The sequence below is a fragment of the Gallinula chloropus genome (assembly GCF_964237585.1).
Source record: "Gallinula chloropus genome assembly, chromosome: 5".
NCBI classification, from domain to species: Eukaryota; Metazoa; Chordata; class Aves; order Gruiformes; family Rallidae; genus Gallinula; species Gallinula chloropus.
Genome location: NC_140090.1, coordinates 59595058 through 59722992, shown reverse-complemented (window position 1 = coordinate 59722992; position 127935 = coordinate 59595058). Strand labels below are relative to the sequence as shown.

General features: G+C 43.7%; 2 protein-coding genes across 4 annotated transcripts; one reads left to right on the top strand and one right to left on the bottom strand.

Annotated features, from left to right (window-relative positions):
* Positions 1–15601: 15601 nt before the first annotated feature.
* Positions 15602–75988, top strand: ZSWIM8 (zinc finger SWIM-type containing 8; the record flags this gene model as incomplete). 3 transcript variants are annotated; one of them, XM_084265748.1, is made up of 26 exons in its annotated part: positions 15602–15779; positions 39838–39991; positions 41534–41628; positions 46702–46874; positions 48636–48743; positions 50818–50899; positions 52204–52324; positions 52683–52884; positions 53723–53898; positions 56857–57865; positions 58669–58800; positions 59753–59932; positions 61218–61401; positions 61994–62077; positions 63503–63627; positions 64895–65126; positions 65892–66044; positions 66811–67033; positions 67231–67520; positions 68284–68507; positions 68794–69276; positions 69836–70008; positions 71524–71738; positions 73131–73250; positions 74231–74409; positions 74952–75988. In XM_084265748.1, 26 exons carry the CDS (start codon positions 15602–15604, stop codon positions 75153–75155), a joined length of 5499 nt encoding a protein of 1832 aa, XP_084121874.1. In that variant the 3' UTR covers positions 75156–75988. The 3 variants fall into 3 exon arrangements, with proteins under 3 accessions (XP_084121874.1, XP_084121875.1, XP_084121873.1); XM_084265749.1 differs by having other exon boundaries at positions 61979–62077; positions 69836–70004; positions 71565–71738; XM_084265747.1 differs by having other exon boundaries at positions 61979–62077.
* Positions 75989–82230: 6242 nt separating this feature from the next.
* NDST2 (N-deacetylase and N-sulfotransferase 2) lies at positions 82231–106891 on the bottom strand (the record flags this gene model as incomplete). The annotated part of the gene is made up of 13 exons (XM_084265398.1): positions 82231–84155; positions 84308–84410; positions 85825–85934; positions 87240–87410; positions 87617–87791; positions 88990–89113; positions 90095–90191; positions 90958–91140; positions 96236–96364; positions 96761–96946; positions 98415–98569; positions 98765–98852; positions 105899–106891. The coding sequence occupies 13 exons, from the start codon at positions 106889–106891 to the stop codon at positions 84030–84032; spliced, it is 2640 nt and encodes an 879-aa protein (XP_084121524.1). The 3' UTR covers positions 82231–84029.
* Between the last annotated feature and the right edge of the window lie 21044 nt (positions 106892–127935).

Here is a 127935-nt window from a genome sequence, read left to right as displayed (position 1 = left end):
TGCCTCTGTAAATCTGTTCCTGGTTTTGTATGTTTGCACACTTGAAACACACTGCACAGAGAGGGGGGATGCTTGGAAGATGGCACCATGCTGTGCCATAGTGGAAGTCTTTGGATTATTTTACTTGTAACACCTCTCTTCGATTCTAAGAAAAAGAAGATTTGATCTGAACTGAGAAACAGGTCAACAGTTGGGGTTTTTTCCTTCCCTCTTACGTCTCTAGGGGGAACCTTTTCTCTTCTGAATATAGGTTTGCTCCCATATGATCCCTTTAAAGTGTCTGTCCCTGCTAAGAGATGCTTGTCCTTACTGCTGTAATCCTGTATCACACGTTTCCAGCTGCTAGATGGTATGCTTTGATCGCTACTGTCTCAGTATAGTAGCTCTTTTGTGTTTGTTTGTTGTTTGGGGGTTTTTCTCGTTAAAGCAGCATCTCCTAGAATCAGTTGTTGGTGTGAGAGTAAATCTTTATTTTTAAGAGATGATAGCTTTCTTGCCCTTGTGATTACGACGAAGAACTTAAAAATGTGACCTCAAAAGGCTGAATAGAAACGTTATTTTTCTTTAAATCCCAATATAATCTCAAACATTCAGATGTTGAGTCATGATTTACAGCACTGTGGGGACTTTCTCTTGGTGCCTTATCCACCATAGTTATGGGCTGCCCTTTATTTGTGATGTTAGTCTTTAACCTCTCTCTGTGTTTGCAGTTCTCCCATGAGACACGGAAATACTCCTGGGGTACAGACACAGAACAAACACAGGGAGTGTGTAATTTGCTTGAGATGTAAAACTGTCAGTGTGCTGTAAAGAAGCTTCCTGCTTTCCCAAAGTGTGTCCTTGCAACCTCTGGGCTATGCTTCCTCTCTTCTTTGTGCTATTTCTCTTTTCATTCCTCTCAGTGACATTAACCTGGCTTAACTCAAGGGTATGCAAGCAGTGCCATCAAGCTGTAGTTCTCAGCCTGAACAGAAATGATGCTGAAAGAGAGCAGTGGTTACTGAATACTTCAATTCCTTCCCTCTCATCCAACAAATGGAGTTTCCTCTTAGGCCTTAATCACTTTGTAAGTTAATTTACTATTTTCAAGTAGGTAGAAATCCATAAAAACAGACAGAAGGGCTAAGTGCATTAACAATTGTGCAGTGCACAGCAGTGTGTTCTGTCTCTGTCTAGACAGGCCAGAGGTAAGACAGGTCTTCTCAGGAGTAGTAAGCTTTGGTGTATAACCAAGGACCCAAACTTGGAGTAGTAATACAGGATGGGGCACATGGAGCTTGAGGCAGATGTTTGGGGCTCACTCACACACTTGTAGGGTAGGCAGTAACTGGGTCAGGCACTGGCCTGCTGCCCAGAAGGTCTGCACTCCTAAACACTGAGATGCTCAGTGCCTAGGTATTGCCAAGGCAGGAACAGAAGGCAGAGGATAGCCTGTGGATTAACAATGACATCGTATGGGGGGTGTGGTGACAGGGTACTAGAAATTGCCTTGGATTCAATAGGCAGTGATTGCATAAAGCTTTAATTGTGTTCTGTAAAACAGTTTAATCTAAAGGTGCTGACCCAGCTAGGTGGCTGATCTTTGTGTGAATGCTAAGTGAAACAGTTCCTTTTACCCTCTCCAGGGGTTATAGAACAGTGGGGTTACCATTTGCTGAAATGGAAACTTTATTTTAAAAAAAGAATTTTAGGCATCCTGAAAACATGCTGTGTGAGAACCCCTGCAAACTAGCCTTCAACACAGGTCTGATCTGTTTGTGCCTCTTCTCAAGGGGATGAACAACTGCAGTGCTTGTGCTGATAACCCGGTCTGAAATGCCAGGCTTGATCCTTCGGCAGTGCTGTGCCTGGATCCATGCTGGCTGTGTTTCTTACAGCTGCTGGCAGAGAGCCCCCAAGATAGAAGCTGCAGACAGCTCTTATCTCCCAGGAATTAAAATGGCAGGAGGACCAAGGGCAATCATGTTACAGACCTCTGATCTGGTGGGGGATTAAATGCCAAATTCCAGACTGGCAGCACTGCTACCTATCTGAGAAACATGGAGGGGTTTGGCTTTTACTTCAGCTTCCTCCAAGCCAGCATGCTACAGCAGCTCACATGTAGTTTCTGTGCTTCGGGTGCTGTCACATCTCTAGTTTAACCTGGTTTGATCTCTCAGCTTATACCCATAACCCCAACAGGCACAGAAACACTCAAAGGATTGAGACTGTGAGGTTATTTCCCTAAGCCTACTTAGCCGGTTGCCATTCAGGAGTTAGACTAAATTACCATGTAAATCAAGTGAGACACAGGCCCAGCATTGCCTTCTGAAATTCCCTTGTTCTAGGTCAAATACTCTTCTCCTATATCTTGTCACCATGAAAGCTGTGAGAATCCTTGTGAGTAGCATCCCATAAATTCTGTGTGAGCCAGGAAGAGGGAAGGAAGTATCTGATCTCCTTCACCCAATTTTACACCTTACTGGCACTGTAGGTGAGCCTGCTGTACTCTCCCCAATTGTCCTGACCTCCTTCAGAATACTACTATTGCTCTGTACTGATTAAACTGAGTCTGTGGTGCAAACCAAACTCACATGCTTTACTGGAACTGCCTGGTTGGATGAGTGGTACTCAGCCACAATCAGACTGTATTTTGTACCTAATGTTGGCCAGTGACAGATGCTTCAAAGGATAGTACGTGTGAGTTTCTTCTGAACAAGTTTTAGCAACCTTTCCCTTGGTGGAATTTTCTTCTCAGCCCATTTAAAATAATTACTTGTATTATTATAATTAAAAATAGAAGTACAAGTGCTTGGTCCTCAAGGTGTTGTACGAACACTATGCACTATCCTTTTGTGATTCTTTTTTTTCTAGAGCGTGAGAATTTATATTCCTAACTTTTAAAAAACTACTTAATGTAACCAGCCTTTATCTTCCACATAAATGTTTAATCCCTTATTTAATCCAACTAAGCTCTCAGCCTCAATATTTTCTGGCAATGAGAACCAATATAATTTTATTCTCCATATCATATAATTTCTTTTTATGGTTCCTGAATTAATTGCCTTTTGTTTTCACTGAATCCCATCTGTCCTTGTATTCTCAGCTAAGATAGGAAATAAGGGGCCTGGCTTTATATTCTCTGTTGTCTATTACTCTAGAGACAGTCCCTTTTCTAAAACTGTGGCTTCTGTCTCTCTTCAACCCAAATCATCTAGGTATCTGATAACATGCTGTCTCTCCATGTCTCTTTCTGCTGGACCTGTAAGCTCTGGTAACCATAAGAGAATGCAGTTTGCCAGGAGAGGCTGTGCCATCTGCTGATTATTTTCAGTATTATTTCCTATAGCAGACCACTCTGTAAGTGATTTCAGTGCTGTCTGTGTATCATGTTGTGTATGCTGCAGCTAGCTTTAAACTTGCTAGTGTGGTCTTGGCAGCTGCCTAGCTACAATAGGATGAAAACCCACCAAGGTTTATTCCTCCTGTGTCTCAGGCAGCAGCCCCCCTGAGCTCAGAGCAAATTGCTGTACTTTGTCTGGGGAGTGTAACATAGCTCTGGGCAGGGAGCCCCTCAACAGCCATGTAGCGCTTTGCCTTGGCTGATGTAGGGCTGACACAGTCTGTCTTTGCAGCATTAGACCATGGGATAAGGTGATTGCACATACATTATTTCCAAGAGCTGAGAGCTCAGTAACTGCTGGTGTGCCCATGGATGCCGTGAGGCAAGTTCCCATTGCAGTGTGGCACATGCTGGTTATGTGAGAAAGAGAATGTCACTGTGACTGTCCAGAGCCATCAGCAGGAGTAGAAACATGGCTACTGTAAGGTGCAGCTATTAGTGCTCCAGGTATCCCTCTCTGGGGGAATACTCCATAGAGGCTGACCCTGTGCCAATGTCTTCCTGACCCACAGTGCCTGTGCTGGTACCCTTATCAGCCCTGTCTTGACACCAGTCCAGGCTTCGGCCGTCTGAGGCTGGATTAAAGAGCTATCCCTTTCCTGTAGCTGAACACTGTTCTGATGATTTCTATGAATTATGTTCTGTGCTGTAATTAATCAGGCAGCTGTTTATTAACATGGACAGGATGTCAATTACCCTTGTAATCCTTGTACACGTGTAGAGAATAACAGATCAGTTATTCAAAGGTATTACTGGAAGCATTGGTGAGGAACCAGGAACATGGATAGTTGCTACCTCAAGGATAAGAGGTGGGCCTGCTTTTTGTCTGCTTGCCTTCCTTTCTGAAGCCAATATCCTGAAGCCTCTCAACCCAAAAAAAGCTGCAGTGATCCATCAACAACATTTTAATGTGTATATTCAGCAATCAGATGAAAGCTTTGGAGAGATGAGCTGCACTGTAGTATTTAACGTCATCTTTGTAGACTGGCTGGGAGGCCCCTGGTAGTAACCAGCATGGGACCGCTCCTTGTGGAACGAGTCACTATGACCCTGACCAATGCACATCTTGTGGGATGCATTTTTTACTTGTTAAGAAAAATACTTAGTTCCTCGTATCAAGGAGAAACACTCACTTGTGTAGTAGCCCACTCAGTCCTATTAAAATCCCTTCCTACAAACCAGAGGCTGAGTACCTCTGAAATCAGGCAAGTGCCAAAACTGTCATGCCCCCTGGATCAACACCAATGGCTCACAAGGTATGCTAATAAATGGATTATACTATGACTGTGTGGGGCTCTGTCTTATTTTTAATGAAGGAACCTGTTCCAAGAGCTGGTTTTAGGACTTTTTTTCAGCACTGAATTAAGCTAATTAAATTTATGCATTAATGTTAATTTTTAGAGTGGCTTTAACTGCTAAAGCATGCTCCAAAGTCTGCATCTTGTTAGCCACCTTTACAATGAAATGCAACAGTTCAAGTGCCACATTTTGTGGACATTTGGAAGAGGTTGGGGTTATCTGCTGTCAACTCATGGTCAACTCATCAACAGGATTTGATATAAAAGCTTTGTAATTTGTTGTTCCAGTTGATCTTTCTGTACTACCCTTGGGAAAAAAAATGTTCATCTTAACTTAGTTTCAGTCTAGGATTGATGTGTCACCACTCTACGAATCAAAGCCAAGCTCTGGAAAAGTAGAAGCAGGATGAGGGAAATACAGTTTGAACGAGACACTGATGCAGGAATACTCTTCTCCCTCCACTGCCCCTCACTGCTGAAATCTGCATTGCTGTATAAAAAGTCTGTTTTGAAAAACAGTTCAGGTCCTTGCAGGGTCACTGATACTGAGCTGACTTCTCCAAATCTTTATGGTTAGACTGGGGCTTGGTGTAGCTGATCCCCCCCAGACTCCAAGTATTATCCTGCGTAAGTTTTTATGTACACTGACTCCAGCCTGCTGTTGAGAACTGACATGCACTCACTGAAAAAAGAGCTGCTTGTGGTTAACACCTTCCTCCTTCACGGCTGCCTCTGGGATTTTCTACATCTACCTGTATTTCCTCTCTTGCCTGTGCAAACCTCATGCCTGAGGTTTTGTGAGAATGAACGGCATGTGTCTCGATGGGGGGAGCAGAGTGTGGGCATTTTAAATGTCCTTCCGTGAGTCAGTGGGCAGTGTTTCACCGCGTTCTGCAATGCTCTTCCACAGTCCTGCCTGGGAAAGGAACAAAGTCGAAACTGTGGGTAAGGTTACAAGTCTGTCAAGTCTTGTGCTTTGTATTAAAGCACTTGACTGCTGCCTTCATGTGGTGAAAAGGCTTGGGAGGAGTGATGGCATGAGCTTACTCTTTCAGACTGCCAGCTGCAGGATAGCTGGCTTTGGATTTTGAAACTGCAATATGAATCAGGAGGAAATTGGGCTTTACTTCATGTGGTTTTCTAACTAGGATAGCTGCCATACTCATTAGGAGAGAGGAAGGCAGCCATTCAGATATCTCCACCAACATTAAAAAAATTCTTTCCTGGGTAGGATTTTTTCTTCCTAATGAGTATACTGCTCAGACAACCTTGGTTTGCTAGGCTGGGTGCTATGCCACTCTTAAACTGGCATGTCTAGAGAGGGTATACAGCACTGGTAGGAGGTTTCTGTGGGATCGTGTTTGTGTGCTAAAGTGAAAAGAGGAAGTAGAGACAGCAACATGGATCTTTAAAGATGAAGTAGATGATCCAGCTAGAGTCTTTGTGTTTAGAAAACCCTGAGATTTAAGGGGTTCTGATGGAGGACAGGAGTAGGACTGACAAATCCAAATAAATTGGTGCAACCCTGGTACACCACTTGATCTTTCCCTCCCTGCTTTTCAAATCCCATACATTCTGCCAGAAATAAAAGGCACCTCTCTTTTCACAGATTTTAAAAAATAGACTCTCATGAGAGGAAGAAACAACTCCTTTGGATCAGCTTTTCCAAAAAGAAGCTGTGAAGCTGTGTTGCGCTGATGCTAGCTAGGCAAAAGGCCTTGTTTCTTCTATCTGTTTATGTCTGCACGGGCCTTCATGGAGACATCAGGGCAGCTGTGGCTGAAAGGGCTGAGCTGGAAACAGGTGTGACTCAGTGCTGAGCTCATGTTCACTTGCTGCCCAGCAGAAGAAATGTGCAGCAACCTGCGGTCGTGACTACCTGACACGCTGGCCTGGACAGCAGGCCCTCCTCGCTGCGAAGACAGGGAGCGTGGAAGTGATTTACTGTGGCAATGGAACTGGACAACTCAGCTGAAGCCACTTAAAGGTTTGTATTTCTCAATTATTGTTTTCTCAAACGTAGAACAAAACCTCTTCAATCAACAACAACAACAAACATCTCTTTGCAGTTTAACTAATCTGATCTGCTTAATACTGAGCTGTATGCAAAGAAGAAAATGTGCTTTTAAAGGTTAGTTCATTCCTACCTATTTCCCCCCTCCCTGCTTTATGTACAGGTCTGCTGAAGATAAAGTAGGATTACAAACTCTGACTGTGGGATGGAGACCTGTTGAAGAGGGGCCAAGTGTACTATTCAGGCTACTGAACACTGTTTTTTCAGAACCAGTAGCCAAACACACTGGAGGAAAGCTCTTTTGCCTCAGGTTTCCCATTTTAGCAAGACTAAGGAGGAGATTCTGTGATTCAGCACAAGTATACTGAAGTCTCAACAAAAAACCCTGTTAACATTCCAAACATTAAAACTACAGCTAGGTTGATTGAGACACAAGAAATCTTTATTGTCCTACAAGATTTGTCTTTGCAGTTACAAGGGTTTAAAAATTTGCTTAACCTCATGCAACTCTGTTGTTGACACTTGGGAGTGATGCACTGTCTGAATCAGATGCCTCTCTTACAGCTGAGACAGAAGTGTCAACACAAAAGATGCCTGAAGAAGTAAGCAAAGTCTCTGCCATTACTCACTTAATCCCTACTACTATTATATTTAACCATCCTGAAGAAATATAGATTGCTCTATTCCACTCAAAATGTGGTGGTAGAATGACACATATCTACTTTTCTTCCCCCAAGAAGACATGTGAAATTTACCTTGGAAGATACATTGAAGTTTTGGATGATAAGTTTTACAGGACTTTGTCACAGGGTTTTGCAGGCACATTGCTGAAAGTTAAGATCTGCCTTAAAAAGCTACTGCCCTTTGAGTCAACTCACAAAACAGCTAGCTGCCAGTACCTGCTGAGGACTGATCACCACCTGAGAGAGGAGAGCTGAAAATAGCAGCAGCTGAGTTAATCTGGGATTCCCTAAGTCTCCTAAAGGAGGACGATCCTGTTCAAAGTGCTCACCTCCTGAATGCATCAGGGATATGAGATCTGCAGGTAAAACAGAATGAAACAAACACTTTTTACCTCTAAGCATCTAGACAATGTTAAGGATGGACTGATTGGTTTCACAGAGCACCCTGCCATAGGTCCTCCTTGCTCAAGCAAGTAGGTCTAGAAAAAAGAAGAGAAGAAAGCTTCTCACCCTTGCTTCTTACAGGAACAGGAAAGTGAATGAACCTTATGTTGAATTTACAATTCAATTCACGAATGTTCTTCCCATTGAATTCTGACAGGAGATAGCATTAATTAAATTAAAAAAAATTAAAAACCTCACATCCCTACCTCCAAGGTTGGATTTTTTTTTTTTTTCCTGAGGAAAAGCTGTACAGACTATTTCACTGTCTATATAATTCTGTACAGTGTTGTTCGTGCATTTCAGAATCATCTTTTCTTAGCGATCTGGTATTCCTGTACTTAAGTGGTGAGGTATCTAGTCTTTGTACTTTTAAAGACTTAAGTGCTAAGAGGCAGCTGTAGTGCAAATTTTGCTGTTTTCATTGTATGTAAAAAGCTTCTGCTCCTGAACGTGTGAGAAGCACGTACAGACAGCAGAGCAAGGTACCTCTGCGTTTGCTGAATTACTTCAGTTAGCCAAGACCTGCTTATATATATTGTGGAATAGTGTATGTTGGTCTTGACATGAATGCCTCCCTAATAGTGATCCTTTACTTCTCAACTGAGTATACCCACAACAGCAAATACAGAAGTCTGACTTCTCCAGCAAAGGCATGTTGAGAGTCAGCCACTGCAGCTCTTGCATCTTTTTTTCAATGATTAACATTTTTGATTTCTAAAACTATAGATTGATAGAAAAGGAATGTCACACTTAGATGTTTTCCTTGATTATTTTTGGCAGATTGAAAACCTATGCTTTGCTTAATGCTTACATCAAAAGAGCTTCTCAAGAGTATTTAGGAAGCTTTCAAGTATCTAATGTTGCTAGTTAGGGCAATAGGCTCTCTGAACAAACTTACTAGTTTCTGAGTTTCTGTGAATGGTATCTGACCTGCTCTCTAGACAAGAGAGAGATTAGTGCTTTCAGAGCACCTTAGCTAAGGAAATGTCCAAATGTGGTATCAACTGAAAAAAAAAAAAAGATGATGATTTGCAGTATTACAGTTGGGTGGTTTTTTCCCCTCTGAGAAATGGCAAACATCTCTTTCCAGTTCCTTTTAGCTTGATGGCACACCTGTAATTTATCTGTGAACTTCTAGTGCATATTAGAGCCTGTCAGACTGTCAGCTTTGGTAATGGCTGAAGGAAGAACAAAGTGTGAAAAAGAAAACAAATGTTCCTGCAGGTTAATGTGAAAGGAAGAGGAAAATATACTTGTAACCTGTGAAGTACAAGATGCCAGACAACATAAACACAGTAATCCTTGCAGGCATTATTATCTGTAAGTGCCACCTTATGCTTTCTGAAGAGTAGTAGTTATGTTCATATGTGAGGCCTTATCCATAGTTGTCTCCTGCTTTGTAACAATAGTTTTCACAGCTGTTGCCAAGTGTTCCCCTCCTGACTCCATTTTCCATGTATGTATGAACAAACTGATCACTTATCTCTCAAATAGATTTTACTAAGGCTTTAATGTCAGGCATATGTTCATATTCTATAGGATTCCAAAGAGAGAAACCTCTGACAGCATCAGTTCAGAGTCTCCTCTGGAAAGGATTAGTCAAAGATTGGAAACTGCTCAGTCCAAACAAAGAAAATTTGTTTTCCAGAGCTTGTGATTCCTCAGGGCAGCTTTGCTTTCAGCTTCCCAGTATGCAGTGTCTGGGAAAGCTCCATGCATCCTGCACGGCCACTCGTCTATTTAGAGGCAGAGCAAGAGGACATAAGCTGTGTGCTGTCCCTTCTTTTGTGCTAAAGCAGCATTTGTTCCATCTGTTCTGCAGGCCCAGTGTTCTGAAATAACAATGGTGGCTGGTTGCAATGTCTCTGGAGATGTTTAATATCTGTTATTAATAGTGATCAGTCTATTGTGAAAGTTACCTTCTAGGAGGAACAGGGACTTCAGATGCAAGAGTTATCTACAGTTTGCCATAGTGTCATAGTGCCAGAGCCTAACAAACTATTCTTCTGCCTATTCCAATGCATTACTTAGACACAAAGCCATATGTGTGCTTTAAAAATTTGCCTTTGCTTGTAATTTCTGAGTGCATTGTTGCATGTGAAAAGACAATGAAACCTCTGCCGAGTCAGAATGAAGCTGAACAGCTGGGTCCCACTGCATCAGCAGTGATAAAATCTCTGGAGTGCTTTATTTTGTTATTGAGTCTGGGTTAGATTCAAGCCATGGCAAGAACATGGTTTACTTTCCATGCAATCAGAAATAAAACCACGCTGGATATGACTTGTAGAGTACCCCATGACTCACCATTGAAAAGCAAATACTTCTGGGGTGCATCACAGACTCTCTTTGATTTTTCAGTCTCCAGTGAGAGCTTAAGACAGGAAACAAATGTAAATGTTGCAATTCTGCTTCAGGGTATGTGAGAGCTCATCTCTCTTATATGAAACACTGCATTCTGAAAATTGCATATAACAGAGGCAGAGGGATTTTGAAGAGTAATTTCCTTCCTCTGAAATAAGAGGTGGGTGGGTAGGGGGGTGGGCAGGGAGGAAGGTACATCCCTGTAAGGGAGAAAACTTCTTAGTGGCATCCTTGTCATCCCTGCAGGAATTCTTATTGAATTTCTTTCTTCTTAGCAGAGGACTGATGAAATTACCAGATACTATTTTTCATGGCATCCTCAGCAGTGACTACAGCTTTGGTTTATTGGGAGATCCACAAGGGAAAATACATGCCTGTCTTATGCAATAAGTTGGCTGGAGAAAAAAAAAAGAAAAATTGGCTGAGTGTTAATGAACTCCTGTGCCTTTCCAAGCCATAGCCCTGAGGACAAGGAGAAGTGAGTAATGACACCTGCACTCCCTCATGTTGGCCAGCAGAATGGCACACCCAAGTTTGGTCTGCATAAGCCAGAGGACGCATTTTTCCAGTCTCTCAAAATGTATGTTAAGATAGAAGTGCACATGCTCACCCTGCTTTGCTTGCCTCATTACTTTCATCACCGCTTTCATACTTACAGCATCTGGTGTTTGAGGAAGTGAAAGCAAGACTTCTCTGGAAATTTCTGCAACTTATGGTATCCAAAAGCTGGAGGAAGAAGGAATGGGAATGAGTATTTCTCCTCTTTAATGTAGTTAAACATAATGTGCTGAAGTCCCCTTATACTTTGAAGGATGTCACATTAGTAAATTGCTCTACTATTTCTCATCTCCTCTGCTCTTTCATGATGTAATGTGTATTCTCTACTGGATTCTGGTCAAAGCTAACAGTGTTGTGTTGCCACATGAAGTTGACAAAAGACACTGCCGAGCAGCACCAGGCTTATGCCATCACCATATTGCCCTGCTGTTTATGCCATTTCAAGTATCACAACATCTAGGTCAGGGTGCATCATACTTCTTCACTTCTCGGATGGGAAGTGTTTAGTTTCCTATTTTGCTTTTATTTCCCCACCTTTATCCTCATGACTTCAAAATTTCAGCTGTATTTTTTTATTCTTCGAGACTCCCACAATTTTCCTAGTAATTGTTTCCTCACCAGGGAAACACTTTTCCTGCAGGTGAAACCCTTCTTTCATGCAACAAGTCACAAAGTATTTTCCTGCTTCCCCTCACCCATCTAGCATACCTGTGGAGCGGTGGCCTTGCTGCATGATGGGGATGGGTGTGGTAGGTTGCTTGGAAGTACAATCTGTTGCCAACCTTAGAAGTTTTGAGAGAAGCACCATGCCAGTGTCAGCATGTCATCTGCAGCTTGGCAGTAACCAAACATTAACATGGTGAAAAACATGAAAAGCAGTTTTAATCTCTTTGTATCTTTCTGTATTCAGCACTGAGGAACAGGCAGCAACCCTGTAGCAAACAGGCCTCACTCAGAATCACCGAATATCCTGAGTCTGCAGGGACCCATAAGGATCATCAAGTCCAACTCCTGGCTCCACACAGGGCCAGACAAGTCAGAGCACTTTGTTAGGCAAAGTTTTGTGTACGCTGGAGAAATTTGTCTTCATTGTTCAAGAGAAGGTGTAGGAAGGGACAAAATACCTGGCGCACAGCATTACTGCACCTGAGGTGCGTGGCAGGCAGACCCTGCAAAGACGGAGAGGCTGGGAGCTGTGGCTGTGACACCAGCCTGGGAGCGTGGCATGCAGCAGAAGTACACACTCAAACAGCAATGATGGGAGCAGAGAGCCTGAGACCTGCTGCTTAGCAAAGAGCCTGGCACTTGGCAGAGCATCTAGAAACAAATCAAGACAAATCAGAACCATCCCAAATTAATGAAGGGATGTGCTAAGCAAGGCTTTCTTATCTGGACCATCCCCTCATCCCACCCGCCCCAGTTTCTACAGACTGTGCATCTTCTTGAAGCATCTGATTCAGATGCTTGACACTGGGAGCATCCTCTTGCTCCTCCATAGTCTCTTCTCTCATAGTGTTCTTGTTCTTGTCTTCCTTCTTTCCACTGGAAAATGCAAATTGTTCGTGAACTTGGGGAGTACCAAATGCTGCCCTACTGAGTTTAGGAATTTCTGCATCTTGGTCTAAGAAGTGATAATCCCTCTCATACCACAGAACAGATGCTCTGCTGACAAGAAGGTTTCATTACTGACAGTTGTCTTGTGAGCCCAAGTCAGAGCCTGTACTCTGCACTGGCTCAGGTCCCTGACATGTCCACATGAGCACCAAAGCACAGATTTGGTAATAAATGCATCACTCCTCAAATTCTCACACTGGCTTAGACATGGAAATTTTCTCCTCCCGAAACTACATGGCTCTTATACTGTCTGCTTGGTAAGCCTGGGGTGGGCTATGCCTGAGGAAAACTGGTCTTCATCAAAAGGATGAAGATGATCAAATTCGCATGCTGCACTGTGACTGTTGTTGCAACCTCAACTGTGACTTTGGGTTGATGAGGAGGTCAAAGTTGTTGTTTGTAATGGTCAGGTGTTCCACTGCATTTTGAGACAGTCTTACTTCAAGTAATTTGGTAGAAGATTAACAAAACCCCATGTGCGCTAAATTTGTAAGTGAGAGGGTATCAGAACTGAATCTACCTTAAAAACCAGACATTATTTTCAGGTTCCTGCACCTTGGGTCTCTGACAATGGTAAAAAGGAAATTCTTTTCTTCTGAATCCATTGGCTGGACAGTCAAGTCAAATGTGGAGAACAGTGTGGTAACAGCTAGAGTTACACTAATAAAGATCCTCTTCAGACATCTGTGGAGAACTTTGTATCAGTACAGCTGTGGTGGTTTTGAGGATATCCAGTATCCTGTCACTGTTACCTTTGTGGAACCCAGGTCTAAACATTTTGACTTTGTAAAACTAAGGGCAAAGCATTTCACTGTACTTGATGTTCTAAATCTCCAGGCTCTGCCAAGTATCTCTGCCTGCCCCTGCACTCTGCGGAAAGGGACTGAGCACAGTAATTACCTAATCGCTTGAGTGTGTGTCATTAGCTCACAGGGTACTTACAACAATAATTGTTAATTAATAGTACTTCTTGCTAGCTGAAAACCAGGTACTAGGCAAGCTTTTCATTTTCACCAAGGATAAATCTCTGAATTTTGGAAACACTGAATTGATTCAATAGGTTTTAATACATATTTTCTTGTGTAACAGACTATTCAGAATAGTATCACTCTTCAGATTTAACCCGTGCCATATGTGTACACATAAATATAAATGAGCTCTTCCTGTGAAATGAAAACATATACATATGGCCTGAGGGAAAAATTTTCTGAGAAAAAAAGCACAGAAAGCCAGAGATTATTCAGGTAAGAATGATCTATGTTAAAAGACACGGGAAGTGATCCCTTTCCTCATATACCTGACTAATACCTCAGATACCTCCTCAAGATCACTGGAAGTAATTGTGTAAGTACTTTGGCAACAGCAGCTCTGGCAAGACAGCACATCAAGTTCGATGAAGTCTGGGAGGAGCCTTTGAGGGCTCGGAGGCTGCGGGCTGTCCCCGTTTCTTTACCGGCAGGGAAACCACCGCCTGCCTTCGCCTGGGGTCCCGGCCCTTCCCGGAACCTGGCAGTACACTAGGAGGCACTGAAGGATCTGACCTCTACTGCTCGCAGTTGACGGGCGTTTCACCGACACACCGTTTTGTGTTGGAGCTGTTAAGCCGGCAAGCGCTACAGGCGCGAGGCCAAGCCACGCACGGAGCGGCCCTTGAGAGCCGGGGCTCCTTCCCCCGGCCCTGCCGGGAGCGCCGGTGCCTCGGGCCGGAGGGAAGGGGCCGCTGCGGTTTGACAGCTCTTCCTGAGCAGGGCTTGTCCTGCCCAGAGCCGCGGGCCTCTCGCGTTTCGTTTCTCTTTGCGTTCCTCCCTCGCCGCCTCCCCCCAGACGCGCGCAAGACGCGACTGGGAGCTTCAAGAGCGCGCTGCTGCCCCGCGGGAGCGGAGCGCGGGCTGCCCGGGGCCGCGCGCCCGCGCTTCCGCCTGCGCCGCGCTCTCCCGCCGACTCCGCCGGCTACGCGCAGGTACGAGAGGCGTCTGCTTCAGGGCGGCCCCGGGCGAGCTGAGACCGCCCCGCAGCGCCGGCCCAGCCCCGGGCGCACCCGCTTGTCAGGGAGCTGCAGCCGGCCCCAGGCGCCCGTCACGGCGCTCGCCCCGCAGCGAGCCCGGCCCGGCCACCGGGCATCCCCCTCCCGCCCTTCCCGTCCTCGCCGACCCGCGGGAACCCTCCGCGGCGCTCCGCTGCCCCGGCATGCCCCGCGCGCCCGCCGGCGTAAGCCGGAAGCGCCGCGGCGGAAGTAGGGCTCAGCTGACGGGCGGGGGGGAGGAGGTGTCGCAGGTGAAGCTGGGAAGCGCGGAGCCATCTTGGTGCCCGCGCCGGGCAGGGACCCGCCGCCGCTGCCGCCGCGCCAGGACAGCGAACCGCGATCGGGCCGGGCACGGGGGGGCGTCCGCGCGCGGGGCCCCGCTGGCCATGGGCACCTAGAGCCGCGGGGTCCGGCCGCGACGGGAGCGGCGCGGCGGCGACCGGCTGCCCCACGCCCCTGTCCGCCGGCGACCAGAGCCGGGCTCTCCCCGCCTGCCGCCGCCCGCGCCCCCATGAGGCCAGAGCCGCTGCCCGTCGCCCGCTGGCGCCGGTGACGAGCCGCCGGGAGGTCGCGCCGCCCCCCGCCGCGGGTGCCCCGGCCCCGCCGGGCCGTTTTTAAGCCTCCGCGAGCGGGAGGGAAGTTGTCCCTTGTCCGCCCTCCCCCTTCCCCCCGCTGCCCCTTCCCGCCCTCCCTCGGGTTCCTGCACCGAGAGTGAGAAAAGCACAACCTCAGGGAGACCCGGCCCTGCGCACAGATACCAGCTCTCCCTCAGCGGGAGCCCCGGAGAAGGAAACCGGCCCCTTCCCTCGTCCTCCAGCGCCGGGGCCGTTGGCGTCGGAAGCCGTCAGACCCTCCGTGTGGCCGGCAGGCACCTGTCCCGCCTGGAGGCAGCTCTCGTTGACCAACCAAACCCCCTCCGCCTCAAGTACATTTTGTGGACATAAGCATTTTTCTAACTTTTTAAAGAACTTTTACCTCTTTTTTTTTTCCTTCCCCCCCCCTCTTTTCCTGGGATTTTTACGAGCTTCCCCTCAGTTGGCGTTGATTTCCTGCTTCTCTCGCCTCAGACAGCACTGGCTGTTTTTCCTGGTGCCATAGCATGGGGATCGAATCAAAATTGAGATTTTAAGTGTCGGAGGAGCCCTCAAGCCCGTCCACCTGTTAAAAGTGAGCAGAGCTGTTTCTGTCTTTCTTCTTTCCCCCCCGCGTCGCCTGTCGGATGTGATGGAACTCATGTTCGCAGAGTGGGAGGACGGGGAGAGGTTTTCATTTGAAGACTCTGATCGCTTTGAAGAAGACTCTCTTTGTTCCTTCATCTCTGAGGCTGAGAGCCTTTGCCAGAACTGGAGAGGATGGAGGAAGCAATCGGCTGGACCCAATTCTCCCACTGTCAAAATGAAAGGTGAGGTCACCCGGTTTCACTGAGGTGCTCCTGGGACTGGGGGAAGGCGTGGGGCAGGGGGGTTTGGTGGGTGAGGAGATCTGCAGGAGGAATGTCAAAGGTACAAAAAGAAATCAGGTGTATGGTCGCTGTCAGGATCGTTTTGGACCAGAGGTTGAAACTGAAAATTTACTCGAGGTTTTGAGGCAAAGCTGCCTTTTGGGTGCGTCTTCACCTGCGTGCGTTCTGTAGTGTTGTAGTGCTGCCTTTCTGAGTAGGTTTTGTGGGTTTGTGCTGGGAAATCTGAAAACTGCTTCCTATAAACAAACTACAGCCTGGGCTGGGAATAACTATACATAGGTTCCTGCTTGCATTGATGGAAACACACTAGGGGTTTGTAGAGGTTTTTGCAACTGCTGTGAAGCCACTCATGTAGAGGTTCATAAGCCATCATTGTATATTTTCCTAGTCTGTTTCTTTGCATTTCTCGTTCATCTAATAAGTTGGCAAACTTTCTTTTGTAGTAGTAGAGCAAGAGGGCCTTAAGACTGTCACAAAGAAGTTGGCAAACTTCAGCGTGTCTGCTTCAAGAGCTGTTACATTTCTTTTCTTCTGGTAGTAATTTCTTTTTAACATCAGACAGGAAAATAGATAAATATTTTTTAATTTATAATGTTAAAATGATCATATTGTTACTAACTCTTTGCATGATTTTTTTTTTTTAAGTGAAACAATTTTTCTGTTAGCCCGACTCATCTTGATGCATCACCATAGAATTCAGGTGGCATTTACACCAGGCAGAGCCAGCCATAGAGTTAACTGAAATTACACAAGCCCTTTCTATTCTTCCTTTTATCTCCTTTCTTTTCTTTCAATCTAGTGTCAGTACTGTCTCTGTTATTGTTGTCTTTCGTGACCATCAGCTGTCTCACTAATATCTCCCAATCTACAACTGCAAAACTTCATTCTGCTCTGAACATTGGCCTTGCATGAACAGAGAATGCAATTTATATTGAATTGTGCTGAAATCTGGCCATGTTAGGCTATGGACAGATGCTCACTTGTCACTGGATCAACACCAGAAAGTACACTTTGCATTAACTGTAGGCTTTCCAGAGCAGCTTAAGTTCTAAATTTTTAATAAATTTGAGAACTGTTTTTAGTTGCAGAAATGCAGCAGCCTGTGTCTTTTGACTAATCAGGATCAAACTTGAGGGTCTGACAGAAACTCTAAAAACCAACCCAGAAGAGTAGAGGAATGCTGAACACATATCCCCTTGGGATAGGTCTCTTGGATCCTAGTGCTAAGACACAGTGGTTTTAGTATGGGACATTCTCCTGGTGTAAAGAAGGGAAACAATGTTGGTGGGTTTTCTTTAAAGCTGTTGGTCCTCATCTGTAAAAGTGTTGGGCACAGGACTAAACACATGAACTTCATGTTTTGCTCTAAGTCTTTTGTGTATGTTAATTTGCTGGAAAGAAGCTGAACTTTTGAAAACACACTGCTGTGTAAATAAAGCCATCTCTAGTTTGGCAGAGGTGTATGACACTGGTTTGTACAGATCTACAGGTCAGACTGCTCTTTGAAAAGGTGATCATTTTCAACTTTGAGATGGTTTTAGCTGACTTTCCACTGGTTCAGTGTATGATTCTGTGTTTTTCTGGGTCTTGGCCTACTTCCTTTAGATCTCTTGACTGAATTAAAAGCAAGCAGCAATTGCTTTCTCTGCTGTCATCCTCTTGTTGCATTAAAATGAAAAATCACTTCAGTAGATTGTTTGCATTTGCAATCCTCAGTCTCTTCCCTGACATGAGAAACACAAAAGCAAACAGTCCAGTTGTGATAATTGTAATTATTTACACCACATTGAGATGCTGGGGTTCCAGGGTCTGCAAATCTGCACAGGCAAGGGTTGCTTTGTTTGTACTCACTTCATGCTTTTAGGCTTTATCTGTAGAGAGGCCTCATCTCTTTGTACAGAAGTTTTACTTGAAGAGAGACATTCTGTAAAGATAATGCTGCCTGATTTAAAGGCATTTTCTGGCTATTCCCAGGCAGAGTTATTTCAAGAAGTATGTGACCATGGGTTTGCTGCCCAAATAATTATTTATCCACTTCATGAAGTCATACATGATACTACTGACATGGAACATTTGCAAGTACTTTACACAGTGTGTTGCCAGTGAGTCTGGTCTGATGAGGGATCTGTCATCATCTGAGATCTCCTTGGATTTCAGAAATCCTGTACCTATTTAATTATTTTTAACACCTCTTTTTGACAGTGTTTTTGCAGTCAGAAAATACCCAGTTTGTATTGGTAACTCACTGGATCCTGAAGTTGGCGGTTGTAGTAAGTCCTCTAAAATGTGCTCATTCTGAATTGAGCTGTGTGGTGTAATTTCCACAGTTCACCATTTTGCAGTGGCCTGTGATGTAGTTGCCTGTGCAAACGAAGAATAAGGTTAGGCACTGTGTTCTCTGGTGTTAGATGCGAAGGGCGAATGAGAGGAGCTGCGTTCTGTTAGTCTTTTCCCGCAGGTTGGATCTCAGCCTGTGTTTTGATTTAGAATCAGCCAGACAAGTTATGTAACAGAGAGGATTTCTAGCTTTTTCAATTGTTTTGAGTCTGTCCATGTGAGCATCCAATTCTTCGTTAATTAGCTCAAAGAGAATCCCCCTGAGACTGAGGGAAGTGCTGTTGGCTGGGGAGTCCTCTTCTCAAACAAACAAACTGCCCGCACACGCTCCAGTTATGGCTTTCTTACTTTTTGCAACTTTTAATTTTGTTCTTGGGTATTTTTAGGATTGTGATTATGTTTACTGCAAATTTAACAATAGGAGTAGCTCATTGCAAATATACACAGCATTCATTACAGAGGCTCACAAAAAATTATTAATTTGCTTGTCGGTCACTCCATCATCTTGCTAGAAAGATGGTGAAAGGTGGAGAAAAATGTTTCTCTATTATGATCCTTGGAGCAGAATTCTTTATAGAAATGAGGTATCTCGAGTAGTTCCATCACAAAAACGTGATTGTAATGGGTTGGTTTTCCCACATTTAAATTTCACTGTGATAAAGTCCTCATACAGTCCTCAGTATTATTTTCTAGAAAGGAGCTTTCTCTTGAAGTGCTCGATTGGTGATGTGAAGGAGGAATGCAGCGTGCCCTTAGACGTTGAAACTGCTCCCAGTCTCCACTGCTGGACCTGTACTGAAGTTCTGGAGGAAACGTCAGTGAAATGTGCCAATTTTGGGAATGCCAAGAGTCCTTTCATAATTTTGAACGTGTATTTTAGAAATGACTTGTTCTCACATTAGACTGCCTTGATTGCTTGTTTCACCCCTCACTTTTCCATTTTGCATGAGGTGATGCTTGTAACTGATACTTGACCATTGCCTGTGTACATCATTGATGGGAACCTTTCAGCTGTACTGGGCTGGCGGGGGATTCAGCGCTGGAAGTGGGGTGAATCGCTGTTTTGAGGAACAACGTCCTTGTAGTGTATTCAAAACCATCTGGTTCCCTGAGTTGGTTTGTGGCTCTAACTCACTTTCTTCCATATTAAACTACATGCCACGAAGTTGTTAGGTTTGTACTGATGAATGCACCCACTTGCCTTTTCTCTGGTTTTCTGGACAGGCTTTTTTATCTTGGAAACCGTTGAGAGCCATGGCAGCCCTCTCCTTTCCCTTCTCACTTTTAAAAAGAGTTGTGTTTTTCACTGGTAATTGAAATAAGTCTAGAGTTTCTGCAGATGCTTTGTTATCAACTGCCTTCACCTAAGGATTTTTGTGACAGAGGTCTTAGAGTGACTGTTGAAGTACACTTGTTATCTCTCCAAACCCACTGTGGCTTTGTTTCTTCTTGAAAGCTTCTAAGCTCTTTCCTGCCCTTAGTCCTTTCTGTTTCACAGTTTCCACAGCATAGATGTTTACCAGACACTTCAGAAGTTGCCATAAATACTGTAGGATTGCTAAATAGTGTGTTCACAATATTTTGCTCAGTTTGTATTTATTCCTTCACACCGGCTTCTGCTGGAAGCTGCTGCTGAGTTGTGTTGGAACTGTGTTCAATAGGCAGCTAGCGAGACAGTTTCAGTTTTTAAAATTGCTTTTTTTTCTTTACAGTAAGCTTGAAGCATGGCATGCTATACTGCAAAACCCTCTCCAACTTAACTAAGAATTAGTGCAAGCAGCAATCTCTTAGGAAATGTTCTTGTTATCCTGCCCCAGACAGTTTATGTTCTTCCAAACTGTTAGGAGTGCCCACGACGTTAAGTTCTGGGCAGAGTGCCTCAAAAATGCAAGGCATAGGAAGGGAATCACTGTCAGAGAATAGGCAGAGTCTGAGGTGGGGACATGAACAATTTAGAGTGAAAACCTGATCAAAATGTGAGCAGTGGCTACACTGGGAAAAAGTGACAGTGGTTGATTTTTATTAATTTAAATGGGTAAACAATAAATGGGTTAGAGATCAACACATCTTCGTCAGGATTGCTAGTTAAAGTTAATTCTTGCTCGAGAGGTAACTGCAGAAAACAGCAAATGAAACACATGGTATCTTTCAAATTCATGCTGTGCTCTTCAGACTCTTGTCCTTTTCAGAGAAGAATGTTGGTGTTGTACAAAGCTTGTCCATTCCTTGAGCCTGGTGAAGCTGGAAGTGAAGACGCTGTGGTTCATTGCTGTTCTGTTCCTGACTATTACTGTGTATTATGAAGTTACAATTGATTTTTTTCCTACTTTATTTGTGCCTCTGGTATTAAGAGGGAGATTATATAATCAACTCACACTTCTGGGAGGTACAAGTGTAATATGTCTTGTTTGGTTTCTTTTGTGGTTTTTTTTTTTTTTTAAATGTACAACACATGACAAATCTGGTTTAACCCAAATACCTGTGTAGTAGCATATGCAAGTTCACTAATAACATTAAAACCCCAGACCAATAACTGGCAAAAGTGTTGTATAGCTCCCTAATGAATTTCTTTATAAAAGAAACACAATTTTTATCTGAAGAGAAGATTTTATGCTCAGAAGATACCAGAAATTATTATGAAATAAGCAGAGATCAGCTGTCCAAAGAGTAAATATAACATGTAAGTGAAGGCTCACCTACTTTTGTACGCTATCCTATAGTGTCTGAGGGTGTTGACTTGCTCTATAGCAGAAGAAAAACTTCAAACTGAGGAAGGGACTTAACTGTGATGTAATACAAGGTGCAAAGGGGACGTTGATTCGTTAGAGTGGCACCACAAAGAAGTTCTAGAGACACTCAGTTATCAAGACTGGCATAATTAAATGCACTGCTTCCCAGCTTGGATGTAGATTTCAGAAGCTGACTAGAAGTTTCCACTAAACAAAAAGGCTTTTCACAATGCAGCGATGCCTCTGTCTTTTGGAAGGATGACAGGTTGAATGACTCTTACAGGTTTGTTTCTTCATTTGCATTTTCCTGTGCTTTCTGTGATCACTGAATGTGTGTGCTCCCCTCTTCAGAACTGCCTACCAGAGAAACCACATAAAGAAACTATCAGGAAAAGATCCTTTTTACTACTGAGATTTCTGAATGACCAATCCAGTTTTAACTCTATTGTGGTCTTCTGGCCTCTTCCTTTAGATAAGCTGCTCTTCGTCTCACAAGAAGCCTTGCACGTTCTTTCCCTGTTTTAATGTCTCATCTTTTTATTGGGAAATGTCTCATTTTCTCCTGTCTCACCTTTCTGCTAATCTTCCTAGCTTCCATGAATTTTTCATTTTGAGTTTGTTTTCTCCTTCCTTTCACCTTGAGGAGATCCCTGTGTTGCTGAATGACCAAAGATCACAGACACACTATTTGCATTTCAGGCTAACTGAAGCTACAGGGGTTATTCTTGTTTGTGGTGGGCTTACAAGGGTAAGGTTTGAACCTAGGCTCTGGACTGTGCTGCCCCTTTGTCTCCTACCCCTTTCTTTATATTTCTTTTTTTTTTTTTTTTCTTGCTGTCTTTTTCTTTGACCTGTTCATTGCTAAACGGTAGGTTTTAGTTCTAGCTATTTTTTGTACCTGTAGTAACACAGTGAAGACAAAATATCTCAGGATTTCTCTCAAGCTACACTTTAGGTTTGAAGTGTGTAGTTATCTCAGCAAATGTAATTCTACAATGAAATGCAAATGTCTTTTGTTCTATTAGGATTTTGCCCAGAATAGGACATGTTAAAACAGCTTTTTCTTTTCATGCTTAAAAGGAGTTTTTTCGTGCTTAGAAGTACTGCTTATGTCACTTGCTTGGGTGCTAACACCAAAAGTTGTTTTCTTTGTTAAATTAATGTATTTGAATATCTAAATGATCTGGTGCTGTAAGGAGGAAGAGCAGGCAGGAGACTGATTTTGTGTCTTAGAGCCACCACAGAAAGCCTTGTGTTTTGAGCCATGTCCCCTCTGCATAGCTGTGGTCACTCATCAGTGAAGCAGTATCTGGAGTGTTGCTGATAAAAGCCAGGAGGAAAAGAGGCCTGATTTTTTTTTCTTTTTCTGATCTATCATAAAATGTGTAGGAGAAGATGTAATTCCTGCCCTGATGAAAGCCCTGATTTAAAATTAGAACTTAGTTACTCTCAAGATGCATCTTAATTTCTGGGCAGATTATGCCATTTCAGTACCTGCATTTTCTAGGTCTGCTTTTTGCTGATGCCCTACGACATAGGTAAATCTTTGTCATCATTGTGACTCTCCATTAGTGATCTTTTTGCAAGTTGCTGAGCTCAGAAAGTGATGGGAAGTTTCAAGAAACCAGGCAGTCTTCTTCGATAGATGGAGGTATCCTCATGGCTTCATGAATTGCATTGGGCTGTTGTCTGTTCTGAGCTCCTCTTGCTCTGGTTTGGTGTTGCTTCTAGTCCTAATTTGGTGATCAATATGTTAGAAGAGCCATCAGTTAAATGTGATTTAATATGCAAGTTTACAACTTCAGAGTTCCAGTTCAGTTGGAGGAACAGCAACAAAGCCATATGCAGAGAACCAGCACCTTTTGTACTGTCTGTGTTTCTTGTGGCTTTAGTGAGAAGTGGACTGATCAGACCTAGGAATGGCTGTTTACAAATACAGTATTCCCAAAGTAAAAATTGCTCTCTGTATGAGTTGAGAAGTAAAACTCACATGTTGACATATGACCAGGCCCTTTTTTTCCTCTCTGAAGGAGTACATAGTCCAATTGATGTCTGTTTTGTAGCATTTGTGTAGTAACTATTGTGAAGTTCATTTTAAAACAAATGTAAATTCAGTGATTTCAGTTACTGGGAGGAGTTGGTAGAGATTATAGATGGGGTAAGATGTGAATGCAATTTTCTTTTTTCTTTTTTTTTGGTAGGGTGACTGAGAAAGTTGTATTTTGTATAGCCTACTTTATGAAGATTTGCTTGATTATGATGTCCAGGTTTTTTAAATATTTAAGCTACTCTATTAGCTACCAAGTATAACGAAGGTGCCCTTAACATGCTTTTAAACTCATGTAGAATTGAAAGGAAATGTGTACATATTAATGTTAGTCCAGTCAACGAGAGAGAGCCCTTCTTGTCCTAACAAAGTTCTTGGTACTCTGTGGTTGCAGAGTAATACGGTTTTTACTACCATGCTGAGGAAAGGATAACACAGTGAGATCAATGTTAAGAATAAGGAATATGAAACCAGAAATAAGGAATTTAAAAAAAAAAAAAAAAAAAAAAAGAAAAGAATGGCAATGATAATAGGCTGCTCTTTCAAACAGACAAGCAAAAACCCCCTTTTCCTCCCTCACTGTATCTTTGAGGGAATAGAAATAGGCATCAGTGATTTGAGCAGTGTCTCATGCTGGTTATAAAACCGGGAGCAGAGACCATCTCCTCTTAATTGTCCAGTGCCCTAGTTATTATACAGTACTTTGTTCCACAGGAACAAAGGAATGTACAGCTTCAAAAGACGTTTTACATACTTTAATGAACTTTTGCAGTAAATGTTTGTCCATTTAGAATATCTATAATTAATTTGGTGGTTGGTTTGTTTTTATAATTGATTTGGGGTTTTGTTTGGTTTTGTATTTTTAAGTAACATTTCTGAAGAGTAAAACCCAATTTATTCTTTAGCTCTTAAAAGTGCAAAAATGTTTTAAAGATTTAATTGGTCTTTTTAGACCACCATTTTTTTTAGTTACCTATCTAATTAAGACTGTAAAGCAGTTGTAAGAGTAATTTACAATAGTGTCATGGCTAGAAGTTATTTTTTCAACTTGATTTTAATGCACTTTATCTATATTAATCTTCCTCCCTCATCTTGTTTTGTGACAGCCTTTCAAACCCTCCAAATGTAAAATTAAAAGCACATATGTATCAACCAGCTAAAATACTAGGCCTAGATATTTTTTTAAAGATTAAAGAGCAGTCATGCATAATATACAAAATATATAAAATACTGGTGCTAATTTCAAAATGCTGCATCACAGAATTCTAAGTTACCTCCTCTGAAGCTGGGCAGTCTCAAGCAATGAGTGTAGAGTTACCAACCAGAAGATTCCCATGCTTCTTATAACTTGTGTGGGTTTCGATGCATCCTTTCTTCTTTGTTTCTGTAGAGTGGCAGTAATGTTCATGCAAGGCTTTAGATAGTTGTGTAGCATTTTAACAGAAAATACAAGAGGAAAACCTGAAAAGATTGCAGGAGCAGTGTCTTTAAACAAATTTTTAATGGCATCATTTGGCTGCTGCAAGCAGGGGTCTCTGAGAGTTATCTTTTGATGTCTCAATGACTTTCATGCCTTTCTTTTGCCCACTGGATTTAGTTTGTGGCTGTGAGATGTACAGTAGAGCTTTCAAGCTGGCTAGATGGACTAGGTGACAGTATTTGTAACCTACACATGTATTTAACTTTCATGTGTGGGTAAAAGCCACAGAGAAGTTGTATTTGGCCTAAAATGCCTTTGGAAGTTTTCGTTGACGAATAGGTTGCATTTAAAGCAGTAGTGTGTAGGGTCAGCTACGCTGATTACCCTTCTCAATGACCAAGAGTTTGTTTTTCTTGGCTAGCAAGTGTTTCGAGACTTCTCTGGACATTTTCAGAAGATGGATTGACTTGGCTTTGGTCTTGTGATGTCATGTTGGAGAGATCTTCAGAGATGGTTACGCATTTACCTAAGCAAATTCATGCAGTGAACTGTAGTTAATCTGTGCCTCACAGTTTTCCAGTACTGCTTTTGTTACTATTTTTGTGCACTGAAAATGATAGATGTGCTCGGTATTAGTTCCACCTCTGTAAATGTTCTGTAGTTGCCTGGTTGTTTCATACGTTCTTGGTACCCAGTTTTGTTTCCCTCCTCTTATTGTCTCCATAGGTGATGAGAGGGAAATGGAAGAGAATTTATTTCTTGTTAGGAAGGAGCTTCCTCCAACTGTATGATAATAACAAATGACCATACAGGTGCCTTATTTTGAGCGAGAGGAATTGTGATTGCTGTGGGGTGAGAGCTTGAGGAGGGCTCTGGACTGCTGGCTTTGGAAGCCTGTGTCCAGTGGCAGCAGTTCAGGCTTGTCAAGGGGCTTCTGTGTTGCACCTCTGAACTGCAGTGGGAGAACCTGGATTTGAGTGACATCACTGAGTGGGCTCTATAACCTCTTGTAAAAACATAGAGCTGGTGTTAGATTTGGGGAGATTTTTACAAAACCAAAAGGAGATAAAAATAGGAGTCAGGAAAGATTTTTTTCAAAAGCATTTAAGTATCTAAGTTCTTTTGACTCCTGTCTGTGAAATGGATTTTTAAACCTCTAATGGTTTCCTGTTGGTGATACTAAGAGGCGGCATCTTCTTTTAGTCCCTGACAGATGTTTAATTATTGCTTTTTTTTTACCCTAGAGGTGACAATGCCTCATCCTTGGTCTGTTCTTTTCAGACAATAATTTTCCCATCAGCCCCAACAAAATTGGCCTGATCTCATTCTGATATGTTTAGTAATGCGGCTCTTCAGTGTTTGCCAGTGCATTTGTTTAGAGGCCAAGCTCTGGGATTCAGACACAGGAAAAAAGCTGGTTAGAGGTTAATTTTGCATGTAATGCTTAAGGATCTATACTAATTGTAGAGAGTAGCACATTAAATAATAGAGGTTACATGGTGTTTTGTATGACTTCCTTTCAGTGTTTGAAAACTTCTTGATAGAGATTGATGCTCAGCTGTGAACCAGTCTGACAATTTGATTTGTGTTTATGTTCCATCATCTGCATTCAGAAAAATATTTGGTCTCAGTTGGTCTTTGTGGCTTGTTCGGGGTTGGTGTTTGGGGTTTTTTTTGTCATTGGCCACTGGAGATAATTTTGAATTCTGAGCTTTTAAAATACCTTGTATGAGGCAGGAGTGGGAACAACTGGTAGCACTGAGCCTTGCTTTTAGGAAATGGGAGCTGTTTGATGTCTGTGCTCTGAATGCACAATCCTGGTTATGCAGTATGCTTTCTGCATGGGGTGAGAGAGCGAGGAGTAACAGTGCAGGGAAATGACTTGCCTGAAGCTGATCTGCTTCATCAGCTGCAGAGTTATTCTGAATGCAAGCTGCCCAATTTGTCATGAAACCTTGGCCAGCGCTGGCATGAATACAGTGTTTTGTAGCACTGTCTGTCTTGCTTTACAAAAATCTGCTGTTCATTTTAGGATTTCTAACAGCTGTTGGTTGCTTGCCCAGGCTGCTCTTTTTTTGAAATGAGTTCTTTTTATAGGGAGGGAAATGGAAGGGTGTTTGGATGAAGAATTTTCTTGTTTGAATTTCCAGAGAAGGTTCTCAACTTGTGAATGCTGCATTGCTTGCCTAATGCTGGTATTACAGTTTTGGGGTCTCAGTCATGGTAAAGTGGGTGAGAGTTGAGAAAAGAGCTTGCTGACATTTTGCTGTTGAGATTGAGAGCTTATGAAGAGACAAATAGATACCACCTGGCATAAGGTGTCAACATAACACCCAGTACTTTGGTTTCATCAGCCCCATGCAGAAGATTTTCACAGTTACTGCATAGGAGAAGCAGTAGGGTGAAATGGAAGATGAACCTTCTCTTTCTGATCTGGATTTGTGTCTGGAGAGGTTCTGTGTTACATGTTTGCAACAAAATCCTATGTGAACCACGATGCAGAACTGAGGTGAGTAGCATCTTAGGAATTAAGAGTTTAGGGACAGAGGAATAAACCAGTGTTTCTGTCCCAGAGTCATGAAAACAAATAATGGATTTTGATTTCATCTTCATTTTCCTCTCATTCACTTTAAAACATCTTTCTGGTTACCAAATACAACTGGTACCTTTCCACCTTTGCGTTGTCCTGAAGTTCTGAAGACTTGATTCAAGTTGGTTTTCTTCTAGCGATCATGTTTCTAATATAAGAGTGTTATAGAATCACAGACTGGTTTGGCTTGGAAGGGACCTTGAAGACCTTCTAGTCTCAACCCCTCTGCCATGGGCAGGGACACCCTCCAGTAGCCCAGGTTGCCCAAAGCCCCATCCAACCTGGCCTTGAACACTGCCAGGGAGGGGGCAGCCACAGCTGCTCTGGCCAGCCTGTGCCAGGGCCTCACGGCCCTCACAGTAAAGAATTTCTTCCTAGCGTCTAATCTAAACCTACCCTCTTGCAGCTGAAGGCCATTACTCCTTGTCCTATTACTTCATGCCCTTGTAAAATGTCCCTCTCCTGTTTTCCTGCAGGCCCTCTTGAGGTTCTGGAAGGCTGCTATAAGGTCTCCACAGCCTTCTCCTCTTCAGGCTGAACGAGTCCAACTATCTAAGCCTGTCTTCCTGTGAGAGGTGCTCCAGCTCTTTGATTGTTTTTGTGACCCTCCTCTGGACTCGCTCCAGCAGTTCCATGCCCTTCTTATATTGGGGGTCCCAGAGCTGGACGCAGTATTCCAGGTGGGGTCTCATGAGAGCAGAGCAGAGGGGCAAAATCACCTCCCTCGACCTGCTGGTCACGCTGGTTTTGATGCAGCCCGGGATATGGTTGGCTTTCTGGGCTACAAGTGCACATTGCTGGGCCATGTTGAGCTTCTCATCCATACCCCCAAGTCCTTCTCCTCAAGGCTGCCCTCAATCCATTCTCTGCCCAGCCCATAATTGTGCTTGCAATTGTGCTGACCCATGTGTAGGACCTTGTACTTGGCATTGTTGAACTTCATGAGGTTTGCATGGGCCCACCTCTCAAGCCTGTCATGGCCCCTCTGGATGGCACCCCTCCTGCCCAGTGTGTTGACCACACCACACAGCTTGGTGGTGTTGGCAGACTTGCCAAGGGTGCGCTCAATCCTGCTCTCCATGTCTCCAACAATGAAACAGTGTCCAGTACTGACCCCTGAGGAACGCCACTCTGTCTCTACTTGGACATTGAGCTGTAACCATCCATGCAGTTCCTTATCTACTGAGTGATCCATCTGTCAAATCCACGTGTCTCCAGATTGGAGACGAGGACCTTGTGCAGGACAGTGCCAAATGCTTTGCACAAGTCTGGGTAGCTATGATGCTTTAAGGATATAAGGAAGACAAGTTTGTAAGGAAAGAAGGGAAATCGTTCTTCAGCCAGCTGACCTTTGGAGTGCAGAAAAAGGAACTCTTCATTGTGTCGCCTTCTAAAGACTCTTGTAGCAGAGAGCACTGGCCTTTTTCTTCTGGCAGAGGTCTGCTCAGCAGTACTAAGCACCCTGGATTTCCCCTGGTAATGCCAGTACTACACTGCTTGGTTAAACTGTAATTTCTCCCTATTGATTAAGTTGTGCTGAGTTTAACAGTAGCCCATGTGGCCATTGTTGCAGTAGGTTAATTGTAGACCCTGATATTTTGTAGGGTGAAAAAAAGTTTCTGAATCATTTTGTAGCCCTTTTCAAACAAAGTTGTGTTTGGATTGTCTGTTGAGTAGCTGATCTGGCATTGAGAGGACATTGAACTCACTTCCCATGTGTCTCAGTTTCTCATCCAGTGTGGCACAGGGCTGAGAGGTGTGATTCTCAGGGAAGGAGTCTCATTTGGATAGAGTACAAGAAGAACCTTTTCCCAAAAATCTCTAGAAATTCACAGAAAATAAATGCTGCATGTATTAGCATATGCTTTGTGGGGTAACGTAAGAACCCTTGCTGTTCATCTCTGTCTGCTTGCTTCAACATTGTTTCAGCTTTAAAAAAAGAGGCCTGGGGCAGCATCTCAAAGAAAGCCTTTCTGAAGTTAAATCATGGCAACTTTATACAGCAGTAGAAGGCTTTGCCACTGGTAAACGTTTTTGTTAACAGGAAGAAATGACTGATCAATTACTGTAGGGAAAGTGAGACGTGGCAGTGGGATTTTTGGCATACTCTTACTACTTTAAACTGTGGATTAGGACCCTTGAACTTTACAGACACACCATGCATCTTCTAAGTTTTAGTTCTCTTATAAGTTATTGCTTAGCGTTATAAAGCTTCACCAGCTTTCTTTTTGTAGGGCTTTTTTATGCATCATGAAATCTTGTGGAAATGTCACCAGGAGTTGGCATAGTACTTGAACAGTTAGATTAAAAGGTGTAGCTTTAAAAATAACAACATGAAGATTAAATACTTTTAAACTCAGCCTAATATTGAAGCAGCAGGAGTTGAGTCAGCATGTGGGACCCCTTCTCTTTTAGGTGCTCAGATTCTTTAACAAAAGTTGTCTTAGGATGCAGTCTCTATGCTTGATGTTAGCACCACAGTGATGCCATTTCTCCACTGGTGACCAAAGTAAGGTAGTTTTCAGATTATTTTTTTAGCTCTGTATGCATGCAGAGATTGAGTGTAGAAAACTGTCATGGAATGGGTTTATCAGAAATGTTTGGGCTTTTTTTTAATAATTCAGATGACCAGAATGGGAACTACAAATCCACAACAAATCCACAATGTGTTTTAATATTGTATTCTGCAAATCTACAGGGCTTGTGTGCAAAATAAAAAAAATAGCATTTTTTGGTATATATATTTTTGATATGTTTAAGGTCTGCCTTATAGAAGAAACTTATTCTTGCTACCTAAAATGTCTTAATCATGGAGACAGAAGTCATGGTGTCAGGATATGTTATTGCAGTCAGCCAAGTAATATATTTTTTGTTTGTTTTGAAGGGAAATGTAAATACAGCGACAAAAAGGTAGTTTGAGCATTAGATATTTTTTCTTAAATGTGTGAGCTATTTGTGATGTAGTGTTAAGCAGTTTTCAGAAATCACATTGAGCTGAGATTTGACTGTGCTGTGGCTTTTGCTGTAGATGGCGGAGACTGTGGGGGGGGGGGGGGGGGGTTTGTGTGTGAATTGGATAACGTCCTGTGATAAAATGAACCTTTTTGGTTTGGGCTTAAAAAAAAAAAAAGCCATCCTTAAAATGTTCTTCTGGTGGTTGTGATGGAGTTCTTGCAGTAATAGTTGTTGAAGTGCACCAGTTAAGCGTGTGGTTTCCAGTCCTGGACCACAATTCACCCATCTGGGATTCGTATTTTAAATGTTTTTTGGCTATGAATCTCATCAGTCTTATCCAGTAAATGCTAATGAAAAAGTTCTGTTGCTTATTCGTCTTCTCAACTGTTTTGTGTATAAAAATGTCATTCTGTGGCTGAGGGCTGATGTAGGCCCCCCCCTAATTCTTCTTTATGCTTTCAATGTGGTCTTCTATATATCTCTACATTTGGTACCCTGTGACGTTGTTCTCAGTGTAATTTCACTGCTACAAAATGGTTCTGGGATCTTGAGTTGTATAACCCTAGATGGGGAAATAAGAGGTATAAGAAAGTCTTGTAAACACAGATCCCATTAGGGTTTTAATGCTGTTAGTAACCTTGTGTGGGTAGTAGCATTGGAGGAGGAAAAAGGAAACAGCAAACAAGAGAAGCAGACCTGTTCCTAAATTTAAAACTCCACATATTTAGTTGATAACTTTCTCTTCTGAGAGTTCTGCACTATTACAGGCAGTAAGAAGTGTAATGTACAAATTTAACAGGTGAATTTAATGGACAGAAAAATAAAGTTCTTTTTTGTTTGGTTTATCCTTTGAGCAAATCAGTGTCTGACTGATTCAAACTGAATCTTGATTTGTTCTCTAGAGCATTTTGCTAGTTTGTTGATCACTTAGTTCTCTCTAGGGCTATGTTTTTTTTGTTATTACAAACCAGGTGTGTATATAGATGTGCGTGTGGTTCGGGTTGGGTTTTTTTCATTCTTGCATAGTGAGACTATCACCCTGCCATATGACCCCAGTGCAGAAAGCTGTATCTAGGGAGCTTTTTCTGTGGCTCACTTTGCCTGAAATACCTGATAATTGCATTACAGTCTCTTTCCTCTCTCTTCTTCTAGATCAGGTCAGCTGTGCTTGCTAGCCTGTTAGGAGTATGTGGACATTTTAAAAATGCAAAAACATTGAGAGACAACAAAAATATTGAGAGAAAACAGAAACAAATGTACCCTCAAGTCAGGATGCTCCCTCCAGTCATTTCTGAGCAACCTTATTAACAATCAATCAGCAGTAGCATTTGTAGCATCCTTTCTCCATCACTTGATCCCTATTCTTGTCTTATCTAATTAATCATCTTCATCTCACAGTCATGTCACAGCATGTGAAAAACTCACAAAGACAAATTCCACCAAAGGCTTTTTTCCAGAGTCTGCTGTTCTCCATTTGTTGTTGCAGCTGGTTTTGTGAAAGCTGAGGTGTTTTACAGGGAACTGGTTTGGAATGGGTAGTATCTGAGAAACAAATACCTGGAACTTTATTCTGACTTGGTATTCTGGCAGGTGTTCCAGTGTAGAGGAGTTGCTTATTTTCTTAAGATTGGCACTGCTTGAACTAGTTAAGGAGCCAGGAACGTATGTCTTTGCATCAGTTTCCTTAATCTGTGAAAGGAAAATAACCCCTGATGTTTAGTCATACTGTGGTTTGCTTGCTTTTCATGAGGAACTTTGTGGGTTTTTTCACCCTCCTCCCTCAATATAAGATGGCATGGATTTATTAATCTGAAAGAGGAATGCTAATTGAAGACATCTGGGATTCAGTGTTTGCATATTACACTGTGCCTTCAGCTTTTCAGATGCTTCATTCTGCACGTAGTCAAGTTAGAGCAGGACTGGGTGGGTGTAGGGGGCAGTTCCTTGTGTCTGTTTAGCTGTCCAGGTCTGACATTGCAGGGCCTTGGTTCAGTCTTGGGGTCCTTATCCTTTGTATTGCCAGTTTGGTTTCTTCTCTTGTATTGCATTTGGGGCAAGAAAATGAATTCTTGGTGCCTGTTCAGTACTGGCATGGGCTGCCCTATGAGCATCCATTAGCTCCAGTTGTGCAGGGTGTGTATGTACATGTCCACACCACTGAGCCCAGCAGCATGATTCGAAAAGATCATCTACAACCCATAGAGTGATGATTTTTTGAAGGGACACTATTTCCTAATTGTAAGAATCAAAATGCAGGCCTGAAAGAGGGCATCTTAAGTGAGATTTTTCTTTACTATCTAATGTGCTTTATTAGATATTCTACTTTCAGTCTGTCTAGCTGATCTTTCTTTTGCTACATGGGATAGGTTCATAGCTGCTCCAGCAGTTCACCTCTGAACTTTTACAATGGAAGTTTCTCGTGCTGTTCAACTTAGTTTGAACTCTCATATCCCAAATCCTCTCTCCCCTAACTTGGCCAATTTTGACATGTATGTGTAAAGGTGAATACTTGTGTATTTTTAAGTGTTTGTATGTTATTTCTCTCGCTTCTTTATGTTTAAAATTATTTTAGCTATTTCAGTTGCTTTTTCATGTTAAGTATTTATAGTTTCTTTATGGAGGTTTATGGTTGTGGTTCAGTACTTCACATGTTCTAAGGAAAGTCTTCATATGTTCCAAGTCTTACAGGCATAGGCTGGAGTGGCTGAAATATCTTTCCTATTCAGGTAGAGAACTTTTCCCTTACCTCTTTGAAAACATAGCTGTCCTGTCTGTGACTACACCATGAAGCTTACATTTAATTGTGCTTAGTTGGATTTGCTCCCAAGATTGTAATCCTAAAACTACTTAAGGATGCTGTTCATGTTCCACCATTTCTATGTATTCTTTAGATTCTATTTTTAATAATGCCGCCTGAAGTTTGGGAAATTTTGTGGGACAGATATCAGCTAGCCATCTCACAAGCCCGTGCTTGAAAGCCACAAACCATCAAGGGGACAGAAATGTACCCGACTGTTTGCATAGGCTGCAAGTATACTAGTTCAACACTTCTGAAGATGCTCCTTTTCTGACAACTTTGCAGGGCTGGAACCTACCTGGGGAAAATATTAATGTGACAGAAAAATACCTGGTGTTTCTATTGCCAATTGAGTCAGTTCTGCTCCTAATTAATTGAATGCCTATTTGAAAAGAGTTAGTATGTCTTGGGGATTGAGTTTTGGATGAGAAATGCTTTTGAAGGAAAAGATCTTTTCAGGCTTTTGCAAGATGCATCTGTTACATACCATGTGTCTTACTCTCAGGTCAGACTTCAATTTAGTTTATTTTTAAAAACATATGTTGCTTTTTATGGGATGCTGATTATGCAGTAAAGTGAAAGAGGAACAAATAAAGAAGTGTAAGTAATGGCCTAAATACCTTGGATCTAATTTATTTGAAAGTACTCTAATTTTTTTTTTTTATTAAATAGTTTATGTTTCATTTGGCAATGTTCACCTTTGGAGACTTCTTTTAAAGTACATTCAGAGCATTCATTTGAGTTCAAGACAGAGGTGAAGTTTCCTCATGTTTGTTGCAGAGTTTGAGACCTGAAGGAATATATTGCTCTGGCATGTACTGTTTCAGGACTTCAACTCCGAAGTAAATTCCTTGAAAGGAAAAAACTATGAGAGGATAAAGTAAAACAAACAACAGAATTTTAGAAGGAGATGTAACAGAAAATAGAAAACAGTAAGAAGCCAATTATTATGGAAGATTTTTGATTTAATTATGTTATGTTTAAATGTATTGTTTGCTCTGATTGCCCATATTTGAGACTTCTCAGCACTTTCTGGTTTCAGTGGGTAACAGAGTGAGAATATGTCTCTGACTTAAGTCAAGGGGCATTTTTCTGATACACACTTAAGTAAAACAAGCAGAAATACTTAAAGTGCATTCTACAGCAACAGATTTATCTTTCTTCATGACAAATCCTGAAATAATAAATGTAATATTTAAAATTTATTAAATATGTGTTAAACAGTTTTCATAATGGTTTGGACTAGATGATCTTGGAGATCTTTTCCAACCTTTATGATTCTATGTTCTATAATACCTCCCTGCATACCTCCTTCAGTGGTCAAAATTGCACTCTCCTTATTTCCTGTTAGTTTTACTGTTCTTCTTACTTTAGCCTTTGATACCAGAAAAGCTTCACTTAATTTTCTTCATCTCCTTGTTCTGTGTATAGTTATGTTACTTTTCTTCACTCTGTTACATTTTGGATTGAAGCTGGTGGGAAAGCTGAGGGAAAATGTGAGGTGAGGACCAGGAATAGCTATAAAATCAAAGCTGTAGACTCATTTCTGAAACATTAATGCAGCTTAACATGCCATTTGTCTAAAGGTATGTATAGCAAAAACAATGCATTCTGTCTTTGTACTGTGTCTTTTCTCTTACCCTGAGATTTGTTGACTTGGATTTGTATTTGTTCACTTGTACATATAGTTATTTTTAGGGAAGTGTGTCCAAAGAAAGTAACCTAATGGAAATAATGTAACAAATATGTTCAGCACTTGGCCTGGTTGGGTTTGTTTCAGTTCCACTTAGTAACTCTCTGGTGTTCTCATGGCCCCTATTTTGCTGACTATTCAAGCAGTTTCTTCTTTACCTGTCTATCGTGGAAACTCAGTTATCAAACTGAAGGAATAATGGCTCAATTTGGTCATGATCTGGTTTTATGAATAATTGTTGGCTGCAGCTTGTTCCAGCCTACCCTGTACTAGGAAAGTTTAAGCAATGTAGCTACACGTGTGTTCCTACGTCTGTCCACCCTGCTGGCACAGAAATTGTTTCCACTGGTGAAAATACCTGTTTGTGTGCATAGCTTATGCTGGCTCTTTTGGAGGTTTGCTTTTGTTTTGGTTTTCATTTTTGTTGTTTCAGCAGGAATCATGATGTCTGTGCCAGAGTCTTAGCTATTATAAAATGGCCATAAAAATCAAGCATGTAATTCACGTGAAACAGTAGCAAAAAGGGTAGGATAGTCCTCAGTAAAGCTGCGTGTTCCTTGTGGCAGTAAGTAGATGAGAAATAACTTATTCAGAATGGTTTAGATCTGCTTTATCTTTGCCTCTTAGGTAGGAGGTACAGATTAGATGGGCTTTCAAAATCCCTTTCTTACTTGGGTTTTGCTAGTCATTTACCCTGTAACTGAGGATTGTTGGAAGTTGCTTATGCTTTGCTTGTGACTTTATTCTTCCAAAACTTGTAATGTTTTCTTTGTTCTGCTTGGGTCATCATGTCTACTTCTGTGGTGGTTTAGCCCTGGCTGGAAGCCAGGTGCCCACCAAAGTCAGTCTATTACTCCCCTTCTTAGTTGGACAGGGGAGAAAATACATCGAGGCTCAGGAGTCAAAATAAGGACAGGGAGAGATCATTCTGTTGTCCACAGCATGGGCAAAACAGACTCAACACAGTGAAGAAGGAAAATGATCTAATTTATTACACTACACTACAAAGAACAGTGAAAAGCAGAGTTGGGAGTGTGACCAGATCTTAAAATAAACGTGACCAGATCTTAAAACACTTTCCCCCCACCATTCCCTTCTTAGAAGACTTTAGTCAGGATTTTGCTCCCTGCTTCCGCCCCTGTTCACAATACGGGGGTGCAGGGACTGGGGAAAATGGGGTTCTCCGTAGCACCTTCCCCCCACCCCTCCATTCTAAGCAGACTTCCCTTTAGCCATGATCTTGCTCCCTTCTTCCCCCTGCTCGCAGTACAGGGGGGCAGGGACTGGGAAAAAATGGGGTTCTTGGTTACTTCTTCATGAGCTGTTTTCCAGATCTTAAAACACGTCTAACCTCCCCTCCCGCTCCCTTCTTAGCAGACTTCACTCTAGCCATGATTTCACTCCCTTCTTCCCCCCCGATCGCAGCACAGGGGGGCAGGGACTGGGAGATGGGGGCTTCAGTCAGTCCCTTGCAAGTTGGTTTCCCTCTCGGCTGGGGGGGTGGGGGGGGGCATTCATTCCACACCCTGCCCCTGCTGCACCGTGGGGTCTCACCCACAGGAGACAGTCCTCCAAAAACTTCTCTAACTTGAATCCTTTCCCCAGGGCTTTATCACAATGTCTCTCAGTCCCAGTCCTCCACAGGGTTATAAGCCTCCCCCAGCAAACCTGTTCCGATACAAAACTCTCTCTTGCTCATCTCTGTCTCTGTTTCTCCTCATGGCTGCAAGTGCTGGCAGGGGCTTATCCCAATGTAGAGTCACAGCATCTCCTCTATGTCTCCACCTGCTCCATCCAGCGTGGAGCCCCTCCATGGGCTGCAGGTGGAGTCTTGGCCTTTTCCATGGGTTTCTCCATGGGCTGCAGGGGCATCTCTCTCTGGGGCACCTCCTCCCCCACCCTTTCCCAGCCTTGGTGTCTGCACAGCTGGTTACATCTTCTCGCTCCCTTCTCCGGTGGCAAAACACAGCTGCTTCCGGGTTGTTTTCTCCTACACGTGATTCTCAGAGGCACTTTGACTATCTCTCGGGCCGTGACTTTGGCCTTGAATTGATCGTTGTGTATAGTTTAGGCTGGCAGAAAACTCTAACTGCTGCTTAAAGAAACCGTCTCAGCAGCACAGCCTCACAAAGCTGCAGCAGCTTCCCAAGAGGAAGCAGTGTTTCTTGCTAGTTTTGCTTCACAATTTCAAATGATCCTCTCCCTTGGATAGATTATTTTGCAGATTTGTCAATTTTCTACTTCAACTTTGTTTTCACTACTGTAATATTTTTATATTAAATTTGCAATTTTCCTTGCTGCCCCTGTCTTTGCTTTTTGAGTGGACATTGCAATGCTTTCTCCTTTTGTTAGTCAACTTCTCTTTTTTGTTTCTTGCCCAAAATAGATTTCTTACAGTTCTTGAGAGTACTTTTTATCTGTTTTATTGATAATAGCTTTTGGTAGAAGCAGATATGAATCCATCAACTGTGGATTTTTGCATAAATTTTTGGAGTGGGTCTCTCTCTGTTTAGGACTCAGAGGAGAGTATTCAGAGTCTAATTTATACACTTAAATCTATCCAGCTGACTTTACAGGAGGCATAAAAGACCCTCTGATGCTGTGCATCATATTCTCAGTAAATGTCTCTTTCACCTTGGCTACATAGGGTACTACCCTCTTGAAATTTAGGTATTTTTAACACCTTAATTTTAGTATTTACACTGTGTGCCAAGTTAGCTACTGTGCATTCACCTGTCTTTAGAGCATCATGGAAAAATAATTTTTTACTTTTCGGTTATATTGTACCATTTCTTTTCCATTACTCTTTTTACCTTATGGAAAAAACAGCATTTTAGAAAGATGCATGGTCTGACAGATAAAGTTACTGCTTTTTTAGATAGTTTTTTTTCCTCACCAGGTTTTACCACTTTTGCCTTATTTAGAAGATGTTTGAGCTGTGTGCTGTCAGACTGTGGGTTAGGATAGGCCGCCAGATAATTGGCCACCTGTCCTCTCTCTGTTACTTCTAACACAGTGCAGCTGGTGACCCGGTTAATGAGTTCAGTGCAAAGTCAGACCTTACATTAGTTTGCCATTTGAAATCCAGCTGGCTAACTTGTACTGCACTTGCACTGGAGCAAGTGAGGAGAGCTTGTGTTATCTTCACACTTGGAAGAGATGTATTCTCGGGAGAGGTAATCTCAGTAACACTTGTCAAAGTGTTTTACTTGGGCTAGTTTGGTTTAGCTTGAAAGAGAACATCCATACTAGGTAATGGAGAGTGACGGCAGTGATCGTACCTTCTAATGTTCTTCCAGTGCCAGTGCTACTCTGCTAGTACCTTTGAGACCTCGTAATTGATTGTATGTCCTAGTCCATTGTAACAGTGACTTAAAATGTTTTTAAGAGTAAGGTATACTTTTGGTTTTTTGCCTACTCTAGGCAGGTTTTAATATTTCCAATCCAACTTTCACGCCCAGTACCAAGTCTTTGTAAAAAGGAGTACTACTCAGGCTGCAGGCTTCCAGCTCTTTGAAGAATGTGCAGATGTTTCACCTGGTACTGAAGGTTTTGTTTTTTTCAGTCTTGTGACTTGTAAAGGTTGTTTAGTTGTTACGTCTTTTCTAGTATTGTGTAATGGAAAACTGGGATAAAATGGATAAAATATGCAGAAAGTGTAGCTAAAACCACAGGAAATATCTCTTCCCCTTTCATTTCTCAGAGTAATTTCAAGTATTAAAGTGCCTCAGTTTGGACATTCTGTGGTATCTGATACTACTGTAGTAGCAGCAACAATATTTAACTATGATGTGCTAATTAAAAGCAGTAATTTTTTTAGTGACTAAATAAAAATAGGGCTGGGTTTTTTTTTTTAGTGACTTGATGAAAGCTTTACACCTGTGCTGGTTGTCAGAATTGGAAATGAGATTACTTTTCTGCCAAAATCATGTTTATCTCTGAACTAAGTAAGGAACATTCCACTTTTCCATCGTCATTCACTTTACAATCTGCTGTGGATGGGATTATAGCACTGTGAAACAGAGACTCAGTCTGTAACATAGGGTGAAAGTCACTGGTGAGGGAGGGATGATACCGACAGTAAAAGACTACCTCAGTTTGGGAGAAGGAAATGCTGCCTAATTAGTCTAATTTCACTTCAATGAGAAGTCATAAATGTGCATGTTTGGAAACTCTTATTTTCTTTCCATATTTTTGTAGTCCTTCCATTTGAGAGGTCTGCTCAGTACTGGGGGAGGTGTCTGTTTTGCAGTGTGCATGTGCTTTCAAAGCCCCCTCCCTTCCTATCTGTTTCCCAGCTGTTTGGACTGGAGAACATCTCTAGGCAGAGGGTGAGAAAGTGTACTGACATCAGGGCTTAAGTTTTCCTTTGATATGTTGCCTGGAGGCTGGTGAGGAGGGTAAACTGAGGGCCAGATTGGTTTACACTCTGGCTTCCAGTGGTGTTTTAGAAGCTGGTTAGGGAGCTAAAAAGACATAACATCAAATATCTGAGCGTGAATTAATCAGGCTCTTAGCAACAGGGTTTGGGAGACAGGGAAACCAAGCTGCTCTAGTCATGGATCAGGAAGTGATCTCAGTAAAGCAGTGAGGTGCTTGCAGATAAGACAAGCCTGGCATTTTGTATGGAGTGTAATCTAGCTCAGAGCAAAGCAGAAACACATGGCTCCCATAGTCTGACGATAAGAAGTCTTTGTCTGCACTTAAATATGTAAGAAGTGGAGTTAGTTTGGTAGAAAGGTGGTAGTTAAATGTATTTCTATCAAGCTTGTGGTGCCATCAGTTAGAATTCTCTTGGGTTCAGTGTAGTCAGCACTGTACAAGCATCTGAATTTCCAGTTGCATCTATAAATCACTTGAAACCTGAAGACAGATATGGTACAAAATGTGATGGTGAGGGGAATGAAACAACAAATATTAACTGAAATTAAAATCTTGTAAATTGCTGGATGCTGGTTGTTACCAAAAAAGTCAATACTAAGGTTCCTGGATAACCTTTCTGTTGCCATCTTGTGCATACACACTGTAATAGTTCTTTGTGTAATCACCTGGTGTACACAAGATCTTGCTGCCATATTCTAACAGAAATGCATGAAAAATATTTGTTTACCTTAAATCTTACTAAATGGTTTTGGTTTTGCCATGAGACAAAGTTCAAGTCACCGATGCCTGCTAAGCTAATGTAGCTTTTCTGACAGACTGCTTTTTCAGGAACGTGTATCCATGCTGTAGGGGGTTGAAAACAAACATAAAATTGTCAGGCAGTTCCTCAGAAAACTTCTGTCCTGCTTCTAATTGTCTGTCAAAACTGGTCCTTGAACTTGGTGACATAAGAGAGGAAGTAGAAGAGCTCTCTGCTCTGATCTGTTTTACTTCTCATGAGTTTTGTTCTCTGAATGGCTAATTACATTTTGTTTCTTGTCTTGTTAGATGGGCTGGTGATCCCATTGGTGGAACTGTCTGCAAAACAGGTTGCATTTCACATTCCATTCGAGGTGGTGGAGAAAGTTTATCCTCCAGTACCTGAGCAACTGCAGCTTCGGATTGCCTTCTGGAGTTTCCCAGAAAATGAGGAAGATATAAGGTGATGAATAGTATTTCTGTTTCATTGGCACATAAGGAAAAGCTCTGTTCACTAGAGGAGAATCATTGACCATTTGGTGTCCTGTATAGTTGCTACTTCTGCTGCTCTGTGCATTTTGTAATAAGTAGATGTGCTACTGTGGGATATGCTATGGTTTCAGGTGCTGCATATATGCCAGAAAAGTCATGTGCACGTGCAGGTTCTCTGGGTAAATGATAGCAGAATTACAAAGAAAGTTTTGTCCTTATTGACTTATAGAATCATTTAGTTGGAAAAGATCAACTGTAAACTTAACACTGTCAAGCCCACCATTTAACCCTGTCCCTGAGCACCACATCTACGTGTCTTTTAAATAGCTCCAGGGATAGTGACTCAGCCACTTCCCTGGGCATCCAGTTTCAATGATTGACAAACCTTTTCGTGAATAAATTTTTGCTAATGCTCAATCTAAATCTCCCCTGGTGCAACTTGAGGACATTTCCTCTTGTTCCATCAGTTACTGCTTGGGAGAAGAAACCAACACGCAAGTTCGTTACAACCTCCTTTCAGGTAGTTGTAGGGAACAATAAGGTAGATTTTTCTCTAGGCTAAACAACCAGAGTTCCTTGAGCTGCTCCTCAGGAGACTCATTCTCTAGACCCTTCCCCAGCTTTGTTGCCCTTCTTTGGACATGCTTCAGCATCTCAGTGTCTTGCGGTGGTCTCATGCAGTATTCGCCGTTTGACTCTGTTGCTTGAGACAGAGCTTTAACTGGATCTGCAATTGCTGGGGACATCCAGCCCTTTTTGGCAGAAGTAGGGGAATCAGTTTTGCTGAGTACATCAGTGGCTAGAGTGGATACAGTCAGACACATGACTATATTTCTTATGTTTCCATATAAACTGTATGAGTACATAGTCAAAACCCCTGTGCTTTCAGATCTTTCACCAAAGTATTTTTGCTGAAGCATTTATTACAGGAGGTCTACCTGTGTAACTGTAGTCAGGATTTTGTTGCAAAGTAGTGATGTTAGGCTCTTTCAGAAAGAAACATCCTGAAAGTTCTTAAATGCACTCATTCTGGGTAATGTCAGGAGTGTTGATGTAATTTGTAGGATCACCTGTGGGGAGATAATGAAAGCCAGGTGGTTGTGCACGTTCATTATTCTGAAGAGCACAGATGTGAAAAAACCTCAGGTGAGCATGTAGGTAACCTCCTAGTATAAGGAGTTTTTACTGTGGTATGCTAATGTTGGACCTTTAATTGATATTATATAGTATATAAAAGCTTAATTGTAGACCATGAATGGATTTCTATTTCAGAGCCTTAGGCTGAAATTCCTAAAAATGCCAGTGGCTATGCACAAGCCCAGTTAGGGAGAAACTAACAATTTTTGTGGTTGAAGTGTGATGGAGATATGGCAGAAAAGAGCTGGACTACTTCTTAAAGATGAAAATAGTAAGGATTTCTCAAAAACCATGTCAACAAAGAAAACAAGAGGATAGTAATGGGAAATTTCTCAAAAACAGACTGACATGTGCCATGCTTTGTGTTCTCTTGCAGATTGTACTCCTGTTTGGCGAATGGCAGTGCAGATGAGTTCCAACGAGGGGAGCAGCTGTTCCGGGTGAGGGCTGTGAAGGACCCTCTCCAGATAGGTAAGAACTTTGCGGCTCCACATCTCTGGATATTTCAGATTCCTGAAACCATATCTACAGTGGGACAGCAGTGATATGACTGTGTCTCAAGAGTAGCTTTTCTGATGTTCTAAACTAAACTCCATGCCACACACATTCTTTGTAATGTCTTGAGGAAAATGCTATGTTTATTTCAGCCTCAGTCAGCTCAGCAGTGAAACTGAGTGAACACCCAGAAGTGCTCTAAAAATTTGATCCTTAATCTGTCTGTTTTGGAAAAGGATGTGTGGAATGCCTTTGTCCCATAATGCTCTAATTCCTTATTGATAAAGAGAACTTGGTTTTCTAGTGGTCTGACCAAATGAATACCTTGCCTGAAGTGTGTGTATGGCAGAGAGGAAGTTTGCAAGGTTTAGTTATTCTTGTAGCAAGAGAGTTGCATTAATAATACAGTTACTCATGTAGTATTTTAGCAGAAGGAAACTCCTGTTGCTGAACTGTGGGTTTTATCGCTTCTCCTTGCTTATCTTGTTCTTTTTATATTTTATGGTTATACAAGCTAATCTTATCTTGAAGAATTGGACTCTGGATTTTTCATTAAATCCTTTGAAGTAAAAAGGAATATTGGGTTAGCTTTTCCAGTGACAGCTGTTAGACAGCAAAGCATTAACTGAAATAAAGACACTATTATGTCAAGGTGGGTCATGCAAATCCAATGCAGATGTGTTGTTTTTTCAGCAAGTGTAAGCTTCCAAACTAGAATGTTAGTTGGCATGTGGGAACTGAGCCTGTCTGTAACAGGAAAAATAATAATATAAAAAGCCTGTATAATGGTAAGGAGGAAGAAAGTTCTTGTATTTTCCCGTGATGAGAGATAGATACTTCACTGAGCCTGTTTAGTTGCTGGTGCCAGTAATACTTAACTCTTGGTGATCAGTGGAATGAATAAATTTAGGTAAAGGACCCTCAAAGAGGATATAAGAAGAACCCATACTGTAAAAGTTTGGGGAGAACAAAGAGTAAGATTGTCAGTGAGATATGCAATTTGGAAAGAATTGATGAACTGTTATCTGAATGTAGGATGAAGCATCTGAAAGGATTTTATCTAGTCTGTAGTCTACTGTGGTAACAATAGCAGGAATTAGGAATGGAAATACTTACTCATACATATATTGTGTTGTCAGTAAGACCAGATACTAATTTTGGAATATCGATGAAATTCAGCCTAATAGGATTAAACTGACTTTTGAGTGCATTCATAAGCTCCTGATGTCAGGACTGAAATGCTGAAAGAGCCCTCTAAGGCATCTGCTGAACTTCAAGAAGACAAATGTTTGAGACGCAAAAATGAATCAAAATGCAACTGGCTGAAATTCAGTAATTCCTGGGATTTCACAACAGGAGAGAGCAGAATATTTAATGTACAGTGCTAAGGCTGTGGTTAAAATTTGTTTCAGTAATAAATTAAAGGAGATGTAGAGCAATGTAAATGAACAAAGGCTAGGAATATTAATGCAAGCCCTGTGCTTGGGGGAGGAGGAATAGGGAGAAAGAGAAGGTGGTGAATGACAAAGGAGAGGAACTTCTCAAGTATGCATACAACACCTGGACTTCTTGACAAAAGATTATGTATGTGGAAGGGAAGAAAGTAATCTTGTTTAAACAGTAATGTTGTTTCCTCCTAAAGGAGAGATTTAAATTTTTTTTTTCCATGAGCAGCAGTGCAGAAGCTGGGCAGTACAGAAGGGGTGGCTATAATTTCAGTTGTCTAATCCAAATGTTTTTAGGGTCTATGCTTGCAGTTTTGAGTTTCATACATTCACAAATGGGAAAAGAAACACAGGAAATTAAGTGGCCTTTGAGGTGGGATTTGATTTGAAGGGGGATTGGGCAGTGGACTGTGAATCACAGAATGTTAGGGTTTGGAAGGGGTCTTGAAAGATCATCTAGTCCAACCTCGCTGCCACAGCAAGATCCCTAGATTAGGTCACGCAAGAATTTGTCCAGGTGGGTTTTGAATGTCTCCAGAGAATCCAGGGACTCCACAACCTCTCTGGGCAGCCTGTTCCAGTGCTCTGATAGTGATGCAGTGATATTGCAATCAGTGAGCAAAGCTTGAAATGTGTTTTTGTGCTCTCTGTCCCATTTCCCTTTGCACTATAAGATTATGTTTTAAACATAAATGAGTAATTTTAGTAATCTTTTTCCACATGCTAATAGAACCTCAGAAAAATAAACAAACAGACCTGAAATTTCAGAATAAATGAGTTACATGATAAAATAAGTATTGAACACAAAAGATATTGACCTAGCTATCCTAAAATACAAATAAGTGGATTCTAACTATCTGTGTCTTAACTTTATGTCTTTATATATCTTTTAACTTACTAATTTTAAACATACATTTCTTTTGGATAATTTTCCTGAAATACTAAGTTTTTCGGCTAGAACAGTGAAAAGGATAGGTTGTGGACTAAAAAAGCAATCTATTTCTCAGGACCTACTCTAGGAAACATTTTATTATTTCCAGCTTTTAGATTTAATCAAACCACATGTCTTAATTGAGTTTCAGAGAGTATGGTGTGCTGCCACCAATTCTTCACTGCATGATAAAACAGATCACTCCTGGTGATGGCTCCTGAGCACCAGGCTTGCTCTGTGCCCACAGTGCACTGAAGAATAATGGTAGCTGGAGGCAAGACTCCTGGCAGAGCAATTGCTCTCAGAGCAGCTCGTTCTCTAGGACTCACAAGAGTAGGATATAGATTTTAGATTTTTCTGGTGGGCTACTTGCAGAATGAGTGCTGCTGGGACATGCTGACATTTTTTCCTACTGTACCATTATGCATGGAATAGATACGCTGTTACCAGGTAGTGGGAGCAGAGAGTGGGTGGGAAGAGCATTCTTAGAGTGAGTCTCCATGAGGTGACCATGTGTGCAGCAGATGTGATTCTTGACTTTGTATTTAAGCAGGAGGCTAGGAGCTGTGGTCTGCCCAAGAAGACCTGTTGCATGTTGACCATAAAAATGCACAATTTGATGACCATTTCTTTAAACACTTGTGTTGGGCTATGCACTTCAGAATGGTTCCACTCCTAGTCACCTTTTTCAGTCCCTGCAGGCTCAGACTTTTTTCTAAGCTGCACAATGAACTGAATTGAGATTTTTCATGGTAAAAATAACCATTCATTTAATCCAGACTTTTTTTCCTGGTATGGTTTCCTGTGCCATCCCACGGACAGTTGTTCAGTACAGCAAGACTGGTGGTGCAAAATGAATTAGCTGTGTCAGTAGTGGAGATTCATCAAGCTATGGTTTGAGTTGAAGCTTGTCATGCTGAAGCCCTTAAATTTTCTTTGTCTCTTTTTATAATGTGCTTCCTTCTTTGCTTTTAATCAGTTAACTGACCTCGTATATAAATAAAAATTTCATGGTAGGAGCTTGATAAGAGCATGTGGCTTCTATAACACCTTCTAAGTACTATTTTTTCTTAGTGAAACAAAATTGCCACAATTCCAATTTGTGAAATGCTTGATTTGCTCCTGTGAAAATTAGGGCATTTTGGCATTAGTCTGGGATGTTGATAGTATAACAGAAACTTCTGTCAGTAGTATACTGTTAGTTTCTGTAGTATAACAGAAACAGCTGAACTGTTTGGGTTATGTTATCCAAGTGTGGAACATAAATTAGAGCTGTGGCTAGTAGTAAGCAGTGCAGTAATTTTGTAGTGAATGCCTTCTGTTTTGATTCTGTTCCAATTACTAAAATGGCTGAAGAATTTGGGTGGCATTATGTGTACTAATCAAAGTAATCACCCACATCAGGAAAAGGATTTGAATTCTGGTGAACAGGAGAAATAAAGGTTAATCAAGGTAAGAGCATGTTTGTATTGGCCCAGGGGTTATATTTTGAGGAAGAAATAGTGCACATTGTTTTAAATGGGATTTAGTAGGTCACATGCACTCATGAGCACCATCATTATTATAATCTCACAATATCATAATAAAAACTTAGCAGTGCAGATCTATAATGTATTTACTTCCCTGTGCTGCTGATGAAGAAACTGTTTCAATGATCTGTCCCAAACCATTTTTTTTTCACTTAGGGGAGATTGGACTAAATTTTTGTTATGGCTTTGATACCCTTGTGCTTTCTGTGCTTCATTAAAACAGAATTTTTAGACTAGGAAAAAGGTTCTGAGGCTGATATCCATTGCAGAAGATGATTAACTGGTGATAGGGCCCTTCAAGACAAGTAGAAGATTCATGCTCCTGGTGGCCTTTTCCTGCTCATAGTCTGTGTGCCTCTGGATATCCGTTATTGGTAGCGCAAGCTGCATTATGAGTATGACTGAGATGCGTTGTATGTGAGTTTACGCAAAGCCAAGCCTCATTAAAGTTCTCTGTCATCCTGCCTGACTTGAGTCATAATTGATTTGTTTGATCATAGATCAATGGGACTGGATTTGCTCAAGTGTTATTGCTGAATTTTCCCATTTCCATTGATTTTAGTCTATGCAGGAAGGGTTTTTTGCTTCTGAGTACATGGCTTGTAAAAATGGCATATTTGTAAAACTGCAAGGAGGTACATAACTTATGAGAAGCAGGTAGCTTCTGAAGCCACAAAATTGAAAGTAAGTGTTGAGGTGTAAGTGCTGCTATCTTTAGTTTACTGTAAAATTGTGAAAGTTGACTAACTTGGAAATAGTTCTGAAGTCACCGTGCCTGTTCTGCACTGTTTCCAGAGTTAATGAATGTCAAAGCCATGCCTAAAATACACAGTTTAGCTTTGACCCATGATCAAAACACCACACTTTCCAGTGATGGCTTTATCCAATTCTGCTTTTCTTTGTTAAATATTAATAGGCATAAATATACAAATAATTTATTAAAAGCTGGTATTTTTGATCCTCTTATAACATGTAATGCCTCTTTGCTGGTATTCTGCCACAGCTAACGGGGAAGAAACAAGTGGAGACTCTAGAACCGTGCCCATCCCTGGATAGATGTATGATGCATACCTAAATTTCTGTGCTAGCTGAAGCTGTCTCTCAAGTGCCAGAAGAGTAATTTTGGACTTTTGAATTTTAACAGGTTTCCACCTGAGTGCCACTGTGGTACCTCCACAGATGGTGCCACCCAAAGGTGCGTACAACGTGGCGGTGATGTTTGACCGGTGCAGGATCACGTCGTGCAGCTGTACCTGCGGAGCTGGGGCCAAGTGGTGTGCTCACGTTGTGGCACTCTGCCTCTTCCGGATACACAATGTAGGCCTTTAAATACAGTTCTGCTCTCCCCTGGGCATCTTCTCTGAGTCTCTCTCCTCATTACAGTTTTATGCAACATGCACTCTCTTTAAGGAAATTGTTCTTGGCACTCCTTTTGGTTACAAATTGTGCAAATGTGCACTCAGTTGCAGTCTGAAAAGTGAATTGTCTGCAGAATGTCCTTTGATAATGTGCAAATTGCTAAGGGTAAATACAGAATCCTTTTTGGCCCCTTCCTGATTCTCATTTAAATGCTATAATTACTCATGCTTTCTTCAGTTCTGCCAGGAGTGAAAAATCACCAATTGTTAGTCCTTTATTAAATGTTTGTAAATACAGAATTTGAAAGCTTGCTCTTCTGGTTCCTTGATGCTTCACAGAGTGCAGAAGGAAAATAATTTTAGTCGCTGTTGGTCTTTATGCTCAGCAGTTCATTGTAGCACATAAGCAGATAAGTGTAATTTTTGACTTGTAGATTTCAAATAGTCAGTTAAGTTTATGTTTATATTTGACTGCTTGTATTTTGTGTAGACTTGTATAGAGTGAAAATTTGGTGTTTCTTACCCCAACAAACTCCAGGTGAAAATGCTAGAATGAACGTGAGATACACAAGTTGAGAATTCAGTCTTGCCATACAGATTAATTTCCTCAGTCTTTGGGAGGCTGAGAAATACACCTTAAAGAAGGATTAAGCTTGGATGATTGAAAGGAACAGAAGATTTTCTGCTGTCACAGGACATCGTGCTTATGATCAACTCCAGATTCTTAAATAAGTGCTAATAACCTGCTGAAGCATGTTAATATTTCACAATGGACAATTGTAACAGGCTTAAATTGATACTCTTGTGAAATCACTGGAATATCGGTGTACTTTCTGTACTTAGGACTGGAGAGTTTGTTAAAAAAAGTGTTCTGCTCTTGAACTATTAGCTCCAGTTTTAAAAGGTAAATGTGGAAAGCAAGGATAGGAAACAAATTTTCTTTTATATTATTTGCACTCAGAAAGTTTGGATCCTGTATAAGTAAAAAGTAATTTTTTCCCTCCAATATTTTTTTCTACCTGAAAAATGATAGTGAAATGATTTTCATGTTTGCATATACTGGCTGCTGACGCTTGCAAGTTAGATGCCAACGTGTATTGCTCGATACAGACAAATCAATGCCAGAAGCATCTTTATTTTCAAACTGCTCTTGCCTGTTTCCAGGTTAAATTTTAGGTAGTGGCCATTTGGGCATTTTTTATTCTATAGAGTGAAAAAGGCTAATGAAGTAGTGGTGGGTTTGGTTTTTTCTTTATCATCTAAGTGTGTCTAAGATATGGAAAGAGACTGATTTTAAGATGGAAGAAAAAACCTCTAATGAGATAAATGAGGTGGTTGTGAGGCTGTGAAACAACCCCCCGCAGAGCTGGTTGGTTTGCCAGAAGCTTAAAGAATAATGTCCTATTTTAGAGGTTTGTTTTTGAAATCCCTGCCAGTATTTGTGCAATTGCTAGCAACAACAGATCTTAAGCACAGCTGTTAAAGCTGTTTCCTTGAAAAGATACTCTTAAGAACGGTTTTTATAAAGCCTAGACAGCTTATTCACATTTTCTCTGCAACACACCACATAATTACAGAAAATAAAAAAACCCGGTCCATCAAGACCAAAAATGATATGCATCAGCATGGCTACTGTTCGGACACTTCATCCATTGGCTGGACACAGCTTCCTGAAGTCTGATCTGTTAATGGCAGGTTTTATTTCCTTTTCTTTCTTCAGGCATCTGCAGTATGCTTACGAGCACCTGTTTCAGAGTCCCTGTCTCGGCTACAAAGAGACCAATTGCAAAAATTTGCTCAGTACCTAATCAGTGAACTTCCACAGCAGGTAAATGGGGACAATCGATAGGACTGGCTTTTAAAAAATTGTTATCTGTATTCTGGGTCAGTTAATATAATGCCTTTTCTTGCAAGGTATCCAGTTGTGCTATTTGGTTGTGATCGCTGGGAAGACTTTCAGCTCTTGCCCTTTTCAGGCTCGCCATTTTATTACTTAAGAAGTGTCCATTGCCAAGTAAAAGATTAGAATTGTCTTAAGAAGAGAAAGAAAAGTGGTGGCTATTCATATCAGTATGAATGTGTGCTTTTAGATTGTGGAAGATCAAACACAACAAAATCGATGCATGGTGGTGCAAAACATAGGTCAGAACAAATCAGGCTGCTTCTATTTGGTGTGCTTGGTTAGTTAAGTGGAGAAGATTACCCAGGGGATGTGTTGTATGTGCCTTAGGTGCTTGCTTTACAATACACTCAATTGATGACCTTTTGACTTCCCCCTGTGTAGCTTGGTGATTCATAACAATCATTTGGGTTATGGAAAGCAATAGACACAGAATTTTGTTTGTTAAATGCAAAATCTGCCCTCCTGTTCCTTAAATACTTATGTCATTCAAGGTCAGGTCATTTATATCATCTGCCTAAAATGCTTGCACAACATACAGAATACCTAATGATTGTGAAATGTTTGCTTTAAAAGCATAAGGCCTTGCCAGGTATTTTTGTGCTCATTGAAGCAAAGGAGGCTGAGAAACTGACCTGCATAGATATGTCACACTTCAGAAGTGCATGCGTATAGTACAATTCATATTGTGGTGCTGTGCTTGGGGCACTATCATATTCTGTTGCTAAAACCTCCTCTAAACTTCCTACAGAAATACTAATCTTCTTATAAGAGGAACTAGAGGAATAGTATAATATGAAAATGATACAGTATTACTGTGCTTTTTGTTGCCGAGAGTTCAGCACCAGTAGTGTGTGCTTCTTGCTGCATTACATAACAGACAAAGCAGGTCCCTGATACTTCAGCCTTAAGGTGTGACATCTCCTGGACCTGAGATGTTGTCTGCTTCGTGGTGACTTATATGTAGTAACGGAAGGAGGTACAAGAATAGCCTAATACTAAGTTTGTTTCTTCTGGTGACTCAAATGCAAAAAAAAAAATCCTTCCAAGGCATTGTTTTTCTTCCATCTGTTTGAGATAGGTCCAAATTATTTGCAAATATAGGTGTAGTGAGTGTGCATTGCTTTACAGTGTGATCCTTAACCTCAGCTGCTGTGTGGAGAGATGCGAGGGGATATCAGATGTTCTGTTGCAAGTCATTTAAATCCTAACTGTTTGCTTAGCCTGTTGTAAGCATCCATGCTAAAGCCTCCATGGAACTAGTTTCAGCCCAGGCTTAGTTTGGGAAAAAAACTTTGTCTTGTCTGCATTTTTCTTTCAAAAACAGCACATTAAGAGTATACCTTAGGATTTTGCAGTCAGCTGTGAGCCTTCTCTGCTTATGCTCTGAACTGTCCATCAGTTATGCTTGCATTAGTTTGGTGCTGAAATTGCATTAGCTTACTATTGAGTTTGAGTTCTTATATGTGTGTATATATGTTTTTTTGCTAACTGGATGGTAAATAGGCTAAAATCTGCCCCAAAATTTATCTATAGATGTAATGTATAGTCTGCTTCTCTGTTCCCATTAGCTTGGGTTTTAGAGAAATTATTTAGGAACTAGAGATAAAGAATGAGTGCAGGAATATGGTGACCTCAACTGTGGTCACTTCCACATCTCTCAGAATTAGCAGCAGTATCGTTCTCTGTGGGCTTCTACTCCTCAAAAAAAAAAAAAAAGGGAATTAATAATGTATGATGCTCTTGTTTACTTCATCGGGTGTAGATGTAGGAAGTAAGCCTTGGATATAGGTTTGCTTTGAGAAAGGAGAAAATATAACAGCTGGTTTGCTATAGTATAATCTTTAGCACCCTCTGTCGTTGTTTCTGAAAACATGACTGTGTATTTGATACTTCTGAAATGATGAGAGTGCTTCAGTCATGAAAATCCAAGCAGATCTTTGGCTGGGTATATCACGATAAGAAAGAATGTGTATTTTGAAAATTTGCTTCATGTTTTCAGATTCTTCCAACTGCTCAGCGCTTGCTGGATGAGCTGTTATCTTCTCAGTCTACTGCCATCAACACAGTGTGTGGAGCCCCAGGTAACCTTGACATATCTTATTTCAGTAATCTGTGTCACAGATAGGAAGTGGAGATATTTCCATTGTTTGAGTTTCTCAACTGCTCTGTTGCTATGTAGAGGGGATTGCGGTGGAGGTCAAGTAAAAATGGTAAGTACTGGTACATGCTTTTCTTTATGGCCCTGCAACAGGCACTTGTTAGCATAATGGATGCCTCAAAGTATATGCAGAGGAAGGAAGCATTAGGAAACACACCTTTGTAACAAAACGTTTTTCTTTTTAAGTCAGTATTAATTGTAGACTCCTGGAAATGTTGATTGGAGGGGGCCTCTCCAACCTGCTATTTGAAACAGGACCACTTGCAACACTGGATTGGGTTAGTTGTGGCTTGGGCTAATTTAGGCAAGTCTTGGCTACTGGAGATGTTAGAGGTTTCCTGTGTTAGTTCTGCAATACTGTTTTGGTCAGGAATTTTTTCCTAATGTCCAATGTGAATACCCTTTTTCTTTTTTATAATCTTCTACCACCAACAAGAGTTGTCTGTGTGGTTTCTATTACTGCAAGTAGTTGTAATCTGTTAATGATCTGTTAATGATCTGTTAATGATCATCCCTCACCTTCTTTCTAGATGCAATTAGCCCAGCTTCCTCAGTTTCACTGTGCAGGTCACCTGCTCCATGCCCCCTACTAGCTTGATATTCCTCCACTATATCCTCTCTGGTTTCTTAGTATTGTTGCTTGTTTGGGGGACCTAAAACTGGATACCATGTTCCAGGTGTAATTTTTACCTGTGCCAGATAAAGAGATAAGATAAATTCCTTAAAACTGCTAGCAGTGCTTTTCCTGATATAGCCCAGTTTGCAGGTTGGGTTTTTTGATTTTATTTATTTATTTATTTGTTATTTGTGTTCTCAGTGAAAGTTTTCCATTGGTTTGTGTTCAGCTCAACATCCACCACAATAACCAAACCCTATCAGCTGCTCAGTCATACAGTTTTCATTCTGTACTGACACATGGGGATTTTGTGTTCCAGGTACAGAAGTTTACGTTTTCCCTCCGTGAACTTCATGAGGTTTCTGTTGGCATAGTCCTTGAATTTCTGCTGGTCCCACTGGTTGTAGTGCCACCATGCAGCATGCCAGCCATGTCTCCCCATTTAGTGTTGTCAGTGGTTAAGGTGGTGTTATGCTAGCATTTTGAGATCTTAATAGTGACTTCTGCCACGGACGAAATAAACTGAGAAACACTGCCTGTGTGCTCCTTGTAATCTCTGTGGTTGTGCATGAAGCTTGAAGACTGTTTATGTGGTGTTGTTTTTTGTAAAGATCCCACTGCTGGACCCTCTGCATCAGATCAAAGCACTTGGTACTTAGATGAATCTACTCTGAGTGACAACATAAAGAAAACCCTTCATAAATTCTGTGGACCCTCTCCTGTTGTTTTCAGGTAAACTGTCTCCCATTGAAGGGTAAGTGGGATATTGATGTAACCTGTAAGCTCATTCACAGTATAGGCTGTGCCCTTATGTGTTGCCATGGACTAAAGGAAGCTTAGTTTTGTGGTCACTCTTCTGGACTGTATCTTTGCATAGCTTGTCCAAAGTTGTTTCAGTAGGGCACGCTGTATTTGCACAATACCTTACTGATGTGCTCAGTCTCATTATGCATCCTCTCTCTTAGGCTGTGCACGTTTGTCTCATTTAAGGTGCAAATATACATCTGGATGTAGAATATGTAAGATTTTGGTATGGCTGTGCTTGATTTAATTTTTTTTTCTTATTGCTGCTCTTCTTTTTTATCTACAGTGATGTGAATTCAATGTATCTCTCCTCCACGGAGCCACCAGCTGCTGCTGAGTGGGCTTGTCTCCTACGTCCCCTGCGAGGACGAGAGCCCGAAGGAATCTGGAACCTGCTTTCCATTGTACGGGAGATGTTTAAGCGACGGGATAGCAATGCAGCTCCTTTGCTGGAGATTCTGACTGACCAGTGTCTCAACTATGAGCAGGTATTCAAATCTCTTTGCTGGGGGAGTGGAATTCTGGTGAGCCAGGCTGAGCCAGTGCCTGGTTCCATGTGCCTGTACAATCTGTGGCTGAATACTTCTTTTTTTAACAGTCTGTATGCATTTTGAGTATATGCTTCTCCATGCTAAAAATATGTTACACTTTGCTCTTGTGCTGATTTAGTGATGACCCAGTAACACTATATCCCAAAAATACCTCAGACCCTTTAACGTGAATTTATGAATGATTTTGTTCCCATTGATTTGATTTCTGCCCAGACAAGGGGATTTATTTTAATTTTTTTCCTAAACAAAATACATATGAGCTGCCATTCTGATAAAAAAATAAATGGGTGGTAAGATCTCAGATACGTATGTTATTTTTATAGAAGATATGGTTTTTGATGTTTCGATATTTTAAAAAAATAACGTTGGTGGGAAAAGTTGTCTTTGACGCTTCAAGACAGTGAGCTCACTCTGCAATATAAACTGCAGTTTGTTTCCTTATTGCTCTATCACATACCTCAGCTTTTAGCAGGGGAAAGGAAACGTTACATTTATCACATTTGTTCATTTTTCCCTTCCCAGTGTTAAGGTCTTCAGTAAGAGAACCTCCTGTGAGCGTTTTGTTCTGTGGGCATATGCCTTCTAACCAGGAATATTCTGAGAGGCCCTTATTTCTCACAAGCCAATACTGCTTTAATGCTCGTAGTTATTTTGGGGTCAAATGAAAACATGGTACTAGGTATAGATCCCATTTCCTTGTAGTTATGATGATATGTGATAGCAGGGAATGAGATGTTGACCACATCACAGCTGCACTGAACTCTTTCTTCCGCAGATAACCGGCTGGTGGTACAGCGTGCGAACGTCTGCATCACACAGCAGTGCTAGTGGGCACACAGGCCGCAGTAATGGTCAGTCAGAAGTAGCTGCTCATGCTTGTGCAAGTATGTGTGATGAGATGGTGGTTCTTTGGAGGCTGGCTGTCCTTGACCCAACTATTAGTCCACAGAGGTGAGCACCAGAATCAGATGCAGCATTTCTCTTATTTCTGTGATACTCAAGCACAATCTTCCTATTGATTTCTTGTGTTTGTGTCATCTTGCTACCTGTTCAACAGTTAGTCCTTTGGACTATGTGCTATGTAACCTATAACGTGTGAGCACTATAATTGCTTTACACTTTAATTGCTATTGCTGCTCACTTTTCAGCAACATCATTCAGTGTGAATGATTTGTTTTCTGAGAGTTCTCGTTTACGTATGAATGAAATTCTGCATTTCCATGTCCCAGTGGATAGCATGCCTTTGAATGATAACACTGGCTACCAAGAAATTTTAATGCTTTCTAAATTTAACTCTTTGGTATTTAATGGATTTCTGTTTAGCCTGATCATTCACTGTTGTCTGTTTGAAGATGAGCCCTTTCTTGCTTTCTGTGCTCTTAGGGAGCTTATTTTCTGCCGTGTATGCGTAAACTTTCTCTGTCGCTGGTGTATAATTTTCAGTCAGTGTTTACAGTTGTCTGAGGAAAAAATTGTAAAGCTTCTGCAGAATTCTAAACCATATTGTGCCTTGGTAAATCGTTGCCATCTTTATTTAGCACAAGTTGAATAGCAGTGGAGGTACCGAGAGCTCCTGTGGAGATACTGTGCTTGACACTGTAGACTAGATGTAAAAAACCAAATTATTACAAAGTGCTGTGTGTAAAATGTACTGAATTTGTTTAATGTGAGAGAGTTTTTCAGAACAAATGAAAACAGGATGGTATTTTTCAACCCAATTACATGCTGACAGGATTTGCTTTCTGTGACTTGTGTAAAATTAATAAAATGCCCTGTTGTCATGGTTTAACCCCAGCCAGCTGCTGAGCACCACTCAGCTACTATCTTGCTTCCCTCTTGTGGGGGCAAATAAAAGAGGAGGGGGGAGAATTTAAAAAAAAAAAAAGGGAGGGAGAAGACAAAGGCAAGTCTCATGGATTGGAATTAGGATGGTTTACTGGGACAGCAGAGAGACATAACAATAATAGGACTTCATAGCAAGATGTACAAAACTGGTGATACACAATGCAGTTTCTACCCAACCACACAACTCGGGCCATACAGCTCAGACCCATCCTGAAGCCAGACTGTCCCCAGACTGTGTGTCCTGGAGCCATGCGCTCCTCCCCACTTTATGCTGAGCATGGTGTCATGGCATGGAATACCCCCTTTGGTTAGTTTGGGTCACCCCTCCTGGCTGTGCCCCCTCCCATCTTCCTGGGTGCCACCTGCCTTCTCTTTGGCAGGGCAGAATAAAAAGCTAAAAAGTCCATGACTGCTTGGCAACAACTGCAAACATCCATGTGTTATCAACACTGCTCTCATCCTAAATCCCAAACCCAGCACTACACCAGCTGCTAGAAAGAAAATTGCCTCTCTCCTAGCTGAAGCTGGGACACCTATCTATGTAAGGTTTGCCAGAGACACTAAAATAGATGCAGTTTGTCTTACAGAGTTTACAATATAAAATAGCTGAACATAGGAGATGAACAAATCAAAAATTGTAGGAAACTGGGAATGAGGCTTAAAATAAACACAAACATCAATCAGATCACATAGAAAAATCGTAAAGGTTTTGGCTTCTAATAAAGTATGAAGTTGAGCTGTGTGTATTCACATCTGAGTTACTTGGCACAGTTCAAATGTCTTCCTGTCTCTTACTTGAGGTCATTTAAATGCTCCTGCTTGGTTACCTGTTCTCTTGGTGTTTGAGTAGCCACCAGGAAGAACCCTCTTCTACCCATCCTTGCCATTCTTTCCCATGAATCATGTGAAGACTTGCTACCTCATTCCTAATTCACTGCAGGCTCTCATCCTCATGTTACCTTTCCTGAGTAGCTCCCCCTTCTTTTTCCTTCTGAAAATCCTCTTGATTAAGCCCTACTAGTTTGCTCCCTTGCTAATTAATTTTCTTCAGTGAACAAATAGAACCAGTCTGTTTTGTTCAGCCCTTTTTGTCCTAACACCCTTTGGACCAATGTTGTGTCACCCTGACTTGATTTGATTTTATTGTTATTTTGCAAATCAGAGAAGACTGAAGTGTTGTGCTTGTACTTCAGGTCTCTGAAATCTGTGGCAGAAACAATATCACAGTTGATTGAAACACTTGGTGCAATGTCTAGAAATGTGTTTTTCTCTTCTGGAATTAGATTGCCCAAATGTGTGTGATTTAGACACTCTTGCTCATATGCTTAGGCCCTACTGAGATTTGTAGTTGGGAAACACAGATATGGTTTGTTCTTCCTGTGATAATATGGGACACAGGACTAAATGCTGTGTCATTGAAGTCTACATAACCCTACCAGCTTGCTGCTTCCTCAGAGTTACTTGAACATCAGTTATTTTTTTCTAGTTTGTTCTGTGCCTGTGGCTTGCAACAGTTTAGTCTGCTGAGGACAGCTTGCTAAAGCCTAAATTAAATTGTTGGGCTCTAGGTAGGCATATCAGGATAAAGCAGTAAGTGCTTGGGAGGTAGGTTTGGTGGTCTTGTGCTTCCCTGGGAAGGCTGTTTAGATTGTACTTGTGTATGTCTTCATTGGTGTCGTTCACAGCTGATGCAAACTGGTTTATGAACGTTTCCAAGAGCAGTTCCCCATGGCACTCACTGGTCTTAGACTGTTGACACTCACAACACTAGTACCTTATTTGGGACAGATAAGCAAACAGGGCAGGTAGCATTTAATGTTAAACCTCCCAGTCTGTATTGTGCTTTTACGTTGGTATTGTTCACATTCTGTTTCTGTACCACTGGTCTATCTAGAACTTGATTGTTAATACACCTGCTTCCTTTTTTTCAGGCTGTCTGGTTACTAACGCCTAATTCAGCAGGTATTTCTGACCACAAGGAGGAGGGGTTCTGTGGGTTAAGAGGCAGTTTGTTGCAGGTGCATTTTTTGTCTGTTTTTTAACCTGTCCTCTTACTTCTCTTAGGCGGAGAGACCTTTGCTCACAGCTCAGACAGTGGCAGCTGAAAGTCATAGATAATGTTAAGAGGGGTCAGCACAAAAAATCACTGGAGAAGCTCTTCCAAGGGTTCAAGCCAGCTGTGGAAGCCTGTTACTTCAACTGGGAGGAAGCTTATCCCATTCCCGGGATCACGTATAGCAGCACTGACAAGAAGAACTCGTTCTGCTGGGTTAAGGCCATCCAGCAGAGGAGCTGCCGGTTGCAGTGTGCAGAAACTGCCTGCGAAGCTGGTAGAACCCATGGACAGGAGCCTGGGGGACCATGTCTGCAGCCTGGGGACAGGCTGCGTCCCTCTCCCCAGGAGCCAGCAGTTCGTCCAAAGGAACTGACTGGGAAGCGGAAAGCCGTCTCTGAAACACCGCAGAGGGTTCTGAGACGACTTTCAGCAGAAGGTGATAAAGCTGTGTATAAAACTGCAGTGGGCAAAGCAAAGTTGCCAGTGAGCAAAGGCTTGACCAGTAAACACAGTGGGAAACGCCGCATGAGCAGTGAAGATAGCTCTCTGGAACCGGATTTGGCAGAGATGAGCCTGGATGACAGTAGCTTGGCTCTGGGGGCAGAAGCCAGCAACACTTTTAGTTTTACAGAAAGCCCACTGAGCAGGAGCTACAGGGACACCTTTGAGGAGGATGGTGGGGTTTACTTCTCTGAGGGACCTGAGCCCAGTGTCAGGAGCAGTTCCATGTCCAAGAAATCACCCAAGGATCCTGTGGGAGAGATGGGTAGCGGTGATGATGACCTGCCTTCTGCAGATGAGAACAACGGTGGTGTGAGCCTGAAGCCAGAAGAAGTGGGAGAGAATGGTGCAGCAGGGGGAGGGGACGATGGAGAAGAGGAAGACGACTACCAGGTATACTATCTGAATCCACAAGAGGTAGCCAAGGAAGATGATGACAAAGCTGAAGGGGGAAATGAAGAGGAGCAGGATATATTTGCTGGCATAAAGCCCCTGGAGCAGGAGAACCGGATGGAGGTTAGCTGAATTTAGTTCAAAACACTTTTGCAGTTTTATGTATTGTATATGTCACCATTTTGCCACCCTTCTAGTTGTCATAACATAGTATGTTGTTAAATCTAGTGCCTAATTATAATGCTGTCATAACCCATTGCATCATACAGTATCTTCAGTCTTAATGCACATGTTATCATACATTTCTGCTCCCTCCAGACCTGACTCCTTATTTCTGTGCTACCTTCAAGTGTGTCCCAGATTTACTTGTTCCCATCTCTCACTGCAGCATTTACAAATATAGGCAAAACAGTGTGTGCTTTTTACCTAGTCTCACTCTTGGAAATGTCGAAATTGAGCTGAAATTAAAAATAAGTAAGACCAAGGCATGCCCAGCAGGAAAAATTTAAATCCAACCATGTAAGCAGAAATTCTCTGGAAAGCCAAAGGCAATCCGAATAGGCTGTGTCATGTTCCTGTCATACCTCAGAATATATTTACATCTTGCACCTATATGAGAAGGCAGCTGGCGTGGAGATGCGTGGCAATAGTTAGTCGGTTTGGGTTTTAGGGGGTTTTTTTTGAGTTATTCTCTGATTTCTTGTAGCGCTTGGAGGGAGGATGGAGCTTAGTCATGGAAGAGAAGACTTTTTATGGGCAGGCTGAAAGGGATAGCGGGTAAGGTCCGGGCAAGAGGGACTCTGAGAACACCTGCTGCTGAAGTTAATTGTGAATTGTTTGCAGAATCTTTGTGACAAGTGGTTTGAGCAGCCTAGCTCTAGCCTGGGGAGTGTGGTTTCAATATGACCATCTGTTCTTCCTTGCAGATCCTGTTTGCCTGTGCAGAGGCCCTGTATGCACATGGATATAGCAATGAAGCATGCCGTTTAACTGTAGAACTCGCCAGGGACTTACTGGCCAACCCTCCAGATCTCAAAGTGGAGCAGCCACCAACTAAGGTAGGGAGTGAGCATGTCTAGTTTTGGGGGTAGAAGCTATGTTAGAAAGAATGTGGGATGGATACCACACATTCTGAGGCATTTCTCATTTGTTGTAATTCAGAGCTCTTCACTGATGCTTCCTCTAGGCTGAATTTCTCTGGATGTCCTTAATGTGCCTGGTCACTGTGTGTGTGTGTGTGTGTGTGTGTGTGTGTAAATAAAAGGGAGAGAGAAAATAAGGTGGCCATTCAGCAGGACTTACAGTCTTCATAAACTTGAGTTTAGTTCAAAACTTCCTCACTTTTCTGTATGCTTTAGACAGAAACTTGGCTTATCTGTTAAAATCTGCAGCTCCTTTAGGAATCTATTTTAAATCAATTGAACAAAACACCCTATTTAACACCAGCTTCAAACGATGTTTTGTTTAAGAGATAGCTGCTACTGTGTGCTATGAGATTATATAACAGCCATAAGAATTCTTGATTTTTGAGCTACTTTGTGCAGGTGTTTCTCTGTTTCTTGTGTTTCTCTCCAAAACATTAGTCTCCGCTTTCATAATGGGCACCACTGGGTATGTTAGAAGTTTTGCTGTTTCAGGATGGAGACTTGGAGAGGGAAGAAATAAACATAAACTTCTGGAAAATCACTTGTGGTGGCATTAAGCAGTGTTTGTTGCTCCCTTGGAAGGGACAAGCATGCAACATCTGCCTGTACAGCATTGGTCCAATAGTAGACATATGTCTTATCAATAGGCCAGTTCCTCCACTGTGTTGTGCAGGGGTGAGATAGGGGAAGTAATGAAGTTCATCAGTAACCACTGGGATTTGTGATTCCTCAGCAAAGGGAATAAGATGTAAATGTGTTTTATTTTATCTCCTGTCTACTGATTATTGTAAAGGGTGGGAAGGAAAACATAGAATCATTTAAGATGTTTAGGAAAGTGTTCTGTGACAAATTCTTCCTCAAACAGGGCAAAAAGAACAAGGTATCAACAAGCAAGCAGACGTGGATGGCAACCAACACCTTGTCTAAAGCTGCTTTCTTGCTGACTGTGTTGAGCGAGCGGCTGGAGTACCACAACCTGGCCTTCCAAATAGGAATGTTTGCTCTGGAGCTGCAGAGACCACCTGCCTCTACAAAGGCTTTGGAGGTATGAAACATCTCAAAAAAGCAGTATCCATAAGCAACATTCTGCTGTTTGAATGCTTTTGCTCATGTGGTTTCCATCTCAACCCCTGAAGTTTTGTTATGCTTTTATGTGTTTCCCTAGAATTGATTGCAGTTGGACTAAATGGATTATTAGCACACATTGGTATGCCAGAAAAATTATTAGAAATATCAGTTCTTCTGGTGTTACCTGCATTGGTAGGAAGCTCAGACCACCTGTGCCAACAAACCTTTGATTTCAGATGAAGCTGCAGGCTTGAAAATATTTGAGTGCAAAATCTTTTACAAATATGTTATTTTGATTGGAACAACTTGCTTGCTTCTTATCATAAATACGTTTCCAGTTTGATATGTTTTTAGCTTGCTTGGCTAATCCGGGGAAAGTAAAGCCATTTGTAAATGGAATTGTCCGTATTTGCATTGGTGAAATGGTTTGAAACTTACTCCTCAGGGCCAATTTGTGCCATTGTTCTATGTTTGAAAATTGTTGCTCTTACTGATATCTCATTTGTTGGCAAGTGAACATATGCACTGTGCAGGCATATTTTTTTGGATGCTGCTTTATTACTATTAGGCTTCCTGCTTAATGAAAAGAACTGTCCAATTAAGACCTTGTCCCTGTGATTTGTCTTTTCACTGCAGGGTTGTGCAGTCCCTGGAAGTATGTATTGTTGCTAGGTATCCAACTACAATTGTTAGCTAATTATCTGTACTACTTAGGGTCTGATTAGAAGATTGTGAGATTAGCAGTCACTTGCCACCTGAAAGAAAACAATCCCTTTCACATGTAAGGAATGGAGAGAGTGCAGGAATGGCACTCTCACAGACTAGTGAAATGTAACCTCTTCATCCTCTGGCATGCATGCTGTGAACCCATGCCTGTTCATCTGCTAGTTGTCTTATGTTACATGTAACAAAGCATCCTTTCTTCTTGCAACTAAGAGTGATTGCCCTTTCCACTGTTTTATCCAGTCAAATGTTTCTCTTGGTGTTCTTAGGAAAGCTGATGTGGGTTTTTTTTCCATATGTAGCTCAAGAGTGACAATTTGAGTGAATTTGAGTAAAAAAATTGTGTATAACTGAGACAAGTCTTTTATTAGATTTGAAAAATTGTATGTTCAGTATGGAGAATGGCAAAGGTGACTGGGGTGCTAAGAGTTGCTATGATTTAAATGATCCAGTAAAAACTGTTGCTGGGAAAGATGGACCACTGCCCACAGGGCCTGTGCTGATGACATCTGCTTCTGTTTCCATTTGGATACTACCAGGTGAAGCTGGCATATCAGGAGTCTGAGATTGTAGCCCTCCTGAAGAAGATTCCCTTGGGCACTAATGAGATGAACACTATTCGAGGAAGAGCTGAAGAACTGCGAGAAGGGACACTGTGCGATTACCGTCCTGTCCTGCCTCTGATGCTGGCCAGCTTTATATTTGATGTCCTGTGCACTCCAGGTACTGTCTGCATTGGCTTGAGTGTGTGAAGGGTGTGTTCTGAGATGCCAGGTTGTGAGGGGTTTTCAAAGAGAAAACTGTATCCTGTATAAGAACAACCTAATCTTGATTCTTCACACCCTGTTGCTTGCACTTCTCTCCATGTTGCTTTAGAGGCACTTCATGCAACAATGGAACCGTCATCTCCTTGCATTTGAAAACAACTAGAAACTTAACTGCATTTCAGTACTCTGTGTGTGTTTGCAAAATAGTTATAGATGACTGACTTTTCTACTCAGGCTGGTTATACTCAGTGGAAGCTAATATAAGTCTAGTGTTGTGTTCTTTCTCAACAACCTGGGATTAGAAGACTGATTTAGCAATGTACCTGCCTGGTTTGGAGCCTTCTGATTTTGGAGAGAAAAAGGCGGGGGTGGAAAAAAACCCAGACAGTGCTATCTATGGTCTTGAAACTGGTACAAGAAATAGGATCACAGGATCACATGAAGCTTTGCAGATCAGAAAGTTCTCAGAAATGGCTTTTGCCTTGAGGTCCTGGTTTTGAAGGCTGAACACTAATTCTGTTGTCTTCTTTCAGTGGTTTCTCCTACAGGCTCTAGACCGCCAAGCCGTAATTGGAATAATGAAATGCCTGGAGATGAAGAGCTTGGTTTTGAGGCAGCTGTTGCTGCTCTTGGTAAGAATCTTTTACAAGAAATGTCTTTCTATATCCATGTTCTGCATCGTATCTCATTTGTATGGTGAGTCAGTAGTTCATTCCAGGTTGGTGCAGAAATGAAAGCTTTTTCAGGGTTTGTCAGAACCAGATGCAGAAGCATTCTGCATGCCAGGTGTCGTGTTTTCACCCCAGCTGACATTTAAGCACCACACAGTCATTCACTTGCTCCCCCCACCATGGGGTAGGGGGAGAATTAGGAAAATAAGAGTGAGAAAATCCGTGGGTTGAGATAGTGACAGTTTAATAGGCAAAGCAGAAGCTGCACGCAAGCAAAGCCAAACAAGAAGTTCATTCCCCACTTCCCATGGGCAGGCAGGTGTTCAGCCATCTTCAGGAAAGTAGGGCTCCATACCTGAGAAGACAAAAGCCATCACTCTAAACATGCCTCCCTTCCTTCTTCTTCCACTAGCTCTATGTGCTGAGCATGATGCCATATGGTATGGGATGTCCTTTCGGTCTGTTGGGGTCAGCTGTCCTGACTGTGTCCCCTCCTAAGTCCTTGTGCACCCTCAGCCTACTTGCTGGTGGGGTGGGGTGAAAAGCAGAAAAGGCATTGGCTCTGTGTAAGCACTGCTCAACAATATCAGCACTGTTATCCACACACAGCCAAACCATACATAGCCCATACTAGCTACTATGAAGAAAACTGACTCTATCCCTGCCAAAATCAGCAAACCAGGGTTGAACGGTGAAAAATGGAAGTGGGATACAGGACAGGAACTTAAATGCTTAATGTAGTAAAGTGAATTTTAGCTTTCTTTTTGCTCTTTTGTTGTGGAAGATGTGTTGCCTGGGCTTTAATGGAGATGGACATTCTATAGAACAAAAGGCAGTAATTTCTGAAGGTTAGTGATAGTGAAATACTAGTAAGTCCTCTCAAGCATTATCATATCATTCAGGATCTTGGCATAACAGTGGATTCTTGCTTATTTACCAGCTTCAGGAACAAAGCAGTGATTATATATGCTATGGTAACAATACTGTATGCCCTCTGTAAAGCGGTGTGCAAAAAGGAATAGAATGGATTAAACAAGGCCCATCCTCTGTTGCCTCATCTCTCAAAAGGAGGGGGATGAGTTCCTTATGGTGTGGGCTTGTAGCATCTACAAAACTGGGAAAGTTTGTTTCAAGACAGAGTTGTGGATTTGCCTGGACTCTCTTCAGTGGCATATTAGGATCTGGTTGTTCTGACCACTGTAGCAAGCTTCCAGGGGCAGACAGTAGCTCCTGTTTATTCGTGACCTATCTTTGAAGTTAACAGAAAGGGAAAAATAAATCTTCCTTTGCCTGTGACAGTGAGGTGAATGAACTAAAGTGAAGTGTAGATAGTGCTCAGGATGTAGTGTAGTCCCATAGGCTCACTTGTCTCTGTATCCCCTGCAGGCATGAAAACAACTGTCAGTGAAGCAGAACATCCTCTGCTGTGTGAAGGCACCCGAAGGGAGAAAGGGGATCTGGCACTAGCCCTGATGATTACTTACAAAGATGATCAGTCTAAGCTGAAGAAGGTGAGTTTACCTTTAAAAGGGGAGAGGGAGATGCAGAGCAAACCATATTTAGGTTTTGATGGATTTGATAGATTTGCCAGTGAACATAAATTGCCATGTCTTGTACTGATGATTTACAAGCTATGTTGTGGTATTTATATTCTTCCACTGATGCAAAATCTGGCCACCCAATTTGCATTGCCCTGGAAGAGGCACTCTTTCCACAGGTTTCTTAAAGTCCAGTCAGAAGATGGGTTCTCACTGCTTTTGATGCTTTTGCTTACAACTAAAACAAGTCCATTGTCCCAGGGGTTTTCAGTGTGCACTGTGTGTGTGTACTGGGGACTGATTGTGTTTTTCTGCAGGGATCTTGGCTTGGAGAACGGTGTAACTACTAAAGCCTTTGTTTCTTAACCTCTCACCTCTTTGATATACTAGGGCAGTTCACCTGTGCCTTAATTTCCTGTGAAAGACAGATGGTAAAACTCTGCCCCTCCACCCTAAAGGAGGAAAATATTATTAAAAACTGCTGAAGCTTTAGGAAGGATTTTATTAATCTTTTATATTCAGAAATTCTTCTATACAGCAAGAATATTATTAGTGTTTTTCCATCTCCTAAAGGAAAAGCACTTTTCCTGAGCTCTTCTCTAGGGAATAATGGGGACACTGTCATCTGCAAATAAATGCTGTCACACTCATGGTGTTCATTTCATGTGGAGAAGGGTAGCAATGGACAAACCCATAAAATGTGGCCATGTGTTGTTTCCCAGTTATGTAACAAAGACAAGAAAGTGCTATTGCAGGCCTGTAGAAGGCAGTTTCTATAGTGGCTTTACTAGTTTCTCGGTAATGGTATGACAGGATGTTTTGAATAGTGAGCACAGAATGCTGGTGACTGAAACAAGAACATCTAATGACTGGCAGAACTAAATATAGAGTCCTCCTTTCAGTCCTTGATGTACCAGAATTGCTTTATTGAGAGTGCTGGGAGCTTTTCAAGTAAAGCCTGTGGCTGTTTGAAGTGAAAACAGGGATGTTACTTGAGTAGGAATGAATCTGCTTCTCAGTAAAGCAGTAATGGCTCTCAACTGTGCAATACTGATCTTCAGTGCAGGAAAGCACTCTGTTCTAGAGAATAAGCATTTTCTTTTTTTCTCCAACAAATGAAATTTATTGTCCACCAGGAAGCTGATTTGGTACTTTCCCTCAGTGTCTTTAGTCTAATGCTTGTTCTCTTACCCTCCTGCTAAGCTTTTTTTTGTTGTTGTTGTTCCCCTTGCTGTTAAAGATTTTAGACAAACTCCTGGACAGAGAGAGTCAAACTCATAAACCACAGACTCTGAGTTCCTTCTACTCATCCAGCAAGCCTACAGTAGCGAATCAAAAATCTCCTTCCAAACATGCTGCCCAGTCCACTGCAGCTATCCAGCAACTTCCAGGGACTTCTGTCACTCAGCAAGCTGCTGTAAGCACCGCAGTCCAGAGCAGTCCTGAGACCTTTGTGGAGAAGAGTGCACAGGGTAAGAGGAACTTTTTGTAAGGACTGTACTGAAACCCTTCTGCTATTAGTGCAGAACTGGAACCATATGTTTTTCTCTTTTTTGGGAATAGAATGATTATTTTACCATCTGGCTGCTTGATGGTTACTAGAATGTCATTCCCCTGTTGTCTGGCTGGATCCATTTCTGCACACATACTTGTTGCATAGAGATTCGTGCTAATTTTCAGGTTTTCTTATCTTGAGCCAGTTGTATAACCAGCTAACATAAAGCTGCTGTGACCCCATCTTTTAGGTTTGTATCACAGAGGTGCAGGATTTCAAAAATGTTACACACTGAGGTACCTTCATGCAAGAACTAAGGTTGCTGAAGGGCATTAGAGATTAATGTTGTTTTCTTGAAGCCTCAACTTTGGTGGCAAACTTCACATTCAGTAGCGTTTGGTGGAAAGCAGATGGTCTTTCAGCTCTTCCCAAAGAAGTCAATACTAGCTCAGGATGACTGCAACTAGGTTAGGATTGCTGGAGCATTTTTATTCTAAAATTTTTCTGTAGTTGCAGCAAACTTTCCAAATCTTGAGGTGTTAAGATGAAATGTTCTTGGCCTGGTATTGACTGATATTCTTAATACTAAAAGAAAACTACGATAAATTCTGCTTATAAATACCACTCATTTTATTAAAATCCTGCATCTTTTGTTGTTTATATCTCTTAGATGACCACATCTGGTTTTAGAGATACAGAAACAAATCCTAATGTTTATCTTGTCACTGTCCTGTTTATGCAGAGAGTGCTCAGAGGTCTCCCTGTGAGCCAGCTGCGGAGGCCACTGTCTTGAAACAAGAGGGGAAGGTCCCCAGTCGTCTGGCCCTTGGAAACCGAGGTGGATACAATGGGAGATGCTGGGGTTCACCTGTCAGGCAGAAGAAGAAACACACAGGTAGGAACTGACTAGTTCATTCAGCATCTAGTGCTGTGCTAGGCAGCGTGCTGGGGTTTCAGCAATTCCCTGGCTGTTTCGTTCCACTTGTGAGCCTGTCCTTTACTACAGCAGCAGTTGATGGTCTCTGAGGTGTTTGGCTCAGAGAAGTAAGTCTTACTCCACAGTTTTCCTGACCCCTTCTGTATGGCAAGTTACTGCACCTTTGTCATATTAGATACCTTTTGGATGATGGATTAGATAGCTGGAGCTGAATGGTGGCTGGACCGTGCTCCTGGGTCTAGAAACAAATTCAGAGGAGCTGCTGCTTTCCACTTCTCTTGGGATGGATATAAGCGAGAGGCTGAGGATGTGAAGAACCTTTATGTAGATGGTGCAGCACATACCAGAAGGGTTTTCTTCATACTCATGCAGGCTTTGGAGTTTGGCTTTGTATGTTTTTTTGCTTTTTGTTGTTATACTCTGCCACAAAGCTTGGCAGAGGGATTGAGGGACTGGGGTGGTGTGAAGAGGGAAATAAAGGTACATTGTTCTTGGACTCTTCAGCTTTTTAATCTGACAACTGCAAAATTACACCGATACGGACTAATACTACCGACACTGGACAAACTGATTAATCTTTTGTAATTTGCCAAGTTGAATGCCTGGCAGTTGTAAGGCTGACTGTTGCTGACACTACTGATCTTGGTTGGGATTGTAGGTCACACATTTACATGTTACATTTACCAACCCTGGTGACATTACTGTGTGGGTTCTGGTGTTCTAGGCATGGCTAGTATTGACAGCAGCGCTCCTGAAACCACCTCCGACAGTTCCCCAACGCTCAGTCGGCGTCCACTACGTGGGGGATGGGCAACAACATCCTGGGGCAGAGGACAGGACAGTGACAGCATCAGCAGCTCTTCAAGTGATTCACTGGGATCGTCGTCTTCCAGTGGCAGTAGAAGAGCCAGTGGGGGAGCCCGTGCAAAGACTGTGGAAGTTGGCAGGTAATGAATAACACCAATGCACAGAGGCAACCACGAGGTCTGATGTAAGGGAACTAGCACATATGTGTCAGGAAGTACTCCCTTGGATCATTTGCTTTGTTTCTTCTGGATCCTAAAGATGAGAACCGTGCACTCCAGCCAATGAACTTGTGGTACTTGTTGCTGTCTGAAAGGTTCCTCTTATCTTTTTCTTCTAGGTATAAAGGGAGGCGGCTGGAGAGCCATGCTCCTCACGTCCCAAACCAGCCCTCAGAGGCAGCTGCTCACTTTTACTTTGAATTGGCCAAGACAGTCCTTATCAAAGCAGGTGGAAACAGCAGTACCTCCATCTTCACCCATCCTTCCTCTAGTGGTGGGCACCAGGGACCACACCGCAACCTTCACCTCTGCGCCTTCGAGATTGGGCTGTATGCACTAGGACTGCACAACTTTGTGTCTCCCAACTGGCTCTCTCGAACTTACTCCTCCCACGTCTCTTGGATCACAGGTTACAGCAAACCTTTACTGGGGAGCTTGCTTTTGGGCAGGAAGGAGGGGAGGGAGACAAGCTTATGCCCAAAAATGGTGATGCTGATGTGCTGTGGTAACTATGTAAGCTGCTAGCACAGCTGACAGTACAAGGTGACCACCACTGATTTTTACACGGTGGTGCTTGTTTTGGCCAGGGCAGTTCTCGTGACCCATTTCCTCTTGTTTGTACTGCAACATGCTTCAGCCTTCAGACCCATGGACCACTTCTCACATAGAGACTGGTCTTCTCCTTTGGGGGTCTGCTGAAGAGACAGATGTTTGTCAATTTTGAACATGCTTTTTGGCTGTGTTCAGCATTTTGCTTTCTTCCTCCTGTTTGCAGCCAGACCTACTAACTGCTTTCTGTCCATGGGGCATTGAGAGCCTGAAAAACACACCCTTGAAGATTCATGTTCTCCTGACATGATAGAAATAGAACAAGAGACCAGGCCGTGGTTTGTGGGTACTAAAATCAGCTATAGCAAGTTGCTTTCGCTGTCTCAAATGCATCTTTAGCTTAACTTTGATGATGGTACACTCACCCACTGCATATTTATTGAGGACTCTTGCTTGTGCTGTGTTTTGGAAGAAAGCCTAAATTTGACTTGGTGCTTAAGGGGAACAACTGGGCTCTGTTGCTGCTCCTGAAGGAAGTGAGGAGTGCATCTCCTATTGAGGGAAGGCTGACTGGAACTGTGCTGGGCATACAGTGGTGTGAGAGTCTTCTCTTTTACTCTTAGGGCAGGCCATGGAGATCGGTAGTGCAGCCTTGAACATCTTGGTGGAGTGTTGGGATGGGCATTTGACTCCCCCAGAAGTGGCATCATTGGCAGACAGAGCTTCACGGGCCAGAGACTCCAACATGGTGCGGGCAGCTGCTGAACTGGCACTCAGCTGCCTGCCCCATGCACATGCCCTGAACCCAAATGAAATCCAGAGGGCTCTGGTGCAGTGTAAGGAGCAGGTGAGCATCACATAGGGGCTGGCTAGTGCAACCTGATTTACAGCATCAGGCATGTGCTGTTACCTGTGGGATTGGCTCCTCTGCTACTGGACAGCCTTAAGCCCAGTTCTGTGGCTTTCTCTTGTCTTTAATAGCCCCTGTTATTCTGCTGCATAGTTGTCATCTCTCTGCTTCCCATATCATCAGACATTGTAGAACACCTTACGCTTTTCCCCTGATGTAGTTTTACCTCCTTGTGTTTCTGGTTTTGCATTCTTCACTTTTGCTTTTGTTTCACTTCCCCCAGGACAATCTGATGCTGGAAAAGGCCTGTATGGCCGTAGAAGAGGCAGCCAAAGGAGGTGGTGTTTACCCAGAAGTTCTTTTTGAAGTAGCTCACCAGTGGTACTGGCTTTATGAACAGACTGTTGGTGGGACCCCAGCCCAGAGAGAAGGTGCCACTGGCTGCAGTGCCAGTGGTGCCCGGGCCGCCTCTGAGGCGGCACGTGGGTTGACAGACAACCGTGTGACTTCTGAGCCAGCCACCGTAACAGTGGCGGCCGCAGTAACCGCGGCAGCAACAGTCATGCCGGTGATCTCTGTGGGCTCAACCATGTACCAGCAGCACACAATGGCGGGGCCGGCAATGGCACATACACACACGCAGGGCCTCCACCCCTACACCACCCTTCAGACTCACATCCCCTGTAATCCCCAGTATATTGGACACACTATCCAGCACATGCCGCGCCCAGCTGTCTTCCCGGTGCCTGGCTCAGCGTACCCACAGGTGAGTGTTACCTATGACTTCTTCATTTATGGTGTCTGGGTGGCTGCTTCCAGAGGGAGTTCGTCAGACTGGGGGGAGTGTGGGGCTCAGATGTCCTGTGGCTTGAGATCTAGCTTCTGCTTTCACTTACTTGCTGATTTATGATACTTTGACCCAACTCAGCTTTTGCATTAGCAGGAGCCTTCTGTGGCTGCATGTAAAGTCTAAAGTAGTTTTTCATTTCTATAGCTCTGTAGTTTCTCAGAAGGCACTGGACAAAGAGCTTGTTGTCTTGAGAGCTTGCCCACTGGGTAGAGACCACAGAGGGAAAACCTCTGCCTATTTTTGAAAGTTCTTGGAGTGGTTTTTGGCAAACTGATTAGATTTAAAATGAGGAGAAGCAAGCAGATGTAATGGTCATGTCATCCAAGGTAGTTTCTGTGCTGCTGCTTCCTGTGCTTCCTCCTCTCTGGTCTGATTGGATTTCTCATGCTCTGGGGTTTGTGTGGGGACATCGTGTTTTGGACTACTTCTAAAGGGTTAGATGAAGTAAATATGACTAATTTTTGTTCTGTTTTAGAGTGTCCATCCAGCATTCATAGGAGCACAGTATCCTTATTCAGTAACAACACCGTCATTGGCAGCTACAGCAGTGTCATTCCCCGGTGTGCCAGTCCCGTCCATGACACAGATCGCGGTGCATCCCTATCACAGCGAGACAGGACTGTCACTGTCTTCCAATGTAGCGAGTAAGTGTTACAGCCCTGGGGTCTGCACTGCATTGCCTTATTTACTCTGCCTCCTAGCTGTGCCCCAATCAAGTCTTACTCATCATGGACCGTAGGTGGGACCAGGATTCTTGCACTGAACAAACCACTCCAACCTAAAGATATGCATGCTCGGGGTTACTGGGATTCATAATGGGACCTGATTCAGCTAGTGATGCTATAATTTCTGTTTAGCTGAATTTCCAGTGTAAGATTATTTTGGCCTCTCAGAGTAAAGTGTGTTTGGAGCCCTCCTGGCCTTTCTGACCTCTAACTTATTAGAACTTTATTCCCCCTCTCCTTTGGGCAAGGTAAGCGTAGATGACCTTGAGCAGGCTCTTGTGACTCCTTTGGGTCAGATGAACAGAGAGCGTGGGAAGCAGACACAGTAGCACTAATAGATTGATGCTACAGTAGCGCTAGTAGATAGATGCCTTTCCTGCCTGAAGGGATCGGAAGGAGCCAGTGCCCAAAATGTGGAACTTCTGTAGAGAGGATGTACTTTGGCAGTCTGAATGATTGCTCACATACTGTGTTGGTGCTAGAGTGGTGATGAAGACCCATCACGTAGTGTGCAGCACGGGAACAGCAGATGTTGACTGAATTGTGGACATGCTCTCATTGCCATGCGGATTTGCACTGGTGGGTTGTGGTTGACCCAGGTTCTGTTACACCTCACTGGAGAGGCTGTAATGTTTGCCTATTTGTACATTTGCTTTCCAACTCACCAGGTGCTGGATGACCAGTATATGGGAAAACACTTAAGAGCTTTGCTGGCCTCCTTCATATCCAGATTATCAGGATAATCTTTTCAGTTATTTTATCTTGCATTTTGATGCCAAAAAGCCGCCACGGAAACAGATAGAATAGTCCTGAAGGCTTCAGGATCTGAAGACAAACCTTTAGTGACAGTCTTAGTCCTCAGCCGATGCCTTGACTCTTAGTTGTAAGAAATCATTTCTGTACTCCTCTAAAGTTTGTACAATGGCTGTTCTTTCCAAGGTTGGGCTGGAGACTAGTCTCCAGTAACACCCATCACTCTTGATAGCTGGATGGAGTCACAGCTGTCTTACAGCACGAGTAGAGAAACCTCACAATGTTGAACGTGATCTTTGAGTGACTTAATAGTGTTCCTGCTCAGTGATTTTCCTCAGCAGTTTCTCATCAGGTGTAGAGACATGCACATGCTTGTTTCCTTGGACAAGAAATCAGTCTCAGAGCTATTTATTAGATAATAGCAAAGACCTTTGAGTCAACACATGTATTTACATGTAAAACATGAGTGATGTGCATGTTCATGGTATACTGCAAAAGAGATGGAGAGCCATGTACTTGATCCCTTTCAGGCCCTTCTTGCAAACAAAACAGATTTTCCTAGCCTGCTGGATTTTAAGTCTATGGGTTTTGGTTGCTGCATTGTTCTGTTTAGGGGAGCAGAACACTATATTGGCAGGGGGTGATCAGGTGAGGGAGATGATGGCCCAAGGAAACCTTCTTTTAGGCTGGTGGTGGGTCCTAATGCTGCTGTTTTGCTCTCTTCAGTAGGAAGTGTCCATGCAGGATCAACGTTCCCAGCGATTCAGGGGGCTTCCTTGACAACTCTGTCCTCACAGCCCAACTCCCTTGTTACAGGGGGCTTTCCTGCCGAGGATGAGCAGCACAGTCAGCCTGTGAGCCCCCAGGGTCTGCACTACCTCCACTCCGCATACCGAGTTGGTAAGGACAGCCAAGTGGGTTTCTGTGGCCCCCTCGAGAGGGATTCAGGGCAAGGCTGCAGGTTTTCACTGCCCTTTGGCAGTCTGCTACGGCACCTGTTGGGGTGATGGCATCTTAGTGACATGGGGAAAGCTGGTTCATGATCTTATGTGGAGGCTAAAAACAGAGACTAAGCCGTAGAGGGTTGAACAGTTGCTGTTGAGAGCCACCAGGGTAGAAGAGGAAGCTGAGTGGGTTAGAGCTGGGAAGCCTTTCAGCGGGTGCATGCAGAGGAGTCTGGGAAACGCTCTGAGGATGTGGTTCTGAGAGCTGTGACTGTGTGAAACAGTTGAGCTCAGCTGCTGCTGCTCATGAATGGTGCAGGCACACCTCTAGTTTAATAGCACCGGTTTAGTCTTCAGAGGCACAGAGAGATGTGCCCCGTGCCTCTCCAGCGAGGCTGTTGAAGACACAGAGGGAACGTATATTGTGTGGAGAGCGGGTACATCGTTAGCAGGCTTCTCCCAGTCACACCAGTTATGAGGAAATAACTGGTCTGTGCCTGAATTGCTATGGGTATAGGGATATCAGTCTCAGGGTTTGTGATTGAGTTTGGATTTCAGTAAGCTACTTGTCCATGGTCATGGTCCAGCCCAGTGCAAGGGGGAAAAGGAAGCTTCTAAGATAAGCAAATTCAGCCCAGGGCAGCAAAAAGAAACTGAGAAAATGGAAGGCAGGCTATTTGGAGGTTGCTTGAGGCTTTCTAGTTGAAAGCTAAAGAAGAAAGGACTTAGCCAGAAAGGGGTGCACATGTAAACATCACAGTGGTAAGTGGTAAACCATGAAAGGCAGTTAATAGCCTGGATAAGAGAGAAGGGGGTGGGGGAAGAGAGTCTGAAAGGTCAAGACACAGCACCTGTTGAAGTTAAAACTTTAAATGGGAGGGTTTGTGTAAAGAGCTGTAGTGGAATAAGTGGAATATTTGCAGATTGGCAATGCTGCAGCTCAGTGTTGGCCTGCTCTCTTGCAGCTGCATAGGTTGATGTGGATAGCTTCTCTGCTGCAAAATGTGGAGCAAGTGTATTGCTTTGATGACACCTCTTGTAGTACAGCCTTTGGGGCATCTGCTTGACCCTGCTGACTAAGTGGAGTGTTCCTTTGCAGCTCTGGTGAGGTGGGATGATTCTGCAGATGTCCCAGCCTGGAGCAGCAGATTCAGGTGTTCTTTCAGATGCTTCCTATGGTGACAGACTCCAAGATGGGCCTTTTGTTTCTCTCTGGACTCTTTGCCCTTTAGGGAATTTTCTGCTGATGAGGGGCAGGCCAGTCAGGTTGTTTTGCAGTGAGTGAAGTGCTAGACCAAGTCTTTCTGGGCAGAAGTGCTGCTTGACTCTGGCTGCCCCTTTCTCGCAGGGATGCTGGCTCTGGAGATGCTTGGCCGAAGAGCTCACAACGACCATCCCAACAACTTCTCACGCAGCCCACCCTACACGGAGGATGTAAAATGGCTCCTTGGGTTAGCTGCAAAGTTAGGTAAGGCTCAGAGCAGTACTTCAGCAGAATTCCACTTGATGGGATTTGGACCATGGTGGGGAAAAGCTGTCCAAAGAGTGAAACTTCAAAGACTGGGTGAGCCTGATATCTGAACCCGTTTATGAGAATGTTTCAGAAGATCCCTGCTACTCTTTCATCCAGGCAGTGGTCCCATTTCTGGGTTCTTTAGGCATGCTGTTGAATTTTTGAGGAACTGGATGAAGTGCATGGGGTTGGACAGGACTCAGAACTTGTGTCTCTTCTGTTCTGTAACAACCACCTTTTCTTTTCCCTTTGTGCTATCTTGTAGATACTCCTCTTTCTTATGTATATTTACACGTTCTGTGAAGAGCTTTTATAGCAATAGGTGCTCAAACCACCAGTTGTTTAGGGGTTTTTTGTTTTTATTTCCACTTTCTTCTTGGATCTTTTTTGTCAGTTTTTTTTTAATTCTTTCATCAGCAGTAAGAACTTTTAAAAAACAATACAAAAGCAAACCAAAAAAATCAAACCAATCCAACTTCTACAAGCAGTCTGGCTAATGGTATGGCTCCTGCTGCTGGGGAGCTCCGCTGCAGGCAGCAGTGGGGAAGCTTCACTGTCTCTCCAGGCTCCCCAAGGCCCAAGTGCTGGAGTGCCTGGGTGTTTCCTAGATGGGGAGGCGAGAAGCAGTGGGATTAGGTGCAGTAATCCTTGCCTCTGTAGTTACCTTGCACCTTAGTTTTCTTTCGTTTTCCCTTTAAAGAGAAGCGAACTGGGAATATCAGTGCCTGAGGTGGTACCTGGTCTCTATTCAGACCTGATGGATGTATCAGGGTGATCTCTTGTCCCCATGAGTTTGCTAGAGAGTCTCTCCCAGGCCTGCTGGAAACTACACTGAGAAGAAGATGCTCCAAATCTAGGTTCTTACTGGGAAGTACCCAGTGTCTTGTGTTTCTCTTAGTTTAACACTGTTGTTACGACTTCTCCTTCCTGTGCAGGTGTAAACTACGTGCATCAGTTTTGTGTCGGTGCAGCCAAGGGGGTGCTGAGCCCTTTTGTGCTACAGGAGATCATCATGGAAGCTCTACAGAGGCTCAACCCTGCCCATGTGCACAACCACCTGCGCACGCCAGCCTTCCACCAGCTGGTGCAGAGGTGCCAGCAGGCCTACCTGCAGGTAATGTGTGGCCTGTCCAAGCTGCTAGGCCATTGCCGGCCTTGCAGGTACTGCCTTTGTGTGTGCATGCAGAGGGGAAGGAACCTTGGGTACTGGTAACCAGTATGGATGAGAGATCTCAGGATTTACTGAAACAAGTGTGTTTGAATGAGCCAGCTGGAATATCAGAGCTGCCTGTTCCCTTATGGCAATGTGAACAGGACATGCACATACTTCTCTTGAATAAATGACCAAAAGGGGGGTTCTGTAGGTGTGTTGTTTTGCATTTGGGCTTTTTTCCTGAGCTACGTTAGGGGAATAGATTTTTCTGAAGCTGGACCTGCAGTTTTGGGGCCTTAGTTGAGAAGCTGAGAGAAGCGAGTGTAAAGTGTAGGGGTATATTGTAGTAACTTAGTGTAAGCCTTACTCCTCTATTCCTCTGAGTCTTGGGACCTCTCGTGGGGTAACAGGACCATAGGACATATTGCCCTGGGAGCTCTTAGTGTCACTGGCCTGAGGGTGGTGAGCAAACAGCTGAAGGCTCTTTCCCTGTGTCCACCCAGTACATCCATCACCGGATGATCCATCTCACGCCCGCTGACTACGACGACTTTGTGAATGCCATCCGCAGCGCCCGAAGCGCCTTCTGCCTGACCCCCATGGGCATGATGCAGTTCAATGACATCCTCCAGAACCTGAAGCGCAGCAAGCAGACGAAGGAGCTGTGGCAAAGGGTCTCTCTGGAAATGACCACCTTCTCGCCGTGACAGCTGCCGGAGCTCCACGGACACGCAGCCCTTTGCCCTGCATAGCTGTAGTTCCATTTACACCATCCTTCCTTCTGGTGTCTTTTTTTTTTTTCTTTTTTATTTTTTTTTTTTAGCTGTTGGAAACCACTGATATGATGTATTTATACCATGACATTCCTCTCAGCACTGCTGCGTGTTGGCGCTCTGCTTTGCTCGCTCTTCCTCCTCCTTCCCAGTGGGCTGCAGGCTTCAGAAGCATCAGGAAACGAGAAGGAAGTTGAGCTGGCTGCCCTGTGGTGTAGTCACCGCTCTTTTCCCTGAGCCCCTGGAGGCTGTCCTGCGAGCAGTTTGCAGTGTGGTTACGCACGTGTTAGAGGGGTGGGGGATTCTGTCTTAAATATTTATTTTGGCATTTATAAATATGTAAACTTTATTTTTTTTTTTTATGGGCTTCTCTTACTCCACACACCATCTCCTGTTGGGAGAGGCTGGGATTGCTGTGTACAGCCAGTGCTCCCTCCATTCCTTTCAGCATCTCCTGCTGAGAGAAGCTGAGACTGGAGTAGCAGAGCCAGGGCCGCCTCTGCAGCTCTCTGCAGCAGCTGCTGAGGGCAGAGGCTGGAGCTTGGGCAATCGGGGTCCATGACTGTGCTGAGCTACCTGGAGACTGCCAGAAGTGCTTGGGCTCTTCCTCAGGAGTGTCCCTCAGTGGGCACTGCTGGCTCATAGGATGTTTTGATCCTGGTCGTTCCAAGTTGTACAATCGTGTTTCTTTTGGCTGGGTATTACTCTCCTGTAATCAGTTTCTTATCCCTTGTCTCTTCTCGTTTCCTGATTAAACACTCGTTTTCTTAGACTGACTCTCTCTTCTCTGCTGTGATGTTGACAGTCTGATGGAGCTGGCCAGCTGTGTGTCAGTGGGAGCTCCCGTGATCTCTGGCAGATAGCTGTCCTGCCTTGGGGAGCAGCAGTCCAGCACAAGGCAGTTGGCTGGAGCGTTTACAAGAGCTTTGAGCCAAAGGTTTCTTGTCTGGTACGGCTCTGAGAATGACAGGCCTCTGCAGGGGCGTGGACTGGGTCGTTGGTGGATGCAAGGGGAGTTGGTGGTAAGCCTGGGAAGTTCTGCCTGCTCTTGTGCCAGCCACTCTCCTCCTTTTCTGGTTTTGACATGGGTGATATCATGTGGTGATGTGGAGCTTTGTATTTATGAGGTATTGTGCAAAGCAATAGTTGCTTACCCTTGATGTAATTGTTAAAGAAGGGTAGTGATCTGCTCCCCTGCATTCAGAGAGGTGTTTGGTGGGATATGCAAGGTATCCAAGAGGGACAGCATTGCAGAATGGGACAGAAAGCTTTTATTCTTACACCAAGGAAATTTAAAAGGCTGTTGCCATTTGTAAGCATACCAGCACATACATTTCAGGGCTTTTAAAACTGGAAGTCAGGTAATTGGTGGATGTTAAGAATCCAATTTGTTAGTAGTAATGTATTTTGCTTCTTTTTCGGATTCAGCCAGTAACAACGGGGAGCTTTTTGTTTCTGAAAGCTAGAAATGTGTGCCTGTTTGTTATTCTCAATGATACTCTTAAAAAATAAACAAACTCAGAGGCATAGGGCAAGACAGATGAACAGGCTCCTTTGGTTTGACTTTGTGTATTTCACAGGCCAGAGAGTGTGATTAAGGGTCGTCTTCTACTGATTGTGCAACTATAACTACCTAAAGGTCTCCTTGCAGCCACTTGTATCCCTCCATAAGGTGTCTAGTCACATGCTTATTATAAATGCTGATATTTATAAGAATGTGTTAAGTGCTTTGGTTTTTAAACTAACCTACATGTTGATTGTGAGCTGCCCACTATTGGGCAAAACTCCTGGATTTGTCTGGAGAGCACAGCCTGACCCCTGGGAAGTCTGAGTTTCTGTTTGTGTGTGTTCAGAGCTGGGTTTGGAGGCAACAGAAATTTTCTATTAAAAGTTTAGTCCTTTCCTTTCTACAGCTTATAGGAGAAGATCTGGGGAAGAGAAGGGAACATCTTTTAGAAGGAAAGAGGCAGAGGGAAATGCTCAAAAAAAGCTGAACGTTGAAAGATCTGGAGCAGATGTGACTGAACAGGGAAATGAAATGGCAGAGCCTTGTCTCTGGTACCTGTTAGGTGACAACCACCAGACCACCTCAGAGTGAGCAGAAAGAGATGAGAGCTGTGTGGAGGTGATTCAAAATTCTTTGTTCAGGTTTGCCAGAATACACCACTTTCAGTCCTGGACCTCTGCATCTCTGAACCTCTTGTTGCTCCTGAGCTGTATCCCATGGAAGTACATCTGAGCAAGGGCAGGCAGGCTTAGTGAGAAAGGAGATGGTGTTTTTCCTTGCCATGTTGTTGGGAGGTTCTTGGGGTATTGTTGGAACCTTTGTAAAAGAGGAGATGAGCCCTGGTGGCCCTGGAAGCCTTGATGTACTATTGAAGTAGAAAAAGTATTAGCCAGAGCAGTCAGTAATTGGGTCACTATTCCAGGAGTGGGGGAAATACTTAGGTTTAGAAATTCTGAAAAGGTATTTCAGCAAGACACATCACAGACATGAGTAGACAAGAGTAGAGGTCGCAGCCATCTCGAATTGCCTTTGACTTCCAGTTAACCCTTGCGCTTTTTTCACTTCAGATGAAATCTTTCCTGGACCAGCAGCACTTGAGGTGACTGCAGTGAATGGCCAGCTGCCCCAGCAGCTGTATGCTTTAGAGCTCTTCCAGTGAAGAAGTGGTTTTACATAGCTGAGAAGCTGTTTTCTGTGTTGGCTATCAGCTCTGCCCAGGCTGGGGGCAAAAAATGCTGAATTTAGCGACCACTAATAGCTACAGATTTGTGTCTGGATAGGTACTGGCCCCTACTTGTGTGAAGGCAGATGAAATTCTGTGATGTGAGATGTTGCAGTGGGTTAGTTTGGTGAAGTCTTAACTCACAGTCCGTTCCTTGCAGGTAAGATGAATGAGGTCTTGGTACTGCATCCTCTGCTCGCAGTGACTTGCTGCCATTTCCCAGTTTTATTTCCCCTTGTGACCACAGGAAGTAGGACTTCCCTTTTAGCTGTTGGTCTCTGGAAGTAACAGCTGATTTAGGGAGCTGGAGAAGTCAAATTTGTACAGGTGCAAATGAAACCAACCGAGAAGTGGCTGATGCCTTTGCTGCAAGATACCTGTAGGCTGGTTAACCCTGTCCTGCCAGGGTTGCAGGTCCAACAGCTTACTGGCCCTCATGATGGCTGTGTGCTCGCTCCCAGGTAGCCATGGTCTGTGCTGCAAGTGCTGTGTGTACTGAAGCTGCAGTCTGGCACTGCTCACAGCTGCACTTTGATGCTCTGGCCAAGGATCAGTGCATGCACATAACAGCAGATAGCACTTCTGGGCCTCACTTCAGTGTATGTATATATATATATACACACACATACATATATACACACACAGTCAGGGGGGTGGAGCGTATATCCAGAAATGGAAAGGAGAGGGTATAAGACAATAAGGTGAAGTAGTGGAATATTGTGAGATTGGGAGGAATTGGCAAAAGGGCCTCCACCTCCCCTGAGGATGTCACTGTGGCTGTGTAGTGTCTTTACCCCTTGTCTGTGCACATTCTTACCCTGTACCCTTACCCTAGCAGCAGTTCTAGAACCTGACCTGTTGATCCATGCAGTTTCTGGGATGGCAGAGGTAAAATCTTGTCTTCAGTGTGTTTCAGTAGCAGACGAGCCAGGATTGCATCTGGACACAGGGCTGTTGGCTCGCTGGTAGGAATGGTGTCATTTTTGCGTCATTCCTTGGAACACATCTCGTGCTCAGACACCCTTTTTCTGGTAATGCAGGTATGCCAGCCTCTGAGAGGGCTGGCTGCCCTCCTCCCTCTCTGGACATGTTCACCTCCAACTGTCCTTCCTGCCCATGAAAGTTTTCCTTTGGAAGCACTTCCCTGGAGTGAGTTAGCAGAGCTGTATTTGCAGTTGGACTTCAGTGTCTTTACAGACACGCCGAGGGGAAGTTGTCATCTGATGAAGCAACATCCCCAGCAACAGGTATGGCTGGAGTTAGCTGAGATGTGTTTTTGTCTAGATGTGTTTGCTGTCATTAGTATTTATTTGGGATATGTATTTTTACTTCTCTGAGAACCCATTCAGAAATACCCTCCTGGGGGCGCTGAACCTGAACTGTTTAATTCTCCGTGTGGGTTGGATTTCAGAGCAGAATAGAGGCTTTCTCTTTCCCAGCTTGCACAGAGCTAGCTTAGCTATTGCTGGGCTGCACTAGTGTGTGCTGACCAACCTTGCAAAACCCAGAGTCAGTGGAAGCAGAGTAAGCAAAGGCCATATCCACAAAGTCTGTCACCATGTCCCAGTATAAGTCTGTTGGCTCTAACAGGACATAAATTTGGAATTGGTTTAGATGATGAGTAAGGAGAGCTGTATCTTTCTTGCCTAGACATTAACAGAAGGGCAGTATCAGAGAGAATTTTCCAGGATGCACCTGGGAGGAGAGAGAACAAACCAGAAATCTCTGCTTGCGGCTGGCTCCTGCTGCCTTTTTAAAATGAACTCAAAAAAAAAAGAATAAAGGGGCAGGTTGGGCCATGAGGACATGGCAGGATTTGCTGGTAACTGTGACTGTTGTACACCTTTGCATTTTCTGTGCCTGAATTTAAGTAAGTGCCATGTGACAGGACTAGGGTTATGATGTTACCCATCTCCTCACTCCACACCCCTTCCCAACATAATTCATATGTGGCTTTTGAACTTATTCCAGCTTCCTGTGCTCATTTTGAGGGCACATGCACTTAGGGCAGTAACTGTGACAGCTGGAAGTGGAACTTGAGGCAGGTCTGTGCTGGGGATTCCATTTAAGCCTGCAGCTAGTTAATGCTTTTGCGCAGGGTAAGCCCAAATGCAAGGGGTGTGTGCTGTCACTGTCCCAGCTGTACAGTGCTCCTTGGGGTATATAAACAGTTACTCAGGGCTGTCAGCAGTTTTTATTTTTTTTAACAACTGCCCCACCAGCCTTTAAGAAAAGGGGTGGGGGAAGGGACACCAACAGCAAAGCGTAGGTAAATCCCTGATGAGGAGAGGAGGCACCAGTGCTCAATCCACATCCTACTGCGTGATGGGCGATTTTATTCCTGGCTTGAGGCAGTCTGCTGGAAACACTCGAGTGTGGAGTGGCTGCCAGTGCATCAGTGTCTTGCTTGCAGCTGCACTGTGTCAGGCAGGAGACAGCCAGGAGGCTGAACAGCTGGTCCAGGTAATTTGCTGTTTAGTCCAGTTTTGTGATTGGCTTTTCTCAGGTACCATTGCTACAGCACGATGACTGGCACAGAATCAAAGGAGCCTCTTACCAACTGAATGTGAGGGCTGACAAACAACAGGCCAGGTCTGATCGTGTTGCTCACTAGTCACACAGCTGGACCTGTGTGTCTGCAGAGCTGCTGCTCTCTGCCAGGAGCCTGAGCCGTTGCAGCACTGACTGCAATTGAACATAGCAGTGCTCAGTGATCAGATTGTTCTGTAGAGGAGTTGATACATGCTGCCACCTACAGAGAAATCCTTCCCTTTCTTTAAAAGGTCTTTACCCTGTAGCTGAGACTCAGTACCAGTGCTGCCTGTACCTAACAGGAAGAGGAAGGAGTCTACTTTTAGGTATTGTCCTGATTGAAATGGACAGGTTGCAGAGCTTTCTTTTCAGGTTGGGTGATGTTTGGGGGGGTGGTGTGTGTGTGTATATATATGCACACATATATATGTGCTCTGATGGCTTTCTTTAAATTTAAAACAGAAAAAAAAAAAGGCATTCCTATTGTTTGTTTTGCCAGTTCTCTCATAACCTGGCTCCCTTTCTGTTACACTCACACACCTTTCAGAGACCTCTGTGTCCAACTGCTGCTTTATAAATGCATCAGCCTAACAAAAGGTATTTTTAATAGTGTACAAAAAATGTGTCAGGTGCTGTTCTGTGCTTACTGTTTTCCTTGGCTTCTAAGTGATCTGCTTGCACTATGAAGTTTTTTTACTGAACAGTGAGGTAAGGTGAGGATTATTTCCACTATTAAAATGAAATGTGGGGGGTCTGTAACGTGTGGCCAGCATCTAGGAGCTGGAGTAGCTCACTGGAAAATATTTTTCGTTAGTTTTTTTGTTGGCTTCTGATATTGTAAGAGTGTCCTTTAGGAGGGGGGATTTGTTTCCACAGCTTTGGAGGGATGGCTGGAAGGGAGGTAGTCACCAGGTCTGAAAATGATTGTTCATCAGCTAGACCTGCTAAGGACAGCCCCCATTTGGAACTGCCCACAGCAGGTGATTTGTTTGCTGTTGGCATAAGCAGTAAGAATTAGCAGAGCACAGAAATCAATCATGGGGCGGGAAAGGATAAATGAGAACACACCAGTGCCTGTTGCTGCCAGGAGTGGGCTGCTGCCAGCAAACTGACGGTTACTGAGCCCTTCCCAACATTTATTCCTGGTACCTTGATGCTTTTTTTAGTGATGTTCATCTCCTCAAAGACCTACTGTAGTCCGAGGTAAAGCATGAAGTAATTGTGTAAGTGACAACCTGTAATGGCTGAAGAGCAGGAAACTTTAACAGAGCAGCAGTAGCTCCAGTCCTGGGTCCCTCCTGCGCCTGTTGCTGCTGCGTTGTGTTGTGAAGTACTTGGTGAAGTGAGAGCTGTAAGGCTGTGGTACAACACTGTCACAACTGCCACTAACTGGCATTTTGCTTCCAGTTCAGTGTAAGGCTGCTTGTTTCTGCAGGGCTGCTGCTGGCCAAGGCCAGGGGCTGGAGCACACCTGGGAGGAGTGGCACAGCAACACTCTGGCTGCACACAACAGCTGGGAACTGCTGTCCAGGCAGGGACAGCCCAGCCACCACCAGTAAGGAAGGAGGGGGCTCTGACTAGGGGTTGGGTGCTGTGCCAGCTCCTGCACCCCACAGCTGCACCTGCAGAGGAAGAAGCCTTAGGACACTGTTGTAACAAATGTGATTTAGACACCTTTGTTTTTCAGGTTATTTTACGCTTCTGCCAGCTTAGGGTCCATGACATCACTCCAAATCATCACAAAGAAGAAAAATAAGTAGTACATTTATTGAATCCACTTACTACTACTTCTAGCCTTTATTCAGACACTTGTGCTCAGCTTCGAGAGCCAAGAATTTCTCATTATCATTCAATGTGAATGATGCTATACATGAATCCAGTGCAGGAAGTCGGGCTCTTCTCTCTTAACAGCAGTGAGAGAGGGTTTTCTAGTCTTTCTGTCCTTTTTTGGCTGCACAAAATAACCCTTTCCAAGGGCACAAGAAATAAAATACTATATTGCATACTATATACATTTACATACAGCGGTAAATGCACCATTCATTCAGAAATACACAATACCTAAGGCTCAATGGAAAAGCTTAGTTGAAGCAACTTCTCTCCCCTGACAGGAGAAAAGGAGCTCGTGACAGGTATGGAAGTTTCCATACTCCGTGTTCATATGGATCCTGCCCCTCCTTTCCCTGAACTGCAGCAGTCTCCAGGGACCACTGCCCAGGAGGGAGGGACGATGGCCCACACGACTCCAGAAGCCCATGGCTCAGCAACAGAAAACATGTACAACCACGATGGAGGATTCCCTCTGAGAATAACCACCCAGCAGCTGCAGGAGCAGGCAAAGCACCTTATGTGTGCTTACTTGACTATGTGCAGAAGGGGTAAACTCAACAGCCCCTTCTGCATACAGGAAACCACTTCTAACCACAAGCTTTCCCTTTATACTTGAAGGATACTTACTTCTAACTGGGTTTGCTTTTCTCCTTGGATTGTTGGACTGTGGGGGGATTAAAACAGGTGCTAGCTACCAGCAGACATGGTGGGGGCCCTGGAGCTGCTGGAAGGAGAAACAGGTTGCTTTTTTGGGGGGGTTTTTTAGAGCTGATTAGAGTTGGGGAACTGCACTGTCTGCTTTCAGCTGCATCAGCCCGATTTTACAATACCTGAGTGCTGCCTCGCCTCCCCCAGCTGCTCTCCTGCACTACACATGCCTACAAAGTGCTCTAAGGGGACCTAGTACTCCTTGGTTAATCTTCTGAAATAGCTGAAGTCCCTGCAGAGAAAGACTTGCCCTGTTGCCACATATGGCAAGCTTTTCCCCAAGACAACAAATTAATTCTGTATGGCAGTAGCTGCACCTTTGCCTTCTCCCCCCACTGACCGAGCCACTGGACACCGTATCACACCAGCAATGCTGCAGGTAAGGGCAGGCCATAGTCTTGTTACACCTGTCTCCAGGCAGGTGCAGTCCCCAACAGCCACACACCGTGGCACTGTAACAATCATGGCTGCTGTACTCTGCAGGGGGAGGAACACCATGTTCCTGTACCTTCCCATGGCCCAACAGACTGCAGGATAAAAGCTGGGGTTTGCTGAGCTAGATTCCCCTTTTAATAAGCTGCTGCTCTTTCCTCAGCAGTGGTCTCAACAGCTCATCTCTTAAGTCTTAACTTTGGGACTCAGAGGAGTGACACATTACCTCTCCAGCTAGGGCCTGTTTCATATACTGAGAAGAGCAGTTTTAAACATAGAGTGTTAACCACGCTGTCTTTTCCCTGCTCAACGCAGGGCTGGCATTTGAGATCCTTCCTGTAAGTCAAAGTCAAAGTGTAACACACCATTAATACTCAAGAATGTGATTTGCACTCCGTGCCCCAGGGCAACCTCAGAGGCGGCAGCCCTTCCCCTTCCTAATGCAGGGAAAGGCTCCACATGCACGTTCTCTGCTCCTGTGCATCTGTCCAGTTGTTTTGGCTTGATGAGAGATGGCATCACAGCACACGTTGGAGCACCACACATCCCAATGGCACTGGGGGCAAGGGAACCCCTCTCAGCTCCAGCTGGAGTTCTGCAGTTCCTCTCGGAGCCAGGTTGGAAGGGGCTGCCCCAGTCTGTTCATCAGCTTGGACAGCTCGATGTTGTGCTCGCGGTAGAAGTCTCTCAGGAAGAGCCGTGACTGGGGGGAGACAGACCACGTTAGTGCGAAAGGACACGGTGCCCTCAACGTGTTCCACAGGTCAGCTGGGACACAGGTGGTAGGGAAATCCAGGTGGGTTGCTGGGGTGTTTCTACATCTCTTGCTGCCAACAGCTCGAGACAGTTACTCACCGAGGAATCCATCTCCGGGTATTTTCTTCCTTTGCTTTTTCCTAGGCATTTAGTCTTCCCTCCATCTAGCAGCTGACACCAAAATCCTTTTGCTTCATCAAATCTGAAAAGGACACTGCTCTTTAAAGATACAGCCACACGCCCAATTAGCAGCAGCAGCTAAGTGACATCATAGGTAGTTGGCAGTTCAAAGCTTTACCACTCAGGTTTGGGGCTTTTTAACTTATTTGTGACACTGGTTCCTTCTTTCTTTTTTAAGCACTTGGCTACTTGGACAAGAAATGGGTTATAACTGTGACTGCCTCAGCTTTATACACATTTCAGCAATAATCTGATGTTACAATATTTGTCTGGGGGGAGGAGAATAATAACCAGTGCTTTGAGTGTACATAAATTCCTGTGAATCTCCTTGCTGTAGTTGTGATGTGTTAGAGAATCCCCCGACCCTTTAAAGAGTCAGTGTGTGCTTCTTTCCTTGCTGAAACACAGGTGGTGTCAGGCAGTGCTGGGAACCACAGCTGGGCCATCCTGTCCCCACCATTGGCCAAAGGTGAGCCTGAGGTTTGAGCAAGTACCTCTGCCAATACAGCTGACCAATACAATTTCTTTTCTGACCCTGCACCACTACTGTAATGAGCCTGCTCACCATCACCATATGTGCCTCAGCAAGTGAGGCTTTCAAGTCCTCTGACACTCCTCTACAGCTGCTTTCCCCTGGGGAGCCATGTGCCACCCCCTTGGAAAACAACTGAATTGGTTCTCCTCCCCTTACTGTGAAAGGGCAACTGCTGTATGCCTACAAACACACACACTACCCACTACACTCAGCTAGCAGAGGCAGAGAAGATGTGACAACAGAGGTTTCAGCTGCAAAGAACGATATTGAGGATCTCCAGGGGGCTTGCAGAGTTCCCACTGAAGACTGATGGGGATATGGCCACAGTTCACCTTCATCTGCACCGTGGGCAAGATCACAGTAATGGCTGAGTAACATCCTTCAACTCAGTAGCAGTGAGGCAGCATCTCTGCTAACGCTTCCTCAGACAGCTCTGGGCACCTGTCAAGTCCATGTCTTCTGCAATAACAGGCTTTTTACCTCAAAACTGTGCAATGGGTCCCTAGTCTCTATCTGGTTGAAGATACAAGCAGCTTGTCACATTTTTTACCTCCTCTAACTCTCAGTCAGAAACAGGTTATGCCCCAGAGCATAAGGAGCACTAACAATTCCAGCACCTTTTCTGAAACCACACAGAGCAAATGGAAATGCTGTAATTACTGCTGAGAGCAACATCACGCTTCTCCATGCCAGTGCCAAAACCCAGCCCCTCCTATCATTTCTGGAAAGAGGAAGCTGTGAGTCTAGTCTCAGCACAGCATCTCATGCTATCTGAAGCTAATTTTAGGGTTAGGCATACCTCTGAAACCGTGGCAGGTCTTGTGGGCAGAAGTATTCTTCTGGTCAAGTCCTTAATAGTATCGCACTTGGCTAAGAAAGAACCCAAACCCAGTTTCCCTACCTGAGGGCCTGGGTGTAGTTGAAGAGCGGCGTGACTCCCAAGAACTTCTGGATGTTGTCCATTACAGAAGCAGGGTTGTGTCTCAGCTCCTGGCCATCCACAATGAGAAGCTGAAAAGAGAGTGGGCACTTCAGCCTCCAACAGCCTGTGCTGAATGACACCGTGAGCTGCCTGGTCCCAGCACTGCCCCCAGCCTTTGTGGGCGTGAGGAAAGGCTGCCAAAGCCTGTTCATGCTAGGGGAGACGTGGCCTGTTTGTCACCATGGACAGAGAAGTTATGATATGGCCCAGGGTATGCTAGATCATGATGGGCTTTGCTTAATGAATTTCCCTTTGGCCATGCCCCCTATTACTGAGTATTAAGGCCCAGCAGTAACAGGACTCACAGGTTGTCTCTGGAAACCTCATGTATTCTTTCTGCATGTGCCAAGTATTCTGTGACTTGTGATTACTCTCCTGCTACGCTTATGACAGACAGTAACAGACTAATAAATCACCTATTCCAAAGAGCACAACACAAACAGTCCCACGAGCTGAAGTCTGAGCACCCCTCGTTCATTATGAGAATGGAGTGCCTGGCTCCAGCACTGCTCAGCAGTAACCGCCAGGAACAACAAGGCAGGGAGACAGGAGGTGAAGAATGTTCTCCTGTGTCTCTCTCAGTCCTGGCAGATCTCTCATGAACAGTTTAGGCTACTGCTCTGGCAGAGAATAAGAGAGTAAATGGGCATTATACGGCTCTGCTGGATTACAGACTGCATGAGGATAACCCCCAGCGGCAGAGAGGAACTTGAAAAACATCCTAACTCACATCTACGAGACAGTTTCTAACTTTCTTGAGATTTGAGAGATAGAAATGGTCTCTGTTTATTAACTGACCTTTCTGCAATATCTACACAAAACACAGAATCCTGACATCTCTGCAGTGAAATTTCCCTGCAGCAGACAGCCCAAGGCTTCACACATGGGAACTAACAAACGGCAGAGTCCAAGAGCCTCTTCAAAACAATGAAACCACAGCCAGTAGCTCAACACCTACCAGGCCTGAAGAGGGTCCCTGGACTGCAGGTTGCCAAGATGAAAGGAAAGAAGAGCTAACACTGCTGTTCTTGCTGAACTGCTCAAGTTTCGGGAGCTCTCTGGGGGTCGCAGTATTCCCCTGCACTCCTTTACTTTTACAAACTCAATAAAGTGCAAAATTCAAGCCCAATGTTTTTTTTTAACAGCTCATACAGGAGCAAGTGGTGGCTCTTTTTTTCCAAAAGACAAGAGAGAAGGTAAAATGAAAATGGAGGGGGGGGGGGGGGGGGGGGGGTGTTGCAGCATGGGGGAGAATGCGTGCACATGCTATAGCTTGGTCTCCTCTCCACTAAACCTACAAGGGGCTCCAGGAGAGCCTCTACTGCCAAACCTACCTGCCCGGAGGGGTAGTGTGTGAGCCAGCGCTCTAGGTGAGTTGAATACCAGCCAGGGAGCAGGCAGCGGCTCTGCAGGTTGCGCAGTTCCTGAGGGGCCTGGGGTTTCGCAGAGACCACTTGGTAGAAGGTGTAATTGAGTGCCACAGGGTCATTGTGAGCCCGCTGGTGCTGAAAAACAGAAGCTGAATTCAGGAGCAGGACCACACAATTCTGACTTCAGCACCTCTAAGCAGACCCCACCGACTCAGCACAACCCCCACTCTGCAGGCATCCAGCGCCATCTCCCCTGTGGAAATGGATCCATGGCTTTCTGCCCCACCACAGTGGAACATCTCTCAACCCTCACCCACTGAGCAGTGCAGGGAAGTTGTTACCTGGTACCAGGAATAGGCTCGGTCAGCAGGGTTGATCAGAACAGTAATGATTTTGGCTCGAGGAAGCAGGGCTGCACCGCGCTTCGGTACTACCTCTGTGTCAAAGTAATTGGCGCTCTTCTCAAACATGAAGTCTGTGCTGGCATTGGAGGGGATGGGAAAGAATTCCATGTACCTGCCAAACAGACGGGGCACTGGTGAGCAGCATGGCCCAACAGAGAAATGGCACACAACACAGTGATGATCAGACCAGCTCCCAGAACTGCACCACCACAGCAATGCAAAGAATGGGCACATGGGTGCAGAGCTGGCAGGGACACGACTTGGAGGGAGAGGTGGAGCACAATACAGAAAGGTGATGCCAAGAGTGCATTCCCCAGGCCTAAGTCATCTGTCTCTGTCGCTCGGAGGTGGCGTGAAGAGCTCTGCTCTGTGTCACACAGTTTCCACCTTACTGATTTGGCACACTAAGACATTTGAGTAATGGTAAGGTAGAAGGTAATGGAGGGGCCTGTAAAGCACTGCAAGACAGGTCTCTGCTGAAATGCCATGCTAAACACCTATCTGTCAGCTACTACAACTGCTCTGAGGTGCTTGACACACGAGCTTCACTCAAGCACCAACGACCTCCCCGTATCTTGTCCTCTAAATGACCAGAGAAGTCACACAAAATCTCCCACCGCTCACGGGGAATGATGAATCCTGCCGCGGCAGATTCCTACTGCCACACAGCCGTTCCTCAGAGCCACGCCAGGGAGTGCAGTGCCACCATCGACCCCAAAGTTAATGCTCAGAGCAAGAAACAACTAAGATTTCTCTGCCTGGAAACACGTGGCACAGTAGTGCCCAAGTGACACTGGCATTTTCCTGCCAGGCAGGAATATCACAGTTGCATTCCTGTATGGGCAGAGAACAGGGAATACACATGGACACTGGAGCCAGTGCAAGGACTGCAGCAACGGCTCCAAGTCCAAAGGTCCCAGAACAAGAGTAGGGAGGTTGTCCCCTCCCTACTATGTGTCATAATTCAGAAACCACAAACAACTTTCTAATAAGCACATTTCTGTCTCTTTGGCATGTCAAAGGAGAGGAAATCTCATGACAGCACTGCATTCAAAAAAGACTCTGAAATTGTAAAGCTAAATCATGCCTAGAAATCCGCTGGTGAACAGTCACTAAAGTCAGAAACTACCTGTCCTGCTCCTGGGACGCAGCGTTTGGGTTAGCAGGGAAACAGAACGCGCTGAGCAACAGCGATGGAATCAGATGTTCAGGAACAGAGAAGCTACTGAGGTGTCTGGGGTGGAGATAAGAGCGAGACTCGGAAGACAACATGGGCACACCTTACCACAGAAACACGTCAGGATTCTTACCAATCGATTCCTTTGTGATAGTTGGGTCCATTAAAAAACTGGATCTCCTCAAAGGTGGATGGACTTGGGAAGTTACTGGTGACAGCTGGATGCATGGTCAAGAAGAAGTGCACAGCTGTTGTGCCTGCAACAGGAACCAGTTAATGGGACCTGGGCCACACATAATGCTTGGCTGAATGAAAGGCTTTATACTGCAAAACCAGCCCCTGCACCAGCACGCTCCTTAACTCATGCACCTTACAGCAGTGGTGGGTGGCACCAAGCACTTCTGACAACTTGACTCAGCAGTTCAATCCTATGTGTCAGCTCACACAGCTGATTTAAGTCACCTCCTTAACACAACAGCCTGTCACTCATGTTGGCTACCCTGTGGGCTACCCCAAGGACGCTTGTTTCACCTGGTGGCACAGCCACACTGTCAAGTGGCAGAACCCATACCTGCCAAACAGGAGGTGGCCTGGGCACTGCAGGACAGTATTGCCTGTTTGGGAAGATGTGCCAAAGGTTTGATAGCCAAGGTTGCCATTTCTCTGCACTACAGAGAAAGCCAAGGTTTGCAAACCTGGCTTTGGCTGAAGAGAACAAAATCTCTTCAGCCTACAAGGGATTCCTCAGGACCCTGCCAACCACAATGCCACAGCAGTTGAGAGGGGGTGACAGAAGTCAGACAAAAGAGGATCTCTACCTCCCACTGGCAGTGACATGGAACATGCAGTGGGGACACAGATCTGTTGCAATAAAAACGCTCAGGGGCATTCATCACAACCTTTGCAAAGCCTGTGTGTGTTAGTCCCGCTGACAGCTTATGTTTGTGACACCCTAAGGAGGGTCACCATTTCTCTAAGCTTCTGCAGAAAAGCCAAAACACAGCTCTGCAGGTAGGGCTTCTCCCTGCAAATCAGGACTGTGCCAAGCAAAGTACAGACAGACTTGCCAGATTTAGGTTAGAACAAATCTGAGATTCTCTGAAATGTCCTCTGCAGCCATTTGGCAGCTTCCACAAAGGGCAGCCACACAGCCCTACAACACAGCCCTTTCCAGCTCCCCTCTCTGCAGGAATGGGAGGGAAGCTGCAATCTGTCTTTAGATAAAGATTTCACATTACCAGTTTTCTGAGGTCCCACGATGAGGAACTTGGGGAGTCGATCACACGTTTTCTCTTTGGACCAGATATCCTTGTGCCTCTTATCGTCACAGGGATTCTGCAGCACAAATGAGGGGATTAAGCACCACCACAGGAGCCAAGGGAAAGCGGAGGAAAAGCTGGAAGGCCAGTCCTCTTGGGAAAACGCTCTGAGCATATGAAGAGCACTTCACAGACACACTGCTGCACAGCCAGGCATCAAGAAGAGTTAAGTGAAAACTCAGGGGAACATTTTTAAGAGCTCTAAAGTGACATGAGAGCCAAAGTCCCTCTGAGAGCGTTAACTGCAGGCCCTGCCCTATGCAGCCAGGCTGGGCTGGGCCACCACCACAGTACAGCTCAACTTCTGGCAGACAGACAGCTCTATCACCTTCAGTTAATTTCATCTGCTCATTACTGTGCAGAGCTGCTGCACTGGGATAAAATGGCATAAGCATGTTTTTATTTAATGAACATGAATTCTGCAGTGTGAAATTACTTTAAGATTAATCACATTAACATGCTTGCAAGCTCCTCCAGCACCAAACAGGGTTCCTTCCCTGCACACCTAACATTTCCAGCAGCTTGTTCTAATATAAGCCCTTTAATTACCCAAGTGCCCACAGACCTGCGCCCCAGTCACCTATGACAGCCACCTCTGTCCGTAAACTCACATCGTGCCTGTCTCCTACTGCTCCTACTCCCCATCCCTTTCACCTTGCAATCTGCAAGCCTCAAGCCACAAAGGTTAAACCTAAAAGCTTTAACTGTTACCCTTCTGTGCTCTGGATCAGCAGTCTCACCACATTTAAATATGGTTGGAGCAGGTAAAGCTGCCTTCTCACCTGCCACAAGGGATTCTTCTCCTGGGGAAAGATTTCAAAGTACTTTTTTGCAAGTTGGACAGGGGGCAGTGTCTGCAGGCGAAGGTTGGTCCAGCACTGCACAAACTTCACCAGGCTCTCAAAAGTGTACAGTCCCAGGCGGTCATTCCCATAGTTGGACAGGTGGGTCATGAAGATGCTGATCTGAAAGTAGGAAGGACATGGGATACTGATAAACCAGGTACAGGACTGTTTCCTTCCTAGCTTGATTCCCCTCTCAGCAAGAGGCTGTTCACATCTCAGACTGCCCTGGTTGGCTGAGGTGATGAAGGACACAGCAGTGCCTTGACAAAAGAAATGGAGAAACGAAAGAAATGTAGCACTTGTAAAACAGGAGGAACTCAGGAGAGAAGAGACACAGACCTCTCAGCAACCCCGGGGAACAGTGAGACACAGACCTCTCAGCAACCCCGGGGAACAGTGAGACACAGACCTCTCAGCAACCCTGGGGAATGGTGAGACACAGACCTCTCAGCAACCCCGGGGAACTGTGCGGTGGGGTGATAACTGAGCCCTGGCTGCGAGTCCAGAACAGTTTCAAAATCCCACTGAAGTGGCTCTTGGACATTTAGGGAAACAAGGGTTAGACAGTGACTCCTCTCCTAGTCAAAACATTGCAAAGGCTCTTTCAAGAGAGAACAGGAGCTTCCCTTCCTCTCTCTGAGGCACAGCCAAGGTGATGTCTGGCTGCAGTGTTGGCTCTGGAGGAGCAGGGCAGGGAGAGGGGCAGCATGCTGCAGAGCAGGGCACAAGGGACAGCTTCCACAGGAGCTGTTCCTAGGCCCACGGCCTGTCAGCTTTCATTCATGTGGGAGTGTAAAGGAACAACTGGCAAGTCATGCTTTGAAATACAAACAGGAGTACCTGGGGATCTGAACACAGACTGCAAAGAGACACTGCATGAAGACATTGTCCTAGGAACAGACACCAGCCGATAAGGTTTTAATTCCCAAGAGCCTTCATCACAGGCAGCGCCTGAGAAATGTTCTGCTGAGCCTGAGGGTGTGAACCCTTGGGGAAAGTGGCACTGAGCACCCATGGGAGCCCCAGCAGCGCTGTGGTGCTTGGGAGCCTGTGTGCCATCTCTGCGCTTCTATCAAGCAGATACACTTCCCTCCTGCCTGCTTTTCAGTATCTTAATTTTTGGGAAAGGGTGCAGAAGGCTGCAGTCAGCTTGACTCTGGAGTGTGGCTTTGACTGAACCCATGAAATTGTGCACCCCAGTGCCTGTAACACAACAGCACTTTGCCAGACACAAACCACACCACAGCTAAAAGTCAGCAAAACAAAAGGAGAACACTGAGGCTGACTGGGTAATTCTGCACTCTCCACCCAGCGACTGCCAGTGTGATGCTGGTCGCAGTGCCCCCTATGGTGAGGAGGGGGCCAAGCGGGAAGCGATCTCCGTCACAGCAGGGGCACAGTTCAGGGGTGAATCCTGATGATGCCAGGTAAGGTCAGCAGGCAACAACAGGCTTCCCTGGCAGGGGGCAGGAATGGCATTCCCACTCACAGTAGGGGAAGAGTAAAAGGGGGAAACAAGAGACAGATGGTGTTGGGATGAACACATTTGCTGGCACTCTGGAGGTCTGAATTCAGTTTTCTGCCCAGTGCCACCATAGACTGGGCTCGGTGTGACGAGAGGTACTGATAGACTGTAGCTCTTTGCATCTAAGCCATACCCAAGATACTGTGGAATTAATTTAATCCTGTCCATAACGTGCTCACACCTCAGGGCCTTTGGGAGGCAACAGAAAACAGTGCCAGGACTCTGGGACACGTGGAAAGGAAGTGAAGTTAAGGATTTGTCTGCCTGTGAGTTTTTCACTTCTGGTTTCCCACTGACCCGACAGAGATGCCCTGCCAGACAGGCTCCAGCACCTGCTTCAGGCAGTGTGTGCAAGGTGCTGCTGTGTGAACACAACAGCGAGCAGAGGGCAGGAAGGCCTGTCCAGCTGCAGGGCTGGGACATGGAGCACCTAAGGCAGCAAAAGGATGTGTCTCCTCTTGCATTGTGCCCGTTTCTGAGAGACCCCAGGAAGGTGGTGTGGCAGCAAAGGGTGGCCCATCATTTTGACTTGCTAGTGAAACATTTAGAGGAAAACTTCCTGCATGAGGCACTGGCTCACTGGCATAAACCAGGTACCGCAGCAGGGAGGACGTGGGTCACCACCTGGGCCCCTTCAAGATTTCCTGAGCAGAAAAAGCCTGCATGTGACCCAGGCTTGTAACTGTGTCAAGACTGACTGCATTTGGGGGTAAAAGTGCTCACACAGGTAACGCTGTCCCCTGCAAACACTCACAAGCACCTGGACTTAGAAGACAATGAGCCATTTCCCTGTACTTCTGAGTGTGCAGTCATGTCCTGTAACCCATGCACTGTTTAATGAGGCCTGGCAGCTTGCTCTGCCTCATCACAGCTGCTGCTGCCAAAACAGCTCTGAGCACTACTTCTGACATAAGCTGCACTCAAGTCCCATCATTCCTTCCTTCCCTCCCTCCCATCCACACCCAGTCAGCCTGGGAACTGGCTTGGTAATAACACCTCCCTCCTCTCCCTCTCCTTTCCACTCTCAGCATGCCACAACTTCCCTTCTTTCACACCAAGGAAAGATGAGAAGAAAGGTCACAGATTGCCTAGAACACAGAGAGTAGGAGGGTATGAGCATCCTTGCAATATGTAACAGGCATCTGTGGGCACAGCAGTAACCTGCCTGCATAGTGTGAGCAAAAGTGCTTGTGAGAAGTGATCACAGAGAGGCCGTTTGCTCCTGGGAAACAGCGACAGGGCACAGGGCAGCCTGTCTGCTGAGCATCAACAGGAATCTCCTTCCTGACATCAGACCTTGTTCACCAGTCAGGAGATCAGACATCTTCTGTTTGCACTGCGGAGCTGATCGTACACAGAGAGGCCTGGAGACTCCTGCATGCACACATCCACTCAAAGGGAGCTGGAAGCACCAGAAAGGACTGAAAGAGCCTGGTCCAAGTCTGCTAGGGATCACTGCTGGGGCTGTGGGGCTGGCCAGCTTTCCATCAGGGCTGTGAGATGGCTCTATCAGCCAGGGGAGGAATGCAAGGGTCTGAGTCACTGTGCAAACACAGCAATGAAGAGGAGCTTAGAGCACAGCACTCCACTGCTGACAGAGAAATGCTCCACTGCCAAAGGTAAACATCGGAGCATCTGAAGGTGCCTGAGAGAGTTTTAAAAGTCATGGCGAAGAGCCAACAGCAAACCTGGGACATGAGCTCATCCTGTTCCACAGCACAAACTTCCCAAACTTTCTGGATCACAGATCACTGCCAGCTGCTTTGACCACAACGTGCTTATCAGCAAATTTTACTGTGTAGCTCTAGAAACTACATGTCTCCTTGGCACAGCCTCCTAGACTAGCAATGATCTCTGAATTACAGGCTGGCAACTTGTTTTCCAAGAGAAACCAGGTGCTCTTAAGTGTTGCAGTGGCTATTTCTGCAGGCATTCTTTAAGATCTGACCATTCTGAAGTAGGACAAGGTGGAATTAACCCAACATATGGGAAGAGAAACCCAGAAAAGCAATGGTCACAGAGAAGCAAGCAGTTTCTTTCCATCCATAATGCAATCTCCTTACTATAGACTTCTATTAAGCAGGTAAGGTTGGTTGCTGTGTGTCAGGTAGTAGGGACTGAAGGCTGGCTTCCAGACCTTGGGGATGGAAGGTTGGCTTCCAGACCTGGAAGTATGAACCCCGACAGCTTTTAATGTAGAGCTGTCACAGACCCAGAGTTTCTGCAGATCATACACCAAACTAGAGCTGGTCACAGGCTAACCTTCAGAAAGCCAGGGCCTGTTTGTAAACAGGTTGTGAGATGCACCCAGAGGACAATGGTTTTCATTATCACAGTTCTACTTCTAGGACTAGAGTGGCATGAAACACTACAAAAAAGCAAGAGACATAAAAAACCAAGCTCACTGAGGGAAAAAGCTTGATTTTCTGATTCACTGATCCTCTACAGTTCCAACCAAAATTGGCTAAAGCTGCACATTCAATCCTGCAATCAAGATACAAAAGAAGGAGGGAGTGAAAGAAAACATCACAGTGCGCAGAGCCACTGATGTTACATGACAAATCCTCCAAACAAGAACTCAATGACTGGCACAAGTGCTCTAGGAAGCCACCTAGGAAGCCAGTGAGAAGCAATGTACTTTCTCTCACATCTGCTTGCATGTCTTCTTGACCATACTCAGGCACTGGGGGAAAAGATTTGTAAAGCAGAAGTAAGAGGGTACAAATTTGGAAGTCAGGAGAAAAGAAGACATTAAACATCATTATATACAGGAGTGACTACAGAATGAGACATTCTAAAATCACCATTTAAACCTGGCAGGGTAACAGTGTAATGCTCATTCAGAGAAAGTGAGAAGAACAGGTGTCAAACAGCTTTAGTAAGAAACAAATTAAGGTGGGGAATTGAGAAAGTTATTGTACAATCAAGAAGGGTTGCATGTCTTCCTGCTGCAGCCAACAAGCAGGAATGTGAGGAAGTGTGATCTGTGGTTGCAGGGGGCTACAAAGCTTCATCTCCTAATTCTATCCACTCAGGATTTTCTAAAAACGACCAATTTTTGTGTCTCTTGCCACCTAGTGCTTCTTCCCAGCTTCAACTCATGTGATACATCATTCATGGCTACGCACTGGGAAGGGACTGCAGGGTGCTGAAGGTACTACATTAGCCTGGTAGCTTGACACAACTGGGAAGCATTCAGAGGGAATGGATGACAGCAACGTCACAAAAAGGCACATGGCAATTGTTTCAAGTGGATACCTATTGAAAGAAAGGGGAGAACGCTCCGTAACGGAAGCCCAGAGAAAGCAATTATTCTGAACAAAACTCCTCAGTGAGCCAGGGGAGAAGCCAACAGGCAGCAGATGTGTGTGGAACAGAAGGCAACAAGGCACATCTCACTCCTGATTCAGAAGATGCAGTGGCCTAGGTAACACCCACTCTGTTGGGACATGCTCAGCATGTCACCCTGGCTGGTTTCTGCCTGAGGGGTGCTGTATTTGCCAACACTCAGTACTGATGCTTCCTTGGCAGTGTGTAAAGCGAGGCAGCATGAACTAGCCAGTACTTCCTTGGCATCACACTGGAGATACCCACACCATGACTGATGGGTGTCATACTGAGTCTCTTGTAAGATCCCACCCTTTCCCACGTCAGGACATAAGCTGAGACACCCCTTTCAGATGAACTTACTGGGTTCAGGAGCACCGTCAGGAAGAGTTCACCACCACGAATGCTCTTGTCCAACTCCTTTGAGCCACCAGGATATTCATTATAGAAGATAGTGTGAGTAAAAAGACCACAGGTCTGTCGAGGAAGAACCTGGTAATATTAGAGGAAAGCAAAGTTAGGTAAGAGGTAGATGCAGCAGAATCTACACACCAGTGAGTCACAGCAGCACTCCACAAAGCAACATGGAGAGCAAGGGACACAAGCAACATAGTTTCAGAGGACTCTTGACATTCCTCCCAACCATTTACTCGCCACAGTGCCAACAGCTCAGTGGGATCTCAGTTTAGTCTTCCTGTGCTTGGTTTTGCTCTCCTCCACTCAGTACTGACCTCTGAGTTCTCCCACGAAACACAGAAACTGGCTTTAGGCAAGAATTTCCCTTTTCCTTGTCCGAATGACTTTGGAAACACTGGTGATGTGAGATTACTCTCTCTGGTGCAGGTCACTGTGACACTGTCCCTTCGGCAGGAGGAGGGGTGTGCTCACCATGATTCCGTTATGGATGAAGCCACGCCGGTAGCGGGCCGGCCGCAGGTGTGGGTATTCCTCGGTGCTCGTGACTTGGATGCTCCAAACGGATTTCCACGCCTCGTAGAGCTGCGTGTGCACAGGATAAACCCCAGAATGGTGGGGGGCTACGGCGTAGCCCAAGTCTGTGGGAATCCCATGCTCCTGAAAGCAGAATATGCAGCTCAATTACTAACTAATATCCTTAATAAGGACCATACTTAGCAACAGGCTTCAAGCTGGAGCAAGGTGACAGAGTAGCATGAAAACCCTCTGGAGTGGGAAACCTGAGATGCTGCTTGTACTTCTTGTTTTATGCACCTATGGAAATACAAGGTGACTCTGTATCAACTTCAGCACTGATAACAGCTGCTGTAAAAATGGTCTCAGAGCTTGCAGGTGTGACAAATCAGATTAATTCACAAGCCTCAGGTCAGGCTCCTTGGTTACTACAAACTAATTGATGCTGTTAAGTGACACATCTCATTCCCACAATGCCTAGATCTGAGTCACTGGAGGAGGAAAACAAAATTTCCTTAACTGATATAGAAGGAAAGGAAGATGACAACTGGGGCCTGTATTGTCTCTAGCAAGTCAAAGAAAAGCGGACATGAAGCAAGAGGCTGTTGAGGGTGAAGATATGGGGCCTGGAGCTATACTCAAATGGCAGGAAATATCTGAATTTCATGGTTTTTAATTCTACTATGCAGTTCTGGTAACAACACGAGTGACGACAGCTCTGCCCCAGTGGTGTATAATAAAAACAGAGCCCCCAGATGAACCAACAACCTTCTCCTTCCCACTGCTAGCCTGTTTTACATTAAATATCTGTAATTGTGCTCTGTGCTTTGTCTTTCTTTGCAAAAGACTGCACTGTTATTTAACCAGGAAAAGAGGCGGCCTAAATTGTTTCTATAATGCTGCAACTGTGCTCTGAATTCCAGATCATTCCTAATCTGTGTGTGTCATGGGAACACAAGAGGGCAGACAGATATTCCCGAGGGGATTACCATCAAAAGAACCAAAGTAGAGGTGAAGAGGACGTTTCTTTTCAGAGAAACATATATGCTATATTCAACTCTGGGCTGTAAGCATCAAACAGACATTGTTCCAGCAGTGCAGGATGTTCAAGGCTTCCCTCTCCTCTGCCAAAACCCAGGGAATTTCCCCTGGATTTCCTAGATAAGTAGCTTCCTTCAGCATTGTCTGGGGAGGCCAGAAGCAGGGCTGTTAGCACACACAGCATTTTATACTACCAACCAGGTGACTTCCTTACAAAACCACAGTGAATAAGGATGGAAAAGGAAATGCCTTCTCACTGCCAGAGTTTGTAAATTAATTGGATTTGGATGGTAATGCTACAAATTCACACCTCAGCAAACAAGAGCCTTGGGATTTGTACCCTGAGGCCATGCAGGTGCCAGGAAACACTTCCCATTGCACAGGCAGGCACTCAGATGGTGTTTCTTGCTTGACAACAGCAGGAGCCACGCACCAATTTAAACTTTCAAAACTGCCTTTCTTAAAGGCAGCCAAGTTACAAGACTGGCATTTGGGTTCAGCAGTGTCTGAACAGCTATTCCAGAAGAATGCTTAAGGACTAATACTGTAAATAAACTCTGATGCCCCTTACCACAGCAAACTGTTTGTTGAGCTTCATCTGCTCGGCCAGCACAGTGACATTGTGGAAAAGATGAGGCTGCATGTGACTCCACATGTGAGGGAACCACCAGAACTCCTTCCTGTGTTTGAGTAGCATGTCATCCCCTTCATCTTCCTCATCTGTACCTACAGAGAGCAGAAAAGTAAGTGGAAAAACCAAAGGCAGAAGAGGGGCTCAGTGTTCCAAAGCATGGACTATTTCCCTGCAATGCTGAGTCCTTCCAACAGAGAATCATGCTCTCTAACATGTGACACACACACACACAGATGACCATGGGGGCCACACGCAGCTGGTGGGACAAAGGGGTGCAGGGGGCTTACCTGTATGGTAGAATTTCCCTGAGAAGCCCAGGTTGAAGGTGAAATTTGGGACTAAAGTTCTCAGCTTATTCTGTGTGCTCAGTAAAGCCTGTTTGAATGAAAGGAAAAAAATGTTCATATTCAGTTGCTCTACAACCTTTCTGTGCTGAATTGGCACCCAGGTCAGTGTGAAGAGGCATCACAGGGGATGGCACTAGGGCGTTGCTGCCTGGGGAGTGAAGCAGAGCAGCCAAGGGCTCCACATACAGTCCTTACATGAAGTAGCTCTGCTGTACTAAATGATGCTGCTTTAAAACTAGTCAGATAGATGATGGTCTCCACTTTGAAGTGAAGGACACAGTCTGTGCTAAGGGAAAGGGACAGTAGATCACTTCCAAGCAACAGATCCCTTACTCTTTCCATGTTCAACATCAATGCTCCTCCCCTCCTCTCCCATGTCGGCTGTGACTTTGCTATTGAACCTCTGTTCCTCCTCTGAGCCTACACGTTAATGAAAAGGAGGATGGGGGAGCACATGATGCACAGTTGAAGGAAAGAGAAGTCAGTAATACTGTGCACAGTAATTTAAGTGATCCAAAGGGAGGGGGCTTTTGTTTAGAGAGAAGAGATGATTTACAGAATTATCCATGCAAGGGGTCCTGTCACAGCAGGGAGGTATCCCTGGCTTTATGTCCCTAGAAAGCACCAAAATCCTATTGCAGCAGAACAGTATCCTGGATTCTGAAAAGAAAACTCATGGGAGCTGATGTTCAGAGTCATGACAGCTCCTACAGGTTCTCTCTTGCTCACTTGTGTCTGCTTTAAATGTCCAAAATAATCGCTATAACCAAAGGGAAGAAGCCTTGTGCCAGAAACCCCAAGGTCCAGCAGTGTACAGAGTAAAACAGCAGCCAGCCTTGACAGAAGAACACCCCTGAGGCCCGGCATATCACAGGCATGTAACACACAAACACCAGTCACATTTCTTCTGCTAGTAAACAATAAAAAGAGAGAAGCTCCCAGATGCATGCTCTGCTGCTACCTGTGTGCTTCAGAAGTGCCACTGGTGCTGCTCCCTACGGGAGGAGTTCTCAATCAAACAGGGACCTGGCAGGAGGGCTGCTGGCAGGTGACTGAGATGGTCCTTGCCCAGCCAGTTATTTAGATTTTAATAGCTTTTCTAAGAAAACAATGGATCAGTGGCTGCACCAAGGTGAAGGTGATGACCTCTCCACAGCAGACTTGGGCTGGATACAAATACACAAGCAACTTGCACACGGTACTGGGGAAAGCATACAGACTTTTCAAACAGTGCAGGGGAGAAAGGCAGATCTTTCTTTATCAGCTGCCCTTCCCCAGCCTCACGAAGCACAAAAGAGCACTACAACGCTGTTCACACAGCTGGTGCTCTAGAGGCAGTATTTAGGCACAGTGCTCTGTAGGTGGTGAACGTGCATTCACAAAGCCAGCCTCATTCAGCAGAGGGACCAGCCTTGACACCCACCACTTAAGGATAACCTGAGAAATCACTGCTGCCGCTACTGTTTCCAAACAGTGTTGACCAAACACAGACCATCACATTAATTTAGAGATTGTGACTTCTGTAGTTTACCCATTCACTTCCAGCACACATTCACTGCCAAGGTACCTTGGAGCAAACAAGCTGAGAGGTTTTATTCCCAAGGCAGGCAGCCTATGACCTCTCACACACGGCAAGGTGGGAAGACCAGACAGATTATTTCTGCAGCGCTGCAGACAGTCTCAGTGCTCTCTCTGAGGGAATGAAGCTTTCAGACTCTTCCCTAGAGACACACTTAATTGCCTGTTCCTTCTCTCCAGTCACACAACAGTGACGACAAACGCAGCCTAGGACAAATTTCAAAGATCCTAGTTCCCTCATGGTGACATCCCTACAGCATCCTTACCCCAGTCCCCACTCAAGAGTAGTATTTGGGAAAATGTATGGCACATGCATTTCCAGAACCTATTGCATATGCAGCAGCACTGATGGCTGGAGCCTCCTTTGCTGCCCACGTTCTAGAATTGGCAACGGGAGGTCAGGTTGCCCTCATGTAACCTGTAAGACACAGGGACTCACCCCACACATCAAAGAACACAAACTGAGAGCTGTGTGTCTCTCTGCAGAGAAACACCTGTCTTTCCAGCTGGATGACAATACTGAATCAAATTTGGGACCGTCCCCTTTAACACATCAAGTATCTTAGACAGGAAAGTGCCACTTTCTTTTCTTGTCTCCACAGCTGTCCCAAGCCTCACCACTTCTGCTACCCTGAAAGGCACATCCAGTTCCTCAAGCTTGGGTAGGAAGGTGAAGGGAGGAAAGACAGCGGTTAAGAGGCTTTGCATTCCTCTGCACAGAGGGAGATTTAAAGCCTGGCTGGGGTTACCATGACAACACATCTGTCTAATGATAAATCCCAAAAAGCCCTGCTCCAGCAGGCAGCAATCCTGTGTGTCCAGGGAAGGAGGCCCCAGAAATTCTGCAACTGGAGCCCTATGGAGTCTTGCTTTCCTCTGGGGTTTATTGCTAATTGTTTGCCATCCCCCTGCTGATGGTGAGTCCTTTTCACAGCCACATCCATAAAGTGGCATGACGTAGGTTTGAAGAGGTGTTTTTCCCCTGCACAGGATAAAAGAGACTAAGTAAAATATTTGGACATTTCTTTCAACAAACTATGTGTTCACTGCTCCCTGCACACTGGCTCAAAGAGGTCTGTGAGCTGTAGTAAGGTGAAACAATACAGACATGGAAATGGGCTGGGAAGATGGCACTTTTCTCTGACACCTCTGCACTCTTGTTTCTCTTCTTTATAAAGTAGGACGAACATGATAGTACTAATAATATCTTACAGGTGACTTAAATGGAGTTTCATTTATATCCATAACATGCTCTGTGATTCTCAAATGAAAGGCAATCAAGAAATGTGGAGTAGGCTATCCATTAAGATATAAAATAGCTAACAAGATGCAAACAGACCTTTATGTGCATATTTAAGAAATTGAGTTGCTCATGTGGTACAGGACATAAGGTTAGCATTTTAGCTGTCCCCTATCTCTAAAAAGCAAACTTTCTTCCCCTAGAAAACTGCTCCTCCAATCCCTCCAAATATTTCTGTTTTATATTTCCTGTCTTCCATTCCAAAAGTCCTTCCAAGGCCACCAGCTAGCCAGAAAGGCCCCTTCCCCAGGTAAGCTCCTCGCTAGAAACTCAGCAAGGCTCATCCCAGGAAGGAACAGATGAGGTCTCCAAGAGATTCCCAGCACTGGCCACCAGAACTCATAAGCCACATCAAACCCAGACCTGATTCATGCTTGTCACAGTCTATCAGAGAACATTCTCTGCAACTCACAACCTGTATTTTTGGAGACTCTCAATACTTAACTGGGGCAGCCATGCTGCAGGCCCAAGTGATATTCAAGGCCATCATTTAAAAAAAAAAGACTTTGTTTATAATTTCAAATGCTACTATGCAAATGTTAGTGAAAAAAAAATGTGCCTTTTGTTGCAACACATTAAAAATAAAATCTATACAATCTCACTGATGGATCTGCAAAGATTTACTCTACAGTCACTAGATGCTCTTGATACCATCCAGTGAAAGACAAAGCCTCAATGGGGTTAAAATTCTAGGAGCAAAAAGAAACCAGGGGAAGCCACAGCACCCTGACTGTACCCTCTTTAGGACCTAATCCTCTTCCAAGACAACATGATGTCCTTCGCATCACAATAATATAGAACTGATCATTCATGCAATTCTGCTTTCTCAGCTATGAGATTTTTAAATTCCAAAAGTGTTTGCAGAGATTTTATCTTTTTCATACAAACCCTAAATATTACCTCCCCTGTCTCAGGGTCCCTCTAAAATGAGGCAAAAGAAAAGGGCGAAGTAAGATTGAAAGTCAGATGCTGGGCAGAGAGGATATGTGACTCTAGGAAAACAGACATGGGCAAATGAAAAGAAAGAGATGATGTAAGAAAGCAGAGTGCTTTTACAGTCTCTTCTCAAATGCTCACACAAAGAACACTAGCAACATGTTGCAGAAACATCTTCTTCATAGGAAATGCCCCTGTGGACACTGGACCGCACATTCTCTAGGGGATTTTTGTCAGTCTTCTTGCTGCCCAGCAGTAGCACTGGCATAGCTCAAAACAGTGCTGTCAAAAGAGAGAGCATCCACAGTACTGGTATGTCTACCTCCCCTACAATGTTAGAATCAGGGAGTTAGAAACTACTGAAAACGTATTTCAGGAAAGATCCTCGTCTACAATTTAGAACGGCAAGAGCTGGCTGGCAGCCTCCCTCATCATTCATAAACCAAAATGAAATGACTGTCCCTGATTTTCACTTATCTTGCTTTCAGACATGCTAGCAACAATCTCACTTTTTCTGCTCCTGTAGATATTACCAGCAAGAGTGGCAAAAGCTCACCTACTTATTCTTTTTTCCTCATACCTAAAGATGACCAGAAAGAACCGTAAAAGCCAAGTTCTTCTGCATTAGAAATGGCTTGTGTTTGCTGGCTAATTCCATGGCGGTTTAGTAAATTCCAGGGATTGCTGTTTTGGAAGAGACTCGATGTGGAATAATAGAGAAGTGATTCTCTGAGATTTTGTTTTGCTGATTACATGCAGCTCAAATCTCTGGCAAACCTTACCAGGGAAAAATGTTTTCCCTGCACAACTTCCAACTGTTTCACTTCAGCTGAGGACTGCAAGCTCCTGCTGCAGCCCTTTGTCAGAGCCAGGAACTGAAGGGTTATCACCTTTAAAGTAAAAGCAAGCATGATTCCTCTTTTCCTTATAAAGAATAAAGCTATTCAGCTCTCCTTAAAGCACCACAAATAAAAACATTTTCCCTTTCACTCAGGACATCTACCATGGGCATGCATTTGATCAAATTATACTCAGCACTTGCTTTGAATAGTCATTTTGTCTCAGAAGCTCTCTGAATGTGGACCTGCATATTGCAAACAGGCTCACTGGGACAGCAGTCAATTTTATACCTTCACACAACATTCAATCTTCAAACTGCTACCCAGATCACTGTAATCTAAGCTTTAAGATAAGGAGCTGTGTGTTGAGATAACAGCCCTGAAACAGAGCTTTCATATAAAAGGCCAAAGAAAATGCCAGCTGTTCTGTCACTATTATATCCCCTTCCCTCCCCACAGTGAGAGGCTATCAACAAATCCACGGAGTTATTTCTCACTTTTAAAAAATAAAAATTCATTAACCTCTTGTGGCTCTGCAATCAGAGAGCTTCCTTTAAATGGATAAATCTGGGTTTTATCTGCTTTTCCCGAGATTCTCTGCTTACTGATCACAGATTATTCCTCCATTTTACCCTGTTAAAACCCAAACAAAGCATCTTTTGGAATTATCTCGTCTGGTTGGTTTTTTTAAACATCGCTAGAGCAGCCTTTGTTTCCAAGAGCTTTGCCCACCTATCTCCTGTTTTCTCACATGGGTCTGTAACTGGCACAAGCATAGCAGAGGTGAGAATTTCTGCTGGTTTGGACTAGAAAGTGCAGGGCCTGCTTCAGGAACAAGATAAGAATGTGACTCTTCAAAATAAGAAAAGCTTTCAGAGCATTTCAGCACCTCAAAACACAAGGAAATTGTAGTGAAACAAAGAAAATCTTAGCATTTTCCTTAAGTATCATATACAAGTGGTGTGTTTTTCTATGCCTGTCTGCTTGGAAACACATCTTCTCTATTTGTTTTCTTAAGAGGGCTACAGTCAAAGGTGGCTTTAAAGAATTATTAAACAATGAAGCAAGTAAAATAAATAATAACATTAAATCAGAGGTGCTTCAGACATGCAGCTCAAAATGAATTGAAAAGATAAAGCTAGCTCCAAATGGAATCCAGGGGTCTCCTTTACCCCAAGTTAAGCCTGGGATCAGAAGCAGAACTTAAGAACATTGAGTTTAACTAAGGTATGTCTTGCATGGATGCATAAAACACGTAGTTTTATGCTACATGTTATATGATGAGACTGATAGTGAGGAGGAAAGGTGCACCTGGGAACATGTAATGGATGAGGTTCAGTTCAGGTAAGGGGACACACATGTACAGCTATTTCATTTTAACGCTTTGCTTTGCCTTGCATGTTCCGTGCTCTTGGATGAAAGGTGAAAGGATGCTTCACTTTGAAGCTGTTTTGGAAACATGGCAAGGGCAAGTGCTAAATGGGAATCCAGAGTGAAAGACCTGGGGCCTCAGACCACTGGCAACAGCCTCAGCATACCTGCCTCAATGGCTACAAACCAGAATTGATGGGAAGACACAAAAGCAAGCCCTTGGCTCCAACAAGCAGCATGTGTACACATATTGCAGACTTAGAAGAGCACTTTATCACATATTTTCCAGGACACAGAGGAAGGGGCACTTAGTTTCTTACCTTCTTCCTACTTGTTTTTCCTTACCCTGTCTTGCCTCCCTCTCCTCCACAGAAATCTCTCTCTCTCTCTCTCTCTCTCTGTGCCTTTCCCACATCCTTTCTTATAGGTCACTGCATTACTCAAGGAACTGCCAAGGAAAGCAAACCATAAAGATGGCATCTCTTTCCCAATCATGAGGCCACAGAGACGGTTCTTGTGAAAGCTTGATCTGAGCATGTCTCCCTGGTGAATTTTTGGATATCCCTTGCCCAGGGATGGGGGTGCTGGAGGAGAATATGTAATGAAGGATGAGAAAAAAAACTTTCTTTTCCCAGTTTGGTCATGTCCTGAGAAGCTACATAGCTACAACATAGACTACAGCATTTACACCGCACAGACTGCCCTACAGTACTGCAATATAATGTACAATGTATACATATAAAATAAGTAATAATAAATACAATTCTATTTTATCACAACTTGTCTTTTCCTTTTGAAAGGTAGGGTTTACAGCTGCAAGTAGGTTGACAGAGGAAATCTGCATATGCTTGTTCCCTGTGTTGAAGGGGAGACAGGACAGACCATCCCGTATATGGTGCTTCAGCATCTTTGCAGGCTACTTCTCTGTTTAAGATGAGAAAAATTGCAGCAATAAACTCTTTCATTCAAATTAAATGCAACCTTGACTTTTCTGGCATACCACACACTAGAAAATTGTCTGGGGGCCTGTAGTTATTCTGGGGATTTTACCTCTACATCAGACACTTTCATGCGAGTGCCCTCTTTTCCCACAAATATATCATCAATGTCGACGAGGATGTAGCGATCAAGTGTGAGACAGAGGCGCTTGCCAGTCAAGTAGGCAATGGCATCCACGAAAATGAGTTTGTGCAGCCAAAAATTGAGGTTATTGCCAAAGAGAACCCGCTGAATCCCATCATGCAGACCCAGGTCCTGCACCACCGTGGCATGCAATGCTTTGTGGGTCGCCAGGTGAGGAATGGACTCCGAGGACTTCGTGCTGGCCAACAGCACTGGCTCATAGGTGCTGTGGTTTGACTGGAACACAGTCCAGTCATCACCAGGCAGGGGACCCTGCTCCACCTCGTTAGCCCGGGTGACATAGAGCAGGGGAGCACTAGGGTTGATGTGATAGTCCCGCAACCCCAAGTTGGAATGTAGGAAAAGGGGGAAACCCTTGAGCTGTGCACTGAGTAGGCTGTTCTCGTTGGCTTTGAAAAAGCCTATAATCCCCACTCCATACTCTACACAGTATTTGTCCAGCAACTCTCGGTTCCAAGCATCTAGATTCACATATTTAAGGATGTTCTCATAGATAATAAGAGCGTAACGTCCCCTGTCTTTGTCTGTCAGGGTGGGCATATCTCCTTTGCCAGGGGCGATCTCTGTCCTGTATTTAAACCGGCTAGATTCCAGGATGGCCACTATTTCCTGCCCCAGCTGGGAGTAAATGCTTTCCACGAAGACTAGCACCACAGGATCTGTGCGTGAGGTGTCCACCGATTTCGTGAGTCTCCAGTTGGCTTGCGGTGGGATCAAGACGCGGTGCTGGTTGCTGCAGTCACTGAACGGCAGGGGCGGTGGCTCCTTGATTTTGGGACTGTTAGTGACGTAGTAAGCCAGGAAGCACATGGAGACCAGGCTGAAGGCAATAAGCAGCACGATCAATCTGTGGAGCACCAGCTGCCGCACGTGCCGCGCTACTTTCCACAACTGAATCATGGTGAGGCGGGCTGCCCACCCCCTCCTCACTCTCTGCAACCAGGCTGCTCCTGAAATCTCCAGTGCTGCCGTGGCAGTACCCAGCAGCAGCTCGCAAAAAAGGAAGTGCAGCTGCGGAGAGAAGCAAAGCTAAAGCAAACAGCTACAAGGCTAGACTCCCAGGGATCTGCCATTTATCTCAAGTAACCATGGCCCTCAATTCCCATTGCTCTTTTGTGTGCTTCCTCCTCTTCTTTTCCTCTCACTCAGAAAAGTCTTTTGTAGGAGCAGGGTTTCCTGAGTCTCGTCTCCAACAGCAAATCAGTCTGTCATCCTGTGCATAAGCAGTTTCAGCTCAGTCTTCCCAGGTGTCCTGTTTCTCATTTAGCTGTTTCGCATTCACATGATGGCACTTTCTCTTTGCATCCTGCAATTTAAAAAGAAAAAGTCAATTCTTGGTATGAATTCATGGTATTTAATGGGTTTGAGATGCAATGGCAGGATCAGCAGGTGCTAGGTGGGCAGCATCACTCGCCTGTCAGCAAGCAGACCTGTTCCCTGAGAAGTGACGCACACCACTTGCGCGGGAGCTTGGCAGAACCACCTTAACGGCCTGGGGAAGAAGGATCCTGACAGTGCACAGGGACACAGCATTCACCTTGGGTGACAGTCACACACATCACAGCAAACGGAGCCAGCATATGGGACCTTCCATATGGGCCACTGAACAGAAAACTGGAAGCCCTTTTATTCTAGCCTGTATTTCCAAATTATCAAGTGGAGGAGAGAGCCCTTAAATTGTCTATCTTGTCCCCATGCTAACAATGATATGTCTGAGCCCTTGCCAGTGACTTCCCAGGCACTTGTGATACATCTATCCCGAAATTCTCACCAGCTCTTTTACCTCATTTCTATGATTCTCTCCTCTTTCTGTGAGGCCACCACACTTGTCCTGGGAAGTCATGTTCTTACAGGGCTCTCAAAACATGGGCTCCAGAGAGGCATCATCCCTCAGGCATCTCAGAGCCAGGGGGCACAGACTGCCCAAGCACTGCATACCTAATTGCTGCCCACTGATTCAGTGGCACCTAGAGAAGAACCATCTCCTGAAACCTTCTCTCACATGCCACCGAAGAGCATGAAACCAGTTTTAAATCACCAACAGCATGACGTGAATTTGGGTTGGTCTCAAATACGTGAAAGCTTCTTGTTATGAAGCTCTCTCACCTCCTGCTTTGTGTTTATGACAGCAGACTATTTCACCATATGTTGTTATTTTTCCAGGATAAAATGCTCAACAAAGCCAACAAACACCAAGTCATCTAAAACATAAACACTAGGGAAAGTAACTAGATTGCTCCTTGGTTTACAAATAAAATAAAATCACAGCTAGTTTTCTCTCCTTTACCAGAAGTGACTTACCTACAGCAAGACCACCCAGGTGTGTGCTACTTGGGATACAGGCACGTTTTTGGGGAGAACATGCTGCCCCTTTCAGTACTATGCAAGGCCACTGAATGCCAGATACTGCTCACCAAGTCAGCCATGCCCAAAATGAGCTCTCTGTAAAAGTTAAAAAACTTTTTGTCTCTCAAACCCTTTCTTCTTATACACTTACACTCCTGCAGGCATGTGCTCCAGCACATACAATACTACCCACCTGCTCAACTGGCACAGTGTACAACATCCAGAGGTACAAGGGCAATGATAACAAAGAGTACCTCTAAAACAGTTCTTCATCCTTTCTCCATTCCTCCCATTTTGAGCCTTTTTGTTACTATCTCTCTGATAAAACAAAGAATATTAGAAGACTAGCTTCTCTGTGAGTTTAAGACAGACATAAGGTTTTTATACAGTAAAGGCAGGGTTTTAACAACTAGCTCCACCAGAAAAGAAGCTACTTGTGAGACAGATGCTTATTTTGCTCCACCAGAAATTACTGGTGAGACAGATGCTTATTTTGTAATGTGTATTACTAAACAGGTAAAAATCCTTCTGAGTCAGGGAAAATATCAGTTCACAGATGAGGCCAAAGTCCCACTCGAAAGACTCCCACCAGGCTGTTTTCCAAACTGCTGGTGCAGCTTGAAGCACAGATAAAAAAAAAAACCCAAGCAAATTTTATATGAAGAGATATTGCTAACTTTGTGACAGCAGATGGAGAAAAAGTCTAAGTGCTCTTTATACAAGCCTTATAATGATCATTAAGTATTATCTCAAATAACTGCTATGCTATAAGCTCAGCAGTGCAGAGACTGGCTTGTACAGTGCACAGTGAAACCCTTAGCTCCAGTGAGGTCTTCAGAATAGCCCTATAATAATTTTCCACTGAAGAAACTGACACACAGCAAATCTTCCTGAAGGTCACACTGAACAGTAGCAGATGAATCCAGATTTAAAAAACAGAAATAAAAATCTCTGTCCCCAGGCTCCAAATGGATCAAGTCTCCATTCCCATATGGCCTTTTGTAATGACAGAGCTGGCTTTGGAAATCCAGCTCAGCCAGTGACAATAAGCTGTTTTCTTCAACACAGACAACCCATCATCTTTTTGTTTTGTCTCTACATACTGTTCACTTTTTTTTTCTTTTTTAATGACAAGGGAGAGAAGGGGAGAAATTACTATAGGAAGATGGAAACCAGAATTCAGATAACTTTTTTGTTACTGAAGTGACAACTGATTTTGACCACATGACTCTGGACCGAGTACAGGATACTGCTTGTAATTCCAGCTCAAGTCAAGTTCAGGGTACTGTGTATCACCACAGTACCCTGAAACATGCCATCTTTCAAAAGTGAACAGCAAAATAACCTTTCCAGCTCCACAATGAGCCTTTCCCATCCCACTGACTCTGTGAGGAAGGCCCTGATGTCACCACCCTCATTCTTGGCATTACAGCCCCAAAACTGCAGAGAGGCAGGAACCAGCAGAAGCAGAATTCAGCAGGGCATAGAGGTTAGCTGGAAACATGTAATGAATGCTGTATACTTTCTATGAGCTGAATTCTCTGTAAGACAGAACATATACACAGTTGCATGCATATTAGCTGCTATGAGAAGAAATATTCATTCTACTCCTGTGCAACAAATTCATACAAAATACTCCACTCAGATTCCAACATACACAATTTTGACTGAGAAGACTTAGAATTGTGAGTCATTGTCTTCCCAAATAGTTCACATCCTTTTGCTTTTTAATCCCATTGGATAGAATAGAAGTTAAGATTCACTATCTTAACATTTATTAGACAAGAGGTTGTTTTTGCAGGAGAAAATAATGGAAAGAGGGACTTAGAAGCTCAGGGGCCCATGTGTTGCCTGCAAAATTTTCCAAGCAAGTGTTTCTGGGGTAGAATTTCTAATGTAAACACAACAGTAACAGCAAGAAAACTGACAATATGCTAATATATGCAAAAGTTTGGCAAAGTACTGTACTACTTTAAAACCACTCTCTATCCCCGAACAATCAACCTGCAAAACATTTCTCTTCCCTGGTTACACTCACCTCTTCAACTTCACTTACAGTGTTGAACTGAGTCTCTATTTTGCAAAAAGCTGTAGCTTCAGTTTCCTGGTTATCACTTTAAAGATGAAAATCTGAAGACAACTGGATTATTCTGTAGAATAAGGATGAAACCAGAGTTTTAACTAGGCTGCCACACCTGCAGTGCCCAGCTGAGGGGCAAGAGGGAGAGGAACCCCCTTTGCAGGGCACTTCTGAATCACAGCAGTGTTTTGATAACAATGACTCCATTCAAGCCTCTAGGGAAGCTCCCAAACAAGCCCCCATTTGTTACATGGGTGAGCTCAAAAAGCAAATTAAAAAAAAAAAGAAAAAGAAAAAGAAAAAGGCCTGTATCAGATCGCTGCTCAAGAATCTGTCAGCTCCGATCTCTTTAACAAGGCTTCACAGCCAGAGGGCATGCCAGCTGGCATGGTATGCATCTAGCTCTTTGGGGACCACATCAGCTGCTTTAGGTTCTAATGAAAAGAAAAAAATAGGCAACAAAACAAATATACCAACCAAAATTTACAATAAAAGGTGAGAGAGCTGTCAGAAACACCCATACTCAAAACACAAAACCCAGAAGATCTTATACTGAAGAAAGAAGATAAAAAAAAAAAAGAAGTCACACTGAAAATTGCTCCCTTTTAAAGGAAAATACCTGTATCTTCTTTTAAGATCAAACTCCCTGGAATCTAATACCACTACCAAAAAAAAAAAAACCCAACCAGATAAATTAAGGTCCATTCTGAACTCCTGCCAGGACTGCCTGAGTGTGAATTGCAGGAGGCGCAGTCAGAATGCACAGCAAAGACGAAATGTTCCAGCAGTGCAAGGACGCAGGCTCAGCAGGCTCCCATCCTGTCAGAAAAGCACTGCTAGATTAGAGAGCATCAGCTGGAACGTCAGCTATCTCACAAATCACCAGCATTAAGACAAACGCTTTATAAAACTTAGATGTTCTGCTTCCTACTGATATACAGAGTTAATGTGAAACATAAACCGTTTTGTGAATTATCAGCTGCTAAGCCACACGGCCACTGATGTGATATGAAAGCAGGATAGCAATCAGAATGGTGTGTGTTTAATGTCTGATCTCCAGATATTTCCAACGCTTGGAAATTATTGTGGGGCATCTGCATAAACACTCAAGGCCAGTACTTGTCCAAAAACCAGTGACCAGAATATATCTGGGGCTGCTAGTACATTCATCCCAAGGCACCTTTATGAAGACCTTCTGTCATATAAACTCCCCCCTAGCTGAGGCACAGGTCTTGACACCCTAAAAAAACTGTCCCCTGTACATTTTCCTGGGCCTTTTTATTATTCATAATATAACCCCTATTTCTGGAAGGCACAGCAGCAGGATCTTGCCTTTGTCCACAACAGCTCTAATTCAGAGGTCTTTCTTTGGCACTTCCTGTGACAGGATTGTTGCCTTGGGCCCCAGAGGGACTGCAGTAATGGAGTTAGACAGTAATCAGAGAAGGAATCCGATTGATTTTCCAACCCATTCCACTTTAATGGTGTCATCATGACACAAAATTGTCTGCTTAATTGTGAAACACCACAGCCCCTCCCTTTCTGTGGTAGTATCTGTATGTCATGCCTCCAGGTACAGCCCCCCTCTCTCATGAAGGCGGGGAACCTGGCAAGTAACTTCAGCAAAGCAGAGGGAGCCACGTAGCAAAAGAATTAGTGGACCCTCAGGAGAATGAATGCTGGTTGCATTCCATATACTGGATAAAAAATTGCTGTGGAAATTATAGCCATGCTGTAAAAGTAACTGCCAACCAAGCTCATTTTTGGGCTCTAGGCATGTGTTTTGGGTAGCACCCACTGCCAATCGAATCTGGCAGTAAGAGGCTGCCCAAGGAATACAAAACTCAGATCAAAGAGGCAAGAAACACCGATGGTACCCATGCTGCTCTGACAGACAGGTTTGCAGCCTCCAGCCAGCACTGTGCTCTGCTTCAGCAAGTCCCCAAGCAGGGATAGGCCTCTTTCAGTACAGACCTGGGGTAAGTAGGAATGCTGCCAGCTGGCTTGAAACATGTCAATCTGACAGAAGAGAACATGGCCTGTGCAATGAAGTAACATTTTTTTTTAATTTGATTTTTTTTTATTATCATCCCCAGACAGGTATGTAACTTCAGCCTGCAGTCCACACTGACCAGATCTGCCTGAACTCCTCTCAGCCTGGCCTGATGGAAACCCAACTGCAGGCTTGAATTTATCCTTCTGCCAGTGCAGTGAAGTTTGAAGGCACCACAAAGGCACAGTTCTTGGAGAGGCCAGATCCATGGGGAGCTGCACAGGCATCCCATGGTTCCTGCAAGTTGCCTGCTGTGGGGATATATCCCTTCTGCTGATAACCTAGTTTTCTGCAGATCTTTGCTCTCTTACTCCTCTGCAGTACAAAAAAGAAACAACAGGTTTAATCCTTCTCATGCCAGGTGCAAATGGCAGAGGCATGGTGCAGAACTACCTGTTAGCAACAGAAACCAACCTTTTCTCCTGAAAGAAAGGTACTCCTTCTAAGAGCTTCCAGGAAATCGGTTTTTCAGATCCCTGCCTTCTCCCCATCACTGCTTAGGGTCATTACAACTAACCCAAGTCATTTTCCAAAGCAAGGGATTTTCAAACTCTTACACTGAGGCATTCCATCAAGTTGAAAATACACACAAGTCCCTACATGTTTTGCTGTCTCAGCACAGGAAAAATTTGGAAAGGGAAACAGTTGTTGCCTTGTTTACTACCCTTCCTAAAGATCAGATGTGCAGATCAGAAACGTGAGGAATTATTTAAAAAACAAACAAACAAACAGAATTTCAGCCTTCAGTGGTTGATATATATATAGTTAATTAATAAAAATAATATGCAGCTTGGCTGTCACACACCTTTGCTGTTAGAAAAGGGAAAGGCTACAAGTATCGTGACACTGGAATTGTTCACAGGATAAGAGTTTTCCTGAGCTGAGTAGATGTAACTGCTCTGGGGCTGCACAGGTCTCTATAATGCAAATGACTCTTATGAGAGAAGGCACTTCCCTTGGAAATTACCAAAATGGCATCCCCAGTTCTTTATTTCCTGGGCCTCTGAAGCTCTAACACCCAGGTATCAGGCCACTGCAAGAACTGCAGAGTTTCATTCTGGACTTACCCATCCTTGGGCCTTTCCTGACACTGAGGTCTATGCATGCTCTGACCTTTTCCAAAGTCAAGTGACAACAGGAGACACCAGCTCCTTTCTGCAGCCAGCCACTTGGGGCTGTGGGACACAGAACTAGAGTTATCCCAGGTCCAAGCCTGCCACACAAGTGCACTCCAAGTTGCTCTCCAGTTCAGACCCACAGGGGAGTGCAAATGGTGCACACCCCAAATGGTGGGAACACACCATCTTCAGCCTCTTACTTACATCAGCTATCAACCAGTACACTCTATCATGGCAGAATATCTTCAACTGCGAGAACAGGAAATAAATTCACTTCTTTTTGCATTAGATATGGACAAGGATCTAATTTCCATTCCCTCACGCACCCTTCTTATCAGAATTCAGATAAATAATCCTCTGCAGAAAGCAAAACACTTTATTTGCCGTCCTAAATAATTGAATTAAATGGGAAAATACAGTCAAATTGTGGCCAAAACAAAACAGACAACTCCATGCCAGTCAGAGATAAGTGTCTTAACATGGAAATACACATTATGAGAGTTTATCTGCAATTGCCATGAAAGCACCCTAACAATTCTTCCTTTCAGGTGCAGTTTAAGAACTTCACCTCTACTAGCAAGAGACCGATCTTCTATATTCATATGTTTTCTTCTCTCAGGTAACATATAGGAGCTAATCTTCTTTTCCAACCTATTTTATCTAGGAACATATGACAGTAGGGAAGAGGTTACTATTATTAAGCTGAAAGTTTGTCCAAAGTGACATCATAAGAAAGCTCTAAGTATGCTCTACCAAAGCATAAAGCCTCAGGAAAGGCTCTTGAGCTTACCTGTTCTTGTGCACCCACACCAATACTCACACAAGCAGAATCTGCTGGACTTCTAAAAAAACTTGCTCAAACCCCACATACTGACCTGTGGGATGTACCAGGCCTGAGGCCATGACCTGACTGATACCGATACCTGACCTGACTTTGGACCTGCCTGATGATCAGTGATCTGGTGATCACTGGATTCTAGGTTGAAGCTTGTGGCTGTCACTGGCTGCCTCTATTTGTCTTGTTTGGGTATCATTGCTGAGGGTACTCCCAGTGTTGGAGGGGAAGGAGGGTGGATGGAGACCCCATGCATGGTGGGTCAGGATAACTCCAGCCTGCTGGGGTCCTTATGGCCTTGATGAATTCTGCAGCAGCTTCACACACAAGTTACGTTTTCAAGGCACGAAGAATGTGTAAGTGACAGCAGGAGGGAGTCTGCTAGAAAAACAGGGTGATAAAGAGTTGTGGCTATTGTTAGACTTCCCTGTCTTAATGTGGGTGGAATTATTTAATTTTCTCTCAAACCATCTGTGTTTGTAATTGTTACAAAATCAGAGCAACACTTATCTCCACACCACAGTTTACATTATGCCATGTTCACTACATTTTTAAACAAGAATTTCAACACTGTACCTTCTGTTCCCCTTTGTAAAAACATTGGGTTTAGACAATCAATGCAGAGAAATTAACAAAAGACGTAAGTCTCAAATACATTAATTTTAAACTGTACTGTAATCACTAGTTCTACACCTTCCTCCTATTTTATAGACTTAATTGCTAAAGTGAGTGCTACATTCTTACATTTTTAATTAGTCCACTGATTATGAATAGATTTTTTTCCCTCCTATGAAGCCGTATCTTTAAAATACTCTGGCATACAGAATAAGTCCAGGACCTCATTAACAGTAAAAACTCAGAAACAAAAGCTGCCATATTTGCAATCAAACCTACCCTCTGATAAAACTCAAGTTTTGTCAGGAAGGCTCAAGAATTTTGAGCAAAATGTACATCTCCACAGGGACTGCAACTGAATACAAAAGGATCCAGGTACTGAAAACTGCACGGTGTCCAATTATGCCTTTTGTAGACTAAACCAACCTTGGAGACTGTTTTCCAAAATTTACAGGTAGTAAAATTCCCAATAAATGCATTCAACTACTGAAAAACTGGTTGATTTTTCATTATTAACATAGAAACTATTCATGTTTTGAAGTAAGAAACTGTTTTTCCATTTTTCTGAAGTCCACTTTTCCGGTAATGTAAAAACATACAGCCAACCTCTGCGTTGCGATTCATGGGGTTAGTCTTGTGTGCCATTTTGCAAGCTTGTGCAAAGATTTGTAGGGTTAAAAAGCATGAAACTATTTCTGTTTCATACATAGCAGTAAGATGTGAGGTCAGATATTATCAGGAGTAAGACTTAGGAAAACGTAAGTATTCATAACGCTTCATTTTGAAACTTAGTCTCAAGCAACATTAATGCTTTCAGGGTTTCTTTTGTTTATTTTTTTTTGCAAAATAAACCTTCATCTCGGTTCAAATAACCAAACTGACGTCAGAAAATCCCAGTAACATTTTAAAAGTAATTAGTAATCAGACTGGTTTGTCTTAGTTGGAATGGAAAGAGCAGAATTGCCAGAAAGGTTAAACTCTCTGCATGTGGAACCATGCGTCAGCCTGTACGGCGAAGTGCTCAGTAGGAAAGAGAACCCACTTCTTCTGGTCTAGCCTAGAAGAAGTCATTCAGCCTATAAATTCACTGCAAAAAACCTGATGACTTGATCCACCACTTACATACAACATAACCACTTACCAACCTGTAGTTTTACTAACATGGTGGGTCTTCTGCTTTTCGGCAGCATTTCTGTGGTAAGGCTTGTTCCATAAACAAGGACACACAAATGCTTTAGAAATGGTAAAGCAGATATATCCCTCTGCACACCTCTGTGAGCTTGTGCTGCTAGGAAAATAACAGCCGTGGCACCACAATTACCACTGCAGTGAGGCTCTGCAATGACAGTAATATTACTGAGCACCACCAGATCTGCCCAGAGCCCTGTATTTTCTACCACCATTTCATGTAAGTTGAAAAACACAGATGAACTTTGCCTATACACACTGGTTAGCTGATGGCACTTGCTGAAATACAGGCACCAATTTTCCACAGCCTAGCAATTACCTTAAGATAAAACATGGCTGGTCTTTAATAGAGTACAGAAAATAGCGAACTATAACTGAAAAATACTGCACTCAAAATGGGAAGGGGAATTTATTACTAATCATTGCACAAAGAGCTAATGCAAACAATACCCAACAAAACTGCGGCAAATAGATGCCTTTATCCTGCCATGTGTACTATCTCACATTAAGAAACAGGACCCAGAACAGCAGATATAGGAAAGCAAGCATACAGCGGCACAATTAGTCAAGCAAACAACTTGGGAATGATTGCTGGAAGAAACAGGTTTGCAAGAGCAGAGAGAGGGAGGAAGGATTTGGCAACAGAGACTGGGAGACTGTTCCAGGAATAGGAGGCAGCATGAAACAAAATGCAAAGCCGAGAGTAGGAGGAAGAGATAAAAGGAGGAGTGCACAGGGAGTCAGAGGGGAGTACAAGAAAATGACAGCTCACATTGCTTAAGGAGGCAGAAACGTAGTGCCTAAAGACAGAATTTGCCTGAAACATTAGGTCTAGCTTGCCTACTTTTAAAAAACATAGGTTCTTTAATAATCAGAAGAAGCAGGGTCTAAAGGGCTTAACAGCTCATCTTCAGAGAGGAGTTCCAGCAGAAATACACCAGCATGCTTACGGCTTACGTATTTAATGCTGATGGAGGGCTCATACAGTCTGCAGGCCTAAAGTTCACCATGTCTTGTGATATTCTGGATACACCACAGCATCATTTCTTCCATATCCTGACTAATGCCACTGCTGGTTTGGTTGTGAAAATCTAATACACTTGCATTACTAACTGCATTCATCCTTTCCCTTTGTCCAGAGAGAAGTATCTGGGAGCAAAAGAAGGCAAGGACTGCATTAGGCAGGAAAGTTGCCTCAACTACATTCTTACAGTACTTTCTGCCCTTTCAATTGTAAACCATTTCCCATACAGAGACAAAAGCAGGATCAACTAGATTACCTACATTAAAGAACACCCACAATAAAACACTATAAATCCTGGAATTTCATCATTAATGTTGAAATCTCAAGAACAAATGTGCTAATTGATCTCAGTGAGGTAACAGACACCTTATAGTTTGCAGATCACTTAACACTAAAATCTTGTGCACAGATGTGATGGGAGAGAAGCAACCGCATTTAGAGCATTCCAGTAATTCAAACTCGACTTTGCAGAAACACTATAACTAAATAATTAATGGGTTTTAGTAACCCAAGATTAGATTAGCACTATACTTCCAAACAAGATTTTTTTTCTTTTTCTACACAACACCACTGCAAAGGGGAGAGCAAAGGCAGTCTAGATATCCAAACTGAATTTTCTAATTTTCTTAATTCTAGCCGAAACACAAGAATTAAATAATTTTTAGCTAGACAGCAACTTTGAAGAGCTATAGTTATGTTATAAAAAAAATAAACTGTGATAAACATATTTTAAATGTATATACATTCATTTTAAATACACAAATTAATTTTAACTTTAATTATTTGGTCTACTTAACTCTCACATAATTAATCTGGTAGCTGGAATATAAAGATTACAGCTTTCTGGAAGTCATTCCCTGTTTTCTTATACAACAAAGAAATGAAGCCTCTACTTGAACTGTAAAATTCAGTCTTCATTACGAATCTGGGTTAGTGTTTCTGCAATAATTTTAAACCTTGTGACTTTGTCCTCCCTCTCCCATGAAGCACTAAGTGGCTTGCAGAACATCTGTGATTGTGCATTCAAAGGGTCCACTAACATCTCAGTACCCATAGCAAGAATCCTACCCTGGTGCTTATTTCTGCTCATATCCCCCTTGCATTTTCCTAACCATTTTATCTGACACAACCAGGCAGCATTGCAAGGCAGCTGCCTGCTGCTGAATGCAACCCAGCTCTCTGCTGCCTGACTCCCCTCTCAGCTGAGGGGAGAATGGGCAAATGTGCAAATTCACCAGTAACCCCCCAACCCTGGCCAGGACAGCAGACTTACACATCCCTCTTCTTGGCCACGCAGGGCTGCCAGCCAGATGAGGTCATGCCAGCTCCAGGACACTCATCAGCATGGCTTTCAGTTTCAACCCCTGCTCAGTGGGTCAGTCCCTTGGCAGCAGTGCCAAGAGAGAACTCCATCCAAGCAGTGCCAAGGGCTGTGTAGGGTTTTATCAAGCTATATGCTACCCTTTTTCAGCCCCTCCAGTGTTAAGTCAGGGTGTCCGTTTCCTAACTCATTCCTATACATGTAAACTGAGGACCCAGTTTTGTGCTCTCATCCAGATGCTGATTTTCCAGAGCATTCAGAGAGCTACACGTGACTACTCCATGTTCAGGAGACCAACACTGGGAACTGCCAGGGAAATTTCCATGTCCTTTTTGGCTTCCTTCTTTCCTGACACAGTCACAGAAGGAAGAACAGAGTTATCACAGGAGATGAGACCGGGCAACATATCAAAATTTTCAACTTCCCTTTTTTATGCACTGCTCCATGAGCATCAGAAATAGGTTCAAAGACCATCTTTGAAGCAGTGAGAGCTCTTCACGTACCCTCTGTGAGGAAGCTTGACATCCTCCTAAAGGCTAGGGAATTTGAGAGTGAGACTGAGTTCAGTCCTTTATTCCACTGCTAACTTGCGGCAGTTACACATTTCCTGCACCCCATCTGTAAAGCGGGAATCACGTTACACAAAGACGCTGAGCACTGATGCCTCAACAGCACTTTGTGAGTGTATCAGGATGCACTGGTATCCTGACATTACCTGGGTAACACGCAAACTTCAAAACAGAGATAAGGGTGGGATTGTCACCGCTCACTGCCCTATTGCAAACGCTCCAGAGAATGAAATCTGAGACAGGCAGAAGGTGAAAAATCCTCCAGCAGCTGTCAATTAGCAGAATGATTTTAACTCAGCCTGGTTTGCTGACAGCATAGAGGTTGCTCCACGGAAAGGGTAACAATTCACTTACCCTCCACTGCATTTGCCAGGCTCTCATACATTTCTTTTTCTTCACCACTGCTACTCGCATCAAACAGGGGAACTGTGCTCATTCAGCAAGGGCCACCTAAGAGGTTAAACTGCTGGCGATGGCATTTAATTTATTGGGAAGAGAATGAATTTACTTTAGGTCAAATTGCTTATATGAAGAATCACCTCAGAGTCTGCAAACACTTGGAATACAAATAAGAGGAGATATCTCCAGTCCTCTACTTTTTCTAGAGAGGTCCACTTTTCTTCACCATCCTAAACAGACCAATGTCAATCAATCAATTTAATGTGTGCAGGCTGAACCAACACCACAAATCATACCCCTAACTTTCCTACCACCTCAGAAGAGACATCTTATCTTCTATCCCATGCTCCTTATCAAAAACCAAACCAGAACAACTGCACATGTATCAGTGGAAGACATTGGAAGTCCGCATTATGTGCTCTCCCACATTCCCACCCCCCATATCCCCCCGCCCCAGAAAAACATTTGGCCTTTACACAAACATATTCTGCACTTGGATTTTCAATGTAAAAGTACGTACTTACTCTGACGTGAAGCAGACAATATGGTGTGGCTACCAGCACCACAGAAATGCTGAAAAGCTACAACACATGGAAGCAGAGAGAGTGAACTTCTCCATTCGGTCTTTTTCAGTTCCAAGGAGGATCTCTGTATAACCTCAGCTCATATATGGGGGTATGAAAAAGCAAGACTATGCTTCCTTTGTCGTATGATACCTAACTTTACAGCCTTTTGTTCGGAAGAAGGCATCGCACTGGATTGAAAGCAGCTTTTGAAATGGTAAGCAACAAAACCCAATCCCTTTGAGGAATATTTTGCATTAAAGATGGCTTCAAATTTGCAGTGAAAGATTCCAGCACCAGCCATATTCTGAGAACAATGTGTGCTCTCTCTCCGCCAGCCCCAGTGCCTGGCTTGCTGGCTCTATAGTGAGGTTGTTATTGCCCTAAGGGAGTATTAGATAATGAAGAGCTCAGAGTTTTCCTTTCGCTTCATGCCTGGGCTCATCCTAATGTGTGAGAGCAGACTTAGTTTGCAGACTTCCCTTCTCAGCCTCTTTCCCCTCCTATTTTCCAGCAACCCGGCAGCATTTTTTAATAAATGAGCACTACCAATTGCCTTTCTTGAAACAAGCTTATTGAATTCATCACCTTCTGTAGAGTGTTTCAGACACTAAAATGGGGTTCCTGGCTTTCAAACACACCTGAGTGCTTTTACAGCAATCAGAAAACAGGCACCCCACAGACTGACAACTACTCAAGTACCTGCTCCAGTCTAGCTCTGCGCTACAGGTGGCACTTCATCCTGCTAAAAAGAAATTTCAGCAGGGTCCAGGTGTGTGGAATGAGGTATGACAACAGAGACACATCTATACACCCTGCAGCAGTACCACCAGCCTGAACAGCAGTTCATGCAACCAGACCTTAATTGTGGTTTCAAGCAAACGGCTGCATCCACTCACAAAATGCCTCTGACACGCTGTAACATTTTACTGAATACATAAAATGGTTGTCTCATGATGAAGGACAGCAGCAGGGTTAATGACTTCTTGTTATGTTTCATCTAAGGTAACAGACAATACATAATTTCTGGATGGTTTAAAACAATAGATAACATTTTTATTGAAAGATCATTTGTATTTTTTAAAAGATTTTTTTTCAAATCACTGAAGCAGAAAAGCCACGTAAGAAGGTTAGCTGACAATTCCAGCAGTGAGGTAAGACCTGATTCCCGGACTTATCAGCAGGTCACCTTTGACAGGTTACTTCAGCTCTGTTGGTTAAACACTCCTGTCAACATATACCTTTTCATTATCTCTTTGGGACGGTTGAATTGAATGGCCTATAGAAAGGCCAGGTCCTAATCCAAGAGGGACAACATTTCAGTGCAATTTTAGCTAACCCAAAACATGATATCACTTAAACAGAGACCACCACCCTTCATCATCATTAATGAGCTGAAGCTGAGGAGAGAAGAGGGAGGGCAAAGCAGGGAACTGAAAATTGCATCTCCTCTTCCACATAGCAACATTGTAGAGGGAAGGTTTCAGACAGCAGGAGCTATATCTACACAGTTACCTACAAAGCAGCCTGACCATCTGACCACCTTTGTTACAAGAAGAGGAAAACACTAAGAACCTTAATAGAAGAGCCCCTGTGAGAAATTTTCTGGTGTGTGCTTCAAGCCAAGCTCTTGCTTCCTACATCTGCAGTGCTTGGCTACATTGCATTAGCAGCATGAATGTGACCAGTTAATCAACATTTTTCAAGGCCCAAATTCTGAGTAATGTGCCCTGACCAAAAGAATGGCAGCTACATCTCAGCTTGAGGATCAAGAAATTTCTTAATGACCAGAAATTCTCAGTATTCCAAGTGAATCTTATTTCCCAACAAACTAAAACATGGAAACCAAACCCACTGCTAACCAAAGGGCCTTCTTTTACTAGTTTGTGGTGAAAGGAAAAAGAATAGCTACAAAAGTTTCCATTTCTAAGCTGTCAAGTTGCTAAATATTAACTTAGCACAACTAGCTTTGCTCTTGAGATGCAAATGAGAATTTAGATTGCTGTGCAACAAACCACTACAAAATGTGGTTGCATTAGTCCTCAGGGAACATACAAGACATCATCTGATTTTTAAAATGTTCTGTCTGTAATGGCTCTAATCTTTACGATGATTTCATCAGTTACCAATATTGCTGATATCTGTTCATCTTCCAGTTAGGTATCCAAGACATAAAGTGACTAGAAAGGCCAAATGAGCATCTATTTATAGTGCAGCATGAGCAGTAGCCTAGGCAGAGGCATGCAGCTATAACCAGCCTCCCTGTACTATTCAAGTGCAATTCACAAGCCACCAGCTCCTCACAGGGCAGATTTCCTCCTCCTCCAGCACATTTCAGAACCTGAGTTTAACCCAGCAGCAAGGTTAGATGCAGAGACATCCTATCAGGGAGGGAAAGGGAGAGCAGGAGAAGGAGGAGGAGAATGAACTAACAAAGAGCTTAATGAGCAAGGAACATAGCAGGCATATCGGTGTGAGATACAAGCCCTGCCAACTCCACTTACTGCACTGTCTAATACAGTCACTGAAGAGAAGCTCCTCCATCCTCCTCTCTAAGTATTGTCCTTGCAGATTATGACTGGTTAACATGCAGTAAAATAACCACTGTGTGAAATAAAACATTTTCTTGTAACAATCTAGGCAACAATTAGATAAGGAAAAGCCAAGATAAGCACAAAGATTCAAATTCCTACCTTTAAAAGCGAAATCCTCAAGTGAAGTTACTCTCTCAAAAAGGTCTGACAATCAGCAACCCAAGGAAAGACATGGAACTAACGGCAAGAAAGCCTGAGAGCTGCTCTTCACCAGAATCATATAGAAAGTGAGCTGGCCTTTCGGGAGAAGGGCAGCTGGGCTGCATACTTGGTAGATGGCTTAGCCATTATTAGAAGCAGTAGCTGCCTTGCCTTCACTCAGTGTTGTCAAAATCTCTCAGATCATTTTGTGAACCTAAGGATGCTGGAATTTGAAGCGCAGACAAATGGAAAAATGTAAATAGTTTCATTCTGAAAAAGAGCACATCACTGCTGAGCATAAGCACCATTAACCACTAGCTGGTATATCTTACTGCAGCTACAGGTGGGTGCTGGGAAAAGCACAGTCCCACATAAACAGTCCAAAAGCAAAGCCCTCTTCTGCCCAGAAACTATCTTGCCTTGCAGCTCCTCTCTGAAAAGCTTCCACGTCACTCCCTGAAATCTCAGGAACAACAGAGAAAACTAAGGAAGATGGTGTGCAGAGGAAGGCAGAGAACCATGGTCCAGTACTCAGATTATCATGGCACACAGCAGATTTGAGATGCTCCTTCAGGGTGGGGATACAGCTCCATTCCTTCCTCCGCTTACACACACTGTGCATCTAATCACGGCCAGGCGTTGAGCTCCATTTGCACGGCAGACAATGGGATCTGGCAGCAGTTCAAAGGCATTTCTAGCGAAGTGACTGAACAGGCTCACTGCCGGCGCAGGCAGAGCAGGATGCAGAGTGCCCCTCTTGCCTCCCCTTCGCTCCTCGGGCTGCACGGCCAGGTGCTGCACCACGGGCAGCCAGTTCTCCTTTTGTTCCAGTGGCAAGAGGCTCAAGGAGGGAACCAAAAAGGTATCACCACAGAGAACAGCAGCACCTAAACCCACATCAATAAGGTAGAGGGAGGCGGGGAGTGAGGGAGAAGAGGAGGGAGAAGGAGAGATAGAAAAGAGAGGCAGAGGGAGGGCAAGCAGGCGAGCAAGGGGGGAGAGGGGAGGAAGGGAGCCCACAGACAGCAGTGCCTGGCACCCTGACAGCTTGCTGCCGGAGCTCGTCTTCTGAAGCTGTCACAGCTTTATGGATGCCTCCAGACTGACAAGCTGACAAGATGAGGGAAACTACACTCAGCAAATGCATTCAGCAGCAGTAAATTGCTTCTCTTGCCCTAATGTGGCTCGCAGTTTCACTCAGTGAACCGATCTCATTATCTGGGGAGGGGGAGCAAACCAACCCAACAGCACATTGGCTAAGTACACTCAGACACTATTATTGGAATCTGGAGACTGGAATAAATCTGCAGAGGGACACCGGAAAATCACCCTTTTGTGCAGCACTAATAAAAAATTAATATGTCAAAAGAAAAAATATATAATTCGGAGATTATGCTCTATCTCTAAGTGTGTTTGGTTGCCGTGGTGGTGGGAGAGCTAAACTTTCTTTATACCCCTAAAAGAATGGCATGAGAGTGGTTCTGTACTTAAAACAGCATCCTGGAGGAGCAGAGAGGGAGGCAGGAAGGGACCACGGCAAACTACTCTGCTACACAGAGCTCTAGGTATGCTTGAAGTTGTATCCTTTCCCAGTCAGGGTTCAGGAGAAGAGAGATTTCAGACAGGGTGACACACTAACACACATCTCTAGAGGAGTTATTTTAACAGAAGCTGACAGTGCACAGCAAACACTTCTGTAATAAGACAGTGAAAACTTAATGTGATGGAACATTACAGGGTATTAGAGGGTGCTGTGAAAGAGGCCTGAATTTCAGTGATTCAGGTGCTGTTTGTTAGAAAGCAAACAAAGCACCTCCCTAAAATTTTATCCTGACAAGAACAAGCTAAAGAAAAAAATCAGAAGCAAGGGTCAATTATCAGGCCCTTGGAGTTACCTACTACGACCTGGCCTGCTTTTGCAGAATGTCTAGTTTCTCACAGTTAAAACTGACCAGGTAGCTGCAGCAAGGTCTACCTGAAAGATATTTTCCACTGCCTCATTACTTCAACCAGACAGGAACAAGCCCCTGAAGGTAAGGAAGAAAATGTTTTAAACTTTTTATTATGAGTAGATTACTTTCCTTTAGAACCAGCAATAAAACTAATTCAGAATGTGCATAGTATTATGCATTCTTTCTGACCTATTACAGCACAATGATTTGCTCAATGTTGTTTTATCCTGAAAGATAGGTTACAAAAACATTGGAAGTTATTTTTTCATTTATTTAGATGAAAATTTTAAAAAGCACTGAAGTCTTTCAGAAAGAAACGCACTGAGACATTAAGATATTTATTGCTAAGCAGTGAATAAAAGATGAGGTGCTGAGGGATAAGGATTACACATATGAAACTAGTGCTGTTGTCCTAATCAATTAACAAAAGTTAAATGGATGTTGAGTACTTTCGAAATACATGGTTTCTACATTTAACAGAGGAGACAACTCTCTATCCTGCCTTACTTAAAAAAAAAATCAAAACCTTCAGACATACACATTCTGCTACAATGCAGCACTGCAAGCTTGCAGGCCTCTGTGAACTGCAGATGGATGATGCTGACAAAAAATTTCATTCATACATAACCTAAAACCATTTAAATTTTAAGCTTCCAGCTCCCATCTATGTCAGTGAACAAACCCTTTCCATTCAAGCTGCAGTATGCAAAAAGCAGATGATGGAAGTCTCTCCATACTCCACTAATCACAAAGACATCAGAAAAACCTGACTCCACACACACAACAAAGAAATGATTTTTAGAACAGCCATGATTTTCATGAAAAGTGTTCATCACACACTTAATACTATTTTTCTCTGGTATCCAGTGTTTTATAGAGATTTGGGTTTATTTGATGCTTGCTGGTAGTCTTTTCAAATTTATTCACTTAGAAAATGTAGAGAGAAGAATTACTGTTGCTCCACATATATGAAGACAATTAACTTTTGCTCACTACCTAAAGTCAAAACTTCAGTCTCTCTCTCAAAGGCTAGATCTCCTCTCCTCCATCCTCCTTATCTGAACCTCCTTGTACTTTCCCACTCCTCACCAACTCCCAGAGCCATCACTAAGATATAAGTACATTAACTGTGTCCTCAAGCTGGCACGTAGTTATAGTGAGATTTTAGGGCTATTTTCCTAAACAGTCAGTCCTAACTATGCTGCTATGACGCAAGCTGTAGTTCTGTTCAATATCACTTCGTGGTGACTGTCTCCAAAGAGCCCTGGTAATAAAAAAGGGAAATGCTGAATGTTGCTACTTGTTAAGAGACGGCCTCTACTGCTGCACATTGCAAGTACAGCCTCCTCTTCCCAGGCAGCTTCCCCTGTCATGAAGATTGGGATAACCATGTGGGTCTCTCTCTAACATGCCCTGCACTGGCTATGATAAACAATAAGGCCTGACACCATTATGTACTCTTTTTATTCACAGTCAATGTATTTTAATCATTATGGTAAGAGCAGAGGCACAACTGCAAAATTATACAGGACCAGAGCAGAGGTTTTCCACCAAAATCAGCAGATTGTTTCTGGGGGCTCCAAGGAAAGGTTACCAAGAGAATCAGGCCAATCAGTAGCTTTAATTCAGTGTAGAGGTGTCACTATCTTTATTAGGTATTTTTCGCTTATCTGTGAATTTAAAAAGATTTTAACTTTTCCTCAGTTAATGCCCAGGAAAATGAAAGCAAACCCAAAATGTCTAGTCATGATACAAGTCTCTCTTCTGTCACTAGCTGAAATCACATGCTTGCTGCAGCATTTCCGGACCAGCCTGTATCTTTCCTCTACTATCAACACTCATAAGTTGGAAAACCTATCTAAAAAGCAGAACACATTATCTGGAGAAAGACAGGGGCCTTCTACAGTCTCTGTACCTGAAAAAAGAATGGTGGTTGTTTCAAAAGCATAACTTCATTTGCAGCATTTTCTCCTTACAGCATTCATACTGTGTAACAGCATGTTTTCCAGGGTGTTGGTTAGACCCAAACCTCTTGCTGTGCTTTGAATTAGCAGCTTGTAAAAGTATATGGCATCAGGATAAATGTGTTTGAAAATAAGCAGCCTTAAGTTTGTAAATAACTCAATCTTGAAAAGTTAAATAAAAAAGGAACAAAATTCCATTGTTTAAGCAAATCTGCTAACAGACCTACATTGAAATCCTGGCTTCAGACCCAAAAAAACACTTGATAATCCTCTCTGATGTCTCACATTTATTGAGCTAAACTGCAAGATGCTTACTTCTACCTTTAGGATGACTTTAAATGGCTAGGCAAAACACATTTTTCATGCCCTGTCACGTCAGGCAAGCATATGCTTTTCTGTTACACAGTTTTCAAAATACCTCAGGTTTAGGATGCTATTTACACTGATTGCACTTGAGAAACAGATATGGTCTAAATGGTTCTGGAACAACCAAGACACAGCAAGATCATGTTTGTTTAGTTTACAGTCTTTGAAAAATTTTCTTGATTAAGCATTATTGGTAAGCTACCAGAGCATGACAGCAGTGACAGTGCTATCCCTGAAGAATTCCTAACCTGCAGACAGAAACACGTAACTAATCTCGTGTGGTTTGCAGGAATGTGCCAAACAAGAATTCTCACCCAGTTCTTCAGTCTCACACCCCCTCCAGTCTTCCCTGTGCACAGATCCTGTCTCCCCGGGGCTCTGTCCACTTTTTTACTGAATCACTTGGCTTTACCAAGTTTTGCAGGTAGAGACAACACACAGGAGATGCTGCAGCCAGTCCCATAAAATCTCAAAACTCTTGCCAGTGAAGGCCAAACATGTTTGTGTGTAAATTTAACTGGAAAAATACTAGCAAAGATAGGTCACTACTGAGGTACTTTAATACTGAACTAAGTACCTGAAAAAACCTGATTTCTTTTCAGATCCTTCCACCCTTCTTCATCAAATATTAATAAAGTATCCAGAATTATCTTAGGGCTTCTCAGAAAGCTACTTGGACACAAAGCAAATTTTCTAGGGATCACCAAGTGAGGAGGGAAAACTTCTCATTCTCTTTAGAAGCCACAGAAGTGATAGAAGATTTAAGGATACATTTAACTTAGTATCTGTTTGTTAACACAGGAATAGCTTCCTGTC